This window comes from Mixophyes fleayi, chromosome 3, assembly GCF_038048845.1.
Source record: "Mixophyes fleayi isolate aMixFle1 chromosome 3, aMixFle1.hap1, whole genome shotgun sequence".
Lineage (NCBI taxonomy): Eukaryota > Metazoa > Chordata > Amphibia > Anura > Limnodynastidae > Mixophyes > Mixophyes fleayi.
This window is the reverse complement of record NC_134404.1, coordinates 348,166,170-348,310,348: the sequence shown is the minus strand read 5'-3', so window position 1 is coordinate 348,310,348 and position 144,179 is coordinate 348,166,170. Positions and strand designations below refer to the sequence as shown.

Below are 144,179 nucleotides of genomic sequence, written 5' to 3'. Positions count from 1 at the left end.
ATGCAGGGGCACAGTGTGTGGATGCAGGGGCACAGTGTGTGGATGCAGGGGAACAGAGTGCGTGGATGAAGGGGCACGGTGTGTGGATAACGAGGGCACAGAGTGAGTGGATGCAGAGGGGGCACAGAGTGAGTGGATGCAGAGGGGGCACAGAGTGAGTGGATGCAGAGGGGGCACAGAGTGAGTGGATGCAGAGGGGGCACAGAGTGAGTGGATGCAGAGGGGGCACAGAGTGAGTGGATGCAGGGGGCACAGAGTGAGTGGATGCAGGGGAACAGATTGTGTGGATGAAGGGGCACAGAGTGAGTGGATGAAGGGGGCACAGAGTGTGTGGAGATGAAGGAGGGCACAGTGTCTGTGGATGATGGGGCACAGTGTGAATTAGCTGTAAATTATTCTTTGACAGAAATATAATTGAAAAAATGATATAAATATATTCTTTTCCCTTGGATTTATGTGTATTATTTTTGCATACAACTAATAAGTATTTCTGTCCTGACCTAAATATTTATTACGTTTTTTTGACTTCTTATAAAACGGGACTGCTCGGTAATTATTTTGGAGGGGTGCCTTGAAAAAATTATGGAGACTCTAAGGGTGCCGGGAACTGCAAAAGTTTGGGAACCACTGCTCCAGACAATAGGAATATACCCCAGATACTAAGAGGAAATACACCCCAGGCATTAGCAATTTACCCCTGACGCTGACATTAAATATACCACAGACATTAAGAATTTATTCTTAACACTGACAGGAAATATACCCCAGATGCTGACAGGAATATATCCAAGACATAGGGAATATACCCCAGATACTGACAGTATTGTACCCCAGACAGTAACAGAAATGTACCCCATACACTGCTAATTACATTATATGCCATCTGACTGTAGTTGACATGGTGATAATATGACACTGTACAGAATTATAAATCATTAATGTCAGCCTGAAGCAACAAATCAGGAAAATGGTAAATGCCATTAGTCTTAAAGACTGCCATAGTGATTTATGTTATAAAAAAAAAAAAAAAAGTCAACGTTTTTCATGTGATTGATGGTTTAACTTACTGCTTACTATCTGTCACACATCAGAGTGCAGCTATTAGTTTTCAAACCCGCTGTCTGGCACACTCCCTCTACTCTTCCCTCCGCTCCAGGCACAGAAGCCTTTGCCACAATCCTACTCTCCAACAGAAGGCGCATGGCCCTTTAAGAGCAGCTCTGAACCTGTGGCTATGTGTTCTGTCTTGTAACCCACCCCACTCTTCAGCTCACCTATTTAAACCTGCTCTGTGGACAGGCTTATGACAGAGTATTAGTCTCCATACCATTACTCCAGAGGTCCTGTTCATATTGTGACTGATTCCTGTGCATTCTGATCCAGACTGTTCCTGACTTCTCTTTTGCCTGTCGTTTGGTACTGTTTATTCCTGATTGCTGCTGACCCGGCTTGTTCTGACACTTGTTCCATTTCCTGATTTGACACCATGCAGCCCGTTTGTGTACCAGTCCCAGCTACGTTGACCAGACCCTTCTTGCTGTCCATACCAGCTCATCACACCTGGAGGCAACGCAGAGGGCCACAACATGCGAACCCACCAGCAACAAAGCCCAAACCTCCTTACGGGGGTCCCTGGTTGAACCGGGGGTTCATTAGACTCTTCACCTCTGTTACTGCCAGCACTAATTCAGGTTGGCGAAAGTGAATCCACTATATCCATTAGAATTGTGACAGTATACTCTGGCCATTGATTCTTCTGGTAATCCATTTTCTCTGGACCTTCTGCAACACCTTGTCAGCAGGCTGGAAAAGTAAGAAGCCAACTAGGACCAGTTGTTGCAATTTCTACAGGGTTTCTCCTGTCTCCTGGACACACTCCAACCTTCTCTGGGCATTCAGATGCCTCCAGCAACTCCTGTATAGTCACCTACTGTTATGGCGGCGCCATCCCAACGTCCTATTCCTGTACCACGGAAATACACCAGTACTTTGTATCACACCAGTAAACTTGTATGCTCCTCAGGTTCAGTCGCCTTGTCTTCCTTTCTATACTCAGATGCAGCTGGCAATTTCATCTTGGCTTCCCTAGTCACTAAGCTGGCTTATCCCACTCTCTCTCTCTTGATAATTCACTCTCCATAACAGCTATTGATGGTAGTAAGATTGCAAAAGTCGCAGTTCATCAGCATACTGCCCAACTTAACCTTACAAGTGGAAGCTCTGGACCAAGAAAGTACCTTTTTCTACATCAATCCCATAGTCCTGGACTTACCTGTCTGCGATTTCATTCTCTCATTATCAGGCCCGGTGCTCCCATTAGGCAAGGTTAGGCAATATCCTAGGGCGCCGGGCTCTGTAGGGCGCCTCAAAATAAAAAAAAAAGTGAAATCCACGGGGAGGAGAGAAGAGAAGGGGCTATGAATCTTACCTGCATGAAGCGGCTCCTCTCTGCTCTGTCTTCTCCCCCTCCGCTCACTGACAGTGACAGGCCGTGATGATGTCATCATCACGGCCCGACAGTGTCTGTGAGTAGAGGGGAGAAGACAGAGCAGAGAGGAGCCGCTTCATGCAGGTAAGTTAAAGAAAGACATGGGGAGGGAAGCGCAGCGGCGATTTTTAAAGGGGGGGGGCGGCGATTTTCAAACTATGCCTAGGGCGCCAAGGACCCTAGCACCGGCGCTGCTCATTATAGATTGGCATTCTGCGTAAGTATTTGCCTGAAGTGACTGGGGGTGGTTAATGAAGTGAATGGGAGGGTTAATGAAGTGACTGAGGAGGGGTTAATGAAGTGACGGGGGGGTTTAATGATTTGACTGGGGGAGTTAATGAAGTGACTGGGAAGGAGGGTTAATGAAATGACTGGGAGGGGTTAATGAAGTAACTGAGGAGGTTTAATTATTTGACTGGGGGGGTTAATTAAGTGACTGGGAGAGGATAATGAAGTGATGGGGGGCAAATTTAATGATTTCACTGGGGCGGGTTAATGAAGTAACTGAGGGGGGTTAATTTGACTGGGGAGATTAATGATGTGACTGGGAGGGGCTAATGAATTGACTGGGAGGGGCTAATGAATTGACTGAAGGGGGTTAATGAAGTGACTGAGGGGGGGTTAATGAAGTGACTGAGGGGGGGGGGTTAATGAAGTGACTTGGAGTGGTTAATGAAGTGACTGAGGGGGGTTAATGAATTGACTATGGAGGCTGACGAATTGGCTAGGGATGGTTAATGAATTGACTGGGGCGGTGAGCAAATGAGTGGGTGGTTGATGAAATGGATGGTGGGGGTTGATAAAAATGGCTGGCGGGATGTAGTGGATGGCGGGGGGAGCCGATGGAATAGCTTGTGGGCGGCATGATCTCTGTATTGTGTGGCGTAGACATTAGTATATGATTGTAAATAATTTTCATATATTTTATTGTCTATATCTGTAATAGGGGGTTGTTTTATATGGTCATAATGGAATGATGGGTTTGAATCATTCAGGGAATGTTAAAAATTTACACTATAATACAATTTTTGCACATTTTAAATACAGGACTCCAAGTATTCAGAAGCCAGCCAACTGACAACGCTCCAAGAACAAGCAAAAGAGAACACCAGGTAGACTATGCTGCAAGATCAAGTAAAAGATGAAGTGCAGAATGCAGTGATAACTAAGGCTAATGTTCACTATTATTATTAATAGTAATAACAGTGAACCCACATCTATATAAATAATGTAACATCCCTCCTGTCACCTGACTCAAGTGGGTGTTTAGGTTGTGTAGACTGTGTCCTGTCTGCAGCGATCTCACGTAGCGCAGTGCCTCCACCTTGGTCTGAGTGCAGTAGGTTCTTCGATGGGTAGTGTTCTAAACAATCAACACCAGAGGGAGACCAAGGAAACCTCCGCCCCTACTAATAAAACTACAGGCACACACAAGGAAAAATAAAACAGTAATATACAGTTTGGTATTTGAAAGCCACGCTGGCACTTTTATTGGTGAAGCGCAAGCTCCCAAAATATTTTTTATATCTATGCAGACTCTTTTTATATCAAAAATAATAATCTCACTTGGAATTTAAAAAACTTAGAAGAAATAACTTTCAAATAAAGTTTACAATAGAGATACTATAATGCAGTGCAATAACTACTATCTATGCTTACCAAGAGGTACCTCTATTTTAAATGCTAACCTGCTGTTACTCTACATATAGCAATAACCATAACCCATACTACACTTTACACTTTAGTAACATATAATTCAATTAATATAACAGATCATAAATCAACATATACACATTTGTCTATAATATGCAATTGAGTGGTCTTTTCCGGGTAATCTCCTCCTTTACTCCGCTAGCAGCAATACAAGTATAAATGGCCAGTAAAGATGTCACTGCTGTCAGTTTTCCTTCAACTTTAGCAAGACTTATATCATTTCACAATGTGAGACTTAAACTGTTAAATTTTCACTATTCCATTTGCAGCTTCATAGGAGACCAATTGATGACAATAAATGACCAGGTTATCTTGCTAGTTACCTTTGACAGTACATGTCTGTGATCAGGTCCCGAGTGTGTGGCCACCAGGGGCTGCCGGAAGGTTTTACATACTAACCTCATGGATTCAAATGAATCCAGGAGATGCAGCGCCTCCCGGGGGACCCAGCAGGCTGAGCCGCATACTGAAGCTCAGACAGTGGCGGATCCAGGGGGGGGGGGGCTGCCGGCGGCTGCACACTGTGCAGGTCCGTTCGGCAGTGATAATGTGCTGCCCGGCTGCTCTGATTGTGTTTTAAACACAATCAGAGCAGCGGGACAGCACACTTTCACTGCTGAACGGACCTGCACATACTGTGCAGCCGCCGGCAGCCTTAGAAGTTAGAAAGGGGGCGGGGCTAAAATCCCCCCCCCCCCCTTCCCTATATCGCCCGGGGTAGAAAAAAAATTCAAGATCCGCCCCTGAGCTCAGAGAGATCCAGGTAGCAGCAGCTGGGGACTGCTGACTTTCAAGCTCAAAGTATAAGCCTTAAAGCACAGCATTAACATGTAAGTGATGAGTGATTAAATCAGAGAGTACAATAGAATATTATCTAAACCAGTGGTCAGGGAACAGGGGTAAATTACCCCTAATGGGGTAAAAATGAAATTCCTGGGGGTAATGCTGCCGATTCACATGCTGTCAGTTGGATTGTAGACCCCTTTAAATGTGAAATTGCTGTTGTACAGGAAGAGCTTCAAGGATTGGCAGAGACACTTCTTGTGCTTTGATGCAATAATGAAGCACGTATTGCATTTGAAAACAAAGCAGATCTGTCATATTTTTGGATGTCAACAGCTGCAAAGGCATTCAAAATTGCACATGAGGAGGCAGTCAAAAACTTGCTGCCTTTTGCAACAACCTACCTTTGCGAAGAAGGATTTTCCACTCTAACGAACATAAAAACAAAGCAGAATAATCGACTGGACGCTGAAGACTGTATCCAAATACTCCAATATTGATGCCTTCGTATTAAAAATGAAGCAACATCATTTCTCCAAAACTTGAAGTTTTGAAGTTGAAGCTTTCAAAGAAATTTTGAATAGATTCAATAAAATTTAGAATTCTAATAATTAATAATATATGATTTCCTTCCTTTCAAATCAAGGGGGTAACGTTGGCGTATCTAAATATATTTGGGGGTAAAAGGTAAAAAAGTTCCCTGACCCCTGATCTAAACAATACCAAATTGATACAGTCTCTGAAAATGTTATTCAATGTATGTTGGAAGACGGCTTGGGCATTGCATAGGCCAAATGGCATTTTAAGATACACATAGTGTAGGAAGCAATCTTCCATTCATGAATCAATCTTCTTAATATTGGTATATGCACCTTACAAATCCAAGAAGCAAACAAGGAGTTTTTTTAATTAAGGGTAAAGATTTTTAATGTGTTCGATGAAGAATGTATTTTATTTGCATTTGTGAAGTCAATCAGAGGGGTTTAAAAGAGGAAGGAGGAAAATTGATTGATCACTAATGTTTGAGAAGAGAAACAGAAGGAATGTGGGATTCAGAGGCTAGGGAGCACCTTAAGTGAAAAAGATCAAACAAACTTGTAGGACCCAAGCTGATATTTTGTTAGATGTACCCGGAGTCTTTTATTTTTGGTGAAGAGCCACATTATAACAAACTGCAGTCTAGTACCTAACACCTTACTACAGGACCATGGTAGCTATGTCATCTGGGCCAGCTTTCACAAACAGCTAGCGATCAAAAGTTAAACAATATTCATAAAATTCAAAAACAGAGATGGTGCTGCCGATCACACATCTTTGATATAACGTGATGTTACAATCGATATTCTGTGAGTGCATTCACACTGGGGGTGTTCAGTTGCTCATGTGGTGGTATTGATTACTATTATTAATCACCTAAGAGAAGAAGATTACTTTGGGAACATATCTATGCAAATTATTATTATTTAAAGTATTACACTATGTTGTTGTTTTTTTATGTTTTATTTTTTTATCTATATCACGTGGGAGGAAGATTTAAGAAAAATTGATGTTACAGACTTTTTAATCAATTAGAAATTGGACTACACAAACTTTGGGATGGTTGTACATTTTGAATATTGTAGATTTGAAGTTTTGCTGTTTTTAAAGTTTCAATACTTTCCACAGAGTTTGATTTTAGCTCACATTTATTATACTTTTTTGTGTATATTCTTTTTGAGTATAAGACTGTTGAGCGGCAGCACCATCTGTTTTCGAATTTTATGAATATTGTTTGATTCTTGGCTTTACGGATCAGAAGCCAGAAAACCGAGCGCAGCTCCTGAATGTCAGCGCTAATACACTAACGTCTTTTATTCTTTTAGCCATCAAAAGTGTTGGCATCCAGGATGAGGTGCAGGAGAAGTTGGGTGTCACAGATCCTGGCTGCCCATAACAGACAGTGACACTGTCCACTGAGGTGTGCATACTAAACAGATGGCAGAACATAAAAAGAAACTTTCATTGACTGGGGTATTGTGTATCACTGGCACCAGGCACACCTCAACCACTATATAACCCAGCAACCTGCCCACTGTGTTGCCAAGTTATTTTGTCTCTGCAGATGTGTCTCACTCTTTACTATGCACCTGACATCTTACTGTGTGTCAAACCTCTGGCTAGTGTCTGACCACGATTCTTGCTGCCTCTAGGTATCTGCATGTAACGAATCCTTGGTGTTAACAACTGCTATACCAATTAACTTATATTGGCCATTCATGTGTACCGAATCCTGGCTTTAACCCTATCACTGTTACTAGGGGAGGGCTGGCAAATTTCAGCCCGGCGGGCAAGACCCGACTCAGCAGCCTATTTTAAAGGAAAAAAATGGAGGTGGCCCAGTGACCCAGCCCAAAGTAGATCACTATGAGACCGACCCAGGGGGCAGATGCCCCCCAGTCCAGCCTGCCCCTGACTGTTACCCATTCTCATGCTGTTTTGTGTACTAAACCATTATCTTTGACTCTAAACACGGCTGCCAGTAATCCAAGGACATGTACAAACCAAAGCTTCTTCCCAGCTCTTAATAAACATCAGGGGCCTGATTCATTAAGGATCTTAACTTAAGAAACTTCTTATTTCAGTCCCCTAGACAAAACCATGTTACAATGCAAGTGGTGCAAATTAGTATTCTGTTTTGCACATAAGTTAAATAATGACTGTGTTTTCATGTAGCACACAAATATCAATGTGAAAGAATTTCTAGGTCCTTAGCGATAATGGTAATAATGATATGTGAAGGAGTTAAAAATCTTGGTATTTGCCTTAAAAATACATTCAGCGTAATCACCAGCTCCAGCCTTGAACTATCACAAATACCCCAGATGGAGGCCTAGCACATGGGATAATGGATGATGACATTGGGAGTACTGGCTCCAGTGAAAGTTGATAAGAACCCATAAAAGTGACATGAAGAGAACTAACTAGCTTTGTCAGAAGATTTATATTTACTGAGGAAAATATCAATCATGTGTTTCAATTCTATAACCAGATCAAACGCTTTTTCATGTATAAATGTATCCCACTAATAAATGAGCACAGCTCAGTTCTATCTTGACAATGGCATGTCTGTGTCTTGATTACTGATCTCCTGGTTAACCAGCATCTGATCTCACTGATATCTGAAGGGACTTGATAAAGGAGAGTTAAAATTACCCTAACATCAACTTTAAATTTCAGTGTACAAATAAGCTATCAAGTATTTGTGTGCTACATGAAAAAGCAGTATTTAACTTATGTGCAAAACAGAATACTAATTTGCACTGCTTGCATTGTAACAGGAGACTGAAATAAGAAGTTTCTTATGTTAAGATCCTTAATGAATAAGGCCCCAGATTCTGGACAGTGATCCCATTTTTGTATTCTCATCTGCTCTAAGTATCCAAAGTATGGGCTACAATTATCAATTTACTCAATATTCCTATATATAAAGTTGAACTTTTTCTTATTCAAGACTGGCCTTACCGTTGAATGACCACTATTCACTGGGGTCCAGTACCGAAGATATGAACTGCACATGTAAGCTGCACAATTCATGAAACACATTTTATTGTTCGTAAAAGAGGTGCTGGTTGACTGTGGTGTTAGCGTATATATCGTGTAATTAATAAATGTTTTCAGAGGAATATCATGTGTTACCTTCCAGAGTGGTATCCATAACAGGATGCCACAGTGATCATTATTATTCACTAAGCTTGCTCATGGGAGTTAATCTGCCCAGTGATATTGACATGCATAGATATACTGTAAATTTAAAGCCTGTGCCTCTGATGAACCCTATCCATCTGTCCTTTAGACTGTAGGTAGTGTAGATGTCTTGCAGTTGGCAGTTAGTGGTGACTGCAATTTAGATTTTGTGCCCCACCTATACCCACATAATCATCTTCTAACAAATATAAAAGTTACAAAAGTTAGTGGTGACTGCAATTTAGATTTTGTGCCCCACCTATACCCACATAATCATCTTCTAACAAATATAAAAGTTACAAATTTGTAAAGGCACAAATTATATGGTGGTACTGAGCACTCATAATACCAAGGACAAGATTGTTCAGAAGATCTACGATCTACTATATACCATCTACGTTCAGCTGCTGGACCCAGTCAGTTCAGCTGTCATTATTATTAATTTTTATTTATAGGGCGCCACTAGGTATCCGTAGCGCCGTACAGGGACAGACAGAAACACGATACAGGGTAAGACAGCACAGTACAGTTAACAGAAAGCACAGTAACTCAGAAGCTCAATGAACAGCTAGATTAGAGGTGAGAGCCCCCAGCGGGGTAGAGACAGGGGCCGGAGGACCTCACGGAGGAGACAAGGAGCTGGAGAGCAGAGTTAAGGTGGTGGAGAAAAGAAGGAGAGGAGGCCCTGCTCGGAGGAGCATACAATCTAAGGGGAGGGTAGGACGGACAGAGACACAATGTTAGGCGGAGGGAATGGGGAGAGCGGAGGCAGAGATGGAGAGGGGGGGAGAGGAGAATGAAAAGGTGGGCAGTAGGAGGGGGACAGGAGAGGGAGGGGGGTAGGGGGAGACTGGGAGGAGGTCAATGGGTGGGGGAGTGAAGGGCTTTAAGGAAGAGGTGGGTTTTTAAGGCCCGTTTGAAGCTGGAAAAGTTGGGGGAAGTTCTGATGGAGCGGGGGAGCTGGTTCCAGTGGAGGGGGACAGCGGGGGAGAAGTCTTGGATGCGAGCATGGGAGGAGGTAACCAGGGGGGAAGAGAGGCGGCGATCGTTAGCCGAACGTAGAGGGCGGGATGGAGCGTGAATGGAGATAAGGTTGGAGATGTAGGGAGCAGTGGAGTTGGAGAGGGCCTTGAAAGTGAGAGTGAGGAGCTTGAACACGATTCTGTAGGGGATGGGGAGCCAGTGAAGGGATTGGTAGAGGGGGGAGACAGAAGAGGAGCGGCGAGAAAGGAAAATGAGCCGAGCGGCTGCATTGAGTACGGAGCGAAGGGGAGCGAGATGAGAGTGGGGGAGGCCAGTAAGGAGGAGGTTACAGTAGTCCAAGCGGGAGATAATAAGACAGTAGACAAGGGCTTTAGTGGCATCTTGGGAGAGGAAGGGCCGAATGCGTGCGATGTTGCGCAGCTGGAAACGGCAGGATTTGGCGAGAGAGAGGATGTGAGGGACAAAGGAGAGAGAGGAGTCCATTACTGTTGCCACCTCTGTTCCTTCTCTAGTGATCTCTGCTCCCTCCTTGGTGGCAGCAGTTTCCACCCCACATGGAGAAGATGTGTCCTATGTTTCCACCAAGTAGCATGATGCTAGAGAAAAACACCGGGCTACACACACAGCTACTCCAAGCTGGCGGATAGCCACGCAGCACCAAAATGTAAGCCTTCTCTAGAACAAGAGGCTCAGTTAAGATAAATTGTAAAGGATGGTGATGGTTTCAACATTTGTTTTAAGATTACTATAGTGACTGGTTCATGTGTCATGTCTCCATCTCACACTATTTATCCTCATTCTATTGTTATCACGCCATCGGTAGCTGCAAAGAAAGTCCAGCCGCTAATAGCTGCTTTATTATTGATGGGGCGCACCAACAATTTATTGAGGATTTCTCTGCATAGTTCCCTCACCTATTATCTTCAGAAATCCCCACCATCATCCTGGGTGATTTCAACATCCCCATTGGTAACCCACCTTCCAAAGCTGCTTCCAAACTACTCTCTCTAACCTCCTCACTGGACCTCTCGCAGTGTATTGAATCATCTACTCATCAGAATGGCCATTGCTTTGATCTTGTTTTCTCTAGACTATGCTCACTTTCTAACGTTCTTAACACACCCTTCCCCCTCTCGTATCATCACCTTATCAGCTACACGCTCACCCTCACTGCTCTAACCTCTCTACTGTCTAACTCTACCAATCCTCCTCATACCCGCAGAAATCTTAATTCTATTAATATTCAACAATTTTCCACCTCTCTCCAACACCTTCTCTCCCCTATCTCTACATTCTTCTCCCCTGAGATGGCGGTACCTCATTTTCACCAAACCTTAGCAACAGCCATTGATCACGTGGCTCCAGCGACACTACATACTACACGTCGACTTAGATGTCAGCCGTGGCACAATACAGCAACGCAAAATCTTCAAAAACTTTCCCGTAAAGCAGAACGTCACTGGCGTAAAACTTGCACCTCTAATGACTTATTCACATATACTTCTATCTACCGCTCCTATCGAAATGCTCTGGACACTGCAAAACAAACATACTTCCAATCTCTTATCTATGCTCAGGCTTTTAACCCCAAACGTCTTCTCAATCCTCCCACCCCAAACCCTCCGTCTACTATCCCAGTGCCCAGGATCTTGCTTCCTATTTCAAGGACAAAATTGATAAGATCAGACTAGAATTGGTATCCTCTTCCTCGACAAGCAATTGGCTGAATTCCTTCCCACCAAACTGACACCCTCTCTTCATTTGACCCCACAAATGAAGAGGAAATTTCTACTCTCTTCTTATCCTCCTAATCTACCTCCTGTCCTCTTGATCCTATTCCCTCGCAAATTGGTAGATCCCTGTCTCCTGTGCTCATCTCACCTCTAACTAAAATCTGTAATCTCTCGCTCTCTACTGGCATCTTTCCGTCACTATACAAGCACACAGTGATTACTCCTATTCTAAAAAAACAAGATTCCGACCCAAACTCTCTCTCAAATTACTATCCCATCTCTCAGCTGCCGTGCCCCTCCAAGCTTCTAGAGACTTGCCTATACTCGCTTCACACGCTTCCTTTACGCAAACAACCTGTTGGATCCTCTTCAGTCTGGCTTTCGTTCTCAACACTCCACAGAGACTGCATTGACTAAAGTTGTCAATGATTTGATCACTGCTAAAACTAAACGCTATTACTCTCTCCTAATTCTCCTGGATCTCTCGGCTGCATTTAACACCGTTGACCACTCTCTTCTCATACAAACGCTGCAATCCCTAGGGCTTCAAGACACTGTTCTATCCTGGTTCTCATCCTACCTTTCTAATCGCTCTTTCACTGTTAATTTCTCTGGAGCCACCTCTGCTCCGCTTCCTTTATCAGTTGGAGTACCGCAAGGCTCAGTGCTAGGTCCACTGCTATTCTTTATATCTATACCGCTTCTCTTGGAAATCTAATAAGTTCCTTTGGATTTCAGTATCATCTCTATGTGGATGATACCTAAATTTATCTATCCTCTCTTGATCTCTCAACATCTGTGCTGTCCCGTGTAACTGACTGCCTTTCTGCCATTTCATCTTGGAAGTCCTCTCACCAACTCAAACTTAATCTTTCTAAAACAGAGTTAATAATATTCCCACCCACCAACAAGAGCATACCTGACATTTCTATCTCTGTTGAGAACATGACTATAAATCCCACCCCACAAGCTTGCTGCCTAGGTGTAATCCTTGATTCACACCTATCCTTTGTTCCCCACATTGACTCTATATCTAAATCATGTTACATACATCTAAAAAACATTTCCAGAATTCGCACATATCTCACACAAGACACTGCAAAAACCTTAATTCATGCACTTATCATCTCCCGCAATAACTATTGCAATTCCCTACACTGGTTGCCTGTTTTCTACCGAATCCAATATAAAATACTCTTACTAACCTACAAGGCCATCAACAAAGCTGCACCAACATACATCTCCTCTCTTGTCACAAAATATCTCCCAACTCGGCAACTCCATTCTGCACAAGACCTGCGTCTCTCATCCACACTCATTACATCCTCCCGTTCACAGGACTTTTTCCGGGCTGCACCCACTCTATTAAATGCTCTCCCTCGCACAATAAGACTCTCCTCTAGTCTACAAGCTTTCTCTGAAAACCCACCTCTTCAGACAAGCTTATAATATTCCTCAACCACCCTCTTAACCTGACTACATTACCCTATTACCACCTGTTATACAAATACCCCTTGACCAACATTGTTGTGTGAAAGGATCATTTAGCACGAGTCACTTTTACCTTTGCAGTCTGGCTGGGCCGACTGCAAATGTAGACTTAACCTCATGTGTCAATCTCCCATTGTCCAATATATTGTAAGCTTGCGAGCAGCCTTCTCACCTCTTTGTCTGTTTTACCGTTTGTTTATTAGTTTACTACGTTTGTCCCCAATTGTAAAGTGCTACGGAATATGCTGGCGCTATATAAATGATGATGATGGGTAATAATGCTTATCCCTTACAACAACCACATGCACTTTCCCCACCACCAAATACAATTTTTATTCCGCTACCTTGTGTATTTAGTGTTCCCCACACCTCTTAGATTGTAAGCTCATTGGGGTAGGGCCATCTAAAACTTTACTTAAAGACCTGGAAGCCTGATCCTATTATATTTCTTGATTGGGGCAGATCTCAGAGCTATAAACATGATTGTGACTGGATCACTTATAAATAGCTTATTTGTGGCTGGATCATGTAGAAATAATTTATTGTAGAAATGTATTTAAATCAGAGGTGCAGGCACCAATTTATAATTTGAAATGCACTTATCGTGTTACATTGGGATGTGTTTTGTATGCAAGTGTCATTATTTGGGTTTGGAACAGTGCTAGAGGAAGTCTGTTTGCAGGAAATATTAAGTAAGTCTTTATGTGAAGTGACAAACACCTGTTTAGCCTGTATACCCAGCAGGGGGCGCTGCCTGGCTGTCTGATGTGACTGCATCTCAGATAATGCAAGCATCAAGTTTTAGCACATGACAGAAGTGTTAGCTTTGCATTGCATGTAAATCCATGTTTGGGTAAACAAAATTGCATCCTCATTCTAAAAATAGCCTGTGAGGCTGTGTCCAAATCTGTATAAAAAGCACTGTCTTCTATTGGAAATTGTTCTTCTGATTCCATTTGACCTGAGTGCTGATACCTTCAATCAATGCCATTGCAAATAAACATCACTTGCGTCAAAGACCTGCTTGAAAACATCTTCCATGCTGAAAATCCTGTGACCTACAGATTAGACCCAAAATCGAATCCAGTTCCTGCTGTTTCTGAGGTTTGGACCCAGCATCCAGTACCACCACTCTGCCGCTACCCAGAAGCTCTGGCCAGTGTGATAGGCCAGGGGGGTGTCACTCACCGGACTGTGAGTGCTTCTTCCCGGACATTTAGGAACCGTGGCCGTCCTCCATCCTGAGGGACTGCGCATGCGCAGCCCTTTCTATACCTCCAGTGTATGTTCCTTTAACTCAATTGGCAGATCAGGCAACCTCCCTATATTAAGCACCTGTGGTCATCACCACATTGCCTGATCTTGGAGTCTCATTCCCCATGAGTCTCTGAAGGTGTTCCTGTGTTTCCTCGTTTATTCAGCCCAGCTGATTCCTGTGGTTTCCAAACCACTTCTACCTCTGTGGTTTCCAAACCATTTCTACTACTGTGGTTCCCATACCACTTCTACCATCTACTGTATCATTGGGACTGTTAGCTGATGCCTATCCGCTGCCTCCGTGCACTACAGTCTTTCATTCACATCCACTCACCTGTTCATGATTGTGACTGCCAGCTGATTTCTATCCGCTGCCTCCGTGCACTACAGTCTTCAACCTGCAACTCGTCTGTGTCTCATCATCGTGACTGCTAGCTGATTCCTATCCGCTGCCTCCGTGCACTACAGTCTTCAACCTGCAACCAGTCTGTGTTTCATCGTGACTGTTTAGCTGATTCCTATCCGCCGCCTCTGTGCGCTTCAGTCTTCAGCCCTTGTCAACTCTCCCGTGTTTCCTTGAGTCTGCTGCCACTATTGCTACCCGCTACTCTCCGTGATCAACTGTTCCAGTTCAACTCTGCTCTGGTGTCCCATCGTTACTGCACCTGCTGGTTGCTATTGGCTACCTCCGTGTTCCCGCAGAGACCCGCTGCTGTTACTTCTCAGCGCTACGCATCCATCTACTGCTGATCCGCTCTCCACGCCTTCCTGGGTTCCCTGCTGGTCTACCTACCTGTGCGCTGCACCTGCTAGACCACCGCTTCACCCATCCAGGGACTTTGCATCCTGCCGGCCTCCTGCCGTTCAGGTATCTCTGCACTTCTGTCTGACTGCCTTCTCCTGAACCACGGTATGCATACTTCCCATTGACTGTGCTGTGTATTGCATACCTTGCTGGACTGTGTTGGTTCTCCTCTGGAGTGTACTATCCGCTGAGTCTATTGCCATCATTGACTGTGTTATCTCATGCTGGATTACTTCAAGAGACTTTCTATATTGGCAGTGTTGTTCAGTCATTTATACATTTATATTGTGCATATTACTGTGGATCAAAGTCAAGGTGCCCGTGTATATATTGTGTTGCAGTCTCTCCCCGTGCACCTCCTCACATATATATTCAGTGGTACAACTTGCTAGTGGCAGACCACTGACCCCTGTTTCCAGTTTCACCTGCTCCAGTATCCTCTCACATAGCAGTGGTACAACTTGCTAACGCAGACCACTGACTCCCCGGATACCTCCACTTGGATTCCATTCCTTCACTCAGACAGCGGTACAACTTGCTATCCGCAGACCGCTGACTCTCATCACCTCCTCGTTTCTGTTGGACATTCCTCCTCACTATAGCAGTGGTACAACTTGCTACCGCAGACCACTGACTACCTTCACGTGTCCTTTGTCCATACAGTTCCTCGTGTATTACTACCTCCATATTGCCAGTGCTGCTAGTCATAGACTTTCCTGAGCATCTCATCATCTGCTATTTCCTGTTCCGTGATCACCCTGCTACCAGAGTACCATATTACCACCTATACTGCTCTGGTAAGCCTATCACCTGGTGATCCCTGGGTAAAGACTCCTAGTGCCCGTGACAGTAAGATCAGGCCATGACAGACCCAGATACGGAACCTACCGCTAAAGAGATGCTGCAGCATCTGGTCAGCCGTGTGGAGCAACAGGATGCTCGCCAACAGCTGTTACTTCAATGTTACCAATCATTAACCTCCCAAGGAACATCTGGACAGACTGTTACAGCTAATATTGAAGCTCCTGTGCTTTCCTCCGTTTCCCCAGTGCCATCCCAGGTGTCTACAGCTCCTACGCTTCACCTGCCTACTCCGTCAAAATATGACGGGGACCCCAAAACTTGTAGAGGTTTCCTTAACCAATGTTCAGTCCATTTTGAACTCCAACCTCAAAATTTTTCTACCCATCGTTCCAGAGTGGCCTATCTTATCTCATTGTTTTCGGGACAAGCCCTGGCTTGGGCCTCCCCCCTGTGGGAAAGAAACGATCCAATTCTACAAGATAGTGCCAAATTCATTTCCACGTTCCGAAGTGTGTTCGATGAACCAGGTCGTGTGACCTCCGCTGCTTCCAGCATTCTTCGTTTGCGACAAGGCTCCCATACAGTAGGACAGTATGTCATTCAATTTAGGATCTTAGCCTCTGAACTTCAGTGGAACACTGAAGCATTAGTTGCCGCCTTCTGGCAGGGGCTCTCCGATAAAATTAAAGATGCACTGACTACCCAAGAGCTTCCTTCGTCACTAGAAGATTTGATCTCTCTTTGCCATCGTGTAGATATGAGATTTCGTGAAAGAGAGTCTGAGAAAACAACAGCTGTCAAAGCACCTCTTCGTTTAAACCCTCAATTTCGTCCAGCTCCATCCTCTGTGATTCCCATGGAGATAGGACGTTCCAAATTATCTTCAGAGGAAAGGAAACGAAGAGTAAAGAATAGACTCTGTATCTATTGTGCTGATTCCACGCATATGCTCAGCTCTTGCCCTAAGAGATCGGGAAATGCCAGGCCCTAACTAGTTCTGGAGAGGTGAAGTTAGGGTCCCTGGAGTCCTCTCCATTGTCTATGAAATCTAAAGTCTGCGCTTTTGATGTTACGATTTCCTTTGCTACCAAATCCTTTGAGTCACAGGCATTGATTGATTCCGGAGCAGCAGGAAATTTCATTTCTAAATCACTAGTGAATCAATGGTCCCTACCAGTGATCACTTTAAAAACACCCATTACTGTGACGGCTATAGATGGATCACGCCTCATCAATGGTCTCATCACCCAGAGTACGTCTCCAGTAACCCTTCAGATTGGTGTACTACACCATGAAGAAATTTCGTTTTTAATTCTTCCAGTTACGACAAGTCCGATTGTCTTAGGCCTTCCATGGCTTCAGTGTCACTCTCCCCAGATTGACTGGCGCACCCCTCAAGTTACGTCTTGGGGGTCTGAATGTCACCATCGTTGTCTCTCTCAAGTTATTCCTCTTAAAGTACAGCGATCTTCCATCTCATCTTCTTCCCCGGGACTCCCTCCTCAGTATGCTTCATTTGCCGATGTGTTTGATAAAGCTCAGTCTGAACGTCTTCCTCCTCATCGTTCTTGGGATTGTCCGATCGACCTTCTACCTGGCAAGACTCCTCCCAGGGGTCGGGTCTATCCTCTCTCGTTACCTGAAACTCAAGCCACATCTGAGTACATACAGGAGAATCTCCAGCGTGGGTTCATTCGACCTTCCACCTCTCCCGCTGGAGCTGGGTTCTTCTTCGTCAAAAAGAAGGATGGATCATTACGCCCTTGTATAGATTTTCGTGGACTCAACGCCATTACTATCAAGAATCGGTATCCCATTCCGCTGATCACTGAGCTATTTGATCGCATCAAGGGAGCTCGGATATTTACTAAGTTGGATCTTCGTGGTGCCTACAATTTAATTAGAATCCGTTCCGGTGACGAATGGAAGACCGCGTTTAACACCAGAGATGGGCATTACGAATATTTAGTAATGCCCTTCGGGCTGTGTAATGCCCCCGCTGTTTTCCAGGGTTTCATCAATGAGATCTTTCGGGACTTATTATATGTATGTGTCGTTGTCTACCTAGACGACATATTGATCTTCTCACAGGACCTGCCTTCTCATCACCAACATGTGGCAGAGGTCCTCTCCAGACTACGGAAAAACTCGTTGTTCTGTAAATTGGAAAAATGTTCATTCGAGTTACCCCAGATTCCATTCTTGGGGTATATAGTTTCCGGAGTTGGCCTGAAGATGGATCCAGACAAAGTAAATGCTGTACTACATTGGCCTCAGCCAACTACTCTTCGTGCCATCCAGCGTTTTTTAGGTTTTGCCAATTACTATAGACGCTTCATTCAAGACTTTTCATCCATTGCATCTCCCATTGTGGCCCTAACTCGGAAAGGGGCTAATACTAAGCAATGGTCATCTGAGGCTCTCCAAGCCTTTCAAATCCTCAAAGAGGCCTTCTCGTCTGCTCCCATTCTGCGACAGCCTGATGTGACACTCCCCTTCTTCCTAGAAGTAGATGCCTCTAATGTGGGCTTAGGAGCTATTCTCTCCCAACGCTCGGAGCAACAAAAATTACATCCTTGTGCCTTCTACTCTCGGGGTCTTCTGCCCGCAGAGAAAAATTATACTATCGGGGACAAGGAGTTGCTGGCCATCAAAGCTGCATTAGAGGAATGGAGATACTTGTTGGAAGGAGCTCGCCATCCGGTGACGATCTTCACGGATCATAAGAACTTGTCATATTTGCAATCTGCTCAATGCTTGAACCCTCGTCAAGCAAGATGGTCTCTTTTCTTTTCCCGTTTTGAATTAATTATAACCTTCAAACCAGCCGCTAAGAACAAGAAAGCTGACGCTCTATCTCGAGCTTTTGTGACGTCCTCTGATGTAGAAGAGGTTCCCAACCATGCTATTCTAGACCCCAAATGTATTTCTCTGGCTGCTTCATCCACCAAAATGCTACCATTTGGGAAGACCCTTGTGCCTCCTACTCTGAGGAGGAAAATCCTTTCGTGGTTCCATGCCTCTCGTTTTTCTGGACACGCCGGTGAACACAAGACCTTTGAGATTCTCTCTCGTAGTTACTGGTGGCCTTCAATGAGGAGAGACGTCAAAGAGTTTATTGCTTCCTGTGATTTATGTTCTCAGTTCAAATCCTCCCGCAGAACTCCAGCAGGGTTGCTGCGACCACTACCCATTCCGTCCAAGCCTTGGACCCATATTAGTATGGATTTCGTTACTGATTTGCCACCAAGTAAGAATCACAATACTATTTGGGTAGTGGTAGACAGATTTTCGAAGATGGCCCATTTCGTCCCTCTGTCCGGTTTACCTTCCTCGTCTACTCTGGCTGAACATTTCATTAAAGAAATCTTCCGCATCCATGGATGTCCGTCTGAGATTGTGTCGGATAGAGGAGTACAATTCGTTTCCAGATTCTGGCGGGCCCTTTGTAAAACCTTGGGCATACGATTAGCACTCTCATCGTCTTACCATCCGCAATCTAACGGACAAACGGAACGAGTCAATCAAGATCTTGAGACTTTTATTAGGATGTTCTCTTCAGCCAACCAAGACAACTGGGTAGAATTGCTCCCTTGGGCTGAATTCGCCCATAACAACATGTACCATGAGTCATCATCCAAAACTCCATTTTTTGTGGTCTACGGTCACCATCCGTCTTTTCCGGAATTTCCTGCCCTCCCGCCCACCCAAGTTCCTGCTGTGGAGACTGCTTGTCAAACCTTCAAAAATATCTGGTCTCAGGTCAAAACCTGTTTAAAGAAGACATCTAATAAATATAAGTCTTTCGCAGATAAGAAGAGGCGGGCTATTCCACCACTAAAAATTGGAGATCGTGTCTGGTTATCTACCAAAAATATTCGTTTGAAGGTTCCATCTATGAAATTCGCCCCTCGTTTTATTGGTCCATATAGGATCATTCAAGTTATCAATCCAGTATGTGTTAAACTTCTTCTTCCTAAGAATCTTCGGATTTCCAATGCCTTCCATGTGTCCTTGCTCAAACCTCTCATCATCAACCGTTTCTCGACTCCTCCCTCAGCACCGCAGCCAGTTCAAGTTCATCAGGAGGAGGATTTCGAGATTACTGAGGTATTGGATGCAAAAATTTCGCGAGGAGTCCTCCGTTTCCTCGTTCATTGGAAGGGCTTTGGTCCTGAAGAGCGTTCATGGATCAAAGCTGAAGATCTGAACGCTCCTGCCCTTCTGAAGAAGTTTTATTCCAAAAATCCGGACAAGCCCGGTTCCAGGCGTTCTGTGCCCACCTTTAAAAGGGGGGGTACTGTCACTCACCGGACTGTGAGTGCTTCTTCCCGGACATTTAGGAACCGTGGCCGTCCTCCATCCTGAGGGACTGCGCATGCGCAGCCCTTTCTATACCTCCAGTGTATGTTCCTTTAACTCAATTGGCAGATCAGGCAACCTCCCTATATTAAGCACCTGTGGTCATCACCACATTGCCTGATCTTGGAGTCTCATTCCCCATGAGTCTCTGAAGGTGTTCCTGTGTTTCCTCGTTTATTCAGCCCAGCTGATTCCTGTGGTTTCCAAACCACTTCTACCTCTGTGGTTTCCAAACCATTTCTACTACTGTGGTTCCCATACCACTTCTACCATCTACTGTATCATTGGGACTGTTAGCTGATGCCTATCCGCTGCCTCCGTGCACTACAGTCTTTCATTCACATCCACTCACCTGTTCATGATTGTGACTGCCAGCTGATTTCTATCCGCTGCCTCCGTGCACTACAGTCTTCAACCTGCAACTCGTCTGTGTCTCATCATCGTGACTGCTAGCTGATTCCTATCCGCTGCCTCCGTGCACTACAGTCTTCAACCTGCAACCAGTCTGTGTTTCATCGTGACTGTTTAGCTGATTCCTATCCGCCGCCTCTGTGCGCTTCAGTCTTCAGCCCTTGTCAACTCTCCCGTGTTTCCTTGAGTCTGCTGCCACTATTGCTACCCGCTACTCTCCGTGATCAACTGTTCCAGTTCAACTCTGCTCTGGTGTCCCATCGTTACTGCACCTGCTGGTTGCTATTGGCTACCTCCGTGTTCCCGCAGAGACCCGCTGCTGTTACTTCTCAGCGCTACGCATCCATCTACTGCTGATCCGCTCTCCACGCCTTCCTGGGTTCCCTGCTGGTCTACCTACCTGTGCGCTGCACCTGCTAGACCACCGCTTCACCCATCCAGGGACTTTGCATCCTGCCGGCCTCCTGCCGTTCAGGTATCTCTGCACTTCTGTCTGACTGCCTTCTCCTGAACCACGGTATGCATACTTCCCATTGACTGTGCTGTGTATTGCATACCTTGCTGGACTGTGTTGGTTCTCCTCTGGAGTGTACTATCCGCTGAGTCTATTGCCATCATTGACTGTGTTATCTCATGCTGGATTACTTCAAGAGACTTTCTATATTGGCAGTGTTGTTCAGTCATTTATACATTTATATTGTGCATATTACTGTGGATCAAAGTCAAGGTGCCCGTGTATATATTGTGTTGCAGTCTCTCCCCGTGCACCTCCTCACATATATATTCAGTGGTACAACTTGCTAGTGGCAGACCACTGACCCCTGTTTCCAGTTTCACCTGCTCCAGTATCCTCTCACATAGCAGTGGTACAACTTGCTAACGCAGACCACTGACTCCCCGGATACCTCCACTTGGATTCCATTCCTTCACTCAGACAGCGGTACAACTTGCTATCCGCAGACCGCTGACTCTCATCACCTCCTCGTTTCTGTTGGACATTCCTCCTCACTATAGCAGTGGTACAACTTGCTACCGCAGACCACTGACTACCTTCACGTGTCCTTTGTCCATACAGTTCCTCGTGTATTACTACCTCCATATTGCCAGTGCTGCTAGTCATAGACTTTCCTGAGCATCTCATCATCTGCTATTTCCTGTTCCGTGATCACCCTGCTACCAGAGTACCATATTACCACCTATACTGCTCTGGTAAGCCTATCACCTGGTGATCCCTGGGTAAAGACTCCTAGTGCCCGTGACAGGGGGATCCATCCACAGCAACCCTGATCTATAGGAAGAGGTCAGGAGTACCAGCCCAGGTAGGGTACACTCGCAGCATCAGTTACCCAGAAGAAACTCGCTACTGGATACCGGTAAAGGAGTCCTCTGATGGCAGCACTTGTAAGCCCCTCCTACTGTGGTGAGAGGGCCCGTTTGGCATAACGAAAGGGAATGGTGGCAAAGTAAGCCCAGCCAGTTCCCAGCAACAGCAGACAGGGTGGCATAGGCGGTCCATCCTGTCACAATGACTATGCTACCAATGATATTATTTTTGTGGTGCTGATAAAATATGTCCTGAAAGATGACTGACATTGCAGATAGCAGCTTTATACTTTTGGAGTAATTAAACCCACAGGCTCTGACTACTCCTCTTAGCTCTCCTACTCCTCAGCTTTCTGACTCTGACTTTTTGGGGCAGCACGGTGGCGTAGTGGTTAGCACTTCTGCCTCACAGCACTGGGGTCATGAGTTCAATTCCCGACCATGGCCTTATCTGTGAGGAGTTTGTATGTTCTCCCCGTGTTTGCGTGGGTTTCCTCCGGATGCTCCGGTTTCCTCCCACACTCCAAAAAACATACTGGTAGGTTAATTGGCTGCTAACAAATTGACCCTAGTCTGTGTGTGTGTATGTTAGGGAATTTAGACTGTAAGCTCCAATGGGGCAGGGACTGATGTGAGTGAGTTCTCTGTACAGCGCTGCGGAATTAGTGGCGCTATATAAATAAATGATGATGATGATGACTCATTTTCTTAAGCTCCCAGATAACTGCTCTTCAGCGCTCTGACTCCTCAGCACCCAGATTCCTCCAGCTTTTTGACTCCTCCTCAGCTATAAAAGATTCCTCCTCTTCAACTCTGACTCCTCTGATATTCTTCTCAGCTCTATGACTCTTCATCTCAGGTCTCAGACTTCTCCTCAGCTCCCTTCTCTCAGATCTATAACTCCTCCTCTCAGCTCTATGACTCCTACTCTCTCTCATTCATCCTCCCGGCTTTCTGACTCCTTCTCCAAGATACCCCCTCTACAGCTCTATGACTCCTAATCTTAGACTTCTCCTCCTCAGCTCCCAGATTCCTCCTCTTAGCTCTAGGACTCATCTCTCCTGATTCCTCCTCAGCTTGCTGACTCCTCCTCAGGTCTCAGATGCCTCCTTTTCAGTTCTATGACTCCTTCTCCTCAGCTCTATTATTCTTCCTTTTTCGGTCTTAGATTCCATCTCCTCAGCTCTATGACCTCCTCAGCTCTCTGACTCCTCTCAGGTCTCAGATGCCTCCTTTTCAGCTCTAAGATTCCTTCGGCTCAGCTCTCTTCCTTTCAGGTCTTAGTCTTCTCCTCTTTGGCTCTCTGACTCCGTCTCTGAGGTCTCAGATTCCTTTTCCTTAGCTCTAGGACTCTGCTCTCTGACTCTTCCTCTCAGGTCTCAGTCTCCTCCTCCTCATCTCTATGACTCTTCCTCTCAGGTCTCACTCTTTTTCCCCAGTTCTATGATTTTTGTTCAACTCTGACTCCTCTTCCTCAGTTCCCAGATTCTTCCTCTCAGCTTTATGACTCCTCATCCTCCTCTCTGATTCCTCCTCTCAGCTCTATGGCTCCTTCTAAGCTCTACAACTCATTCTCCTCAGCTTTAAGATTTTACCTCTCAGCTCTTTGACTTTTCCTCAGATCTATGACTCTTTCTCTCAGATTTCAAACTCCTCAGTTCTATCATTCCTTCTCCTCAGGTCTCAGCTCTATTACCCCTTATCCTCCGTCTATGGCTTTTCCTCTCAGGTCTCAGTCTCCTCCTCATCTCTCTGGCTCCTCCTATCAGTTTCCCGCCTCTTTCCTTGGCTCGCTGTAGCTCCGCCTGCTCCGTAATATTTTTCCTGTAGTCCGGTAACGCCCTGTTTTATGTATAACAGTTGTGGATGGGCGTGTCTTGTCGCGTCACGTGGACGGCTGACCCGGAAGGGTAGAGTGCACAACGGCGGTGACTGCAGGAGCTGTACCGGGAATACAGTGTGAGTGACGGAGACCCGTTATCTGTGCCCCCGGAGGAGAACCTAGAGGACGGGGTACAGGGAGAGATGAGAAGGGACCAGTGGAGACAGTGATAGGGAGAGCAGGCAAAGGGGGCAGAGAGATGTGGGGCAGGATGACTGGGGGTATAGGGAGTGGGTGGGGGGACAGAGATGTGGGGCAGGATGACTGGGGGTATAAGGAGTGGGTGGGAGGACAGAGATGTGGGGCAGGATGACTGGGGGTATAAGGAGTGGGTGGGGGGACAGAGATGTGGGGCAGGATGACTGGGGGTATAAGGAGTGGGTGAGAGGACAGAGATGTGGGGCAGGATGACTGGGGGTATAAGGAGTGGGTGGGAGGACAGAGATGTGGGGCAGGATGACTGGGGGTATAAGGAGTGGGTGAGAGGACAGAGATGTGGGGCAGGATGACTGGGGGTATAAGGAGTGGGTGGGAGGACAGAGATGTGGGGCAGGATGACTGGGGGTATAAGGAGTGGGTGGGAGGACAGAGATGTGGGGCAGGATGACTGGGGGTATAGGGAGTGGGTGAGAGGACAGAGATGTGGGGCAGGATGACTGGGGGTATAAGGAGTGGGTGGGGGGACAGAGATGTGGGGCAGGATGACTGGGGGTATAAGGAGTGGGTGGGGGGACAGAGATGTGGGGCAGGATGACTGGGGGTATAGGGAGTGGGTGGGGGGACAGAGATGTGGGGCAGGATGACTGGGGGTATAAGGAGTGGGTGAGAGGACAGAGATGTGGGGCAGGATGACTGGGGGTATAAGGAGTGGGTGGGAGGACAGAGATGTGGGGCAGGATGACTGGGGGTATAAGGAGTGGGTGAGAGGACAGAGATGTGGGGCAGGATGACTGGGGGTATAAGGAGTGGGTGGGAGGACAGAGATGTGGGGCAGGATGACTGGGGGTATAAGGAGTGGGTGGGAGGACAGAGATGTGGGGCAGGATGACTGGGGGTATAGGGAGTGGGTGAGAGGACAGAGATGTGGGGCAGGATGACTGGGGGTATAAGGAGTGGGTGGGAGGACAGAGATGTGGGGCAGGATGACTGGGGGTATAAGGAGTGGGTGGGAGGACAGAGATGTGGGGCAGGATGACTGGGGGTATAAGGAGTGGGTGGGGGTACAGAGATGTGGGGCAGGATGACTGGGGGTATAAGGAGTGGGTGAGAGGACAGAGATGTGGGGCAGGATGACTGGGGGTATAAGGAGTGGGTGAGAGGACAGAGATGTGGGGCAGGATGACTGGGGGTATAAGGAGTGGGTGGGAGGACAGAGATGTGGGGCAGGATGACTGGGGGTATAAGGAGTGGGTGGGAGGACAGAGATGTGGGGCAGGATGACTGGGGGTATAAGGAGTGGGTGAGAGGACAGAGATGTGGGGCAGGATGACTGGGGGTATAGGGAGTGGGTGAGAGGACAGAGATGTGGGGCAGGATGACTGGGGGTATAAGGAGTGGGTGGGAGGACAGAGATGTGGGGCAGGATGACTGGGGGTATAAGGAGTGGGTGGGAGGACAGAGATGTGGGGCAGGATGACTGGGGGTATAAGGAGTGGGTGGGAGGACAGAGATGTGGGGCAGGATGACTGGGGGTATAAGGAGTGGGTGGGAGGACAGAGATGTGGGGCAGGATGACTGGGGGTATAAGGAGTGGGTGAGAGGACAGAGATGTGGGGCAGGATGACTGGGGGTATAAGGAGTGGGTGGGTGGGAGGACAGAGATGTGGGGCAGGATGACTGGGGGTATAGGGAGTGGGTGGGAGGACAGAGATGTGGGGCAGGATGACTGGGGGTATAGGGAGTGGGTGAGAGGACAGAGATGTGGGGCAGGATGACTGGGGGTATAGGAAGTGGGTGGGGGGACAGAGATGTGGGGCAGGATGACTGGGGGTATAAGGAGTGGGTGGGGGGACAGAGATGTGGGGCAGGATGACTGGGGGTATAAGGAGTGTGTGAGAGGACAGAGATGTGGGGCAGGATGACTGGGGGTATAAGGAGTGGGTGGGAGGACAGAGATGTGGGGCAGGATGACTGGGGGTATAGGGAGTGGGTGGGGGGACAGAGATGTGTGGCAGGATGACTGGGGGTATAAGGAGTGGGTGAGAGGACAGAGATGTGGGGCAGGATGACTGGGGGTATAAGGAGTGGGTGGGTGGGAGGACAGAGATGTGGGGCAGGATGACTGGGGGTATAGGGAGTGGGTGGGAGGACAGAGATGTGGGGCAGGATGACTGGGGGTATAGGGAGTGGGTGAGAGGACAGAGATGTGGGGCAGGATGTCTGGGGGTATAGGAAGTGGGTGGGGGGACAGAGATGTGGGGCAGGATGACTGGGGGTATAAGGAGTGGGTGGGGGGACAGAGATTTGGGGCAGGATGACTGGGGGTATAAGGAGTGTGTGAGAGGACAGAGATGTGGGGCAGGATGACTGGGGGTATAAGGAGTGGGTGGGAGGACAGAGATGTGGGGCAGGATGACTGGGGGTATAGGGAGTGGGTGGGGGGACAGAGATGTGTGGCAGGATGACTGGGGGTATAGGAAGTGGGTGGGGGGACAGAGATGTGGGGCAGGATGACTGGGGGTATAAGGAGTGGGTGGGGGGACAGAGATGTGGGGCAGGATGACTGGGGGTATAAGGAGTGGGTGGGGGGACAGATGTGGGGCAGGATGACTGGGGGTATAAGGAGTGGGTGGGGGGACAGAGATGTGTGGCAGGATGACTGGGGGTATAAGGAGTGGGTGGGATGACAGAGATGTGGGGCAGGATGACTGGGGGTATAAGGAGTGGGTGGGAGGACAGAGATGTGGGGCAGGATGACTGGGCGTATAAGGAGTGGGTGAGAGGACAGAGATGTGGGGCAGGATGACGGGGGTATATGAGTATAGGGAGTGGGTGGGAGGACAGATGTAAGGCAGGATGACGGGGGTATATGAGTATAGGGAGTGGGTGGGAGGACAGAGATGTGGGGCAGGATGACAGAGGGTAGAGGATGTGAGTGGGAGGACAGAATTGTGGGGCATGATGATGGGAGTATATGAGTGAAGGGAGTGGGTGGGGGGGACAGAGAGATGTGGGGCAGGATGACAGGGGGTATAAGGGATGGGAGGACAGAATTGTGGGGCAGGATGACCGGGGTATATGAGGGAAGGGAGTGGGTGGGGGGACAGTGATGTGGTGTAGGATGACAGGATATATGAGTGAAGGGAGTGGGTGGGGGGACAGGATGACAGGGTATATGTGGGAAGTATGTGGTGAGTTAGAGTGCCGTGGGACAGAATGACAAGATGGCAGTGACAGGAGTGGGTGGGAGAACAGTGAAGTGGGGCAGAGTGACGGGTTATATATGTGAATGGAGCAGGTGGGGGTAAAATCAGCATGAGGCAGAATTACACGGGGTATTAGAGTGAAGGGAGTGGGTGGCAGAGGGCAGAGTGACATGGAGCAGAATTACAGGGTGTATATAAGTGAAGTCTTTAGGTGGGGGTGAGAGTGACATTGGGCTGAGTGACGAGGTGCCAGTGACAGGAGTAGATCATGGGTCAGAGTGATGTGGCCACAATGACAGGGGATATATCAGTGAAGGGAGTAGGCGGGGGTGAGAGTGATATGAGGCAGAATTACAGGGGGTGTTTGAGTGAAGGGAGTAGGTAAGGGGATAGAGTGACAAACGGAAATGAGGGGTGTAATGGGGAAAGAAAGGATTTGAGAGAGAGACAGGTGGTAGGAATAGGCATTGGGCAAGGAACATTGAAAGTAGACGTTTGACAGGAGGATAAGTAATTACGGAACATGAGAGTAGAGGGGAAGGAGGTGCAGATAGATTGAGGGGAGGAGATGTCTATTGTAGTTAGCTAGTAACATCTGGTTTCTTCATGCATTCGGAATTATCAGGAATTGTTAAAAATTTTTTTAGTAAAACTGATTTTTATTTTCTCAGCTTTCCCTTAGTGTCCACCATGTTGGTAGGGGAGCGGAGGAATGGCAATCTCATGGTACAGCTGGGTCCAACACTGCAGGCCCAGCCCGAGGAACTGCTGCGGCAGCGATGGAGCACAGATGGACACATTGAATATCTGATCCGTTGGGCTGTACAGAACACTGAAGAAGGAGCAGGGAATAGTGGAATGACTTTACAGGCAGAAAGCAAGTCCTCCAACATCCTCATGTGGATGTCAGCTGAGGAAGTATACACCAATTGCCCCACTCTGCTAGGGAAGCGTAAACCTGAGGGACCCGGGATCCCGGAAGAGAAGACGTCTGGGGGGCCAGATGAAGGTGCTCTCCAGGAGATGACAGAAGATGTCCGGATGCTGGTCCAGAGAGCTACTAGACAGATGTCACAGAGTTGTGGCCCTGACTCGTCCATTCTCAATACCATTCATGTGCTGAGTGCCTATGCCAGCATTGGCTCCTTAGCTGGAGTCTTCAAGGAGACTGGAGCTCTGGACCTGCTCATGAAGATGCTCTGTAACCCGGAGAAACCGATTTGCAAGAATGCCGGAAAGATGTTACGTGCCCTGGCCTCACATGATGCAGGTTGACATCTTATTCCATGTATCACTGAGGGCTGCGGAGGGTCTGTTGATGATCCATCTCATATAGGAACCGTGGAGCCTTAAATTGCAGAATTAATGGGTGATAGGTTTCATGTTTTTTGTAATGCATGATGGGTAGTAATTAGTATTTTCTCTATTGTAGAGTCAGTTCTGAGTCTTGCATTGCAAGATGGGTATTTATAGGGTTTTGTCTTTTGCAGGAAGTCGGGCCCACGTCTTGTTGTCTCTTAGTCAGCAGGATGGCATTGAACAGCACATGGATTTCGAGTCTCGTTACACATTGTTGCAGCTCTTTGCTGAGACCACCAGCTCGGAGGAACATTGCATCTCTTTTGATGGCATACACCTACCTCAGGTGAGTGACTCTACTGGTTAATACTAGTCATCTGTCATTTATATAGTGCCATATTCCTCATATAATAAAGATAAACATTGGACATCATTTGAAAGACAGTGGCCTCAGGTCAGGTTGTCATTCCTGGGGTGGGGGTTTCGGGTGCAGTGCCCTGTGTTGTCATCCTTGGGGAGGAGTTGGGCTTGGTTGTTTTCCAAATCACTATATTGAGATGTGATTTTCAAGTGTTATATATGAGCTTTGTTTATAATGATCGCTTGTCTGTCACTTCTTTTCTGGCAGATCCCGGGGAAGCAGCTGTTCTCACTAGTGAAACGTTACCTGTGTGTCACATCACTACTTGACCAACTGAGCAGCGACCGACCAGACCGCAATAATAAAATCCGGCTCCAGCACCTTTTTGACTTCAGTATGGCGATGGGCAGCCTGATCTGTGAACTTGTGCGGGTCATGGGCTGGGTGAATGAACAAGCTTCCGACGTAGATGTTTGCCGGGACTATGATCAGCCTCGGGTGCTTCGATCAATCTTCCAGCCTAAAGTACCATCCTGCTCCACTTTTCATACAGCAGTCACTGCTCCTTTGCGTGCCACAGCTACTAAGAAGAAATCTGTAAAGCAGTTAATTTCTCCGTCAGACTTTGAATCCCATAATGACTATATTGATTATATCCAAGAAGTCCTAAAGCCTGGTATGTCTGTCCGTATGTTGGAAGACTATGACGAGATTAGTGCCGGAGATGAGGGAGTTTTCCGTCAAAGTAACAATGGAATGCCCCCTGTCCAGGTAAGTAACAGACAGACAGAGAAATAGTATTTCATTGTAATTTGACATCTCATGGGGGCAGCTATGGGAGCAGATGATGCCTGTAGGCTTGAATAGATTTACTTATGTCCTCCTCTGCAACATGTGGACAGTGACCTCATTTTTTGATGGCAGCTGAACTCATGCTGTGGTTAAGGGCTGATGCATATTGAGTGGGAAAGAGTGGCAATGCTAGGAAGAGCTTTGTCCTTCCATTGGCTGGTTGCAGCAGCAGAGCTCTCAATGAATTTTAGATAAAACCACTCTTGCTGATGTATTGCACAGGAACATAAATGGGAATATAAGAATATACCTGTGGATATTACATAGTAAAATGATTGTATTTACCTCCTTCTGCCCCCACCATCTGCCCAATCTCCAGTGTCTCTCTGTATTGCCAGCACCTGTGTTCTTCCTGCTCCTCATAACAAGGAAGGTTGTGGTTTGAGGTGCAGCGTCAGTAAGGTGAGTATGTACGCGGCCATAGGTTCTCGGAGATACCAACGCATACATACTCCCTTAAAGAGCTATAATCATTGTGCTGATAAACATTACTGTGTCTGTTTTATTCAATTTATACATTTGATTATAACCATTGGTCTGTTCTATTAAATCACATAGAGGTGTATTCATCCCTCTAAGATCAGCACACTTTATTTATTTGCGCCCTCTTGCTACTGCTTTTAATGTTTTACCATTTATGAGGTGCTGCATTATATTAACTTATTGACAGCACCTATATCCTTTGTTTGTTTTTCTTAGTAGATTTTTCGAAATTTGTTTTTTTGTATATTCCAGCAGTTTCACTGTCTTCTGACAGATCTCCCTCCACCTTCCACAGTCCCTGCCACCTACTTGAGTAATCTGGATGCATGGGGTAGTGGGAGACCTGTCCCTTCCGCAGGCAGTGCCCCCAGTGTCTACCGCGTAGAAAGAAGTCTTATGATGCATTAGTCTGCAACTTTTGTCTCTTAGTTATCTGGACTTGTAACACTGAAATGCTGGAGTGTCAGATTTTAGGTACAGAGGCCTCTGGTGATTCTGTGGATTTACTTTGTAACAGTGTGTGGACCATGTCAGGGCTGGCTGCGTTCAATAAAATAATCAGTAATACAGTCTGAGGTCAGGGCTGGCAGAATTCAGGGTAAAATCAGGCTAAGATCAGGGCAGGAAGAGGTTAATAGCACATCCAGTAAACGCAATGGTCATGGACAGGAATAAAACGCAAAATCCAATGTACAAGTCAGTTCACAACAAGAAGTCACTAAAGGTCAATGTTGAAAGCACACTAGTTCAGGAAAAATGATCACCAGCACAGGTGACGGACAGGAAGGGGTTTAAATACACTGAAGGACCAATGAGAGGTGTCCAGCCTGATAATGATGCACAAGTGCAGCAGGCTCTAAATGAACTAGATTAGCTAGGTGCAACCAGCTAGACGCTGGCAGTACAGAGAGAAAAGACTGGTTGCTGTTACTGGGCAACTAGCTCCGATAGGTCTGAGAAGCCAGTTGCTGATTTTAGGCAACCAGCCTGGCGGATAGTGGCGGCTGCTGCTGATCTTAACATGTCTTGGCAAAGAATTCTCACATCGGGAATCAGACATAGAGCTGAATACTGGTCTTTGAAGCAAAGGACACATGTGCCAGAGACTTTAGTTAGGAGACAGGAAGGGGAAGAATGCAGAGATGTTAGTACAAGAAAAAAGTGGTGAGGGGGGGGGGGGGGGTGTCAGAGGGTGAAATAGGGAAAGGGGCTAGACCCCATACCTGCACTTAAGAGAGGAAATTGAAACCGAAAGATATATGAGGGAGAGGTAGAGCGGGCTCATAATCCAGGCATTCTAAGTGCTGGTGAATTGGTTGGGGTGATCGGTGATTACGTTAGTAATGTGTTCTAGCTTGTATGTTTACTAAACTTTTCTAACAAGGGCAGGTATTGTTTAATTGCGTTAATTGTTACTTGTTGCCAGAAGCCATTTTGGGGCAGCTGCACAGATGTGGGACAGGGCGTCCTCAGAGCCACAGTCTCGCCAGCAAAGGCCTGAAGAGTTTCGGTATATGGCTTACAACTTGGGGTGAAACCAAGAGCCATTGTAATAGGAGTTCATAGGAATTTCCTATGATCCATGTACAGATCAAGCTTTTTAGCTTTTGATTCAGGACTCTCTCCAGCGTCGTACTCCCTTTGGAGGTCATGTCAGAGGGGACCGACTGGTAATATTTGGAATTAGTAGAGTAACCAAGTCAAGGTGTTCATCTTCACCGCTGCCAGTTTACCGATCAAGCAAATGTCATGTGTATCCCAGGTGCGATTTTGTTAAAGTGAGGAGTATGACATCCGCGTAGACGGCTAGTTTTATTGTGGTGTCTAGATGCTAACGGCTACGTGGTCAAGGCAAAGAGCAGGGGTGACCTGGGGCAGCCACGTCTTTTTTCTGGTTTTAATCTGGGAAGGGGATGATGCACAACTGTTTAGGACAGTTTTAACAAAGAGGAAATACTTGCATCAGTAGCAGAGGGGGAGGCAATCTATCTTCACGTCCAGTACATTAGTATTACTTCACCTTTGGAGACCTGTGATTTATAGAAAAAAAATAATTAAATAAGGCATCCTATCCCACATAAGGGATGTATATATTGGAACATCCTCTGTGTCAGGATTATGTGTTTGCCCTGGCTGCCTAGGAACAAAGAGTAATGGGAGTCGTTTTGTGTAGAGGGATGGCTGCCCCCTTATTCGTGCAGTCTGAGGTTGCATAGCAGACCTGTCCAGGGGTTTTGGGAGTAGAGCATATTAATATGGGAGGGGTTCAGGAATTACTGGGGGGAAGGTGGGATCAAGCTCTTAAACAGGCTCAGTTGCATGCAGAACAGAGTCGCACATCCTGTATGCTGAGGTAACAGTTAGGGAGAGAGTCCAAGAGGGCCTAAAAGGAGGTAAAGGATGAGCGAGCCTGGGGGAAGCATAGCGGAGTCAATATAAAGGGAAACTGCTGACCCCCTTGTGCGATAGTGACCAGGAGGCCACAACCATAGGAAGTGACAGCCTTACGGGGTTTAACATCAAACATGAAAAAAATTTAACCGTATTATCAAAAAATTTCTACAGAACACTAAACCAGTGAAACATAAATTGAACATATAACTGATATATATAGAACTAGTGCAGAATCTTGTGCATGGGGAGGATTGTGGCAGCAGGCAAGCTGTGGCCGACATCAGTCTTGGATTCACTATTTAAACTGAGATTTAAAGGGGACAGCAATTATGAAACTGCATTTAATGTGAGTTTAGCAGTTGGGGTTGTGTTATTTAGGAAAGGTGGTAGCTTCTCATGGTTATATAAAATCCGAATAACATTTACATATTGAGACAAAATTAAAGGGAAAAACCATTTGGTCCTGAAATAGGATCAATTTTCTGTGAAATAAATGCAAAAAGACAAACCTTTTATTATTATTATTATTATTATTATTATTAATATTTATTTATAAGGCGCCACAAGGCATCCGCAGCGCCGTACAGAGACAAACAAAATCACAATACAATGGGAGACAGCACAGTACAGTAAACACAGCAACTCAGTACGCTCAATGCACAGCTAGAGAGGGCGGGGAAGGGGGAGGGAGGATCCGAAAACGACGGGGTCCAAGAAGGGGGGCGCGGAAGACAGGGAGACCCCCAGGGGGGAGGAGGGAGCGAAAGTGGACGTGGGGTGGAGGACCTTTGAGGAGGAGGGCTAAGTAGCTGGAGAGCAGAGTTAGAAGTGGTGGAAACAGGAGGAGAGATGGCCCTGCTCAGAGGAGCGTACAATCTAAGGGGAGGGGTGGACAGACAGAGAGACGCAGGGGAGAGAGGGAGAGTAGGGGGACTGAGGCAGAAGATAAGGTAGGAAGTTAAGTGGGAGACAGAAAGGCTTTAAGAAAAAGGTGGGTTTTTAGGGCCCGTTTGAAGCTGGACAGATTAGGGGGAAGAACAACCTTGAACACATTTAGGATATTACAGTCTCTAAGCTCGCCTGTAAGTAAGCCTTTACTCCCCACAACTTAAGCCTTGGGCCAGTCTGTTAATGGAGGCTTCCAACGAGGATGCAGGTTACGTCAATGTAGGAGGAGCCTGGGGAACTCCTATGTTCTTGAGCATAGCAAGTCTGTCTTCGGGCGTTTAGGTTCTTGGGCTGAAAATCCTTTGTGGACCACTAAAAGTTGGATGGGGTAGCCCCATTGATTAATGGGTTTTATGTTTCTTCAGGGCATTCTTAATAATCGTAAGGCTCCACTGTGTCTTTAAAGTGGAGGGTGCAGTATCTTGGTTTGTGTTTAGGTTGTTTCCTGTGTAAGGCACACCTGGAGGGTGTCGGACTGAGAATTTAACTTCTTACATTCTCTTTCCCAGTTGCAGAAACTCCAGTGCTATTTCTGTAACTGTTGGTCAGGTGCTATATGCTCATTTTCTTCATGTAAGAGACTGGCTGTATGTCAGGAACCGCTGGTGAGAGAGAACTGTTCATGGCCAAAATCCAGCACCTTCCCCCTTGGGTGCTCAGTCCTCTCATGTTTGTACTCTGCTTGGTGCTTGTCCCGGCATTGCTTGCTATACACAGAGATCTCCTTCCCGCCAACCTCAATAAGCTATGCTTGCCAGTATCAACTTGGTGTTCACCTATGAGTTTGGGGGTTCCATTGCAGTACTGACACCTCCAACACCTTTGCCGAGTGCATAACCTGTTGTTCTCCCAGCAGCAGCCATACCTGAGGATTCATAACAAAAAGAAAAAGGAAGACAAAATAATACAGCGCTTTTGATATTGCAAAACCTTTATATATAATCAAACAATATAAAAAATATGTATATAAAAACCATGCCTGTGAAGTATCAGATATCAATAAAATTGATTTCAAATGTATACCAATTAAAACATAGTAAATCATTCTATAACACTGCAGTCTCCCTAAAATTAGAAATCAGAAAAATATGAAAGATAAACTCTATTATAATTCAGACACCTTTCAACTTCCTCTTATTACTCTTGTATAGACAAACATTTGTCATTTATTTTGAAGTAAATCACTTCTCACAGTTTATGTGCTTAGAACCACAACTAGAATACATACATGATGTATAGCACAGGAATCCAGCAAGATTTAAACCTTTTCTTAAGGAGTCCTCGAGGATTTGGAATTTGAGACAAGGATGGATACTCTCTAGAAGTGTAACAGAGTCCTACATTAAGGCCCAAGGCACAAACTATTCAGATTACATTAGAATACCTAAACTGTTTTGTCAGCTCTATAACATCAAGTCATTAACCTCATATTATCACAATTTAATTTACGTAAAATATATTAACGTTTTAGTACATACAAAATATAATATGTATATACACACTTATTAGGACACCATAGAGTGCAATGCCAAGCTCACAGATTTACTTTACATAGGTAACTAGTGGTTTGTGCATATTGAAGCAAATAAGGAAAGGGAGGGGGTACATTTAATAATGATAGCCAGAAAAGACTAAAGGATTGTGTAAAACTGCAACTCCGCCTGTAGATGTTGTACTGCATCCCGACGATAACCCAGGAGGGCTCCCAGTTGTCGGTGACTGAGGTCGTCCAGTAGATTCCACCTGTTAAAGAAATGGCCCCTTGGGTTTTTATTTACAGTTTAGATACAGTAAAGTGGTGGCATGTGTGATTATGAAGGGTTTATTCAAAACAGATTAAATTTGAAATCGAGAAGACCCTAATAGAAAATCAGACAGAAATAAGCTTCTGTACTGCAATTAAAAGACATAACAGAATAATGATATATACACTATATGGACAAAAGTATTCAGACATTTAACCATTACACCAACAGGGACTGTAATGACATTGCATTCAAATACATATATTTTAATATGGAGTTGGTCCCCCTTTTGCAGTGATAACAGCTTCCACTCTTCTTGAAAGGCTTTCCATAAGATGTTGGAGTGTTTCTGGGGGAATTTGTGCCCATTCATTCATGAGGTCAGGCACTGATGTTGGACGAGAAGACCTGGCTCGCCATCTCCGTTCCAGTTCAACCCAAAGGCGTTGGATGGGGTTGAGGTCAGGGCTCTGTGCGGGCCAGTCAAGTTCTTCCACACTGAACTCATCAAACTATGGCTTTGTAGTCCTTGCTTTGTGCAATAGAAAAGGGCCTTTTTCAAACTGCTGCCACAAAGTTGGAAGCATAGCATTGTACAAAATGACTTGGTATGCTGAAGCATTAAATTTGCCCTTCACTGGAGATAAGGGGCCTAGCCTAAACCCTGAAAAACAGCCCCATACCATTATCCCTCCTCCACCAAACTTCACAGTTGGCATAATGCAGTTAGGAAGAAAATATTCTCCCGGCGTTTGCCAAACTCAGACTCGTCCATCTGTCTGCCAAACAGAGAAGCGTGATTTGTCACTCCACAGAACACGTTTCCACTGCTCCACAGTCCAGTGTCTGTGTGCTTTACACCACTACATCCAACACATTTTTCTTGGTGATGTGAGGCTTGCATGCAGCTGTTCGGCCATAGATTCCATTAAGCTCGCCACACAGTTTTTGTGCTTACATTAATCCCAGTAGAAGTTCGGAACTCTTCAGCTCTGGAATCAGCAGAGCGTTAGTGACTTATACGCACCATGCGCCTTACAGTCGTTGACCCCGCTCTGTGATTTTACGCGGTCTTCTGCTTCGTGGCTGATTTGCTGTTGTTCCTAAATGCTTCCACTTTCTAATAATATCACTTATAGTTGACCGTGGAATATCCAGCAGGGATGAAATTTCACGAACCGTCTTATTTGCAAAGATGACATCCTATCACAGTACCACGCTGGAAGTCACTGAGCTCTTCAGAATGACCCATTTTCTATCACAAATGTTTGCAAATGTAGACTGCATGGCTGGTGCTGGAGTTTATACTCCTCTGGCAGCGGGTCTGATTGAAACCCCTCAATTCAATAATTAACAAGTGTGGCCAAATACTTTTCTTCATATAGTGTGTGTGTAAATGGAGAGCAGGGTGTAAGGAAAGCGCTGAAGTCAGCTGGGGTTAGTATCTCCTTTTAGTTTTACATTAATGTTACATGGAACGTGCTTCTTGTACATGTTTATTCTGATGAGCATTCATATGAAAAGCCATAAAGGTGACAGCAGTACCTTCACCAGAGAGAGCGGTTCCTCAAAGATTCGGCTCCATTTGTCTTTGAAACATTTTTACCTATATATGTCCAGGTAACATAGTTTTTGGGTCATACAGTACCCACTGGGGAATGTGGAAATGATATTTGCCCCAATGTCAACTTGGATGTGGCCTTATCTGTAGTAGTTCTGTAAGTGGTTCAGAGGTTCTAATGTTGTTCTGATTATACACAGTTTTGGAGTGTTCCACTATAATGCAAATAATTACACACAGGTGCTGTGGAGGTCGACAGGCCGCACCTACTGGGTCCACTGGCAGATGTTGGAGATCATCGACTTTGGAGATCATACTGACGAGGACAATCTGGAGAAGGCATCATCTTTGACTGAGAGCACGAAGGTGTCTCCAGGTGAGTGGTGGTGATGGAGAGATAATTCACGTCCTATGAATCTGACAGATCACTCCCCAAAGATGGCGTGTGGTTTGTGTCAGGAGATAGGATGGGATTTTGAAGGTTTGAACACTTTTAAGAATTCTGTTCTGTGCCAAGTATTTCACATGAGATTTTCCAGCTTGTTTTATTTTTATGCGTTTTTGACTCCCCATTTTTTATTTCTTCATTAATTGCAGAAATGTTCTGTTACTTGTCTGTTTATTGAAACTTATATTTTTGCTTCATCTCCTTTTTGTCTTTAAGTTGTTATTTTTCTTAAGTCAATGCTTAACCTGGTGAAGAGTGATTACTACAAGGAAAATTGCCACGATCCTTGTCTTAATCTTCCCGACCCTCTCCCTTCTCCACTGCCACGCTCTCCTTCACCCCCTGCCACCCTCACTCCGCCACACCTGCCTCCTCCTTGTCCCTCTGCCACTCCCTCCTCTTTATATACACACTGATCTCCAAACTACCAGTAAGCTGCATATTTACAGCAAGTGGATTTACAAATACATTTTTCAAAACTGATTTTTAATGGTTGTTCCTTTCCGATGTTTTCTCCATCCCTTTCACTTCACCGGTCACTAGACTTTGTTCTCTCTGCAGTGTCCCAAACTTTGCAATGTAAACCCTCTGGGGGTATATACACTCTACCCTACCTTGGTAGTGTGACCTGTGAGGAGAGAGGGAATTTGAGGCAGGACGAGTGGTGGGAGATTCTTTTCTTTGTTCGGAAACTGGAGCCTCAGAAGCAACAGGAGGCGCATGGGATTATAATGCAGAACTTGGAGGATAAGGTGAGACATTTGGTGAACTGGTAACTAAATAGACCACAGGGAAAAAGGTGATGGGGAACTCACTGAAGAGCATATTAATATTAAAATTGATCAGGAGTAGAGAATGTGACGTTAAATTCTGGGAAGCTTAAGGGACCGCTTGGGGGGCCAGAGAGGGATATATAACCTTGAGATAAGGAATAATATCATGATCATGATGGGTTTACAGGGAAGAGACCAGCAATGGGAACACAGCAATATCCATGAGACCTGTCTCAGAAGACATTGGCTGAATGTTCTACTTAAGTAACAAAATACTGTTAGACTTTTTGTTGGGTTGGGTGACAGTACTCAGTGTTTGTCTTCTCTCTTTATCCAGCGGTGTGACCAGGATGAGCACGCCTTCATGCAGACATCTGTGTCTGTGGATGTAGCACAGAAGATACTCAGCTTTTTGAATGAACACTGTCGTGGCTGTGTCCTGAGAGACTTGCATAGCTCCAGCGTCTATACTAAATATGTTCCCCACCCTGGGATGGCCGAAAAACAGACTTCAAGTTTTGGCTGTTCTTCACAGGATAACCCTTCACAAGGAGGCCTTGTTTCCAAAAAGACAAAGAGTGAGGAATCTCACAAAACTTTGAAGACCGAAACCCTTCAGAGTGCAGAACAGTCAGACCTCCAGCTCCTAAACACCCTACTCTCTCAGGAAGGGCTTCAGATCATTGCTCCAGGAGATGAAAAGAGCAAAGGTGAGGTTTTCATAAACACGAGATGCATTGAAGGAGGAGGACCTGGGCCAATGATGAAATAAGTACTGCCTTTATTCTTGTAATTCAGAGATGGGACACTCAAGGCCTCGTGTCTGAGGAATTTGCCTCAGATCACAGGTCCGGCAGGAATTTGGTGAAAGAGAAAATAAAATGATGGAATTGAATATTTGACCAGAAGATGAGTCATTTTATGTGAAAACCTATGTAATGTGCTCTGTCATCTGGGCAGATATGACAATGGCAATATGTGGGTGAATAAAGCAGTTTGTACTGTATTAGGGACAATAATTTAGAAAGAAACCAGGTTGGTCCACAGTGATGTCGGTGAAGTGAATGTTCGAGTTGATGTTATGTTCATGTCAACCCATTAGGTTTTGGAACCTCCTGGGGTACATCGACAGGGACTTCTCTGGAGATGTTAGTGGAGATGTTAGAGAAGGTAAAGAAAAGTGTCTGCGGGCCTGAAGCTCTGGGTTTTATCGTACAAATCCTGCAGCAGCAGTCTGGAGAAGAGGCGCACAGTATGAAAGCTGAGGGGCGTTCTTCTAACAGGTACCTACTAGAGAACATTAGCTGCCTCTTGTGATCAGCAGAAGATGTTTATTGACATTTACACACTAAATAAGCGTTTTAATGGTTCATATTCACCTTGATCGTATAGTGTATAGTGTCACTGTATAGTGTCTTTTTCTTCTGAGGCTTACACTATTCTTTTTGTCTAAAATTTCTTCACATCTAGAGAGAAGATTGTAAAGATGTTGGTGGAAATCTTGACCAACCAGATGAAGGAGAAGCTTCTGGTCGTCACATGTTTGCAGCTGACTTATGTGGTGATGTCCAAGTATGACTGGCGTGTTTTGTTTGCCACAGAGGGAGGTGTTAGAGCAGTGCTGGGCTGCATGCAGGAACATCAGTCTTCAGCTGCCGTCCAGCATATAGGCCTGGCGGTAAGTGATGTCACCACTCTCACATGATTTATAGACTCCTATATTTGTCCTGTCCCTTCTGTCTTGTAATATGCTGTGATCATTCCCTGGTAGGTCCTGAAGGTACTGACAGGTACGGGATGCTGTGATCTACGCGGAAGTTCCAGGAGGTACACCCTGAATCCCTCGGACGTTCAAGTCATTAAAGAAATCTTCTCCAGCATCGGCTCTGCTGCCAGTGCTAGCTCCATCAGTCTCCTCAGGGCGATCGCATGTGCCATCGGCAAGATGTTGAGTACACCAGGGTAAGGGATCTTTAATAACATTTATCAGATGTATTTTATCCTGCACAACGAAGCAACATTGTCACCTTTCCTTCCAGAATGTGTGGACATGGAGCTTCACCTCATATCCTATCAATTTCCTTTTCTCTGTCATCCTTTGGGAGACACCGGGGACATTGGGGTATAGAGTAGGGACAGGGCGAACTGACACTTTAAACTCCTTTTAAACTAAGCCCTAGCTCCTCCCCCTCTATACCCCACTTCCTGTCTCGGCCTCAGTTTCGTTTAAGTGCCCGGCGAATGGGCTGTGTCTGGGCTGCTTAGCAGCCCGCTTCTGTATTTAATGTTCAGATTAGGTTTGTTTTTTATATTTGTCTACCTGTCTGCCTGACAGCCGCAGCTCAAGAAGCTAAGATGCTGCAGTCAATCACCGCTTCCCCACGCTTGTCGGCTGTTGGCTCTGAGCGCGGAATCGGCGGACCAGTGCAGCAGTTTGCCCCCTTTAGCTTGCAGTTTTAATTTTTTCCAAAAAACTCCTGCGGCCTATGGGCTTATTAGCTGGGGGTCACAGGTGCAGGAAGTGGCTGTTTACAGCGCGCAGCAGGGATGGCTGTGCGCTGTCTGGAGGGGTGGATCTGAGGTGCCGTGGAAGTGCCTCCTTTGCCAGCCCCCCTCTTCCAACGTTTTCATGCCCAACTAGGAGCCGCAGGCTGTGTCCGTCCTCCTGTTCTGACAGGCAGAAGAATGCAGACACAGCGTGAGGAGTGTTGGTAGCAGGTAAGTGAAATTCTCTCCCAGCACAGTGCTGGGAGAGGGGAGGTAGAAAGTTGGTCCCCTGAGTCAGGCTGCTTTTTACTAGAAGCAGTCACTTTAAAAATATAATTTTTTATTTTTTTTGCATAGGGGACTGGGTCAGGCTAGGGTCACTATGATAGTGAGCCCTGCTAGGCACTGGATTGGTTGAGGGGGTTGTCCTGTTGGACGTTTGCCAATCCAGTGCTGAGCCCTGGGGGAGAGGGTGTTCCTCTATTGTACTTCCTCCTTGGTGGTCTCTCACTCCTTTGTGTGCAGACACCAGAATAGACAGCGATTTTATAGCTCCAGCTTCTCCCCTTTTTCTGTCCTGAGTCTTTTACTCTGTGGGGATTTATTGGCTGTACTGCAGGCTCACTTTCTGTTCAGTTTGTTTGCTGCTTGTTATATTGTGTTTTGTTACACTGTTTATTACACTGTGTTGTGTCTCTTTTGTCCCATCTGTTAACATGTCAGGGGAAAATCCATGCGTGGTAGGGCTGGTGTTACATCTATGTTGAGTTTCACCTGTGCTGTCTGTCACGTTAAGTTACCATGTGGACAGTCGGGCGCGCTGACTCTGTGCGCAGCCTGTCGGCCCTCGGAGAGCATACCGTGTAATACAGCAGCTGCTTGTTCAGATACAGCAGAACCTGCCTGGGCTCGGTCTCTCTCCAATACGGTGGCTGAACTTGCTCAGTTTTTGCAGTCGCAGGCTGTGGCCGCACCATCTTCTGAATCTGCTTCTTCTGTAGCAAATGACATGGGTTCTAGTTCGCTAAGTCAGGGTTTGATTGTTACTACCCCAGCGGAGTCTGTAGAACCAGCTTAGGTACAGGGCCTTGCATCCTCTGTACAGGGTTTGGTTTCGGTTTCTTCCTCTTTAGAAAGGATTCTGCCGCACCGTCTTCTGCATGTAAGCGTAAGAGGGTGTCGGCACCACTTCAGGGAAATGAGCCAGATTCTGACTGTGGTTCCCAGGAGGAGGGTGAATTAGATGTGGATTCTGATATGGAGGCTCCTTCGGTGATGGAGGAGGTTCATTCTGATCGTCAGAGCGTGGAAGAATTATTCATGCTGTGTGTCAGGTACTTGATCTTCCTGAAGAAGAGGTTCCTGACGCTGCAGAGGCTTCTCTTTTTGTACGCCGGAAAAAAATCTTTCTCTTTCCTGGGTTCTTCCCAGTTGGAAGATTTGTTGTCGGAGCCTTGGACTTTCCCAGATGGGAAGTTCCAAGTGTCTTGGCGACTGCAGTTGTGTTGTCTCTTTCCTCCTGAAGTTATTGCTAAATGGGAGACTCTTCCACGTGTGGATGTTGCTGTTGCAAGGTTAGCAAAGGTTACTACTAGTCCTCTTCCTAATGCAGCCACTCTTAAGGATAGTACAGACGGTAAGGTTGAAGCCGTCCATAAGTCCATGTTTGTGGCAGCAGGTGCCTCTTTGAGGCCTGCTTTAGCATCTGCGTTGGTTAACAATGCTGTAGAACGCTGGTCAGAACAGCTGTCTGAAGGTTTGTCGGCAGCCAGGCCGTCCTCTGAACTGCTTCCATTAGTGTAGCACATTCAGAGGGCGACAGATTATTTAGGAGAGGTAGCGATGGACGCGGGACTGATTGGGGCACGTATTTCTGCCTCTGCAGTCTCAGCTTGTCGCACTCTCTGGCTTAAGTCCTGGGAGGCTTATGTGGAGTCTAAGGCTCTTGAGAGCATACCTTTTTCTGGGGGTGTTTTGTTTGGACCTCAGCTTGACTCCATTATCAGTCAAGCAACAGGAGGAAAGAGCACGTTTCTCCCTGTTAATGCTCCCAAACAAAGAATGACCAGATTCCGCTCCTTTCGGTCCTCAGGAAGGTTTTGGGGTCAATATTCCTCAGGCCATTCTTCTAGAGGCCAGATATCCGTCCCCAGTGGTGGTTTGCAGCCAGGGAACCAGGCCTAGTCTGCTCGAAGTCCAGCAGCGAAATCTGCAGACAAGCAGTCCGCATTACGGGCATTTTGCTCCTCCGCTGTCGCCGGTAGTAGGAGCCCGTTTTTGCTTGTTCAGAGATCGGTGGTTTAAGTCTACCACCGATGTCTAGGCTCAGGGGGTGGTGGTGGACCAGGGATACAAGATCGATTTGCTCGGTCTTCCTCCCAGACGGTTCGTTGCCACAGGACTTCTCTATTGTCCACGAAAGTGACTGGCCTTCGGAAGAAAGGAGGAAATCAATTGCTTCTCCTGAGTGATTATTCCGGTGCCAGATTCTCAAGGAGGTTTGGGTTTTTATTCCAACCTTTTTCTTGTGCCAAAACCAGACTGTTAATTCAGACCAATTCTGAATCTGAAGTCTTTGAACACCCAGGTCAGAGTGCCCAGGTTCAAGATGGAGTCTTTGCCCTCCATCATTCAGGGCATTGAACAAGGAGAATTTATGGTGGCTATAGACATCAAGGATGTCTATCTCCATGTGCCTATCTGGAAGGGTCATCAGTCCCTTTTTGAGGTTTGCGGTTTGATCAGAGCACTTTCAATTTCAGGCTCTTCCATTTGGTCTGGCCACGGCCCCACGTATCTTCACCAAGATCATGGCAGTCATGGCTGCTCAGCTAAGATCCAAGGGGATTGCAATCATCCCTTATCTGTACGATCTTCTTTTAAAGGCAGTTTCTCCAGAAGTGCTTCTGTCGCATATCCAAGTAGTAATCCAGACTCTAGCGTATCACTGTTGGATTCTCAACTTCAAGAAGTCCAAGTTGATCCCATCCGAGCGGATGATCTTTTTGGGTCTTTTTGGGTCCTCAATCATCAGGGCGGCACCAAGTGTCCTTTTGGCCATGCGGCAGGTGTTAGTCAGTTGGTGGAACAGTGGGGTCACCCGGATATCGACAGGATGGCATTTCAGTTCCACCACAAAGTCTCCCCCTTTTCTGCTCCCGCGCAAGAGATCCCATGGCTGTCGTGGTAGACGCCATGTCTGTCCCTTAGTGGTTCCGTTTTTAGGTCCTTTTGTCCTCTAAGTTTACAATGTCTGGCTTTAACAGTGTGACTGTTGAAGCCATGATTCAGAGAACTATGGTGTTTTCCGAACGTGTGCTGCAAACCTTGCTTCGGGTTCGGAAACCAGCTTCTGCAAAAGTCTCATCAAGTTTAAAATACATATATTGGCTGGTGTTAAAAGAAGGGATATCCTACTTCTTCTTCTTTTCGCTTGGCCAGGTTACTTAGGTTCTTGCAGGACGGGGTTTGATGCAAATTTGTATCTTGGTTCTCTTGGGGTCAGGTGTCAGCAGCTTTTGGTCTTCTTTCAAACAAGACTTGCTGTCATACCTTTATGAGCACACTTTCTTTCAGGGTGTACTCCATATACATCCTCTGTATGTTCCTCTGGTAGCTCCATAGAATTTGAATTTGGTGTTAAATGCTTTACAGCATCCACCTTTTTAACCTTTGGATAGGGTGGAATTTAAATTTCTAACCTGGAAAACGGTTTTGACCATTTTTACGGCATACAGAGTTTCAGAACTTACTGCTTTATTTTGCTCTCCTGCTCCTTGCTCTTTTTACGTCTCCTCTTCTTGTTTTTCATAAAAACAGGGCAGTTTTGCGAACCAAGCCCGCTTTTCTTCATAGGGTGGTGTCTGGATTTCATCTACGTCAGGACATTGTCATTCTGGTCCTGACTGATTTAATGTCTTTGATTAACAATTATTCCATGTTGTCCGAGCCTTGCGAATTTTGGTGCACAAGTCTCAAAAGGTGCGCAAGACTGAGGATCTTTTGATTATCTATCATGCTCACAACAGAGGCTAGCCAGGTTCTAAAGTCATTTTTGCTAGGTGGATTACAGCTGTTATCCGTCAAGCTTATAGTAAGGCTGGGGAGCCTGTCCCAGATAATCTGAGCATGCACTCTACAAGGTCTGTAAGTGCTTCCTGGGCGGCCTGCCATGGTGCTTCCAGAGAACAACTGTGTAAGGCGGCCACGTGGTAGTCTGTACACACATTCACTAACTTTGACAAGTTTAATGTGTTTGCATCCAAGGATGCAAGTATTAGAAGTAAGGTGCTTTGTGCCGTTTCTTCTGCACGTTCCCTCCCGTGAGGCAGCTTTGTGATGTCCCTGGTGTCCCCCAAAGGATGACAGAGAAAATTGGATTTTTATACTTGCGTAAAATCCGTTTCTCTTAGTCCATTGGGGGACACTGGGCGCCCACCCTTAATGCTCTAGTTTCTCCTACTGTTTGACATGTAGTCTTGTTGTTAAGAGAATGTTATTGTTTGTTAATTTTATTCTCTTTTCCTGTTTTCTCTCTCTCTCCCCTTTCTGTGGGCTTGGTTACACATAAACTGAGGCTGGACAGGAGGTGGGGTATAGAGGGGGAGGAGTTAGAGCTTAGTTAAACAGAAGTTTAAAGTGCCAGTTCGCCCTGTCCCTACTCTATACCATGATGTCCCCGGTGTCCCCCAATGGAGTAAGAGAAACGGATTTTACATGAGTATAAAAATCCAATTTTTGTGTACATAGTCTTTCCAATACACTGCAGTACAACTTTCCACATATTTCTTTCCAAATTATTGCAGTACCCTTGAATTTAAATTATGATGTGCCTATTTATGTACCATTCTATCGCGCCCGACTGAAGTGTAAGAGTCCAAAATGTGCTATAAGTCTTGCTAGTGTCCACTTAAGCTATTTTAAAAGAACTTTGCTATTTGGGTTGAGTGTCTCACCTTTGAATTTCTGTATTACAGGTGTTTCACCTCTGTACACAATGGACTCCTGGTTGTCCGTATGTTGACTGAAAATCATAAGGGTTTGTCTGAGCAGCTGTCCAGCTGTGAGCTGCCCTCCGTTCTCCAAAGTGTCTCGGAGGACTCCAGCAATTCCATGTACGGGAGGCTGGATCTCTTCATGCAGAAACAGCTGTGTGATCTTTTAAAGAACAACCAGGAGAAAGGCAGCTCAGAGGCCAAAGGTGAGAACTGAGGGATCTTTTCTTCTACAGCGGCCATGAGATGTAGACTGCAGAGGGGACCAGTGCGTCCCATCGGAGGAGTTTGGTATTTAATGTTTGAGAAACCAGTTACATCCCGCTACATGTTTTGCTGGACTTATGTAGGATCAGGGGTGCAGACATTCTGCAGCCTGTATGGTGTTGAAACAGGCAGCTAATCAAACAATTTATGTAAATAGTCAACAAATATCCAGTTATAAACAGCAAACTCCTTTTTTTTTTTTTTTCAAGGGACCAGGAAAACTTGGTGTAAAATGAGCCTAAATTCTATGAACACCTACAAGTGTTTCAGTGGAATAACAGACCAGGCAATTTGCAGCGACCACAGTGGTTTAGTTTGTGCCAGTGTATAGAACCTGTACACATGGAAACACCTGCACTGTAAAATAGGTGGAGAAATGGCATTATATCATTATATCATTATATTTGTCTTAACTGAACAAACCTATTAAGACTTTTAAGCTGTCAAATATTTTGGAACTTAAATCTTTACTACATACGGAACATATACCGCAAAATGTGTAAAACTAGGGAAATGCGTTAGAGGATGACCACAAAGTGTACAAACCACCGTGGTCGTTGTAAATTGTCTTGTAGAAGATTTGTAGTAAAGGTTTTAATGTTGGTGAATTCCCATGGTACTGGCTGCAGACAGTGAGTCGTCCTCGGACGGGCGCTTGAGGATGAGTGAGTAGGAGAGATGAGGATGGTGACCACCCCTCCCCCTTCACATCTTCACCCTCGGTAGCGCTTGTTCACGTCTCCGCTGTACAGTTTTGATTTTAATGAAAACAAAATAAATGACGACGGTGGTGGAGGAAGTCGGATTTTAAATTAAGGATGAGTTTGTTTTTGCCTGACGCATACTAGCCTTTCGAGCGGGCACTACAAACATATTACCCTAGGGCAGCCTGAACCCTTATTCAGGAGTATACCAGTACTTGTAGCTCAAAGATGATGTCTGCTCAGCTGACCCTCACCAAAGAGCAGGAGAAGGTGATAGACAACTGGGTGCCACAGGTTTCCCTGTTGTATTTACTGAATGACCTTATTGATTGCACCACACTTGGACCACCTGCCATTTGGTTATGGAAATGTAACCAGGTATGGCATATAGGAGTTGCTTAGCACAAGCTCCATTTGTAATGTGTTTCCAGGGCTGTCTTTCCGACTAGGCATGATGGGCAGGTGCCTGGGGGCACAGCGGGCAAGGGGGCCCAAGACAGAATGAAAATAAAAAATCCTGTACAAAACAAAAGAAAACAAACGTACATTATGTATATACTATATAGATATATATTAGTAATATAAGCAATAAACAATGGCGCTCACAGCAGTATTGTATAGGTATAGTATACTGAACAAATCCACTTAAACACCTCTTCCACGTATGGAGGTAGCCTTCCTTAGAAATGGTTGGTAAGTCCAAGATAAATAGAGTAGGTAAAGCACAGGAATAAGCACACCGTGGTGTGATATTTGGCTGAATAACCAAAGTTCAGTGGAAATATAAATAGTCCAAAGTATATTAGTATTTCAAGCTTCTGGATTGTCCTCTAGGACCATAAGCAATAAATCCAGTCTTGTAAGCATAAAAAAGACAGAAAAACAAACAAAGAGGTCAGAAAAACTAGTGTGTTAGTGATATCCCATCACCATATGTATACACACTAGGAACACCGCTTATCTGTATAGCTGCTTCTCAGTAATATGTAACCAGCATTTATGTCATCACGGTCTCTCTCCGAAGAAGCAGCATAATCAGCACATCTGCTCCTTGGTCATACACCAGCAGCACACTGCTCTCACAACATCTCTCCTCCACTCATCAGATATGCACTATATGGTGGAGTATTTCAAAAAATACAGCATTTAATCAGCAAAACATATAAAATGCACACTCACAATGAGTAATTCTAAAACAAGCTTATCTGTAATACAGGTATACACTGGTTTCTGATGTACCGGTCCCTCGGGTGCACACAGGAACCTCCCACAGTTTCCACACAGAAAACTCAATGGTAGGATAATCTAATATAGGCCAGGGGTCAATAGAATAGGCCTCAACGCGTTTTGTCCTTAGCAGGACTTCCTCAGGAGGTATTTATTATAAGCTGTCTGCCAAAGGAGGTATTTATAGTAGGACGCGCCGCCATTTTGCGCGTGCGCATTACTCAGATTGTACTGCGCATGCTCGTCCTATAGGACTTACTGCGCATGCGCGGCTTTGTTATTGCCGCGATCTGCCGATGTAGCGGCGTTCTATATACAATTGGTGAAGTAGTGGTTAGGTTGGGGACATGGGAATAAACAAAATAAGTGATGAATGTGTCAATTACATGGATTTGTAAGTTTATTGATTATCTTTATGATCCTGGGACAGATCAGGATCTAAAAATTCTCTACATGCACTGATACCTTTAATGTGTTCTATCACTGTATAGAGGGATTGCCCATCTATAGTGAGCCCTGTATACTCAGAATTCCATTCAAAACTTTCAAAAATATTTAGTACACTGATCGTATCCTTCAGATAGGACTCTAATTTGGTTACGTATTTACTAAGGAATATGTTAACGTATTCAGAAGAATGGGATGTCTATACCAGCGATGATAGGTCTCCCTGGAGGTTTATTCAATGTTTTGTGAATATTCGGGCGATAGTAAAAGATGGGGATAATGGGGTTCAGAACAAGGAGGTACTGATATTCCTCTTTGGTTTAGATTTGCTGGCATAAACCTTTTAAAAGGGTGTCTCTCAAAATGAATATAAAGTTATTAGTTGGATCCTTCTGTAATTTCATGTATGATGTTTCATCATTTAAAAGCCTCTCTGCTTCTTCAATATATGCTGATCCATCCAATAGCACAACACCACCCCCTTTGTCTGCTTGTTTGATAATTAATTCTTTATTGTTCGTTAGAGTTTCCATAGCTAGAACTTCTTGTTTAGATAAATTAGGATTTCTAGGGCTTGTATAATTTATCTGACATAAGTCCTTAACCACTAGTTCCTGAAACAGGTCACTATGGCTGCTTCTGGACTCTAGTGGGTAGAATTTAGAGGTAGGTTTAAGACCCGATTTGGATGCATTATCATAACTGGAAATTATCATAATTGGAAATTATAGCTGTTTCTTTTCTAGCAAAATGTCTCTTAAGCGTTAGCTTTCTGGTAAACTTGTTGATGTCTATGAAAATTTGAAACTTATTTGTTTTTTAGTGGGGGCAAAGGAGAGGCCTTTACTAAGTAATGAGAATTCTGATGTACTCAGTTGGTGTTTGGACAGATTAAAGATCCCATTTGCTTTTAACGTTCTAATTATGATAATTTCCAGTTATGATAATGCATAGGGGATTTTGTTGTTCTCCATGACACTATAATGGAATCTACTGAGGAGGAAAGAGATCTAGCAGTTACTATTTCAGGTGCCTTAATGGCAGGTAAGTAATGTAACAAAGCAATGAGGAAGACAAGTCAGATGCCTGGTTGTATAAGGAGTTAGGAATCCGTAGCAGACAGAAAGAAGTAATAATACCACTGTATAGGTCATTGGTACGGCCTCATCTAGAATACTGTGTTCAAATGTTGATCAGATCCAGTGCAGGAATGGCAATTAAACTTTGTTTGAGTTTTACAAATCTTTAGGGCCTGATTCATTAAGGAAAGTAAAGCCGATAAAAGAGTAACTTTGCACCTTGGGAAAACCATGTTTCATTGGAGGGGGAGATGAATTTAAAATGTGGAGAAGGATTTATAGTTGGGCAAGGCCATGGCCTATATCAACCTTAAATTTCAGTGTACAAATAAAGCTATCAAGTATTTGTGTGCTACATGAAAAAACATCCAGAATTTATCTTATGTGCAAAATAATAAACTAATGTCTATAGTGACCAGTAAATTCCTTGAAATGCCTGCGTGGTATGGAGGAAGCACAATGGGCCTAGGTTTGTTGTTTTCTATAAACCACTTTTATGTTGCTTAGTCAGTCCTGCTAATTAAAGCTAATTTATGTGCCAAACTTTAAATTACCTGGTGAAGACCCATGTCTTGCTTAAGCTTTTTGTCTGTCTTTCTCCAGCTCATCCCAGATCTCCGCTAAATGTCTTACCTAGCCCCCGGTACCTTGTGTTATTCCAATCCCACCTTCATGTCAGTAACTGTAGTGGGAAATAAGCTCGGTCTGAGAAGTTGTTATATACAGCTGCAGAACAGGATGTTCTCAAGTTCTTTACACACATTGTTACATACATACACTTGCTGTTGTCTTATTATTATTAGCATGTGTTTGTGTAGTGCCAGCAGCCTCCAGTACATGCATAGCAGGGAGATTTCTAAGATACCATATAAGGCATTCTGGTGGCTCAGTTATGGCAAAACCAGTCCAAACAATGTGTTGCGACGAGTTCTGCAATTGTGCAAAAAGTCTTAACTTTCCTCGTCACGTAGCAGAGATAGAAGAGACAGTACTGACTTGGACCCTTCACAAATCCACACTTCATGGGAGGATGGCAACAAGTAAACCATTGTGCTAGTAAATAAAATATCGCCTACCGTTAGCCAGTATGTAGCAGGCACAAACTCCAAGCAGAGGAAGATTCTATGATGAGACCACGCTGTGTTTAGTGCAAACCTAACTATGCATGTCATGCCAATAACACTAACCTTATTGTGAAACATGGTGGTGCCTAGAGCCACTTCTGGGTAGCTGGTATAGCTGCTGTAGCACTGCTTTGCTGTGGGCTGGCTGGTACCTCTTGACCAGTTACTATGGACCAGGACTGCTGGGTAGCGGATTGACACAGAAACACCGGGTTCAATACAGAACAGCTGGGGAACAGGTTAGAGTGTAAGCGCTTATCTGTTTACAGCAGACAATAGGCATCAGGCAGAATCTTCAAGCAGTGGTGTTTATTTGCTCAAGGGGTTCTTACAAGGACCATTACACACTAGTTGGAGGTACTAGTGATAATCCAGAAGTACAGGTGGTATAATACAGTTAAAATGCAAAATACAGCTCTTGTATACTGTTTCTGACACACATGGTGGCAGGGGCTAACCCAGCCCCTGTCCTAGCTGGCACCACAACGTCTGAGATATTACATCAGATATTTAGCATCAGGGTCTAATATGTTCTCTCAATATGTGACTTCATAAATTATTTGCTGGTTGCATATTTCATGTAGTTCATCTATCTTGTTAACAAGTCAGGATAAAAGGTAACTGCCCTCTGCTGTGTACTCAGGCTAAAAAAGTGTTGGACACTCAGATGAAAAGGCTTAATTATCATGGGATTTCCTTTCTTCAGACAATTCACCAACAAACTTCCTCCAACATGGCATCAGTACATTTTCTATACAAAACTCAGTACATTGTCGCACTGCGCCACTAAGTGAAGCAAAAATAAAGATTACATTATTTCTAAGTGATCCAGCCACAGTCAGAAGGTTTGAGATGAGGTCATGGACGGAGGTTACTCTGTTACAAAGAGAGCGTGGTTTCAATAGGGCAGTTATGAAAGTGATGGGGGACAGGTGGTGTGTTTGAGGTTTGCTGGATTTCTATAGTTTGTAGAACCAGAATGAAATGTATGGAAGATTTCTGCCATTGTCAACTGTGTGCTGTTGTGAAGTGGAAACATCTAGAAACAATAACAGCTCAGCTGCGAAGTGATAGGCCACACACAAGCTCACAGAACGGAACCACCGTGTTATTCAAGTGTGTAGTGCAGGCCTGACCAACCTGTGACTCTCCAGATGTTGTGAAACTACAAGTCCCATCATGCCCTGCAAGATATCGGTTGGCTATCTACTAGCAAAGCATGCTGGGGCATGCAGTTTTACAACACCTGAAGAGCCACAGGTTGGCAAGGCCTGGTGTTGTGCATAAAATAGGATTTTTGTATTCTTCGTAAAATCCCTTTCATGTAGTCCATTGGGGGGCACTGCTAGACATAGGGGTATAGTAGGGGGTCCCGGGAGTCAAGGCACTTAAACAGTTAAACTTGTGAGTGTAGCTACTCCCCTACTATACCCCGCCCACAGGAAGGAGTATTCAGTTTATGTGTAACAAAGCCCGAAGGAGGGCCTAAAAAGGTTAACCAACAACAAACACAGTCAACCCAACAATCTTTCAGAGCAAGGGTGGGGACACCGCTAGATATAGGAAACATACCAAAACTGCCCCTAAGGGAGGGACTGCTCTGACACTGCTGCATGCAACACCTTACGGCCAAAGATAGCCTCCTGAGATGCAAAGACCTGCAACCTGTAACATTTCACAAAGGTTCGAACAGATGACCACATAACCGTCCAGCACAGATGTTTGGCTGAAGCTCCATGACGCGCTGCCAAGGAAGCACCCACAGCCCTGGTCGAATGAGCTGACAAATCTCCTGGCACTGGCTCCGCTGAGCTCGAATAAGCCATTTTGATGGTGGAAGTGATTCATCAAGCTAACGACACCTTGGAGGCTGTCCAACTGCGTTTTTGCACATCATGTAACGCAAAGAGATCTGTAGTTTTGCGAAGTCCCACAGTGCGATAAACATAGCACCTAAAGGCCCTGACCACATCCAACAGTAACAAGGACTGATCCGAAGATCGAGAAGAGATAGCCGGAATTACAATTTCTTGATTGAAATGGAAATGAGAAACAACTTTACGAACAAAGGAGGGCTTGGTGCGAAGCCCTGTGGTGAACAAATGGCAACGAGGGAAGTGGAGTAGGTCTATGATATAACCTCTCATGACAATGTCCCTGAACCGGGGGTCGAACGATGATTCCAGCCACTTATCCCGAAACAATAGTAATCATGCTCCCAACACATTTCTTTGGATAGGAGTCACTTCATGCGTAGACCGACTCGGTCCACTTAGGATTTCCTCGTCTGAAATGGCGTCTGCCCCAACGGAAGCCACCCCTTGTGGGAGCATTTGACTAAGCTCTTGCAGAGGATGCTCTAGCTTTGTTTGAGGGATGTAGGGACTGAAACTTAGGTTTGGCCTGTTTCACTGGCACAAATAAGCGCCCCCCGTAGCCTCAGAAATGAGCTGGTCTAACCTAGCAAAAGTGGGATGACATCAAATTGGTCCATTTTCAGGGTGTGCTTGGAATCCGCGTCTGCGAATCAAAAGCACAGCCACAAGGAATGTCTGGATGCTATGATAAGCACAGAAAGTTTTGAGGCTACTGAATTGACATCCAAATCAGAAGCCTGTCTGATGTGATCTGATAGAACCAATAACTCCTCAGTAGGGGAACAGTCATGGAGGCCCCTAGTTAATTACTCTGCCCATGCTTGAATCGCCTTATTGAACCAGGCTGTAGACATATCAAGTCTGAAAATACTACCGGCCACTTCATTTGCAGAATGAAGCACATGTCCGTGCCGTCTGATTGAAACTACCCCTACTGGCAAAGTGGTTGTTCTCGTCAACCTGACTATGGGACGGTCTACTTTCGAGAGAGCCTCCCATTTCTACTGGTAGTAGGTAGAGAGATCTAAATTTTCCAGGCATATGAAAATGGAGGTCAGGCTTTTTCCATGCCTCCTCAATTATGTCAAATAACATGGATGAATGAAATGAAATGAGCTATTTCATTTGCCTTTTAAAAAACGAGAAATTGGCAGCGTGTGATATCTCTGGGTTGGCAAAAATTAAAGTTTGTTGGACTCCTAGCACCAAGTCATCTACCCCCTGAACAGTGGATGAGTTGTCCACGCAAGCAGAATCCTTATCACCAGAATCTCTTTGAATTTCACCATCTTCCTATAATTAAAGGGCTGAAGTAGAATCTAGGACCTTGGCCTCCTGAGAGACCTGACGCTTATGAGATGGTGATTTAGCTACATTCAGTATATGTTCCAGCGAGGAAGAGGCCTTAGCTAAACTGTCGGAGATCGCAAAAGTTTGTGCTAAAGTACATTCCACCTGGGACACCCCTGAAGCAGGTTGGTCCGTTTGTGGACCTAACTGGTGTGGTGCAGAAGTGGAAGCTTGACCTACCTCACAGTGTGATATTACCCTTGTGACCTCTGCTAAGGTTGATTGGAAAGGACGCAGCCAGGCAGGTTCTTTCACGACTGTAGATGCAGACTAGTTCCAATTCTCCGCCTCACAGGCTGTACACAGGACCTCCGGATGGATAGAATTGTAAATAATTTTGTAAATAAATCACAAAAATATGACCATGACACACACGGTCTTGCAGACAAAACATTTGCAGAAAAGAGCGTTTTAAACAAGGAAAACCCTGTTCTGTATGGAGGGGCAGAGCAGAGTTCTGTTTATCTCCACTTGAGAAAAATGGTGCTGGAAGCCTGGTAATTTTGCTAGGAAGCAGGAGAGGAGTCCAGGACCTCCCCTTCCTATAATAAAAATGACTGTCCCACAATCTAAAACAGAGATCTGCTCTGTTGTTTGTGCCCTCCTGTGTGAGGTACAGCCACAGCTGTGCTGTCCGAGATCTGGCTGTGGCTTCTAACTTTCCCCCTTCTTCTCCCGTAATGCTCATTTCCTAGGGGGAAGGGAAATGCAACCGCAGCACCTATCTGTGTGCTGCAATCACAGCTGTCAGCTACTGCCTGCAATGTTAAAATAAGCGAATGAGCCCAGCAAAGTTCCCCTCCATAAGTGAAAACAAATAAAATTAATAAAGGTAAAAATCCAGGGCAGGAGCCCTGGAAAACATGTCTGACTCCTGAGGGCACATAAACTAGCAACACAGGGACACCCATCTTCTTTCCGTCTCTGATTCTGACTAATCGTCAGAAGAGGAGGGGGTGCTAGTTGATGATTCAGAGTTGCCGCAAATTACGAATCTGGATGACTCCCAGGAACCAGGGCATTGGGAACCTAGTCCTGGCAGTAAGATGAGCCTTCGACCTCTTGGACATAGAGTAGTGGACTAGGGTCTTTTTAAAAAAAAGTAAGAGACGCATGGTCTGTTTTCCTTGTTTAACGGAATTAAAGGATATTACGGATTCTGCCTGGAAACAGCCGGACTGCAAGATTGTAGTACCAAGGAGATTCACTGCCCTATATCCATTACAGGCGAATGATATCGCCTGTTGGAAACAGATACCATGAGCAAGATTGGCACACCACACCACCCTCCGTGTACCAGGTATAGCCACTCTCCAGGATGGCACTGACCGCAAAGTGGAGGGACATTTAAAATCCATCTACGTGGCTGCGGGAGCTTCCCTCAGACCAATGCTGTCTCTTTGGCTTAAATCGTGAGGCGCTGATTTCAAATCTGAGAAATCTATGGGGACCCTTCCTTATTCGGGGTCTGTACTATTTGGCCCGGAACTAGATTCCATCATTTATAAGGTCTCAGGTAGTAAGAGTACATCCTTTCCCGTTAATGTGCCAAAAAACAAAGGTGCCGAGGTTCAGCTCTTTTCGACAACCCTTTTGGGAGAGTTCCTCCACCAGAGGTCAGGCGAGCAGAGGGAAAACATTTGGAACCAGAGGCCAATTCCACAGAGGTAGATCCACCTTCTCCACAAGTCAAACCATCAGCCTGACTGCCACTCTCTCCTCGCGGTGGTGGGAGTGGGCTGACGTCTGAGGTTGTTCAGAGATCAGTGGATAGTGTTCTTTTCTGATCGCTGGATTCAAAGGATCATGACAAAGGGGCTTTATGATAGATATTTCTGTGCTGGCCCCTCGTCAGTTCTTCACAACTTCCCTGCTCTTCGACCCCACAAGCAGACAAGCGATGCTACACTGTGTCGCTTCTCTTCTTTCCACAGGAGTCATTTGCCCTGTCCCAGGAAGCCAGAGACGCCAAGTACCCATATTGGAAAGACCTCAGCCCCTACTTTTCATGATGGGAGCTTCCCACTATCAATTCAGGTGCTCCCCTTTGGCCTATCCATGGAGCTGCGAATATTTACAAAAATATCTGTTATGGCGGCACGGCTATGTTTAATTGGGGTGAGACTAGAGCTCTACCTGGATGACCTTCTTATCAAGGCCACGTCAGATCATCTTCTAAATCAACACCTAACCCTTAACATCAGTGTTCTGGAGCTCTACGGCTGGATGATAAATCTGGAAATCACAATTCCATGCCAGCGGATGATTTTCCTTGGTGTCATCGTGGACACCAGGGAACAGAAGATCTTCCTTACGGCAGACAAGGTATGATCTATGCATGACATTGTGAGCAGTGTGCTGGCCAAGCTGTAGGCTCTCCATGCTCCTGGGAAAAATGGTCTAAACGTTCGAGACAGTTCCTTATGGAAGGTGTGACAGGATGGACCGCCTATGCCACCTTGTCTGTTGTTGCTGGGAACTGAATAGGCTTACTTTGCCACCGTCCCCTTTCGTTATTCCGAATACGTCCCTCCTGCCACAGTAGGAGGAGCCTGCTGCCACCACCGGACTCCTTTATGGCATCCAGAACCACGTTCCTTCTGGGTAACTGTCGCTGCTAGTGTACTACTGTGCTGGTACACTTGAGCTGGTACCTCTAACCGCTTACTATGGATCAGGGTGCTGTGGATGGATTCCCCCTGGCCTATCACACCGGCCAGAGCTGGTGGGTAGTGACAGAGCGGTGGTACTGGAGAGCTTGGTCCAAACCTCAGAAACAGCCGCAGGAAGGATTAGATTTAGGGTCTAATCTGTAAATCACAGGATTACAGCAATATTGAAGAAGTTGTCAAGCAGGGTCTTGACGAGGACAGTTCCACTGATTAACGGTATCCGTTGTCAGGTCAGATGGAACATCAGAATGATGCATTTCAGTGTACAAGGGTTCTCTTTTCATACAGTTTTAGACACAGCCTCATAGGCTATTTTTAGAATCCGGATACAATACATTATTTACGCTTATCTGTGATAGCCTAAAACATTGCTGTGACTTCTTGCATCTTATATTGGACACAGTGAACATCTGACGGCAAGTCTAATTACCCATTCCGTTAAGGGGTATTGGACACTCTCATCAAAAGGTCTAATAAACATTTGATTAGCATGGGTGCTTTCTTCCAACAGTTGCAGAATACACATTTCTTCCAAAGAAAAAAATTCCCCACGAAAGTTGCAAACCCCAAACAAGGCATTTCCTTACACCAAGATATGCAAAAGACTTTCTAAACAAAGGCTTATTGTATCAGATATTATACATCAGAAATAATGCATTTCCTCTAGCAAGTTTAAAACAGAAAAAAATGAATTTTCTCCTCTGGTCTCAGAAATAAAGATTTTCTATATCAAAATATACCCAATATCAAAAATAAGTGCATTGGCAATTATATAAATAAGCATCCTGCGCGATTTCCTTTAAAAAATGTATACCATAAGCTATTTATATGTGATACAGTCAGAAGGTTTCACTTCCAGTGGGACCTTCTGACAAAGGGGATGGACCCGTCCATTCGATTGGACACCCAATCCAACCTGTTATCTCCCGAGGCTCTGAAATAGACTCCAGTTGTGGATGGTTTGGGACCACCTGGGTGTAGGCAAAGGTCCTTTGCCCGTGGTCCTGGATCATCGACACCATGGATGCCAGCCTGCTGGATTGGGGCGCCATGGTTCTTCATCTTCGTCTACAAGGCCTTTGGTCTTAACAAGAGAGCTCCCTTCCAATAAATGTATTGGAGTTGAAGGCTCCGACAGGTGCTCAGACCGTTCTTCAGGGATCCCCAGTCCGTCTCCAATCAGACACTGCCACGGCCGCGGTGTATGTCAACAAGAAAGGCGAAACCAAAAGTGCCAGGGTGATGTTAGTGACATCTCCGTTCTTAATTTGGACAAGCAATTGGTTCCTTCACTCTCGGCAGTATTCATTCCAGGAGTGCAAAACTGGGAGGTCAACTGCTTAAGTTATGTGGTAATGCCAGGGAAGTGGGCACCCCACCTGGAGGTTTTTCAAATGCTGGGCCAGAGGTGGGATCTCCCGGACTTGGACCTCCATAGCATTGAGGCACAAGTGGCAGGTTTCCAGGTTCTGCTCAACGGCCAGGGACCCGCTGGCAGTTGGTGTCGACTTCATGACCATGCGCTGGAAATTCCAGTTGGGTTACCTTTTCCTGCCCATTCCAATGCCCATTCCGTTGGGTGGGGGCCTCTTGAGCTGAGTGGAATGGGGCCTCTGCAAGGCGGTTATCTGGTCCTCGGCCCACACCTCTCCCAAATCCGGATGCCAGCTTTGGCTGTAGTGTTTTACAGGCTGGGCTATCAGAGTGGTCCCCCCTTAGAGGGGCTGCTTTTGTACATTCCCATGGTAGCACTGTCTACCAGCTTTGATGAAAGAGAAAAGAGGATTTTTATACTTACAACAACTCCGTCTCTGATTCCATCTGGGGAACCCTGAGTTCCCTCCTATTTGCTCTTCTGCTGTTTGGTCTTTGGTTGTCTGATTCCCATTCATTGGGACTTTGAAATTACACTGAGAAGCTACAGGTGGTTACAGAGGGGAGGGATCTGTTAGCAAGTTACAATTTACTAGTTAAGTGCCAACTCCACGCCCCCCTCATACAACCTATGGTAGTGGTGTCCCCCAGATGGAATCAGAGAAACAGATTTATCGTAAGTATACAAATCCTCTTATCGCCCAACATCATTACCCAATGTTCTTGTGGCCATGTTCCAAAATCTAGTGGAAAACCATTTCCAGTATGGAGGCTGTTAGGGGTTCCAACTCCATATTAATGCCCATGGTTTTGGAATGAGGTGTTCAACATGCTCATCTGGATGTGATGTCCAGGTGTCCACATACTTTTGGCCATGTAATGTGTATCACCAGGTGCTGGAAGCAGAAGGGGAGACATATCAGATAATAGTAATATATGTCCGCTTCTATTTCCTGGCCAATTGAGGATGTTAAAGTAAGGAGTAAAAAGGTTCATGAGTGTTTATTAGAGGGAAGCAGTGTTGTGATGGGCAATAAAGATAAAGGGGTGCTGTGGGGAGCGGTGTTCTAGTTTTCTAGACAATGCCATGGAAGGACAGTAAGAAAAGAAGCTGTTAAACATTATGGGATTTGATAGGACTTGAAAATAAATGGCAAGAGACAGGCAAATAAACAGTGGAAATCGAGACAAAAATTAACCCACAGGCAATAGTTCAAAAAAGTGTAGAAGAGTCTGTCGAAGTCGTATAATTGGATGAGCGAAAGTATACTGGTTAATATTGTTTTATTGGCCGATTGCACTCAGTATGCCCTGCTACACGTGACATACGGCTATCGCACGGTAAAATACGCACGTACACACTCGCATTACAATATTTAGTTATTTATATAATTCATATTCATATTTGTTCCGTTATACAGTAATTTATGAGCTGATAGTATTTAGTTTATTAGTTTATATATTATGATTATATGTACACTTCAGTGTTATTAAAGGTTCAGGTTAAAGGAAAGGTGTCATGTCTGATATCATATTAATCCCCTTTACATCAGCAGCTGTCCGGTGCATTCGGCGAAGAGATCGCACATTGCATACTCTAGTTATTGATGTTAGGGAATAAACCTTTAATATGATGCTGACTGTAAAATGCTAATGGACTGGTTGTAATTGGAGTTTTGGCGGGAAGAACAGAGCTCATCCCCTGGAGAGATGACTCCCACCTTTGGATTCCTTAGATTGAACCAGCCTATGATCTGCAACCGCCTGGACCAATAGAAGCAAGCCATACCATCTGCATTGTTCTCTCTCTAACACTGAATGTATATATGATCATAGCTGCGCTCCCAGTCTTCAGTCTACTCTGACCACAGTGTTCAAGAGTGAACTACTGTCCACTGGTACCGTGGGAGCGCAGTGCGAGCGCATGCGAACGCAGCGGTATGTATGTATCTTTTGGTATTGGCTGTACTGTACTGTATCATAATATAATAATGTATTGAATTATTTACATCTGCTAAAATAAATCACTTTGTGCGTTTGGAAACACAATACAATCGCCTATGCAATGCTTATTTGAAAACGATAGAATTACTTTAAGAAGTCTAATAAAAATCTCTTTTAAATTAGTCATCCCGCACAAGATGTACAGATCCATCCATGGAAATATAGTCTGCAATTCCTCATTGTAGTTTCCAGAAGATCCCTTCTCCGGCTGCGTCTGGTGTAGTGGTGGTCACGATTTCTTCCTACTTCATTACCTACAGCTGCAACTCCTCCATATCTGTAGGACAGGTCTTTAGGTCTAATGTTCCCCACTCATTGCTTGCCTCCTTTACGTAATACTCAGTTCTTGTCCATCTTGGTTTCTACTTCGGATAATACTTAGGTGCTCTGTACCTGGTCAGTCTATTTCAGAAAGTACTTGTCATCTCTTGATATCTTAGCTTTTCCAGACAGCATTCAGTACGCTGTGTTTGTTAACTTTGTCTCTATCAGAGTTGAGTAATTGAGTGTGAGTATTCAGCGCTTGTTGTCTCTTTCAGAGAGTGCTCAGGTGCTGACCCTGCAGGAGATGGATCTACCGGCTTTGCTGAGCAGTCTGAAGGATGGGCAGATGTGTCGGGAGCTGCTGCCCTCTCTGGAACGATGTGTTTTTGATGATGTCTCCTCGCTGCGATGTGATGTCTCTCAGCTTCTCACAGACCCGGATTTCTTCCTGCAGCTTCTCTCTAGCTTGGAGCAGCTCAGAAGTGAAAAACACCTTCAGCTCTGCGTGTACAGGTGCGTGGTCTGTGTATGCAGGTTTATGGCCAGATGTGCATGTGCATGGACTGCGTGTACAGGTGCGTGGTCTGCGTGTGCAGGTGCTGCGCGGTCTGCGTGTGCAGGTGCGTGGTCTGTGTATGCAGGTTTATGGCCAGCATGTGCAAGTGCGTGGTCTGCGTGTACAGGTGGAGCGTGGTCTGCGTGTGCAGGTGCTGCGTGGTCTGCGTGTGCAGGTTTATGGCCAGATGTGCATGTGCATGGACTGCGTGTACAGGTGCGTGGTCTGCGTGTGCAGGTGCTGCGTGGTCTGTGTATGCAGGTTTATGGCCAGATGTGCATGTGCATGGACTGCGTGTACAGGTGCGTGGTCTGCGTGTGCAGGTGCTGCGCGGTCTGCGTGTGCAGGTGCGTGGTCTGTGTATGCAGGTTTATGGCCAGCATGTGCAAGTGCGTGGTCTGCGTGTACAGGTGGAGCGTGGTCTGCGTGTGCAGGTGCTGCGTGGTCTGCGTGTGCAGGTGCTGCGTGGTCTGCGTGTGCAGGTTTATGGCCAGCAGGTGCGTGGTCTGCGTGTACATGTGCTGCGTATACAGGTGCTGCGTGGTCTGCTTGTACAGGTGGGTGGTCTGTGTGTGCGTGGTCTGCGTGTACAGGTGCTGCGTGTACAGGTGCTGCGTGTGCAGGTGTGTGTGTGTGTGTGTGTGTGTGTGTGTGTGTGTGTGTGTAGGTGGGTGGTTTTAAGTATTGTATATGTTGTACAGAGAGGACAAAGAGAGGACAAAGGCAAAGAACATATGGGTTAGTTTTATAGGCTAATTACCATTATTTCCTTCTTACATAGTAGTACAGTACTCCCTCATTATAACGCCATCTTGGAACACAGGCCAAAACCAATGCTATAGAGGAAGTGATCGTAGAAAGAGACATCATATATTTAGTATATTTTGAGCTTTTGAAGTAAAATAAAATGTGGTGAGAAGCGAGGGTGCATTTATAGAGTAACTAGTATAAAGAGGGAACACGGAGCTTGTGGTAAACATAAAATTGTAGCCAATGCTACCAACCTTTGCAGGACCTGCCAAACTCTCATCGCTCTTAAGGTGCCCACAAGCAGAATGATTTTGTCTGGCTCTACTATATTATTCATGAAAACCTAATCATCTCTACATGTGTCACAAACAGATCTTATACGATACCATGTAATTGCAAAGATCTTTCAGAGATGTGAGCTTCCTTTGGAATGTCGTGTGTGTGTGTATATGTATATAGGTGTGTATATATTATACATGTGTATATATTTCTCTTGCTGAACCATTTGGGGGACATGTGGGGTCAAGAGGGTGCTGTGCAGGGAGTATGGCTCTAAATCTAACAAACTTGTCTGGCTTACTCCCTCCCCTGGAAGGAGACACACCAGCTTTTTTCTAGTGCCTAAGAAGTAGGGCACATTTTAGTATAGTTATTAAATATCTTCTTAATTTTTATTTTTTTTTAATTGAGGAAATTCACTAGTGATGTTCACTCAGTGACCACTGCGGCTGAGAGCAGGGTGGGCACAGAGAGCTCCTATGCTGTCCCCCAGCTCTCCATGTGGGGGCTCCCGGGAAAGGGTCACTTCGTCGCCGGACAGAGCAACAAGGAAGCCAGAAGCTGGCCAGGATAGCAGGGCCGTGCCTGGAGCCGCGGCAGCAGCCCCAGTCTCCTCTTGTGCAAGCTGAGATGGGGGCTGCCTGCGGTCATCACCAGATGGCTTCAGGAGGGTACAAACAGCTGTGGAATGCAAGGTAGCTCGGAGATAACCTGGTAGGGGGCTGTGAAGGTTACAGATCTCACCAGGGGTTATACATGTGCTGGAGATAGAGGACGTGCTTCTTCATTACGTAGAGTGTTACTACCTTGCCGTATGTACGTGTGTGTGTGTATAATATATATATATATATATATATATATATATATATATATATATATATATATATATATATATATATATATATATATATGTGTGTGTATGTATGTATGTATGTTAACCCGTGCATGATACTCATGCATTCTAGTCAAATCAAGATACTTAAGGTCTTAAAAGGTTCTTGTCATGCATTTGGGCCTAGCCCAGGCCTCCTCAGGGGAAGAGCGTTACTTCCCGACGCAAGCGCCCTTTTTAATGTGTGTTCATGAGGTAAAATTACCTCACGAAAATGAGTTTGACCCCTCTACTCGTAAATTTAGCCTTTACTACCCCTCCCACGGGGGGAAGGGGGGAAGATGGAAGTTAACTGACTTGACTATTCAAATTTTTTTGTCAAATAATGTCAGTATACCAAATTTCAGGTCAATTGGATGAGCCCTTTCTGAGAAAATAGTTTTTTCCACACACACACACACACACACACACTAACGCACGCCTCTACACATGTGTGTTCATGAGGTAAAATTACCTCACGAAAATGAGTTTGAGCCCTACCAAATTTCAGCCCTTTTTGAATTTTTTTTCCCACACACACTAAGAATTTAGTAAGTCAGTGTATAACTCTGCCCAGCAGGTGGCACTGCAACAGACAGACGCCACTAAGCATTTATATATTAGGTATATATATATATTATTAGTGTCACAACATAAACATATACAGTGCGCCTCGAGACCATGTGCAACGTCTCTTAAACAGTAAAATAATATATATATATATACACACACACACACATATATTCTGTGCTATAGATTGAGCACTGACCTTCCCACAATTTATTCATTGTGCTCTGTCTGACATACGAGTAATATAGTACTCTCTTGCATACATAACAGTTCTGCTACAGAAAATTGTGCTAGTTATATATATTATCTACCTGTATATATGTAGATTTATTATTGCTCTTTAATTACAGTGTTTGCACAGACTTTTAGATTGCTCTCTGTGGTAGGTTGTTTTCTATAGTTTTTCCTTTTTTCCTTGTTTCTTCTGTGTATACTTTGTCAGAAAAAGGGACTGCTAATAGCTCCAAAGCTGCCGGGCCCAGCTCGGTCATGTACTTCACCTGTTCCACTTGTCATGCAAAATTACAGAGTGGATGGTCAGACCTCAATGCCAGTTGCACGGTTTGTAAGTCTAAGGACCTGTGGAGGACCTGGTGGAGCCGTCCTGTGCCAGAGAGATGGCATGATCCATTGCGGACCTTAGATGTCTTTCATACCCCTTCCCTGGGGGCTCTGTCTGCAGATACCCCTTCTCAGGAAGAGGTGTCTCTGAGAGCCCTGACATTTTGGTGGTGTCACAAGAACCTCTCTGGTTGCAGAACCTTGAAAGGTCAGTTCAGGGATTGGTTAGGGTGTCTTACTCCCTAGAGAGGTTATTGGAGACATCGTCTTCGACTAGACAACCTAAACGCCAGGCTCATTTTGCGGTCCATGTGTTGGTGGACTCCGATTCGGACCACTTCCCTCAGGAGATTCAGGACACTTCAGTCTATGAGGACCTGACGTCCTGTAAGAACGATTTCTCCAGTAGTCGCTGAGGAGGACCTCATTTTGGTGGTCCGTAAAAAAAGCATCTGGTTTACTTTTCTTCCTCTTCAAAGTTGTCTAAAATTTTGGGGCAGACACGACTGAAACCTGGCAGCAGATTTCAGATCCCAAGAAGGTTTTGCTGCTCATACCCCTTTTCGGATGCAGAAGTTGCATCGTGGGAGATGCAGACTAGTGTAGATGCACCAATTGCACATCTGGAGAAGTCCACTACCATTTCTCTTTCGAGGCTGCTATCTTAAGGGACAGCATGGATAGGAAATGTTGAAGGGAATTTTAAATCCATCTTCCGGGTTTTTCGTTTCAACCCATAGTGCTTGTGTGATCAAAACTCTCTCAGTGAAGGCATACAATCTGAATTGTCTTAGCTGGTGGAACATATCAAGGAAGCTTCTGTATATTTGGGAGCTGCTAATTATAGGTCAGGATCTGTCCATAACCTCGTCCTTGCCAGTGGAGGCCAGACGCACTCTCTAGCTCAGATCCTGGGAGGCAGATGCTGAATCCCAAAAGGCCTTGTTGGTGCTACCTTATGATGGAGTCGTTCTCTTTGGTCAGCAGTTGGACAGGAGTACAAGCCCTTTTCTCCCTGATGCTTCCCCCCAAGTCAAGGGGCCGGAGATTTCTGTCCTTTTCAGTTTGTCGGGAGATCTTGGGCCACTTCCACAGGAGGTCAGTCCTTTGCCCCACAAGGACCGTATCTGAGAGGTAAGTAGATTTGGACAGGAAGACGTCCTGGAACGAAGCTGGCAGACAAGCAGGCCGCATGATTTCCCCCTGCCAGGAAGTTCAATGGTGGGGTCTCGTCTTTCTCTTGCGGGACCAGTGGATTAGTACTTCTTCAGACGCCTGGGGGCATTGTGGACAGAGGTTACGTCCTGTAACTCTTGGTGGCGCCTCTGCGGCTTTTTCTTTCCACTTCAACGAGACAAAGCCAGGAGAGTGGCTCTTTAGGGGGGCATTCAATCCCTTTTGTCATTAGGAGTGATTGTCCGCGTCCTGAGGGATCAAAGAGACTTGGATTATTACTTGAACCTCTTTCTGGTCCAGAAACTGGATTGGTACTTTCATCCGATTCTGAATCTGAAGTCCTTCAACTTAGTCTTGAGGGACCACAGCTTCTGGATAGTATCTATTCGCTCAGTGATAAATTCTATGAAGCAGAATGAGTTTCTGGCATCCTTGAGCATCAAGGATTCGTATCCTTACACACCAATATGGGAAGGCCAGTACAACCTATTCAGGTTTGCGGTGGTTGTCACATTTCAAATTCAGGGCTCTCCCCTTTGGTCTGGCAACCACCACTGGTGTTTACGAAGGTGGTGGTGGGTTTTTTTTACAACAAAGGAAGGTGACTTGTAATACCTTACCTCGATTTCTTTGAAGGAGGCCAGGACCATGTGTTTGGCGGAACATTGTGTTCCGGTCATCTCAGCTGTCTTTTTCCCAGGGATGGACAATTGGGAGGCCGACTACTTGAAGTTCCCATGCCATTCATCCTGGGGACTGGTCCCTCCAGCCGGAGTTGTTTGCTCATATTTTAGACAGGTGGGGTCTGCCCGAAGTCGACATGATGGACCCTCGGCTAAACCACAAAGTGGACTGGCATTGTGTCAGAAGCAAGGACCCACAGGCGTCCCTGGTGAATGCTTTGACTGTCCCTTGGAATTACCGGCTGTTGTATATCTGCCTCCCGATTTTCCATGTTACCTCGGGTGCTGAAGAACGCCAAGTGGGAAGGGGTGCTGGTGATTCTGCTGACTGCAGATTGCCCAAGAAGGTCCTGGTACGCAGATCTTCTAGTCATGGTGATGGAACCGCCCTGGAGACTTCCCATCAGAAAAGACCTTCTGAGCCAGGGTCAATTCTTTCATCAGGACTTAGCACGACTGGCTTTGATGGACTGGTGGCTGAGGCTCTGATTCTCAGCCAATGATGTTTTTCAGACAAGGTCATCCAGATGATGATCAAGGCCAGAAAACCTGCATCTTCTATGAATTAGCAACTGATCTGCAAGTCCTACATAGGCTGGTATGAACAGTGAGGAGTACTCACCTCCTCGTTCCGTTTGGCTAGGTTCTTGTCCTTCTTACAGGTGGGCCTGTACAGTTTTTGGCTGAAAAATTTTGTGCGCAGCGTGATATGTGCGTGCCACCCATAGGGGCAGCTTTGGAATGTCCCCATGGTGAGCATTGTAAACCAAATAGCTGTGCAAGAGAGAAAAGGTTTTTTGTACTCATCGTAAAATCCGTTTCTCTTAACCCATTTGGGAACACTGCTCTCCCACCCCTTGTTCTGACTGTTTTGGCTGTATGTTCTTTGTAATGTGACTTTAGTCCTATCCGTAGGGCTTTGTTAGTAGATAAAGTGGTGTGTCTCTGTCCAGGGAGCATAGTGGGGGAGGGAGCAGGACAGACAAGTTTGTTAGATTTAGTGCCATACTCCCTGTACAGCGACCTCTATTCCCCATTGTGAACAGTGTCCCCGTAATGGGTTAAGAGAAACAGATTTTACGGTAAGTACAAATAAATATATACTGTGTGTGTGTGTGTGTGTTATATATGTGTGTGTGGATGTGATAATTAGTATCATTGACTTTTGTAATTGTAGACTTTTTTTAATTGAGAGAGTTTTTATTTTTCCTCAGTAAATCTCCTTTATTGCTCATTGTTGCTTTCTAATATCTATTTTATGGACTAGTGAGTGTTCAGTGGGATCTATCGCCATCTCTGCTGTTATTGCTCGAGTTATTTATAATAGTGATGGTGTGATTTCTCATGTGTCTGTGTATATAAAGGTAGTGGATAAACACCTCATACCATGCATATTATTCAATTTATTATCTATGTTAGTATCTATCTCAAAGTGTAAGAGTTTTCTTGAACTTCATATAGTGGAGGATTCAATGAGCTCAATAATTCGGGAGAATGCTTTGTGACTTCATAGAAGTGTTTAAACTATTCATTTATTCTACAACTGCTCACAAGTTCTAAACAAAATTTCAATTTCTATTACCAGACTACTGAATAAGTGTCTTGATTTCTACCAAGAAGACGCTCTTCCCTGGCACAAGAGTATCGAGCCGTGTCTGACTTCTCTCGGAAGCACTAGCAGTGACCAAGAAGTGAGGAGGGGGTGTAGTGATGGTTTGAGGGAGGGGGTGGGGGGGGCAAGATTGCCATTGGGTATATAAAAATATGAATGAAGCTTGGGAGATAAGTCATACATGGATTTGTTTTTCTGGATGTAGGTTCTGCAGGAAGTGGTGAGCTTTCTGCATCGTCTGGCGTCCACAAACAAGGATTGTGCTGTGGTCATGTGTCGGCTTGGTGCAAAGGAAATGCTTAGTAAAGTGCTAGAGAAACAGAACTCCAGTCTCTTGCAAGCATCGGAACTGAAAGACCTTCTGACAGACTGCGATAAATACGCTAATCTATACCAGAAAATGGCCACCAGTATCTTAGCTGGCTGTATACAGGTGAGTATCACCCATTATATTGAGGGGCCGAAACAAGAACCATCTTCATGTTTCCCTGCTGAACTGTGACCTGTAGTGAGAGTGAAATCTCCCATCTGACTTTTCTGTATGTTGTGTGACTTAAACACCCCTTCTGTAAGCGAGCATTTACAGGCACACTCTAACCAAAATCTTATATATATACTTCCATAACAATAACGATCTCCGGTCCCCATGTAGAGCTCTTTGTTGTGTTGTCTTAGTGACACCGTATTTGAGGAATGTGATGTGTCTAGCTGTACTGTTTGTCCGGTGACCTTTTTTTGTCTGTTCCCCCTCAGATGGTTCTGGGGCAGATAGAAGAGCACAGACGTAGTCAGCAGCAGATTAACATTCCTTTCTTTGATGTATTTCTGAGGAATCTTTGTCAAGGTGAGTGTCCGTAGATCGCGATGTACCCCAAGCTGCCCCAACATTCTTCCTGAATATTGGACTAATCACATTCAAACCTGAACAGTGGTAGTCTGCAGTTCATAATGTGCCCCCCCCCCCAGCTTACTCCTCAACATTCAGTATTACCCCTCAAAGTATACCCTGAGCCCTGCACATAATTAGTATGTTTAAATGTGCCTTGATTCCCCTCTTCAGCATTTACCATCATGTGCTGGTGGAACTGGTGTAAAGAAGCGCACTTTGCGACAGATTAAATTCTAACTGAAAGTCGTTTTTTACTGTAGTATTTAAAAGTGAAAACTCATTAGTTGTTGTTTGCAGCACTCTTCCTAAATGTATTTATTAAGTAGTCCTTCTGTAAATAATGTTTACTGTGCTTTTTTTAAATAGCATTTTTAATAGAAGCATTTGGCTCACAAAACAGGGTTTCTTTCTTTTCTCAAATCATTCCACTCAATGTGCCTCCACCTTCTCCATCCATTCCACTCAATGTGCCTCCACCTTCTCCATCCATTCCACTCAATGTGCCTCCACCTTCTCATATCATTCCACTCAATGTGCCTCCACCTTCTCCATCCATTCCACTCAATGTGCCTCCACCTTCTCAAACCTCTCTACTCAATGTGCCTCCACCTTCTCATATCATTCCACTCAATGTGCCTCCACCTTCTCATATCATTCCACTCAATGTGCCTCCACCTTCTCATATCATTCCACTCAATGTGCCTCCACCTTCTCAAACCACTCTACTCAATGTGCCTCCACCTTATAAAACCTCTCTACTCAATGTGCCTCCACCTTCTCAAACCTCTCTACTCAATGTGCCTCCACCTTATCAAACCTCTCTACTCAATGTGCCTCCACCTTATCAAACCTCTCTACTCAATGTGCCTCCACCTTCTCAAACCACTCTACTCAATGTGCCTCCACCTTCTCAAACCACTCTACTCAATGTGCCTCCACCTTATCAAACCTCTCTACTCAATGTGCCTCCACCTTATCAAACCTCTCTACTCAATGTGCCTCCACCTTCTCAAACCTCTCTACTCAATGTGCCTCCACCTTCTCATATCATTCCACTCAATGTGCCTCCACCTTCTCATATCATTCCACTCAATGTGCCTCCACCTTCTCATATCATTCCACTCAATGTGCCTCCACCTTCTCATATCATTCCACTCAATGTGCCTCCACCTTCTCAAACCACTCTACTCAATGTGCCTCCACCTTATCAAACCTCTCTACTCAATGTGCCTCCACCTTATCAAACCTCTCTACTCAATGTGCCTCCACCTTCTCAAACCACTCTACTCAATGTGCCTCCACCTTCTCAAACCTCTCTACTCAATGTGCCTCCACCTTCTCAAACCTCTCTACTCAATGTGCCTCCACCTTATCAAACCTCTACTCAATGTGCCTCCACCTTATCAAACCTCTACTCAATGTGCCTCCACCTTATCAAACCTCTCTACTCAATGTGCCTCCACCTTATCAAACCTCTACTCAATGTGCCTCCACCTTATCAAACCTCTCTACTCAATGTGCCTCCACCTTATCAAACCTCTCTACTCAATGTGCTTCCACTTTATCAAACCTCTCTACTCAATGTGCCTCCACCTTCTCCATCCATTCCACTCAATGTGCCTCCACCTTCTCCATCCATTCCACTCAATGTGCCTCCACCTTCTCAAACCTCTCTACTCAATGTGCCTCCACCTTCTCAAACCACTCTACTCAATGTGCCTCCACCTTCTCAAACCACTCTACTCAATGTGCCTCCACCTTCTCAAACCACTCTACTCAATGTGCCTCCACCTTCTCAAACCACTCTACTCAATGTGCCTCCACCTTCTCAAACCTCTCTACTCAATGTGCCTCCACCTTCTCAAACCTCTCTACTCAATGTGCCTCCACCTTCTCAAACCTCTCTACTTAATATGCCTCTAAGTTCAACTCTGGTTCTCCTATTACTTTAGTAAACATTTATCTTTTAATGAAGTCGATCTTTTTGTGACAAACCAAGCAGATTTCTGGCTTAATCATTACTATTTCTCTTTCATCCAGTCTGGGGGACACTGCTTACCATGGGTTGTGGAGGGGAGCTCAGGAGTTGGCACCTAACTAGTTAACTTTAGTACTGCCAGCAGACCCATCCCCTCTACAGTGTCCCAGCCCCCTCTTGTTCAGGTTTTTTTTTAGGTGCCCATGGAGTTGGGCAGTGTTTTCAGTTACTGCGTCTAATTTTTTTTATTTTTTTTTTCCTTTTATTTCATTTTATTTTATTCTTTAACTTTTTTTTCAGGTGGCAGAGCTGGAGTGTGTTCTAATATAGAGAACACACTCACAACAGAGCAGAGCAGGCACTACCCTGTCAGATGAGAGCCAGAAGCTCTCACTGACAGGGACAGGAACGAGAAGAAGAATGGGGTGCCTGAATTGGGAGTGACCACTGTCACTCCTGGAGCCTCCCCGATAACCAGCGCTGCCACTGCAGGCATAGAGCGCCGGTTATCGGATATTTCAAATGACCGCGGCCATCTTGGATCGTGGAGGAGCGAGGAGAACTACAGGGGGCTATACCAGGATCCCCCCTCATACATAGGAGGGGGCATCGGGTACTATCCGCTGCAGAGACCTCAACTCTGGAGGTCTCCACTACTCTGCCACATACCCATTTTTATTTTTATGCGGGCACAGAATCCGCTGCAGAGGCAGCATTATCTGAAGGGGGGGAGTTAATGACATAGAGCTCCCTCGCCTTCCAGAGAGAGATGTTTAACCCGGTCTTCTGGCGCCAAGGAGAAGCCCGGGAAGAGAGAACAGATCTGAGGGAGCAGGCACCAGGACACTGCTGTTGGACTTCTCCCCTGTTTGGCCTATGGGCTAAGTATCTGATTTACTTAAACACATACTCTGTATTGCTGTGTACAAGTGGGCTAGTAGGAGTTATATTATAGTTCTACTTGCTTAAGTATTATATTGTGTTTAAAATAATTACAAGTACAACTTTATGTCAAGATTAGTTGATTACTTGTTGTTTTACACTATTCTCTCCACACATTTACTCTCTCTACTCAGCTAAATTTAACCATTTAAGTCTGTGTGTTTGGTGTGCCTTCCTTTATTAAGAAATGACAGATAAGGGAAAGGGCCCTATGGCAAAATATTTTACATGTTCAAAATGTAATGTAAAATTACCTTGTGGGCAGAAGGAGCCATTGGCGCTCTGCTCTGTCTGCGAGGCAGGGGTCCCCCCTGCGCAAACCCAGCATATGTCAGCCCCACTGACGGAGGAACCGGCCTGGGTGACCTCCCTGACACAGTCGGTTTCCTCTTTAGCACAGATGGTTTTTCAATCCAATCAATTGCTATCTACTGTGGCAATTTCGGTGGCTAATAATACTAGTACACAGTTGGGCCTCCCTGTTGCCACAGGTTCTATTGGAACGTCTATACCAGGACCTTCCTCTTTACATACAGACCAAGCCCCTGTTCCCACAGAACCTGCATGGTCTACAGCATTTATAAAGGGTTTGGATAAACTGAACCAGTTACTCGAATCCCCAAACATTCCGCCTGCTAAAAGAAGGAGGCCTAGATCTGAAAATACCCTTATGGTTCTTTCAGAATCAGGAGTTTTCAGATGAAGAGGGGGAAGTTCATTCTGATCCTGACCAGGTTCAACCTTTGGGACAGGAAGAAAGCTCTAAAAGCCAATTTATTAATGATTTGGTTTTAGCGGTGAGATAAGCGTTGGACCTCCCAGAACCGGAGGATCCTACTCCTAGAGACAGAAGTCTCTTTAAGAAGGCCAAGAGGAAGGCTATCCGTTTTCCCCCTTCTGTAGAACTTAAAGATATTGCAGAGGGAGCCTGGAAACAGCCTGATAGAAGGTTCTCTGTTCCCAGAAGGTTCTCTTCCCTGTATCCATTGCAGGAGGAAGATGTGGATCGCTGGGAGAGTATTCCCAAAGTGGATATTCCAATAGCCCGATTGGCCAAACACACTTTACTCCCAGCCCCAGGTTCAGCATCTCTGCAGGATGTCAATGATCGCAGAGTGGAATCCCAGCTGAAATCTATATTTGCGACTGCGGGTTCTTCCTTTAGACCCACATTTGCGTCAGCTTGGGTTGCTAGAGCCATGGAAGCATGGGCAGACCAGCTGGCAGAGGTGGGGTCTTCCGGACATAGATCTCATGGCCTCCAGACACAACAGAAAGGTTCACAGGTTTTGCGCAAGGGCAAGAGACCCCTTAGCGGTGGCGGTGGACGTTATGACGATGTCATGGGAATTCAGGTTGGGGATACCTGTTTCCTCAAATTCCCATGCTTCCTCGCGTACTCAAACGAGTAAGGCTAGGGGGTCTGCCAGTAATTCTCATAGCTCCCTCATGGCCGCGCCGAGTCTGGTACGCGGACATAATCTCTATGGCGGAAGGACAGGGTTTTCGTCTTCCGTCTCGAGACGACCTTCTTCTGCAAGGTCCCTTCCGTCACCAGAATTTACCTCAGCTCAGTTTAACGGCATGGCTGTTGAAGCCAGCCTCTGAAGGGGTAGGGGTTTTTCCTCCAGCGTAGTGAACACTATGATGCGAGCCAGAAAGCCAGTTTCAGCTCGCATCTATCACCGGATTTGGAGAGCCTACATCAGATGGTGCGAAAATAGGACTTGTCACTCGTCCTCCTTTTGTCTCCCTCGCTTGTTGGCTTTCCTTCAGGATGGCCTGGAATCAGGGCTTCGGTTAGGTTCACTAACTGTTCAGGTATCGGCACTTTCAGTCTTTTTTCACCTGAAATTAGCGGATTTACCAGATATTAGGACTTTCCTCCAGGGAGTCTTGCATATTCAGCCTCCCCATTTGTTCCGCCTACAGCACCATGGGATCTCAACCTGGTGCTGGACATGCTTAAAGGGCCTCCTTTTGAGCCATTACTTGTGGCAGATTTGAAGTGGTTGACCTGGAAGGTCCTCTTTCTTTTGGCTATTGCATCTGCACGTAGGGTTTCGGAATTAGGAGCTCTGTCTTGTCGGGAACCATATTTGGTTTTCCACGAGCACAGAGCAATGTTAAGAACCCTCCCTCCCTTCCTTCGTTCCAAAAGTAGTTTCGGCTTTCCCTCTGAACCAGGAAATTGTAGTTCCGGTCTTCTCATCTTCTTCCCATTCGGATCAGCAGTCTATGGAAAAGTTAGATGTGGTTAGGGCTCTCCGCATTTATGTTAAAAGAACTTCTCAGATTAGACGTACTGATTCTCTGTTTGTTTTTATTTATGATGCTAATAAACAGTCCATTGCAAGATGGATTACGGCAACCATTAAGCAAGCTTACATAAAGGCTAACCGTCCTGTGCCATAGAGACTAACGGCCCATTCCACCAGATCGGTAGGGGCGTCGTGGGCAGAGAGAAAGGGGCTTCTGCAGACCAACTTTGCAGGGCAACCACCTGCTCCTCTGTCCACACCTTTACAAAATTTTACCAGTTTAATGTATTTGCATCGGCGGATGCAAATTTCGCTCGTAGTGCTTTACGAGCGGGATTTTCAGAGTAGTCCCATCCTTGGGGGGCTGCTTTAGAACGTCCCCATGGTAAGCAGTGTCCTCCAGACTGGATGAAAGAGAAAAGAGGATTTATGTACTTGCGTTAAATCCGTTTCTCTGATTCCGTCTGGGGGACACTGCGATCCCTCCCTTCTGCTTTTCTTCTGTGTGCTCTTGATTGATTGGCCTTTTCTCCTTGGGCTTTTTAATTAACTGAACAAGAGGGGGCAGGAGGATTGTAGAGGGGAGGGGTCTGCCGGCAATACTAAAGTTAACTAGTTAGGTGCCAACACCCGAGCTCCCCTCCACAACCCATGGTAAGCAGTGTCCCCCAGACGGAATCAGAGAAACGGATTTAACGTAAGTATATTTATCTTCTTTTCTCTGTTCCATGTAGACACCTTTCATTTATTGTTCTAACAGTAATCACATTTTTTGTGTGCAGGCTCCAGTGTGGAAGTTAAAGAAGACAAATGTTGGGAGAAGATTGAAGTCTCCTCCAATCCCCATCGTGCCAACAAGTTAACAGATGGAAATTCAAAGTCTTACTGGGAATCAAGTGGAAGTACTGGATCCCACTATATCAACATCTACATGCACCGAGGAGTGGTAATCCGGTGAGTGTGCGTGTCTGTTTTATATGTGTGTGTATGGATGTATGTATATATGTATGTGTGTATATATATATATATATATATATATATATATATATATATATATATATATATATATATATATATATATATATATATATATATATATATATTATATAATATATAATATATATTGTTGCATTTGGGGAATGGGCACCATGGGTGTCAGCAGTTTTCATCAAACAGTTCTATTGCTTAATCACTTTACATATCTTCCTCCAAATTACTTCCACGGTTTCTTGAATTGCCGCACAGTACATGACCTCATGTCTACTCACTCACACAACTGTTGTATAGAGGGTAAATGTGTTGTACAAAGGTGACTTGTTATAGATCTGACCACTGTCTACACCTTATCCTCATGCCCTTTTCTCCATTACGGTTAGTGGTAGCAATCGGTGGTGGATAATTAAGGAACATACATCCATTTCTCTATTGCCCACGGATCTGTGCTCCTCTGGACAGATGCCATGCTCCCCTATATGATTAATGTGTGTAGATGTATAGTTACAGATATAGGAAGTAAATGTGTTTGTTTGCTCCCTGCAGGCAGCTGGTTCTGATCGTGGCCAGTGAAGATTCCAGTTACATGCCGGCTCGTGTAGTGGTGATGGGTGGAGAGAACGTGTCTAGTGTCAACACGGAGCTGAATGCGGTCAGTGACCCCAATACGTCCCATCAGCCACACGCAAGGAAACGTAAATGGGGAACCTTAGGGCATTTGTTTCTCCATTACATACATGTGTCTTAATTGGTTTTTAAAGGATCATGATTGTTTTGTTATAGTATTATTATTTTTCTCATATTTCTATCCTTACAATCTTACCCCCATGATATTGTAATTTCTAAGTCATTTACTTGCCTGAAGACATGGAGAAAGTGTTAAGAAAAGTATGAAATACATATCCTATGAAAAACAAGGATATCATGAAACACCCCCAATTCTACCTTAGACAGTACGATAACTCTGGAGTGGGCCGCCAGGCATATGCGGGAGCGGGGCCGCCAGGGATTTGCTGGCTGCCAGGCATATGCGGTAGCGGGGCCGCCAGGGATTTGCGGGCTGCCAGGCATACGCGGGAGCGGGGCCGCCAGGGATTTGCTGGCTGCCAGGCATATGCGGGAGCGGGGCCGCCAGGGATTTGCGGGCTGCCAGGCATGCGTGGGAGCGGGGCCGCCAGGCATGCGTGGGAGCGGGGCCGCCAGGGATTTGTGGGCTGCCAGGCATATGCGGGAGCGGGGCCGCCAGGGATTTTCGGGCTGCCAGGCATGCGTGGGAGCGGGGCCGCCAGGGATTTGCGGGCTGCCAGGCATATGCAGGAGCGGGGCCGCCAGGGATTTGCGGGCTGCCAGGCATGCGTGGGAGCGGGGCCGCCAGGGATTTGTGGGCTGCCAGGCATATGCAGGAGCGGGGCCGCCAGGGATTTGCGGGCTGCCAGGCATGCGTGGGAGCGGGCCGCTAGGTATATGCTGGAGCGGTCTGCTAGGCTTAGGTTAGTCCCACTCTTAAGAGGCTTTTAGTTCTGCCTTCTCCCACTCTACTGAACTAGTCTTTGTCGAGCGCACTTACACTCTGGGGATCTCTGTAAGTAAACAAAGAAGAATCAGGATTCGGGCTCTGCTCGGTTAAGTTCATATCTCAGGAGTGTGTTGTCTGCCTCCTGAGTGTGAGCAGAGATTTTGCAGGCGTTCCGTCTCCTTAGTGCGCTGAGCAGTCACCAGGTTTCATGTAACAGACGTGTTTTATCTCGATTGTGTTCCTTTCATTCTTTGCCTGAATTCTACACATTGAGGAGGAGGCTGATCGCCAGCTCCCAGTTATTTCCAGCTATTTTGCAATATATAACTTTTATTTTTATATATGTAAAATTAGCTGAAAATAACTGTGTGATCAGTTCTCTTCCTCTGCAGCAAATGTCCATAATATTATTACTAATATATATTAATATAGCACCAGCCTCCTCCAATGTGCTTCATAGTAGTAATAAGGCCCAGCTGGCAAGCTTACAATCCATTAGAAGATACACATATTATAGTCTGCTCTCCGCTCGCTGACCAGAGGGGGCTATGAAGACCCCCCAACATCACACTGGTTGTCTTATAGATCTATGTTATCCTTATTGACTCTTCTACATTTTACACTTTGTCAATAAGCAGGTGAACATCTCCAGCGCAGCTGGACGCGTTGTGCTCATTGAGAACGTCACGCGCTTCTGGCCGATTATTCAGGTGAAGATAAAGCGCTGTCAGCAGGTAAACATTTGTCATGTTGGAAACATATCCTAATGTATTGGGGCTGGTATCATAAACTATGTATGTTCTCGGATTGACTCCATGCAGGGAGGTATTGACACACGTGTGCGGGGCCTGGAAGTCTTGGGACCAAAGCCGACATTCTGGCCAGTGTTTAAGGAACAGCTTTGCAGAAGAACATTCTTGTTTTACACCAGTAGAGCTCACAGTTGGGGACAGGAGATCTGTGACAAGAAGGAACATTTACTGCAACTGTTTGGCAGGTGAGTGAAGGCAATTACATCAGAGTAACAGGGCGTCGCCTATCTCAGAGCAACGGGGCGTCGCCCATCTAAGAGCAACAGGGCGTCGCCCATCTCAGAGCAACGGGGCGTCGCCCATTTCAGAGCAACGGGGCGTCGCCCACCTCGGAGCAACACCGACCACAGCTGCATGATATTGGCTGGAATACTCCATGGGGCATCAGTATTCTTAGTCTCCACCACCTCTGCTGGGAGCAGTAGTAGCACACAGCGGACCCTCCCTCTAGTATAAGTGACTAGATGACATGTGGAAGGCTGGTGGAGGGATGTGATTGACTGGGTGGGGTCTTTATTTTCTGGTGCTACTTTGTAGGTTTTCCTGAGTAGTGCGGTGAGGAATAGACTGCAGATTCCGGTCATGGTGGATAAATAGAAAGGCATTTGGTGAAATATGGAATTGTACAGATGAGGGGTGTATGCCTAGCGGTGCTCTATGTAAGGAGAGCATGATGTATGAATTGGTAGAACATGTGCAAGTGATAGAATTGTAAAAAAAATAAGGATAACAGTAATGTGAGAGGGTAAAAGAAAGTGGTTACAGGGCGTTAAAGATGGCAGAGGGTGTGCGCGTAGCCGGCGGGTGGAAGGTCTGTGATTAAATGGGCGAGAAGACGCAGGAGAATGATTGGACCTATAAACAAACACAGATGGATTAGACGTATAATGTGAGAATTATTGGGAGAAGGGGATGGATATATAATGATAGATGGGTGTGCAATAGTAGAAATAAAACGGGGAACAGAATGAGCAATAAGTAAAATATTTAGACTCTATGGGTACAAGACAATAGGACAAATTGTGTCACTGTGTGTATTATAACTGCAATTTAGGTGGATACAATGAACATATGAAGATAAATTGAAATGTAAGAAACAGTAGATGGTAAATTACAGTTTATAATCTCAGCAATGTATAGTGTGGTAAAAGTGTAGCAGAATTGGGTGTATAGAGTGGAGAAAAGGATGAAACATAGTATCTGACAGCAGATAAGAACCGCTTGGCCCATCTATTCTGCTCATTCTTTAACCTATGGTAACCTCCAACCCTGTTTGATCCTTAGTCCTTTATAAGGATATCATTATGTCTATCCCAAACATGTTTAATTTGCTCTACTGTATTAGCCTGTAGCATGAAGGATGGAGTCACAAAGTTATGAGGAAAGGTTATTCAGTTTAATCATGTGTAGAAAAGAGGCGTCTAAGGGGAGATATGATTACTATGTACAAATACATTAGGGGTCAATACAGAGAGCTTTCATGGGAACTTTTTACCCCAAGGACCATACACAGGACACGTGGTCATCCCCTAAGGTTAGAGGAGAGGAAATTTCACAACCAGCAAAGGAAGGGGTTCTTTACAGTAAGGGCAGTGAAGATATGGAAACCACTGCCAGGGAAGGTTGTGATGGCAGATTCAATAGATATGTTTAAGAAAGGGTTAGATAAATTTTTAGCAGAAAAGTGTATCCAGGGATACGACCGTTAATTAAAATGAAGGATAGTAGTGGATCCAGGGAGAATTAGAACTGCAATATTGGGTCAGGAGGGATTTTTCCCTATTGAAACAGATTGGCGGTTGCTTCATTTGGATCAATTTTATATATAAGAGAGATCCCAGGAGATCCAAAGAGGTTGAACTTGATGGACTGGTGTCTATTTTTCAACCTCATCAATTATGTTCCTATGTTAGCTCTGATGGGAGGTTATCCCACTTATCCACTACCCTTTCTGTCTCTGACCCTACTTCCCCCCAGTGTCAGTGCATGTCCTCGTGGTCTTCTAATACTTCTCTTCCCCCAGTGTCAGTACATGTCCTCGTGGTCTTCTAATACTTCTCTTCCCCCCAGTGTCAGTACATGTCCTCGTGGTCTTCTAATACTTCTCTTCCCCCCAGTGTCAGTACATGTCCTCGTGTTCTAATACTTCTCTTACCCCCAGTGTCAGTAAATGTCCTCGTGGTCTTCTAATACTTCTCTTCCTTTGTGGAATGTTTCCCTCATGTACCTTGTTATAACCCTGGATATATTTGAAAGTTTCTCTCGTCCCTCCTTTCCTTTCTCTGCTCCAAACTACACATATTAAGATCTTTTTTTCTTTCCAGGTAAGTTGTGTGCTGTAGGCCATGCACCATTCTTTGTACAGTCTGTAATGTATTTATATCCCTCTGGAGATACGGCCTCCAGAACTGAACACAGTATTCTAGATGAGGCCGTACCAATGACCTATACAGTGGCATTATTACTTCTTTCATCTGCTACTGATTCCTCTCCCTATACAACCAAGCATCTGACTTACCTTCCTCATTGCTTTGTTACATTACTTACCTGCCTGTAAGTCACCTGAAATAGTGACTGCTAGATCTCTTTCCTCCTCAGTAGTTTCCATTATAATGCCGTTAATACTGTATTTAGCCTTTGGGTGTTTGAGACCCAAGTGCATTTATTTTGCATTTTTTGGCATTAAACTGTAGTTGCCACTCTCTGGACCATTCCTGTAGTCTACCTAGATCATCAATCATTTGTTTTACCCCTCCTGGTGACTACCCTGTTGCATATCTTTGTGTCCTCTGCAGTAAGACATACTTTCCCTTCAATACTATTTGCAATGACTCCAATAAAGAGATTAAAAAGCACTGGTCCAAGTACAGATCCTTAATGTACTCCACTGGTAACCTTTCCCTCCTGTGAATGCACTAAATTTACTAGAACTCTGTTTTTTTTATCCTGCAACCAAGATCTTATCTATTCAACCACCTTAAAATCCAGTCCCAAGCTTTCAAGTTTATTTAACAGTCTGCGATGAGGTACAGTGATTAAAGCCTTACTAAAGTTAAATCTACGACCCCCCCCTTTGATCTATTACTTTAGTCACCCAGTAAAAAAGTCAATAAGATGGTCTCCCCCAGTTAATCCACTCTCTTTGGGATCCTGTAAATTACTGGATTTGAGATATTCTGCAACTCTTTCTTTTAAGAGTGTTTCCACCAATCTCCCTACTACTGATGTAAGACTCACTGGTCTGTAGTTGCCTCTTCCTTGCTTCCACTTTGTGCAGTGGGACTACATTCGCTCTTTTACAGTTCTCTGGACTTACTCCTGTATCTACTGACTGGTTGAATTATTCTGTTAATGGTGTTACCAGCACCCCCTTTAATCTCATTTAGTATCCTTGGATGTATCCCATCTGGCCCCATTGATTTATCCACTCTCAGTTTTGAGAGCTCTGTTAGGACCTTCTCCTCTGTAAATGTTCTTGTATCTACCTCATGTTTATCAGTATACTTGTAACTTAACTGTGGTCCCTTCCTCCCTCTTTCTGCAGTGAGCACTGAGCAAAAATAACTATTAAGATGAACTGTTATTACCTTGTCTCCCTCAACAAGACTCTAACTCTCTTTAGTCTTATTATTCCTCCTTTTGTTTTTCTCCTTTCACTTATATACCTAAAATAAGTTTTACCCCCTTTACCTACTGACTGGGCCACATTCTCTTCAGCTTTGCACATCTGATCACCTTCTTAGCCTCCTTCTGTCTAACTAGATCCACCTCTGTCTCTTATTCCCTAAAAACTACCTTCTTCCCTGTCACACTACTTGCTACTTCTTTTGTAAACCACACTGGCGTCCTTTTCCTTGTACTTTTCTTAACCCTTTTGATACAAAGGTTGGTTGCTTTTAGCATTTCCCACCTCTCCTCCTTTCCAGTTCCCCCACTCTGCCATCTCTATAAAGTCAGCGTTCCTAAAATCTAAAACATCTGTGTTTGTGCTATGAGTCTGTCTCTGTCTTTATACTAAACCATACTGCTTGATGGTCACTGGATCCTTATATTCTGTCTCCATTTGTAAGTAATAAGTCTAATATTGCATCTTTGCGAGTGGGCTCCCTCACCATCTGTTTGAGGTCTGCTCCCTGCAAGGGCTTCACAATATCCCTTCTTCTAGTGGTACTTGCAGAAGACCCCTCCCAGTTCACATCAGGTAGATTAAAGTCTCAATAAAAGAAAAATGTTGTCCAGCACTCAGAAACAAACAAAATATAAAAATCACTGTGTCAGCATATACATAACAGAGAATTTTGTGCACAATATAGCTATATTGGGGTTAAGCTCACCTTCCAGTGTCGCGGCATCTCCTGTAGGTGAGATTACTACTCCTCCTCCGATTCCTCCCATTCAGTCCTTCCTAAGTAAAGTATATCCCGGTATAGCTCTCTCCCAGACATGATTTTCATTGCACCATAACTCTGTAATAGCCACAATATCCAGATCATCCCTTGTCATTATCGCACTTAGTTCTGGGATTTTATTTCCTAAGCTCCTAATATTTGCACACATAGCTCTAAGAGTTTTGGTTGTGTGTCTTTCTGTTCCTATGTTCATTTAAATGCCATTGTTCATTTTGTCTTGTTCTGCATTGTCTTCTGTAGCTGTGGATATGTTTCCTGTTCCATTAACCTGCAGAAACGATGCCTCTTGGTTGGGGTAGCAGATTGCTTTATTCCTGTTCAGTTCACTGGCTCCCTCTGCTAGTTTAAAGAGTTCTGTTAGTACTATAAGGCTATACATAATATATCTCTTTAATATATTTGTTATCCACCGAAAATACAGTGTGTTTGTGTGTGTTTTATTTACTATTCTATTATATATTCGTATAATATGGAAGGGGTCTCCATGATCCCGTTACCATACTTCTGGGATGTGCTGTCATAGTAACCAGAAGACCTCTGTATTATCTGCCTGCTACACACTATAATGTATTGTTGTGTCTTTGCTGGGAGGCCTCTTTCATTGGATACTGATGATATTTTCATGTGTTGTCTATATCATGTATCACTATTTGTGATAATCATTTTATGAGTCCATGAGGTGTATGTCATATATCCATTTATATATAAGGAAACTGATATATAATTGGATATATGATATCAAATATTTTCAGGCTTCTCATTTTCCCATGATGCATCTTCCTTATTAGAAGCCAGGGGAGAGACAGTGTAAATATACCAGGGGAACTGACAGATGCCCAATTATCCCCACCCACATCCCTCACTTATAAAGTCCAGTCTCCTATTACCCTCTTCATTGTGGTTCATTCATGACATTCATTAGTCATTTGCATGACGAGACCTCAGGACGGTGTTTGAAGCTCTTTTTCACATTGCTCGACATGTGAATAGAAACGTCCTTAGACCTGATCTCCAGCAGCTTTGCTGTAGTGGTACCAAGAAGCACAGAGCAGGGACAAGTCTGTAACTGCGCCTATATCTCATGTACATAATCTTATCCCGCAAATTGAAATCTCATTTTTTGCTGTACTCAGCAATGAATTCCCCTGATCTGCCCATCGGATGGTGCAAACCTCAACAAATCTATGCTCTTCCAGGTGCATTAGGGGTAGGATGTCAAACACAAAATTTTGCTGAGGGTTTGCACTTTTCAGTGCTGGTAAATGACCCTTTCTCTTTCCTGCCATTTTGTGTCTGCTGGTAGCTTGTGTCTTCTCTGTCCCAGATGTTGTAGGTGTCGCTGCAGGCGGAGGGAGAATATACAATGATCTATACACTGTAATATGTTGTTGCAGACTGAACCGTGCATTGTCACACGAGCAGGAGTTTGCAGAGCGGTTTCTACCTGATGATGAGGCTGCCCAGGCTCTAGGCCGGATGTGCTGGGAGGCGCTAATAACCCCCCTGGTACAGAGCATCACTACCTCAGGTGCAGAATATTCCAGCTGCAAATAACATTTCTCCAGGAATAATAGTGGGATGCCTGAACCCGTAACTCTTCTCTTTTCCAGACTCTGAAGGAGTGAGCTCCCTGAGCTGGCTTCTCACGCGGTACCTGGAGAACATTCAGCTCTCTAGACGTCCCAAGTCACGAACTTCTGTCTTCAACTCCCGTGTGCGCCGACTGACTCATCTACTGGTCCATGTAGACAACAGCCCCCCGGACACTGTGGAGCTCAAGCCTCCTAGTAAAATAAGTGAGTATATTACAAAGGGTACATTGTGTTTATCTATTTACATACTGGGGGCTTGTTCAGGACAGTTGTATAAAGATGTGGTGTGAGTTCAGTGAACAGATTGTATTGCACTCTCTCTTGTTATGCCCATTGTCGTCCCCGCCGGCCTGCACTAGAACCATTGTTCCAGCAGATCTGTCCGGAGTTGTGTGCTAATGATTTGTAATGGGCAGCGTGTGTGGCATCACCACTTTGCTGAACCCTCACTAGACACTGGGCTGGTGCCAAGCACTTTAAATAGCTACATGGCAAGAAAAGCCTACGGTATAGCTACTGCGGAATCAGTGGCGCTATATAAATAAATGGGGATGATGATCCCGTCTGGCGGCCTGCAGTAGTTTCTTGTCCACAGTGCTATACAGGATTATGATAAGTGAATGTGAAAATGGGAAACTTCCATGTTTGGCTGAGTGTGACAGACGGCATTGTAAGGGTTATGCTTACTCATGGTTCAGATTCATTATATACAGTTGTTTTGAACTGCATATGGTTGCTGTGTTAAATTGTTGGAGGACATAAGGTAAGTGAGTGTAGGTTGGTGGTTTTTGTGACTTAGATGTGAAGGGGATGGAACATTAGTGCCTTAGTAGGAGGTAGATGGGTGGACATTGGGGGAGGGGGGAGCTGTGTAGAAGGTAGATGTTGGTAGATTGTGGGAAAGGCTCTTTAGAACGTGCGTGATTGGATATTGGGGGGCACTGTGTAGGAGGTGAGTGTTTGGTCATGTTGGTGGATTGCGGAGCTGTGTAGGAGTTAATTGATGGGACATTGGGTGGGACCTGTCTACTAGATGGATGATAGGACATTGTAAGGGAGCTGGGTAAAAGATGAGTGATAGGCCATCAGGTGGGATCTGTTTAGTAGGTGGGTGATGGGTCATGGGAGGGTGGATTGCGGATCTGTGTAGGAGTTGGTTGATGGGACATTGGGTGGGTCCTGTGGTAGATGGGTGATAGGTCATGAGGAAAGCATGTAGGAGGTGGGTAATTTGACATTGGGGGATGTTTGTAGGAAGTGAATGGTGGGTCATCTGGGTAGAGCTCAGGGCTGGACTGGGACTAAAAATCAGGCCTGGCATTTAAAGTGCACAGGCCCACCTCAGTTCCAGCAGGAAAGAAACTGGGCAGTCGCGCTGCGGTGGTGCCGGAAAGGGTGTGGGTGTGGCCAACATGGGGCATTGATACATACATTATAATAACACATTACATTTATCACACGCTCCCAGCCACATCACGCAATTTCCCCAGGCACATTATGACACCCCCAGCCCACTGTACTTATCTATGCTTCTGGTGCTGCTGATGTCCATCAGGGTGGGAACTTTCTGTAGAGTGAGCAGGGAAGCTCTTTGTCTCACGAGATTACCAAATCTTGTGATACTTAGAGCTCCTCGGCTTACTCTGCAGTCTGTGTCCTGTCCGGAACGGAGAGCAGCTATCAGTTCCCTTCCCCTAACCAGAGCTGGATTAAGGCTCAGGGGGCCCAGGGTATGCAAGACAGCAAGGCCCCTATTATGTAACATGGTTATCATTTTAGACAAATACACAGGCACTGCTGTTAGAAGCACACAGCTCGGCCTTCACAAGCAGTATGTTGTGAAGCAGGACATACCTCCCAACTGTCCTTGCAGTCGGACCAAGTCCTGACTAAGTAAGACAGTCACCCAAATTCAGGAGTGCCCCACCAGATTCAGGACAGTTGGCAGACTGTCTTGCTCTCTCCTACCTGTCTTGGTCACTTTCACCATCTGTGGCTGCTGGTGTCTTTAGCTCAGTTCCTTCTTGTCTTGATCCTGGAATATTGGATTCCCTGTTTTGAACAAATATGGGTACATGAGATTTAGAAAACTCCAACCAGCCCCGGTGTTAAAACAATAGAACTCACGTTTTATAATTAGGCCTCCCTCCAGTCCCCACAATAATAATATTCACATTTAATAAGTAGACCTATTTCTCTCCTTCTCCTAATTAACAGTATACCCATTTACTCAAAACATATTTCCTTCCCTCCAAACAGTCCCAGCAATAAATTAAATAGCATTAAAGTTTAATAAGTATAGCCATTTTCCACAACCATCCCCGGCAATAAATAATTCATATTCACATTTAATAAATAGCCCTCCTCCCCAAAATCAGCCCCATATTCAATTGATAGCCCTAAACCACCCAAGCATTAAATTAAAGGTTCCTTCACCTCAGCTTAAATAATTAGCCCCACCTACACTCCACCATTAAATATCCTACCTCCCACCCTATATTAAGATCCTCCCTTCCCTCACATATTATATTAAAATACTGTGTGCGCACACATGCTATATTAACATGGGGCCACACACACTACATTAACATGTGAGGGGACACACACACTACATGTAACATGCGGGGACACGGACGGACACACTTGTCTTATTACATCCGATCCAGCCATCCGCATGCCCACCCGAGCAGCTGCACCTCCTTCCTGCGCGCTGCTCGGCGGACAGAGACTCGGTGACATGCCACCTATGTGATTACTTGCATAGGCGACACGTCACTGAGTCCCCGTCCGCTGAGCAGCGCGCAATGAAGGGAGGTGGTGCTGCTCGGGCGGGCATGTGGACCGGCCCATCTAGCCATCGGCCCTTCTGGCATTTGCCACAAGTGCCAGATGGCCAGTCTGGCCCTGGTGGAGTTAATAGGAGATGGGTAATATTTCATTGTGGGGAGGAGCTGTTTAAAAGGTGGTTGATGCAACATTGTTTGGCAATGGAGCTATGTAGCAGATGGGTGATAGGATATTGGGGAGTGCTGTGTAGGAGGTGCATGATGGGACATTTGGGGGAGAAGCTGTGTAGAAGGTGCATGATGGGACATTGGGGGGGAGAAGCTGTGTAGGAGGTGGATGATGGGACATTGGGGGGCAGAAGCTGTGTAGGAGGTGCATGATGGGACATTGGGGGGAGAAGCTGTGTAGGAGGTGGATGATGGAACATTGGGGGGAGATGCTGTGTAGGAGGCGCATGATGGGACATTGGGGGGAGAAGCTGTGTAGGAGGTGCATGATGGGACATTGGGGGAGAAGCTGTGTAGGAGGTGCATGATGGGACATTGGGGGGAGAAGCTGTGTAGGAGGTGGATGATGGAACATTGGGGGGTGATGCTGTGTAGGAGGTGGATGATGGAACATTGGGGGGGTGATGCTGTGTAGGAGGTGGATGATGGAACATTGGGGGGTGATGCTGTGTAGGAGGTGGATGATGGAACATTGGGGGGTGATGTTGTGTAGGAGGTGGATGGTGGAACATTGGGGGGGGTGATGCTGTGTAGGAGGTGGATGATGGAACATTGGGGGGAAAAGCTGTGGAGAAGGTGGATGATGGAACATTGGGGGTGAAGCTGTGTAGGAGGTGGATGATGGAACATTGGGGGGTGATGCTGTGTAGGAGGTGGATGATGGAACATTGGGGGGGGGCTATGTAGGAGGTGCATGATGGGACATTGGGGGGAAAAGCTGTGGAGAAGGTGGATGATGAAACATTGGGGGGTGAAGCTGTGTAGGAGGTGGATGATGGAACATTGGGGGGCAGAAGCTGTGTAGGAGGTGCATGATGGGACATTGGGGGGAGAAGCTGTGTAGGAGGTGGATGATGGGACATTGGGGGGAGAAGCTGTGTAGGAGGTGCATGATGGGACATTGGGGGGAGAAGCTGTGTAGGAGGTGCATGATGGGACATTGGGGGGAGAAGCTGTGTAGGAGGTGGATGATGGGACATTGGGGGGTGATGCTGTATAGGAGGTGGATGATGGAACATTGGGGGGCAGGGCTATGTAGGAGGTGGATGATGGAACATTGGGGGGTGATGCTGTGTAGGAGGTGGATGATGGAACATTGGGGGGGTGAAGCTGTGTAGGAGGTGGATGATGGAACATTGGGGGGGTGATGCTGTGTAGGAGGTGGATGATGGAACATTGGGGGGAAAAGCTGTGGAGAAGGTGGATGATGGAACATTGGGGGTGAAGCTGTGTAGGAGGTGGATGATGGAACATTGGGGGGTGATGCTGTGTAGGAGGTGGATGATGGAACATTGCGTTGAGAAGCTGTGTAGGAGGTGGATGATGGAACATTGGGGGAGGGCTATGTAGGAGGTGCATGATGGAACATTGGGGGGAAAAGCTGTGGAGAAGGTGGATGATGGAACATTGGGGGTGAAGCTGTGTAGGAGGTGGATGATGGAACATTGGGGGGAGAAGCTGTGTAGGAGGTGGATGATGGAACATTGGGGGGTGAAGCTGTGTAGGAGGTGGATGATGGAACATTGGGGGGAGAAGCTGTGTAGGAGGTGGATGATGGAACATTGGGGGGAGAAGCTGTGTAGGAGGTGGATGATGGAACATTGGGGGGTGAAGCTGTGTAGGAGGTGGATGATGGAACATTGGGGGGAGAAGCTGTGTAGGAGGTGGATGATGGAAGATTGGGGGGAGAAGCTGTGTAGGAGGTGGATGATGGAACATTGGGGGTGCAGCTGTGTAGAAGGTGGATGATGGAACATTGGGGGGTGAAGCTATGTAGGAGGTGGATGATGGAACATTGGGGGGTGAAGCTGTGTAGGAGGTGGATGATGGAACATTAGGGGGTGAAGCTGTGTAGGAGGTGGATGATGGAACATTGGGGGGTGAAGCTGTGTAGGAGGTGGATGATGGAACATTGGGGGTGCAGCTGTGTAGAAGGTGGATGATGGAACATTGGGGGGTGAAGCTATGTAGGAGGTGGATGATGGAACATTGGGGGTGAAGCTGTGTAGGAGGTGGATGATGGAACATTAGGGGGTGAAGCTGTGTAGGAGGTGGATGATGGAACATTAGGGGGTGAAGCTGTGTAGGAGGTGGATGATGGAACATTGGGGGGAGAAGCTGTGTAGGAGGTGGATGATGGAACATTGGGGGTGAAGCTGTGTAGGAGGTGGATGATGGAACATTGGGGGGTGATACTGTGTAGGAGGTGGATGATGGAACATTGGGGTGAGAAGCTGTGCAGGAGGTGGATGATGGAACATTGGGGTGAGAAGCTGTGCAGGAGGTGGATGATGGAACATTGGGGGGTGAAGCTGTGTAGGAGGTGGATGATGGAACATTGGGGGGAGAAGCTGTGTAGGAGGTGGATGATGGAAGATTGGGGGGAGAAGCTGTGTAGGAGGTGGATGATGGAACATTGGGGGTGCAGCTGTGTAGAAGGTGGATGATGGAACATTGGGGGGTGAAGCTATGTAGGAGGTGGATGATGGAACATTGGGGGGTGAAGCTGTGTAGGAGGTGGATGATGGAACATTAGGGGGTGAAGCTGTGTAGGAGGTGGATGATGGAACATTGGGGGGTGAAGCTGTGTAGGAGGTGGATGATGGAACATTGGGGGTGCAGCTGTGTAGAAGGTGGATGATGGAACATTGGGGGGTGAAGCTATGTAGGAGGTGGATGATGGAACATTGGGGGTGAAGCTGTGTAGGAGGTGGATGATGGAACATTAGGGGGTGAAGCTGTGTAGGAGGTGGATGATGGAACATTGGGGGGAGAAGCTGTGTAGGAGGTGGATGATGGAACATTGGGGGTGAAGCTGTGTAGGAGGTGGATGATGGAACATTGGGGGGTGATACTGTGTAGGAGGTGGATGATGGAACATTGGGGTGAGAAGCTGTGCAGGAGGTGGATGATGGAACATTGGGGGGTGATGCTGTGTAGGAGGTGGATGATGGAACATTGGGGGGGGGGGCTATGTAGGAGGTAGGTGTTGCAGACACACATGAGATGGTGTACCAATCTAACATCTACTTCTCTCTGCAGATGGGAAAAGCCGGGATTCCTCCAGTGTTTCTGTGAAAGTCACCAGTCCCGGCTTGAGCAGTATGGCAGGGATCGCTCAGTGCTGGCAGGGAGTGGTTCAGAAGCAGGTAAGTGACCGGCCCGTACTGGTGTAAGTGTGATTGAGCTCTATCTATAACTCTCCAATAGGTTAGGGCTGGCACTGTAGTAAAGTGTAATTGCTACTCTCTCCCCCAGGTGCAGCGATTTCTGGAGGTCTCGTGGAATGATGTAGATCTGGTTCCTCGGTTCTGTTCTCTGTACCTGTCTCTCAGACGGGCAATGGAAGAGATGTTTGGCCAACAGACACGGTTTTTACTCTCTCTGCGCCAGGGATTTTGTGAGGGGCTGTTACAGCTTTCATTCCTGACCGCGATACATGTAAGTGCATGTGTCAGCAGCCCAATGCATAGCTGCTAACATTAGGACACACCATTGACCAGCACAAGCTCCAGCCACATACTGGCCAATATTTAGAACCACACCTATTTTACTAGTAGGAGACACATCAGGTATGGAATAGTCAGCACCGTTGGCAGATATACATTGATTCAGGTCTGGACTTATGCCCGTTTGTGTAACGTATCTTCCGTGATTTCACACTGTGCATTCCCAGAAACCAAACTTACACACAGAATCCTTTCCGCACGCATATGACACTTACAACCCCTTGCGACATGGAGTAAGTGAGAGAAGGGGCGGACTGACATATACAGTAAGGGTGTGTTCAGGTGTGGCTAGTTCACATCTTGTGTTTAGCGTAAGTTCGGATGTTTGTCTTTCATCCTATCTGGGGGACACTGCTACCATGGGTTGTATGTGGGGAGTTGGCACTTAGCAAGTTAATTAATGTATGTATGTGTATATGTATGTATATATAATATATATGTATATAATGTATATGTATATTGCGTATATTACGCATATGCGTTCCACTGCCGGGTAAGTGAAAAAATCTCTCCCTCTCCCTCTCCCTTTATTTAGGTTAGGTTGTACCCAATGCCAATGATTTTATAATCATTTATGAATGTTGTCATCTACTGTTATTTATGGTTTAGCTAAAAATGATTTCATAGATTGAACCTATCATTTTTATTTATGTTTTTAAATTAGCGCTCTTTTCCACCCTAGGCTTATACTCCACTCAATAATTTTTCCCAGTTTTATGTAGTAAAATTAGGTGCCTCGGCTTATATTCGGATCGACTTATACGCGACTATATACGGTATATGTGTATGTATGTATGTATGTATGTATATGTGTGTATGTATGTATGTGTATACGTGTGTATATTTATGTATGTATATTTATGTATGTGTGTGTATGTATATGTGTGTGTGTGTCTATATATATATATAATTACATATACAGCTGCCTACTCCCCTTATATCTGTGTGGTGCTGTGGCTTTATTGGGCAGGTTTCCTCACTCTGACGACTAATTTGCAGGTGACGGAGCAGTTTGCTCGGTACATTGATCAACGGATAATTACAATACGTGATGATTCCTCAGATTTACAGTCTCTGGAGCATCTCCAGCAATTCTTGGAGTTTATTCTTTTCTTGTCTGAGCTAGAACTAGCTAATTCCTTTGAGCATTTCTACAGGTCAGTAAATTCCCAGGAACAGCAATGATGTGTGTGTGTGTGTGTGTGTGTGTATATAGAGGCAGTGGTGTGTGTGTGTGTGTGTATATAGAGGCAGTGGTGTGTGTGTGTGTGTGTGTGTGTGTGTATAGAAGCAGTGGTGTGTGTGTGTGTGTGTGTGTGTGTATAGAAGCAGTGGTGTGTGTGTGTATAGAAGCAGTGGTGTGTGTGTGTATAGAGGCAGTGGTGTGTGTGTGTGTGTGTATAGAGGCAGTGGTGTGTGTGTGTGTGTGTGTGTGTGTATAGAGGCAGTGGTGTGTGTGTGTGTGTGTGTGTATAGAGGCAGTGGTGTGTGTGTGTGTGTGTGTGTGTGTATAGAGGCAGTGGTGTGTGTGTGTGTGTGTATAGAGGCAGTGGTGTGTGTGTGTGTGTGTATAGAGGCAGTGGTGTGTGTGTGTGTGTGTGTGTGTATAGAGGCAGTGGTGTGTGTGTGTGTGTATAGAGGCAGTGGTGTGTGTGTGTGTGTATAGAGGCAGTGGTGTGTGTGTGTGTGTGTATAGAGGCAGTGGTGTGTGTGTGTGTGTATAGAGGCAGTGGTGTGTGTGTGTGTGTATAGAGGCAGTGGTGTGTGTGTGTGTGTATAGAGGCAGTGGTGTGTGTGTGTGTGTATAGAGGCAGTGGTGTGTGTGTGTGTATAGAGGCAGTGGTGTGTGTGTGTGTATAGAGGCAGTGGTGTGTGTGTGTGTGTATGTATAGAAACAGGGTGTGTTGGCACAGTCTTTGTAGTGTGTATAGGGGAAGTGTAATGTGTGTGTAGGGTATATACAGGCAGTGTAATGTGTGTGTTGGGTATATACAGGCAGTGTAATGTATGTGTGTGTGTGTGTGTGTGTGTGTGTGTGTTGGGTATATACAGGCAGTGTAATGTGTGTGTTGGTGTTTGAAGTGAATGTTTTAGTTTCACTTAAACATAGGTTTGGCTATACAATCATAAAATATTGACACTTAAAAGGAATAGCAACCACAGGTAATCATCATTAAAGGGATAAATTGTTTACTTAGCTTCAATTATAGGTTATCAAACTGGTACAGGCATCCAGAATCAATGCAGGAGATCCCAGATAGCCAATCTTGCAGCACTGTGCTCATATGTTCTAAGACCGAAGTAGGAGGGTACTAGGGCACTTGTGTCTAATTACCCTGGAGAGATTCCAAATAACTGTCTTTTATACTGATAAGACCCCCTAGATGGCCGTATTATGCTATGTAGTTGTTCAATGTGTCATTATTTTATAGAACGGTAGATGGAAGCAGGACTACTTATTAAGGGAGAGATTCAGTTCAACGTGAGGTGTCTCTGGAACCTCCGCAGAGACCCCTCTCGCCGATGCTATGACTGGAATGTCTGCTCATGTTTCCTCGCAGCCCCATGGACGTACGAGCAAAACTACTGAGCGAATGAACGCAGATTCCAACTTAAATTGCCGGCAATGGAATCTTCCCCTATAAGTTATAAACATCAAGGTGTTAATATTTTTCTCACAACTGACATAAAACATCACCCGATATGGTCACCATGAAATCTAAGGTGTTATTGCTCCTCGTTCTAACAAGGACAATCATCATCAGCAGCTATTTATATAACGCCACTAACTCCGCAGCGCTGTACAGAGAACTCGCATCAGTCCCTGCACCATCGGAGCTTACAGTCTAAATCCCCTAATATACACACTTAGACAGAGAGACTAGGGTCAATTTGTTAGCAGCCAATTAACCTACCAGTATGTTTTCGAAGTAGGAGGAAACCGGAGCACCCGGAGGAAACCCACGCGCACACACGGGGAGAACATACCAACTCCACACAGATAAGGCCATGGTCAGGAATTGAACTTATGACCCCAGTGCTGTAAGGAAGAAGTGCTAACCACTGAGCCACCATGCTGCCCCAACAATGTTGTTATAACGCATTAGGTGTGCTGTAACCTTGCCTTATGTACGTATGTACATTGTGAACCTAGCAGCGCTGTCGGGTGGAACGAATGTAGCACTTGCCGTACTACCTGTTGCCTGCCTCCAGTACCGCCATGTGGGAAACGATTCTTACACCCAGGCAAATAAGCTTAAGTTTATTCATTACAAATTCCCAAACAGGGCTACAACACTTTTATGAAAGGAGTGAATCAGTCACACTATGACAGTGGTAATATAACACTCAGAGAACAGAATATGTTACCTGTCTCTTTATAGCCAGACCCTGGCATAATCCAGTGTTAGTGAGGCTCCTCTCCCATCATTGTCCTTCAGTCTGGCCTGCCCACTAGATACATAGACTCGCTACTGGCAGTGGCAAGAGCCTGACCTCAGTCCGTTTACTGTGTGAAGCGGAGCAATGGTAGGACAAGGGTAACTCCTCATTTCACTAAGCCAGTTCGGCATGGGTGTATATAGAAGCAGTGTTATGACTGGGTATAGTGTGTGTGTGTGTGTATGCACTGCAGGCTCGCCGTATGGTTCGTGTTACACTTCCACGCTTTTTCCCATGATGCTGTGTGTTTCAGGCATTACCTGGCCGATCGGCTACTCACCCTGGGACCATGCTGGCTGGAGAACTCGGTGGTAGATCACATTGGCATTTGTTTCCCGAACCGTTTCCCTCAAGAGATGCTGAAAAATCTGCAGGAGGCAAATATTCTGCAAAGAGAAGAACATCTGTTTCGGCTCCAGGAGCTGGATGAAGGACTCTTATCAGAGGAAGAGGAGGAGGAGGGGATGGTGAGAGGAGAACGGAGGGAAATAGTGCATTGTAATGGGAGAGGTCTACCAGTATTAGGAGCACACTGAGATGTGGGGAGGAAAAGGGTTTACCAGGTATGAAGTTTTGTGCTGGGCTGAGAAGTTTTGGAGTAAATGGATTTAAGTGGTACGGGGATCAAGGCCGGCAGTGAGATTCTGAATTAATTAGATTGTAAATTATGTGGATGGGGAGTTGGTCTGCGATTTGAGCTATAATCTCGGCACTAATAGTCCAAGGAATAGCCTAATTTGCATTAGAAGGTGTTATTGATGGGTTCTGCAATGTTTCTTCTGATAACTATCTGTGTCTCCAGGTGATGGAGGAGAACATGACTGGCCAAGATGAGAGTGGGGAGGATGTAGAGGTGCAGATATCTGTCCTATCTCCCCGTTGTTGGCCTATATCCTTTTTCTGCTACATGGCTGATCCTATCAAGTATTTTCCAGAAAACCTCAACAGCTCTCTACAACATTTCACAGACTTCTATACAAAGAGTAAGGTGGTGTTTATAAACTGTATGAAGCTGCTATTGACCATAGGGTCTGATGGTGGCATCTGTGTAAAGAGTAGATTTTCTTCCCCCCACAATTGTTTCCTGGAGTGAGAAAACTATGACGTTATATATAACCCAGAGTAGGTTTAGTCTTCACACCTAGGTACTCTCATATCTTACAGTTCCCATCTGACAGTTTCTGGTTAGTAATCTTTCTTAGATTGCCCCTATATCAGTGCAGCCTTCAGTTTAATGTGTCTTGTCAGTGTGCTAGGGACATCTAGTGTAGGCATATGCTTATTCCTTTTCCTTAGAGCGTATCTTTGTCCCCTCGTTACTGCTTGAGTTTTCAGTCTGAGGGAGACATCCTAGCGTAATAACTTCTGTGGCTCAGATGTCATTTTTTTATATGGAAGACACACTTTAACTTTTGTATTGAAATCTGTATGTACACAATATGAATTGTCTACATTGTAAACATATTTTGTACACTCCTCAGGTCAGTCTGTGCGGGGCTCTGATCTCGCTCAGTCTCGGCGACTGCAGTGGACGTGGTTGGGGAATGCAGAGATACAATATGGAGATCTGACCCTCCGTGTCTCCACCCTACAGATGTTTATTTTGCTGTTATTTAACCAGCAGGAGGTGAGAGACAATTCAGGGCACTGCTCAACGTCGTTATTCTTACCCATGACTACTTTGAAATTTTAGGAGAATACTATCTGGTACAGTGGGGGGATGTGGTCTGGTACAGCGGGGGATACGAGTGGGGGAAGGAATACGGTCTGGGTCAGCGGGGTGGACAGGTGGGAATACGGTCTGGGTCAGCGGGGTGGACAGGTGGGAATATGGTCTGGGCCAGCAGGGTGGACATAACTTCATATATTGGAGATGGGGGTGCTGTGTTTATGTTCCTCCTGTATGTGGAAGTGCTGAGTCCAGTATGCTTTTCTTGTTCCTAGGAAGTTTTGGAAGAGGCAATTGTTCAATCCACGGGGCTCGCAGAGATCCTCGTGAGCCACGCTCTTGCACCTCTAACTGCCAAGGGGAGTATCCTTGCACCCAAAAAGAAGGGTATTATATGATGGCATTTCTTGTCTCTCCAATATTCCTTCCTGTACAAACCTTTTCTTGCACATTTGTCCTGTCTTCTCCATCTCTGTTCCTGTCCACTGAATGTTTTTTGCATTTTTGAAGGGCTCCTGTGTTTGAATGAAGAGAAGTTTATAGCACAAGGTCCTGGAAAGGTTTTCCAGTTGCTCCCCAGACAGACATACCTGAACGTGGAGGAAGATGAAGGGCGGATATTAGAAAAGAAAAGGAACATTATCCTCTGTCTAATAATGCAGATCATGAAGGAGGAGCATGAGCTACATATTGACAATCTGGTGTTTCGGGTAAGTTTGATGTTGGTAATATACTTGTTGACGTGAACACATTTCCAATGTCAAGGGATCATAAACTGTTCTATGTTCTCTTCCAGGTCATTGAATCCTGTCAGAAATCTGAGTTTGGAAAGAACCTTAAGTTCCTGAACTTCAGTTGTAGCCACACAGATGTCCTGTCCTGTATTATGTATCTCATCAGTCAGGGCTATGCCCGTCGCGGTGAAGATAGCCCCCATATTATCGAGTACCTTTCAAAGGACCCCTCCACACCACACAAAGGCAAGGCCCACATCAGCTTCCAGAGCTCCAGCAAGAAGAAGCAGGACATGGTCAGCAAGCCCACCAGGTACCGTTATCTGGCAGTACAGCTGAGAGAATGGATGTCATGCTGGATCTAGGGCCTCGCCCAGTATTTAATAGGACTCATTTTGCGCCTTAAGGTTGCACTTTGATGGTTAAGCGTGTTTCTGGGTGCACTTAGTCCCATGTTCTAAAAGTCTTCAAACACACAAAGTGCAACATGTAATAAAACAGGTCTCAGGCCCCTTTACATTTGCATGTTTTAAAAAAGAGAAATTTAATTTAATGACAATTACATTGACTTCAGCATTGTCATCCTATGGGGACGCTGGTACGATGGGGTATAGGGGCCTCCTCTATATCCTCATACTGCAGGGACAGCTGCATTAGCAGCCTGTACATACTATTTTCTTTTACTCATGAATTTCCTGCCACAACCGATTTGAATATACTGCTGAGGCAATCTCTAAAGCAATCAATATATAAATCACTGTGTGTCAGCATTTACAGAACTAGGAGAATGTTGTGCTCAGTATAGCTACATTGGCACATCAAGGCATCTCCTGTAGGTGAGTCCCTGGCATGTGAAACAAATATATATTCAGGGTGTCACATTTAAAACCTTCCCTGAACCTCCATTTTGTAATGTGTACAAGTGAATAAAGTCATTCGTAATGTACAGCCAAGACAATTAAGACCTGGACAATATAGCCAATAATAGGGTTGTATGATCATTATACATTATTATAACATTCAGCCATTATTCTATGCATCTCTCCTCTCCCCATTTCTGACAGGAGGGTGTATAGATTGGAAGCCTGCGAGCGAGGCCCTCTTACCAGTCTGTTAATACTTAGTCTTGTTTTATTACTATGTTTGTTTGCTGGTGCTATGTAAATAAATAAACTATCCCAAACCATTGTTCTATAGGAATCATTAATCTCTATCATTACTCATTTATTTATATAGCGCCAGCAGACTAGGGGAGAGCAACAGAACACATATTGCTGTATTCTCCCATCTCTACTCCTCCTTTCTGGATGACAACACTTGTATAAAGCCACAATGTGAACATAGTCGTAACTTGTCCGTTAAGGCACATTGTAAAAAGTAAAAAAGTCTGTTTTAAAAAAGTACCCATGGATGAGTATTGTGTCACGGTCTTTGTGAGTAACATTAAGCGTTTACTTTTGTTTTACTCGCATCATCAGTGATCAGGGCTGTGACCCCCATCAGAGATGTTATAATGGTTAGTGCTCTGTTTCAGCTCTGGCGGAGTGGTGGAGCAGGCGGTCCTGGAGTCCGTTTTACTCCCTATGGGATGCACTCTGAGCCAGGAGGAAGTGTGGGCACTGATGTGTCAGATGGTTAATCAAGTATCCGAAACACTAAGTGTCAGTCAGGACACTGCCCAGCACCTTCTCATCCACTGCAAGTGGAACATGGACCTGCTGCTGCAGAAGTACACAGATGACCCAGAGGTTCTACTAACAGCATCTGGGTTGGAGGTTCAGGATCCACAACACCCTGAGAGCCCACAACCTACATGTCCTGTGTGTATGAGTCCACTGAGTCCCTCAGACAGCCCCCCATCTCTGTGCTGTAAGCACTGCTGCTGCAAGGTAAGGAGGACTGGCTCAGTGGTTACAGGCTGTGACTTGTGATACTACCTGGAAATTGCCATGTTGGCTCCTTATACACATCCTTTTTGTTTAATTTTCTTTTGCATTTCTAACCTTATGAAAGTGGCCTCCTGCTCTGTCTTATAGCTTTATCTTAATAGTATAAAAGAGGGATTGCAGTCTGTTCATAGAACCATTTGGTGGCCATAGGCTATCATAGGGAGAAGGGCCTCCATGCGCATTTAGTTTTCTGATGTCCAATCTGGTGACTTTTCTACACCGTATTAGAACAGGGACTCATAGCTTTCTTAATGTCTGCAGAATTGTTGGAACGAATATCTAACCACCCGGATTGAGCAGAACCTGGTGCTGACCTGCACATGTCCCACTACAGACTGTCTGGCACAGCCCACCTCTGACTTCATCCGCAAGATTATATCCTCCAAAGAGGTCATTGAGAAGGTAATGAAAGGAGACTGTAACCCTCACATTCATGGACACCTTTTTTTTTTTTTCCATATTCTACAATGTTGAGTTCTTTTGTACTTCTCTCCTCTGTCAGATCTTCTATAGCATTTCCTTTCCTCTCTGTCTATGAGGTAATATATCCTATACCATGATGTGCGTGGATAGAGATCTATTGTCACCTTTTTTGCCTCCTGTAGTATGAGAAAGCTTTGATGCGTGGATTTGTGGAAAGTTGTTCTAACCTGACCTGGTGCACAAACCCTCAAGGCTGTGACCGCATCCTGTGCAAGGAAGGATTGGGTACTGGGGCGGCCTGTGCCAAGTGTTCCTGGCTCTCCTGCTTTAACTGCAGTTTTCCTGAGGTGAGTATTTTACCCCAACAGTTCCATACTCTGAGCTAGAACCTCATAGTCCAACTGTGTTTCTCTTCCATCCTAATTGTCTCAGGCCCATTACCCGGCCAGCTGCAGTCACATGTCTCAGTGGATGGATGATGGTGGGTTCTATGAGGGAATGACCGTGGAAGCGCAGAGCAAGCACTTGACGAAGCTCATATCTAAACACTGTCCCAGCTGTCAGGCTCCGATTGAGAAAAACGAGGGCTGTCTGCAGTAAGTGATGTAATGTTGGGGAACTGACCTCCAGCCACCCCACCCTGTCAGGTATAACCCAGTAAGGTGTCAGTCTCCTCTGATCTAATCACTACTCTCTTTCTCTGCTACAGTATGACTTGTGCCAAATGTAACCATGGATTTTGCTGGCGGTGCCTGAAGCCCTGGAAGCCCACCCATAAAGATTATTACAACTGTTCTGCTATGGTATGACCCTGTTTATTAATCCATCATATAACCTATATAATCTGTTGTTTTTAGTTTAATTTGTTAAATGTAGCCATTATCTGTTTAATTTAGTACAATGTAAGCGATCTCTCTAATATTATACTGTATGTGTCTTATAGTCTGTGCCGTGCAAGGCTGCTTAATACATGGCCTTTGTCTTGACAGGTTAGTAAAGCTGCTCGTCAGGAAAAGAGGTTCCAGGATTATAATGAGAAGTGCACGTTCCAGCATCAGGCAAAGGTTAGGACCTCTCAGTCAATTGTCTGATGTTTTAGGGTTAGAGTTCGGAACATCTACTGGAGACATTTACATTGGTAATCTAGGAAACTAAAGTAACGTTACCTTCATTTATGTACGATCATAGTTCTCTGGGTGAGAGGACTCCAAGCTGTCACGGGTAAGGCGAGAAAGTTCCTACAGACACACAACTTTTCTCTTCCGGCCCCCTGTGTAGACAATCTGTAGCAGTCGCCACTTAGGTTATAGCTATGACTAAAACGTTTATTACTTCCTATAAAGCAACCTTTTCTTTCTTTGAAGGATTTTGCAATCTCGCTGCGAAATCGATTGTGTGTCCTTAATGAAGAACCTCCACTTCGTACTCTAACTTTCGTCATCACCGCCTGCAGGGTTCTAGAGATGAGTCGTAAGGTAAGAGCACCACTCTCCCCACATGGCTGCTATCTAATCACAGTATCACTTTCTGGTCACTGATGGGGTCACTCCAGCTTCAGACTCCTCATAACTCTTTCACTGCTGAGAGGAACAATCTGTGTCTGTCCTCCTTCTTTGTGCATGGTCCGGCTTCTGAATTTTGGCAGTAGCCATTGTTTTGGCTCTTGGTTTCTTTTTCCCAACTCTGCGCAGCAGCTGGAATATCCACTTCTTGATGTCTCCTTAGACCTTCCCGTCTGAGTCTAAATCTGCCCCAGAGATTTGAAACTCATGAGAGAAAAAGGGGAGGCGTGAGATAAAGAGGGAAGGGAACCTAACCTAACCCCACATCCATCATTTACCGATTTATAAATCCAGTGGGAATCTGGTCTCCTGCAGTAATCCAAATGGAAATGACAATTAATAAATCGAATAGACAGTCGCAACTTTACCTAATATGCATCTGGGCAGATATTCAGTAATTTCCTTTCCAGAGTACAGGCATGTCTTATTCTTAGGAATCCATTTCCAAAATGATGGAGCTAGGCTTGCAACTTGGTGGTTTACAGTTATGTCTGGGCTAAATGGTAGAATAAAAGACTTGTGCGACAATCGGGCCTGCTCTGCAGTCCCAGACCCCAAAAAGCCAAGACCCTTCTGGCATTGACTTGACAGAGTTGGTTTAGTACCTTTAGTCAGTCTCTGGTCCCATCTGCCTATCTAAGTGTGAGAAGGCCCAGGTAACACTGGCACTGCAGTCTTGTAATCCACCTAGGCAAAGTACCTAATGCAATCCACATGGACCTTTCGAGGAAGGTTGAGGGCATGCAGGCCACTCAAAATTGCAGGGTCTTCCTTCGCCATTAATAAGACCCTTGGTGAATGTCCCAGATTGAATCTTTCTCCTAGAAAGACAAAACCAGGTATAAGTATTGGGCCCAAGACAATTTAGCCAGAAACCCAGAATCTGATGAGTCGGCAACTGATTCCGTTGACTATCTCATGGACGGTGCTGTCTGTCCTGAACATTTAGGACTTCCAAGACCAAAGCCAGCCCTCTGACCAGCTCTTAATCATTTGTAGTAGGGATTAACTAATACAGATTAACACTGTCTTGCCCCACAGTAGTTTGAGCCCTTATTCCTTCTACCAGGGTAATTTGGAGTTTTGATCATCCTTTGCAGCTGTGTACCCTCCAGATGATCAACTTCTCTTCCATTTGCTGTTCGCTTTAAAGACTCCTTGAGCAATAGAAGGTTTTCTATTTCAGGATCAGCTCCTTAGACGCAAAAGGCAACAACTCCTGGAGGCATTGCATACTTGGGACAGAGTTCCTGAGTCTTCAGGCAATTTTTTGGGTCCTTGTGGTGCAACTAAATCACAAGCTCCCCCTCTACAGCACAGAGATCAGACTCCTGTCTCACTCACACAATGGCATCCATGACTGTTGAAGGCTGATATGTGTGCATGGGTAGACTTACTCTGCTGCCCGCCATTTCCCAGCTTTATGGTGTTTCTTTATCACTCGACATCCTGTTGTCACTGGTGATTCCCACTGGGGTCACTTGGCAACCAGCCAGTCACAATTATGGTGATCATCTGCGCACCAACACTGTGCCCCCTGTTGTAGGAGACCATTACTGCCACCACCAGACTCCTTCAATGACCTCTGAAACATCTAATGCTTTTAAATAGTACGTATCATAACACACCTTAATCTGGGCTGCAACACCTCTGTTATACAGTTACAGACAAATCTGCTAGAGAAGGGTAATTCAGCCCCTTGTCCTTTTACCAATCCTGGTTGACATCGGATACAAGGATTGACCCGGTGCATGCATATAACGTTTACCTTTAATTCACTACCATGTGCTTGCTCTGCTCATGTGCAGTTCATCTCTCCTCTAGCCAGGCTTCAGGACAGAGCCTTCCCTTTCTAAGCAGGCTTTCAACAGTGATTAAATATACTAACAGCATCATACTATAGCTCTGAAGACAAGTTGGGTGACATTAGATTACTTTTAAATAGTTTACAGCATTTTCTGGATCCCTAACAAGTGCGTACTTTCCCTTATGTGATTATTTCACTCGTTAGCCAACCTTACACAAGAACTTTTTTTTTTTACCCAGTAGCCTTAACTACATAATGTGGTTGTTACGGTCACACCATCTTTATTTCCTTGTGCTCAGAGCAAATATTTAACACAAGTTAACCCGTGCATGATACTCATGCATTCTAGTCAAATCAAGCTACTTAAGGTGTTAAAAAGGTTCTTGTCATGCATTTGGGGCTAGGCCAGGCCTCCTCAGGGGAAGAGCGTTACTTCCTGACGCAAGCGCCCTTTTTTAACGTGGTTTTGTCCACATGTCACCACCTCATCATTTTTCTCCATCACCTCATCCTTCATCTTCATCGCCACATCCTTCATCAAGCTACTTAAGGTGTTAAAAACTCCCCACTGTCACCCCCGGCAACCACCAACCACTCCCAACTGTCACTTCTCCTTCAAGAAATATATAGGTCAGTGTACAACTCTGCCCAGCAGGTGGTGCTGCAGCTTGGTTTTTTTTTCCCACACGCCACTAGGCATTTATATAGTAGATGCCACATCATGTGGAGTACAACCAAAACCATGCTGAACCATAGGAACGGTCATTGAAGCTAGCACCGTATCACCATACACAGAAACACATCTGTACATGTTAACGGGCATCAAACACCAGAAATATCAGTACCTTAACCCATTTTTTGCATTAATATTAATAAGTCACACTATGCAGTCAATGTAAATAAAACATTGTTCTTATTCTGTGGGGGAAGCGAGACACACTCCTCAGATTCTGGAGTGTTGCGGACATTGTTCATTGTCCCTGATTTGGGTCAGATGGTCCTAGTACACACAGCTGGGCTCTCTATGTCAGTCAGTCACTCCCCACCTAGTCTCATGGGACTGCCCTACTTCACCCATGGTTTCTTCTTCTGCAACCCATTCCCAGACTACTTCTCCATGCTCCTGCCTCATACTGTCTTCTGTCCCATCCCACCTTATTCTGCCTGTTACATCGCCATCATGGAACGTATGCTTAGTGCTCTATTGCCGCTTGATTCCCCTGTGTCTCCACACTGCCCCGTCACCCGGTCCATACCTAAACTATACCGGATCTCTCATGCCTGTCCTCTTTCTCTCTACAATGTGTGTCCTTCTCATTTCTGAGGCCTATTGTTTTCTTATGCCATGTAATTTGTTTTGTTCATTGCATCCATTCTATAAGTATTCTGCCTGTTATTATACTTCTGTATGTCATGGATGTCAGGAGCTACAGAATGTGTGCACCGTATAAACGATGATGATCGATCAGTGCTGTGTATTATCATGTTCCAGAGCACCACATATATTACTGCTGTCTCTGTCATAGGTTCTAGGCTACTCCTGTGTGTACAGTTACTACAATCAGGACTCTGAGCGGCTTGATGTTCTGGAGGCTCAAACAGAAAACCTAGAGTTTCACGTCAATGCATTGCAGATCCTGCTTGGTGAGAATACCCTGACCCTACAGAACGTTGAGATTACTGTCTGTAGACACCATTCTAGCTACTTTCCAAGTCCTTTGTCCTCAGATAGATAAATATTACTCCTCTGCTTTTTCTAAACTTGTTTTCTTTATAGAAGGTAATAATGGGGATAGGCAACATTACTTTTGCCTTGAGAAAATAATTGGTGGCTGAGGAGGGTAATATATTGGGACCAAGGACACGATTTATCTATATTAAGGGTGTTGAGTTTCTGGGGTAAGAAGCAATCCTTTTTGTAAGATAAGTGAGGAGGTCTGAAACCAATCTGGTTCTCCTCCCGCAGAGTACAGCCTTCTGCAGAGTGAGGACCTCGCCTGTTCTGTGCGTCTGCTGCCTTCGGACAAGTATAACAGTGGTTTGGAACTGGTCAGAAAAGTGCAGGAGAGACTGAATGGCATCTTACAGCACTCGACTCAGGTGAGAGTCTGCCAAGTAGGTGTCAGGGCTCTACTTATAGTGAAACAAATGGGTATACTGGAATATTTGTCTGGACAGCCGGCTATTCTACTATATTACACAAATGTATATACTATACTAATTGGAACTCCAGTCAAACCTGGCATCATAACAGAGAGTAACACATAGAGGAATTCATGCATTGTAATACACACTATGCAGGCAGGTATTTGTGTGATACACACTGGTCTGATGGTATAATGGATTCTGCTCAAGGGAGACAGACTGCTATCTTAGGAATACACCTGACCACAAGATATCCAAAGAAAATATATTTATTGTGGCATAAAATCCTCTTCCACACAGGACTTCCGTGTAGGGTTCCTCTCCCAGCCAGACGACAGACAAATGAAGGCATCCAATGTGCCAGAAGTACCGGCGTTCCCTGGAGCCACAGAGTAAGCACCTCACATTCTTCAGTCTTGTTGGTTCTCCTGATCTCTGGTAGCATAAAACTCTTAAGTTATTTGACATGTTAGACATTTATGTTGTAGATGTCATGAGCTACTTAAATGTCAGAGGCTTGGCGGTCATTACATCATTTCCCTTCCTCTCTCTGACCACTTTATCGGAGCACAGTGGTTCTGTGGAAAGCAATGGCCGCAGTAATTCTTTTACCACATTAACACCTGGACTCCAGCTCTTGGGCTATAGATATTCTTAGTTCCTCTGTCCTGCTTAGAGAAGAACATATTCCTGTTCATAAGTTTAAGGTTGGCACAGTGGTTAGCACTTTGGCCATAGGTTCCATTCTGGTCAGGACACATTCTGTGCAGTGTTTCCCCTGGGTGCTCCGGTTTCCTCCCACGGTTCAAAAGCAAACTGGATATAGGGTTAATATGGTAGGTAATATAGACTGTAAGCTCCACTGGATGTGATCGTTTAGACATTCTCTGTCAAGCACTGCGTAATATGTTGGCACTATGTAAAACAGGATCATTTCCGTTTTTATTCCTACCATATGGCAGCTGTGACTGTGCTGGGTATAACTTATGTTTCTTATAACTCCCTCTTTTCAGCACTATGGATGGTGCCTCGGATTCTGGAGATACAGCGGGTGAGCAGGAAGAGGATGACGACTACGTTCCCGAGTGGCAGGAGGAGTATGACGATGACCTGGATGAGGATGACTTCTCGTATGATGAAGATGATGCATCTGAGAATCTGGAGCCAGATTCCTTTATCTTTGAGGATTTTGATGGGGAGGCCTACGAGTGATCCCTTTTCCTAACAAATATGTCTCCAACGTTTTGTCCAAAGGCTTTATTTCAAATGGAAGTGTCCGGCAGGCTGCTTCTTCATAACCAACTTCTTTCTTTCCTTCCTGCTTCCCTTTCCCCAATGTGCCTCAGCCGCAACTACCTTAAGAGCGGTGTGTGGCTCTCAGCACAGCAGGATTTAATTACTTATAATTCATCCATCGACTATTACAGTCCTAACAATGACGGAGCTGGAATTATATATATATTTATAATTAAGAGTTATTTTTATTAGAATTAATCCTGTTTATTTCAATCTCATTGTGGCACATCAGTATCTGGGTTAGCTCCTCCGGCGGTTAAAAGGTGGTAAAAAGGAAGCGCAGTTGGGAATATCTGCTGCTTCCTGTGAAAATCTGTCATGTTCATTTATTAAAGTTTCAGCTAAGCTGTTACATTACTGATTGTGTGTAGTTTCTTGTAGATCTCAAGATTAATCTGTCCACAGAAACTACAACTGTAATACCTATACATCAATGGGGACGGCAGCTCACAGGCTCCCACATGGTACAGGCGCCACTCAACATCCTCTCAATTTTTGGATGCACAGATTTCAGCCATTTATGATAAGAAATATCCGCTCATTTTTCTGGGCACCTCTATAGGACGAGGGAAATGTGTTGAGATTTCATTCAAAACATTGAGGTGATCCCTCAGCGGAGTTCCAGAAACACATCGCACTGAACTGAATCTCCGCATAGAGGTCGGACATGATGAAACATACAACTAAAATCCCACACAATCAGCCGCTGATGATTTAGAACTAGAATAAAATATTCTTTTGAAGGTCTATTTGAGTGGTCAGGAGATCTAGGATCTAACGCGTCTCTTCTCCATGACCGAAAGTCCCCTGAGGGTGTATTTATAGGTCCTCTGTGCTGTGACTCTTCATCTCCACTAGATAAAAGCTTAATGCAAGCGTCCAGATTGCTGCAGATCCATACTCGGGTATCTATAGATTGCTGCAGAAACATACACGGGTATCTATAGATTGCTGCAGATCCATACACTGGTATCTATAGATTGCTGCAGATCCATGCACGGGTATCTATAGATTGCTGCAGATCCATACACTGGTATCTATAGATTGCTGCAGATCCATACACGGGTATCTATAGATTGCTGCAGATCCATACACTGGTATCTATAGATTGCTGCAGATCCATACACGGGTATCTATAGATTGCTGCAGAAACATACACGGGTATCTATAGATTGCTGCAGATCCATACACTGGTATCTATAGATTGCTGCAGATCCATACACGGGTATCTATAGATTGCTGCAGATCCATACACGGGTATCTATAGATTGCTGCAGATCCATACACTAGTATCTATAGATTGCTGCAGATCCATACACTAGTATCTATAGATTGCTGCAGATCCATACACTGGTATCTATAGATTGCTGCAGAAACATACACGGGTATCTATAGATTGCTGCAGAAACATACACGGGTATCTATAGATTGCTGCAGATCCATACACGGGTATCTATAGATTGCTGCAGATCCATACACGGGTATCTATAGATTACTGCAGATCCATACACTAGTATCTATAGATTGCTGCAGATTCATACACTGGTATCTATAGATTGCTGCAGATCCATACACTAGTATCTATAGATTGCTGCAGATTCATACACTGGTATCTATAGATTGCTGCAGATTCATACACTGGTATCTATAGATTGCTGCAGATTCATACACTGGTATCTATAGATTGCTGCAGATTCATACACTGGTATCTATAGATTGCTGCAGATCCATACACGGGTATCTATAGATTGCTGCAGATCCATACACGGGTATCTATAGATTACTGCAGATCCATACACTAGTATCTATAGATTGCTGCAGATTCATACACTGGTATCTATAGATTGCTGCAGATCCATACACTGGTAGCTATAGATTGCTGCAGATCCATACACGGGTATCTATAGATTGCTGCAGATCCATACACTGGTATCTATAGATTGCTGCAGATCCATACACTGGTATCTATAGATTGCTGCAGATCCATACACGGGTATCTATAGATTGCTGCAGATCCATACACGGGTATCTATAGATTGCTGCAGATTCATACACTGGTATCTATAGATTGCTGCAGATCCATACACTGGTATCTATAGATTGCTGCAGATCCATACACGGGTATCTATAGATTGCTGCAGATCCATACACTGGTATCTATAGATTGCTGCAGATCCATACACGGGTATCTATAGATTGCTGCAGATCCATACACGGGTATCTATAGATTGCTGCAGATTCATACACTGGTATCTATAGATTGCTGCAGATCCATACACGGGTATCTATAGATTGCTGCAGATTCATACACTGGTATCTATAGATTGCTGCAGATCCATACACTGGTAGCTATAGATTGCTGCAGATTCATACACTGGTAGCTATAGATTGCTGCAGATCCATACACTGGTAGCTATAGATTGCTGCAGATCCATACACTAGTATCTATAGATTGCTGCAGATCCATACACTGGTAGCTATAGATTGCTGCAGATCCATACACTGGTATCTATAGACTGCTGCAGACCCATACACGGGTATCTATAGATTGCTGCAGATCCATACACGGGTATCTATAGATTGCTGCAGATTCATACACTGGTAGCTATAGATTGCTGCAGATCCATACACGGGTATCTATAGATTGCTGCAGATCCATACACTGGTATCTATAGACTGCTGCAGATCCATACACTAGTATCTATAGATTGCTGCAGATCCATACACTAGTATCTATAGATTGCTGCAGATTCATACACTGGTATCTATAGATTGCTGCAGAAACATACACGGGTATCTATAGATTGCTGCAGAAACATACACGGGTATCTATAGATTGCTGCAGATCCATACACGGGTATCTATAGATTGCTGCAGATCCATACACGGGTATCTATAGATTACTGCAGATCCATACACTGGTATCTATAGATTGCTGCAGATTCATACACGGGTATCTATAGATTGCTGCAGATCCATACACTAGTATCTATAGATTGCTGCAGATTCATACACTGGTATCTATAGATTGCTGCAGATCCATACACTAGTATCTATAGATTGCTGCAGATTCATACACGGGTATCTATAGATTGCTGCAGATCCATACACTAGTATCTATAGATTGCTGCAGATTCATACACTGGTATCTATAGATTGCTGCAGATCCATACACTAGTATCTATAGATTGCTGCAGATCCATACACTGGTATCTATAGATTGCTGCAGAAACATACACGGGTATCTATAGATTGCTGCAGAAACATACACGGGTATCTATAGATTGCTGCAGATCCATACACGGGTATCTATAGATTGCTGCAGATCCATACACTAGTAGCTATAGATTGCTGCAGATCCATACACGGGTATCTATAGATTGCTGCAGATCCATACACTGGTATCTATAGATTGCTGCAGATTCATACACGGGTATCTATAGATTGCTGCAGATTCATACACTGGTATCTATAGATTGCTGCAGATCCATACACTGGTATCTATAGACTGCTGCAGACCCATACACTGGTATCTATAGATTGCTGCAGACCCATACACTGGTATCTATAGATTGCTGCAGACCCATACACTGGTATCTATAGACTGCTGCAGACCCATACACTAGTATCTATAGATTGCTGCAGATCCATACACTGGTATCTATAGATTGGAATTCTATGTTTAGAGATGTTGCAGTTTTTCATCTAGTGCTGGAGGAAGGTGGATAAACCTCCAGCGCGTTCTTCATATCAGATGGGTGGAGGCAGCTCTAAGCAAGAGCTTTGTTCAGAACTTCATGGTGGTACTGACTGTTCCAGACCTCACTAGGTGGATATCGGCAATTATCAGATGACCAGTTCTCACAATATGGCCTTAAGTCAAGTGATTTTAAAGGTTTCATTAATGTGTATTGTCACAATACAGCAGGTGAGATGGAAGAATTGGGAATTCACATACTGGTGTCTGCAGGTTGGCAATGAAAAAAACATGCAAAATCTTTTAAGCTAGAAAAAATTATAACCTAATGCATAAAGGTAACGAGCTTCACACAGGATCAGTAGGGGAGGTTTGGATAATGGACTGAGGAACATCCAAAACCCAGAACAAGATGTTAATTAGAAGCAATAGGCTATATGATTAATTATGCCCCCGGCATTAAACTTAATGTGGTGACCACTGAACTGAGCTGACATCTTGAATAATAATCCGTTGACTGAGCAATTCTCGCCAAAAGTATAATGTCAAACCCATTGTATAGTCAACAGAAAGGTGAATTCATTCACAACTTTTGCATTAAGAAGAAATTAATTGACGCCCTGCACGTACTTTCCCTAAATACAAACAAAACACATAATAAGAGAAGTTGGCCAGGGAGAGGCGTACAAAATATTTATTGCAATCCATGATATCTACGTTATGTCACAATGAGGAGAATGTGGTGGTGAAGTATTGTGACAGAATTTCCTCCACTTCTTGAGGTTCGTAATCTCTGACCAGCACAGACCGTCCATTGTGTGCTCCCCGAATCATCGCAGAGAGCACTAGAAGGAAAGACAATTTCACACAACAATTCCACTAGAACCAGCCTTGAACATATATCCCCTCATTGTTCCATCCACCAAGAACGTTACTTGAACCACTGGGACCTCTGTCCAGCAGATGTGACGGATGTTGGACATACAATATTTGTCTGTTGTATTTGCTCAAACTTAAAACTGTTTTTCTTCATCCTAAGTGGGGCACAGACAGTGTTAAAGTCAACCTATAGGAGGTAGTGAGCTTTAACAAACATCCTCCCAATTACAGAACACTAAGGTTTGTAGGCTCAGGAGATTTGGTTGAATTTTGCCCAATCTACAAGTATATTCAGGCATTGATCTCTAGGTGTTTCTATTCCTTCCTCACATTATTCAGGGCTTTTAGGGCACCCTGTGAATATGCTGAGATCTCAGTTATTATACTATTAATCTTTCTTCTCTGGGAATGGACAACTTCTGATGGGTTTTAAGCTTCACCCACATGAGCACAAGAAGCAGTAACAAGAATGAGGTCACCCAGTGACAGTATAGCCACGGACCACAGCCGCTACCCAGCGGTATAACCTGCGCCTTGATAATGCACAGGGAGGACTGTTCTGTGCGGCCTTTTGGTGAAAAGGATTTCATGGTAAGCGCAAATATTCCCTTATACATAATGGCATTGACAGTTCAGGTAGTTTATAACATACATGCTGCGTTATACAGCAAGACATTACAGGAAATATAACTAAAATGTGCTCATAGTTCCATCAGGCTTAAAAGCACTAAAAACACTTCAATGGCTGCAGCTTCATGGAAAGGATACTCCACATAAACCATTACTTTAGTTTTAGGTAAAAGGTATCAGATATTCCTCACCTCGCCCACTGGATGGTCTGAAAAGGCACAAGATCTTCTTATTCATTGCCACAGCTCGGCCCAGCTCATACCCCACACCAAGGGATGGTTGTGTTACCTCTGCTACTACAACGTCTGCCTGCTGAAGCCACTGAATATCTCTGTCGTGGATGAACTTGTCTCCCTCCTCTATAGCATCCTCCCCTAGAGACAAAGTGACTACATTACCAACACGTCACATATATTCCTATTTCGTCCAAAGCTAAAAACTACTTTCCAAATCCAAACCTTGGCAGAAGTATCTCCTATCCCAAATATTAACACCAGCTCATTATACGTAACCCAAAGCTATCTACAAGCTACCATTCTCAGCAAACTTGTGTAGCTTTACTTTATAGTTATTATTCATTTCTGTTTCTGCAATATATGTAAATAAGTGACAGGAGACAGATTTTCTGGCATTTACGAAACATGATAACTGTCCCTCAACAGTGATGGGGATAAGAAATGTTTTGTTTGGTTCATGGCTCCACAATCTTTAGAACAGAGAAGGTCTTACAGGTCGTTAGGCCTAAACTAGCTATTTCAGGCAAGGCGTTGCTATTTGATCCATGCTGTAACAGGTTCCAGCCCTGTTTGCATTGGATCTATGAGTAATTAAGATAAGATGACTGATTGGATAGATCTCCCACGGTTTAAAAAAAAAAAAAAAAAAAAAAGGGAAAAAAGGTTAAAGGAAAAAAACAACAATAAAACAGTTTTTGTGCCTAGAAATCCTAAAAGATTGAATAAAATACACATTTTGCTTTCCTGAGCTTTGGTCCAGAGTGATACATGTCAGGGTGCTGTTCTGTGATTGGTCTGAACATGTAAAACTGATCATGGATTAAATAACTTTTTGTGTTTTTATTTTCTGGTTTGCTATCTAATGGACATAAAATATAATGTTATCTATTTCAATATTTTGCCCAAAAAATGTGATGTGTCCCAAAATACAAATTGTTTGTGTACAGAATGAGATTTTAAAAAGAATTCCCTGGCCACAGATGTATGAACCACTTCAGGTCTGGAAGGATAACATCACCTAAATATGCAAATTAAGTTTATCTGATCATTCTTTTCCTTGAAGAACTTAATGGTACCTCCATAAATGGCTTAATTCAGCTGAGTAAAAACGTTGACACCCTTGGAAAGTATTTAATGAGACACTTCCTCGTCTTGGAGTGATTTGCCAAGCTCAAATATATATCTAAAAGGAAATATAGGATGGAAATATCATGGCTGCCACGGAGTATTTCAGGAAAATAAATGATCAGGTAAACATAATTTGATCAAATGCTTCTACCGCCGTATCCTCGGTCAGGACAGCCAGAAGATAGTGCCTGAAAAATTTAAAGCAGCAGAATAGTCATTGATCAATACAAAGTTCTTCCTCCATATTTTTGGTGTCTCACAAACTTTCCTCTTATAAGCCTGTGAAATAACCTCTATAATGTATCTTGCAAGTCTGTTTTTGGAAGGAGCTTGACCTTGCCTTGGACCTTCAGGAAGCATAAAGAGGTGATTTGATTTTTTGACCTCCTTTGCCCTGGAGCGATAGTTATACCAAATCAAGTGTATGCAATTTGCTCTTTTTTATTCATTAGTTGGCTCTGGCCACAAGGCTGGAAGTACAATTGGTTAATATGAAACTTTTTAGTAAAAATGGAGGATTTGTATGTAGCACCACTGTATCCGCATGTATGTTCACAAACGGTTCTTTGTACCAGAGCCTGTAGTTATCCCGTTCTTCTAGATGATGTAATGGCTATCAAAAATATTACTTTTAGTGTGAGCCATTTAAGTGAAGCTTTCCTGAAGAAAATCCCATATCTACGGTCTCCTGGCATCTGATGCATTCATTGACTTGGACCTTTCTTGCTTGTAGTTATATTTTCATCACTTTATTAGAGATACCTTTACTCTTCAACAGTACACTCTCAATCTCCCCACTATCAAAGAGAGACTTTCTGAATTTGAATGAAGAACTAGCCCCTTATGTAGAAGATCTCACCGAAATAGTAGAGGCCATGATTGTTCTAAGAGCATCTCCCCTGCTCTCGTGAACCACGGTCAAAATGGAGAATTGCTATTACTTTTTCTACTTCTTTATTCTCTCCAGTATACGTGCATTAGAGGAACAGGAGGGAGCGTGTACCCCAGTTTGAATTTCCATGGGCATGTTAACTCTTGCGTCCTTGTGGCGTGAGTAGAATCTTTTTACTTTGTTGTTTTGACTTGTCGCCATCAAATTTTTCTATTTGCTGAAATACTTCCTTGTTCGATGCCTATTCTCCTGGGTGGTGTTATGATTTCTAGCGAATTCAGGAAGCGGCAACAGAAGTATAGAAATCAAGTCTCTTTATTTAATATGCAAACAAGGATTCAGTTTATGGAATATGTAGATTTCAGGTAGCAGAATAAACAGGTATACTTCAATACACAAATATGAACAGGTGTGATGAATGGCTGGAATAGTCCACAGAAGCAACATGTTCCAAGCAATGACAAATACAGTTTCAATGCAGGAACAAGTATTTTGAGTTACCCAATTACCAGGAGGCACAAGGCTGTCTAGGGAAGTAGACAGACAAGCTGAGTCCAGTGACCAGGCATGGGTCAGGGCAACAAGAGTTCAAGCAGTATCCAGTAGCCAGGCAGAGGTCAGGGTCACAAGCAAACAAGTGAATGCAATGTGGATTATATAAAAATAAATTTAATACATCATTTAAAAAACATATACATACTCATAATGCATGCAGATGCATACCTATTGTAACCCAAGGAAACTCATACATTGGGTGCACCTAAGTAATTAAAGCGCTTCCCAAATGCAAAATAAATGCATACAAATATTACTACCTTGAATTAATATTTTTATGCATTTATTTTGCATTTGGGAAACGCTTTAATTACTTAGGTGCACCCAATGTATGATTTTTCTTGGGTTACAATAGGTATGCATCTGCATGCATTATGAGTATGTATATGTTTTTTAAATGATGTATTAAATTTATTTTTATATAATCCACATTGCATTCACTGGTTTTTGGAGGACTAAATAATACTACTGCATTTTTTACTTGTTATAATATTTTATTGACGGGGACGCAGACCCCATGCAGCAGTTATTTCTCCTTTTTTCCATTTTTGCCCTAAGAATTTTTGTTCTGTTGTTGAGTTTTTTCAAAAGGTAAACAAGCAGGGTCCAGTAATCAGGCAGAGGGGCACAACAGGAGATCAGACAGCAGCAAAGCTAAACTGGATAAACAAAAATGGGATTTTTATACTTACGTAAAATCCGTTTTTCTTAATCCGTTGGGGAACACCGGGACCTTGGGGTATAGAGTAGGGACAGGCGAACACTGGCACTTTACCTTTAGTTAAACAAAACTCTGGCTACACCCCCTCTATACCCCACCTCCTGCTAGAGGCCAGTCTATGTTTAACCAAGCCCGCAGAAAGGGAGATAGAGAGAAACCAAAGAAAAAAAAGCATAAATTTAACAACACATCATTGTGTTAACAACCAGACAACATGTCAAACAGAAGGAGAAACCAGAGCGTTAAGGGTGGGCGCCCGGTGTCCCCCAATGGATTAAGAGAAACGGATTTTACGTAAGTATAAAAATCCCATTTTCTCTCACATCCTTGGGGGACACGGGGACCTTGGGGGCATCCCAAAGCTGTCTCACGGGAGGGAACGCTCAGAAGAAACGGCCCGAAGCACCTTTCTCCCAAAACTTGCATCCCTAGAGGCAAACACATTAAATCTGTAAAACCTTGTTGTCACGGGCACTAGGAGTCTTTACCCAGGGATCACCAGGTGATAAGCTTACCAGAGCAGTATAGGTGGTAATATGGTACTCTGGTAGCGGGGTGATCACGGAACAGGAGACAGCAGATGGTAGAGAATGCTCGTGGAAAGTCTATGACTAGCAGCACTGGTAATATGTAATAATAGTACACGAGGAACTGAATGGACAAGGGAAACGTGAGGGTAGTCAGTGGTCTGCGGATAGCAAGTTGTACCACTGCTATAGTGGGGAGGAATGTCCAGAAGTAACGAGGAGGTGATGAGAGTCAGCGGTCTGTGTTAGCAAGTTGTACCGCTGTCTAGGTGAGGGAATGGAATCCGGGTGGAGGCATCCGGGAAGTCAGTGGTCTGCGTTAGCAAGTTGTACCACTGCTATGTGAAAGGATACGGAAACAGGTGACTCAGGAAACAGGGAACAGTGGTCTGCCTCTAGCAAGTTGTACCACTGAATATGTATGTGAGGAGGAGCACGGGGAGAGAAATGCAATGCAGAGTATACACGGGCACACTGAACTTGATCCCACGATGATATGCACAATATAGTAATGACTGAACAGCACTGCACAATAATACAAAGTCACAAGAACTATCCAGGCAAAAGGTAACACAGTCAAATGATGGCAATAGTCTCAGCGGATAATAAACTCCAGAGGAGAACAACTCAGTCCAGCAAGATATGCAATACACCAGCACAGTCAATGAGAAGTATGCATACCGTGGTTCAGGAGAGCAGGCTGTCAGACAGAAGTGCAGAGATACCTGGACGGCGGGAGGCCGGCAGGATACCAAGTCCCAGGAGGGTAGAAGCGGTAATCTAGTAGGTGCAGCGCACAGTAGGTAGACCAGCAGGGATAGAAACAAATACTCAGGAAGCAGTAGTATATAGAACTGGACACCTGGAGAACACTGAAGAGTAGAGATGATCTAGACGAGATGAAAGCAGCGGGGCGTTGATCCAAAGCAGACAGGCGAGTTGATACAAGCGGAGACACTGTAGAAGCACGGAGAGCGGATCAGCTGGCTGCAGACGCGAGGAGTACTGGAGGGTAGCGATGAGCAGGGAACTGCAGATACACGGAGGCAGCGGATAGGAATCAGCTGGTGCAGTCACGATGAAACACGGGAGAGTTGAAGTGAGCAGGATATTGTAGATACACGGAGGCAGCGGATAGGAATCAGCTGGTGCAGTCACGATGAAACACGGGAGAGTTGAAGTGAGCAGGATACTGTAGATACACAGAGGCAGCGGAGAGGAATCAGCTGGTGCAGTCATGATGAAACACGGGAGAGTTGAAGTGAGCAGGATATTGTAGATACACGGAGGCAGCGGATAGGAATCAGCTGGTGCAGTCACGATGAAACACGGGAGAGTTGAAGTGAGCAGGATATTGTAGATACACGGAGGCAGCGGATAGGAATCAGCTGGTGCAGTCACGATGAAACACGGGAGAGTTGAAGTGAGCAGGATACTGTAGATACACGGAGGCAGCGGAGAGGAATCAGCTGGTGCAGTCACGATGAAACACGGGAGAGTTGAAGTGAGCAGGATACTGTAGATACACGGAGGCAGCGGATAGAAATCAGCTGGTGCAGTCACGATGAAACACGGGAGAGTTGAAGTGGACTGCAAACTGAAGTAGCACGGAGGCAGCAGATAGGAATCAGCTGGTGCAGTCACGATGAAACACAGGGAAGATGAAGTGGTCTGGAAACCACAAACGAACAACAGGAATCAGCAGGAGCTGAACACACGAGGAAACACAGGAACACCTTCAGAGGCTCATGGGGAATGAGACTCCAAGTTCAGGCAACGAGGTAATGACCTCAGGTGCTTTAAATAGGGAGTGTTGCCTGATCAGCCAATTAACTAAAAGGAACATGAACTGAAGGTTGAAAAGGGCTGCACATGCGCAGACCCTCAGAATGGTGGACGGCCACGGTTCCTAAACACACGAGAAGTAGCACTCACAGTCCGGTGAGTGACACTTGTGAAGGTGTGTACAGATGACCACGTGGCCGCTTTACACAACTGTTCACTGGAGGCACCATGGCGGGCCGCCCAGGAAGCACTTACAGATCTTGTAGAATCGCCCGTAGATTAACAGGGACAGGTTCCCCAGCCCCGTTGTAAGCCTGGCGGATAACAGCTGTAATCCACCTAGCAATGGTCACCTTAGAAGCTGGCCAGCCTCTTTTGTGAGCATCATAAAGAATGAAAAGATCCTCAGTTTTGCGTAATTTCTGAGATCTTTTAACATAAATTTGCAAAACACGAACAACATCAAGATAACAAATAGACTCATCGTTATCAGAAGATGAGGAATCAGAGCCAGAATAACAATGTCCTGATTGAAATGAAACTTAGATACAACTTTAGGAAGGAAAGAGGGCTTGGTTCAAAGAACTGCCCTATCCTCATGAAAAACTAGCAGAGGAGGCTTACAAGACAAAGCAGCAAGCTCTGAAACTCTGCGTGCCGTAGAAATGGGAAAAAGAAAAACCAAGAAAAACCATTTTCAACGTTAGAAATTTAAAATCCACCATATTCAAGGGCTCAAACTGTGATGCTGTAAAGCCCTCAACACCAAATTCAAATCCCATGGTGGAACTGGAGGAACATAAAGAGGTTGAACATGAAGAACCCTTTGAATGAAATTTTGCACATCAGGTATGACAGCAAGTTTTCTTTGAAAGAAGATCGAAAGAGACGACACCTGACCCTTAAGAGAACTAAGACGCAAACCTGCATCCAAGCCATCCTGCAAGAACCTCGGTAGCCTGGCCAGACGAAAAGAAGATGTAGGATATCCCTTCTTTTCGCACCAACCAATATATGTCCTCCAGACACGATGATATATTTTGGCCGCAGACGGTTTTCGAGCACGGAGCATGGTCTGCACCACCCGATCCGAAAAACCCTTACCTCTTAGGATCCTGGCCTCAACAGCCACGCCGTTAAAGCCAGACGTTGCAAACTTTGATGACAAAAGGGACCCTGGGTTAGCAGGTCTGAGCGTATTGGCAACCGCCACGACAGACCTCCTGCCATGAAGAGCACGTCGGTGTACCAGGCCCTGCGCGGCCAATCCGGCGCCACTAGAAGCACTGGAACACCCTCTCTCTTCACCTTTTTCAGTACTCGTGGAAGCATGGCTATCGGAGGTAAAAGGTACACTAAGCGGTACCTCCATGGGACAGACATAGCGTCTACCGGGATCTCTTGCACGGGAACAGTGGCGGGAAACCTTGTGATTCAACCGAGATGCCATCATGTCGACATTCGGTTGACCCCATTTCACCACTAATTGTTGAAACACCTCTGGATGGAGAGACCATTCTCCTGGATGCAGAGTCTGCCTGCTTAGGAAGTCTGCTTCCCAAATTTCTATTCCGGGAATAAAGATGGCCACGAGTGCCGAAACGTGAGCTTCGCCCCCCAGAAATATCCTGCGAGTCTCCCTCATGGCCAAGGGACTCCTGGTGCCGCCATGATGGTTGAGATATGCCACTGCTGTGACATTTTCCGATTGAATCTTTACTGGCTTTCCCTGCAGCAAGTGTTGCGCACTTCTTAGAGCATGTTCTAAGACATTTATTGGAAGTTTAGATTCCTACTGAGTACAAAGCCCCTGAAACCGAGCCTGAAGACAAACAGCACCCCAACCCCGAAGGCTGGCATCTGTTGTTATCAGAATCCAATTTCAAATTGAGAACAAGCGTCCCCTGGTGAGATTTTGCCTGTGTAGCCACCAGATCAGCGACTGACGCGCCTGCGGAGACAGGCGAAAAACCTGACTTGCCAGATTCCAATGGGATTTGTTTCATTGCAACAGGAGTTCCAATTGAAAGGTCGTGCATGGAACTGAGCAAACTGGATCGCTTCGAATGACGATACCATCTTGCCCAAAAGTCTCATTGCAAAATGAATAGAAGGTCTCCTTGCCACCAACAGGGATTTCACCATCCTCTGCAAGGCTAGGATCTTGCCCTGAGGAAAGAACACCCGTCTCAGACGGGTATCGAATAAGAGACCCAGAAACACCATCCGCTGGGACGGGATCAACTTGGATTTTTTGAAGTTGATAATCCAACCGTGCGACTCCAGGGTCTGGATTACTACCTGAATATGCAACAGAAGCTTCCCTGAAGAATCTGCCTTTAAAAGTAGATCGTCCAGGAAAGGGATGATTGTAATTCTCTTGGCCCTTAGCAGAGCAGCCATAACCGCCATGATTTTGGTGAAGATACGTGGAGCTGTGGCGAGACCGAACGGGAGAGCCTGATATTGGAAGTGCTTTGACTGAACTGCAAACCTCAACAGGGACTGATGACCCTTCCAAATAGGCACATGGAGATATGCATCCTTGATGTCTAGAGCCACCATAAATTCTCCCTGTTCCATGCCGAGAATGACCGAGCGTAAAGACTCCATCTTGAAGCTGGGCACTCTTATCTGAGTGTTCAAAGCCTATAGATTGAGAATCGGTCTGAAGGAGCCGTCTGGTTTTGTCACAAGAAAAAGAATGGAATAAAACCCCAAACCTTTTTGAGAATGAGGAACCGGAATAATCACTCCCGACGAAAGAAGGGATTGAATCGCTTCTGTTAAAGCCAATCGTTTCCTCGGACAAGACGGACGCCCTGTGGTGAAGAACCGTCTGAGAGGAAGACCGAGCAGATTGATCTTGTAACCCTGGTTCACCACTCCCCGAATCCAGACATCAGTAGTGGACTGACACCACCGATCCCTGAACCGCAGAAGACAGGCTCCTACCACCGACGACAGCGGAGGAGCAAAAAAACCCATCATGCAGACTGTTTGGCTGCAGGCTTTGCAGCTGGACGTCGCCCAGACCAGGCCTGACGTCCCCGCTGCAAACCACCTCTAGGGGCGTATGACTGGCCTGTAGAAGATTGGCCTGAGGAATATTAACCCCGGAACCTTCCTGAGGACTGAAAGGACTGGAATTTTGATAATCTTTGTTTGGGAGCATTAACTGGGAGAAAAATGCCTTTTCCACCTGTAGCTTGACTGATAATGGAGTCAAGCTAAGGTCCAAACAAAAGACCCCTACAAAACGGTATGGTCTCAAGAACCTTTTCAGACTCCCCATCAGCCTTCCAGGACTTAAGGCAGAGAATACGATGAGCTGAAAGTGCAGAGGCAGAAATACGTGCACCAATCAGTCCTGCGTATGTAGCTGCCTCTCGTAAATAATCTATCGACATCTGAATTTGCTCTACTAATGGAAGCAGTTCAGAGGAAGGCCTGCCTGCCAACAAACCCTGAAAATGGTGTTTTGACCAGCGTTCTACTGCTTTGTTAACCCACACAGATACCAAAGCAGGCCTGAAAGAGGCACATGCTGCCACGAAAATGAATTTAAAGACGGCCTTAACCTAATGGTCTGTACCATCCTTAAGAGTGGCTATGTTAGGAAAAGGAATAGTAGTTATCTTGGCTAACATTGTAACTGCAGCATCCACACGTGGAGGCGTCTACCATTTAGCAAAAACTTCAGTAGGAAAAGGATAAACCGACTGCAGTCACCGAAATACTTGGAACTTGCTATCTGGGGAAGTCCAAGGCTCTGACAACAAATCTTCCAATAGGGAAGAAGCCAGGAAAATATTTTTTTTTTATTTTATTTTACTTCCCCATGCAAAAAGAGGAGCTTGTGCAACATGAGGAACCTCTTACTTAGGAAAGGGAAGTACCTGACACACAGCTTGTATTAATTCCTCCACACTCTGGCGAACCGAATGAATCTCCTCCACAACCGAAGGAGCATCCATGTCAGAATTCACCGCTAAATTACCTTCATTCTGGGAACTACAGTCAAAATCTGGCTTATTTTCCTGAAGTTGTGGCGCCATCCTCCTACGCTTATGTGAGGAAGATGGTGCCGCAGATTGTAACATCCTCTCTAAGAGGAAGAAACCTAAACCAAACCATGTACAGAGGATGCAATTCCCTGTACCCAAGTAGGCTGTACAGACACCGCCAGGGAGAAACAGTCATACCTTGACTTAGCGAACTAGAACCCATGTCAGTTGCTACAGTGCAAGCAGAATCAGAGGATGGAGCGACCACAGCCTGTGACAGCACCAACTGAGCAAGTTCAGCCACTGTATTGGAGAGAGACAGAACCCAGGCATGTGTTGCCGTATGTAAAGCAGCAGCTGCTGTATTACACGGTATGCTCTATGAAAGCCGGCAGGCTGCGCACAGAGCCTGCGCTCCTGACTGACCTGATGGTAACTTAATGTGACAGCCCAGGTGAACTCAACATTGATGTAACACCAGCTTTACCACGCATGGTTTTTCCCCTTCTGACATGTTAACAGATGGGACAAAACACAAACAAAACAGTGTAATAAACAGTGTAACAAAACACAATTTAAATAACAAGCAGCACAAAAACTGAACAGAAAGTGAGCCTGCAATACAGCCAATAAAAGCCCCACAGAGTAAAAATAAATTTTTGAAAATAACAATCCCCAAACCTTTCTATCAGGACAGAAAAAGGGCTATAAAATGGCTGTTTATTCTGGTGTCTGCACACATAATAGTGAGAGACTACCATGGAGGAAGAGTAATAGATTCCCCCAGGGCCCAGCACTGAATTGGTAACATTCAACAACCCAGTGCCTAGCAGAGCTTCACTATCTTAGTGACCCAGCCTGACCCCGTCTCCTGAGCTAAAAATAGAATCTTTTTTTTTTTTTTAAAGAATGACTGCCCCTAGTAAGAAGCAGCCTGCTCAGGGACAAACTGCAATTTTCTATCCCTCTCTCTCATCATTGTGCACGTTGGAAGAGGGAGGCTGGCAACAGAGGCACCTCTCACAGCACCTCCGATCCCCCCCCCCCCCTCCATACAGCGCTTGCCGCACGCTGCATACTGCAGATTCCTGCCATAAAATAATAAAAGTAACAGAAGAGGGCTGCTGAGCAGCCTAGACACAGCCTTTTCGCCGGGCACTTAAACTAGACTGGCTTCTAGCAGGAGGTGGGGTATAGAAGGTGTGGAGCCAGAGCTTTGTTTAACTAAAGTTAAAGTGCCAGTGTTCGCCTGTCCCTACTCTATACCCCAAGGTCCCTGTGTCCCCCAAGGATGTCAGAGAAAGACAAGCAGCAGCCAGGTATAAATGATGAACTGCACAGAACACAGATTGAGGCAGGTACATGAAGCTGTGAGACAGGTGCTGGTACTAATCAGGTAAGGAGATTAACTCCTACAGGCAAGGTATAAGTTTCAGGGGCAAAACAGCAACACCTCTGGTGAAATTGAGATACTGCAGCTACATACAAAATCCAAGCAGAGTCCTAACAGGTGGATCTGATAACAACTGAGATAAGTCGCCACCTTGTAGTCCTATCTGGCTACATGAAGTGATGAGAGGGACTTTAGATTCTTTTCTGCCCAACATCAGAGATTGTTGATATCTTGGTGCCTCCTTGTCTGTTTATGAAAGGAACCACTGTTTGATTATCTGACAAGATTCTCAGAGGTGTTTTGCATAACATGTTATATTGCTCTTGCTTGCAGGATATTTGCATATAGGTTCTTTTCATTTTGACACCAGCACCTTGTATTACTTCTGTGTTCAGATGATCTCCTATCCTTTGGAGTGTGAATCTGTCGTTACTACAGTCTATTCTGATTCTGAGAATTATTTAATAAAACTGGATCCTGCCACCATTCCAAAAGATATGTTTGTGTTCTGTGTAAGCCTCAAAGGTTGATGCAATGATTGTGGATTGCAGTCCCATAGTTTGAGTACTTCTAGCTGTAGACTCATGTGCCAGCTTGCACATGGAAGAATCCCGATGGTTAAGAACATTTCTAAGAGGCTGAGACATTACCTCACAGAAGACTAGATTAGATTAGATAAACTAGTTGTTAAATATTTTAGTTTATTTTTTTGTGACACTGATGCTGTATTTATCTGTACTCCCAGGACCTGTATCTGCTGGGACAGCACAAGAAGAATCTTGCTGAACTTTATAATCCATCTGTGTTCCTGCAAAAAACACAAGTACATTGAGAGTAATGCTTTTGGCACTGTGCTCTGATTTTCCTATTACCAGACTATCATCCAGATATGGCAACACTGCAATTCCTTGTTTCCTAAGAGCAGCCATCAATACCTTCCTTACTGTACTGGGAGAAGTTGAGAGGCCGAATGGTAGGCACATAAACTGGAAATTATGACCTATACTGAAAAAGATGAGCAATCGATAAGGTTGGAAGGTGAAAATAGGCATTCTGTAAATGTATTCATGTCAAAAAATCTTCTTCGACTGCTCTGAGAATGGAGTTTACAAACTCTAAGCAGAATTGATTGAGTCTTCTCAGATTCAGAACAGTTCGAAAGTCTCCTGACTGCTATTCCACCAAACAGAGGTTGGGTTAAAAGCCTGTTCCCCACTGATTGGTAGTTATTGGAAAGATTACTTGTTTCTCCAAGTGTTTGCAGACTGCTATGTAATGTCTTCCTTTGCACCAGATTGTGGGTTCTGTGATCTTAGAAAAACAAATTTCTTAGGTACTGTGTGGAATGCAACTAAAATGTAGACAGGGTTGTAAAGTGGACAGTTAAAATGGTGACATAAAGCACTATATTTAATACATAAAAAAGTCAAAAAATAAAATAAAAAAACTGATGGGGGAAAAAAAAAAAAGGCATAACCCCCCCCCCCCCCCCACCCCCCACAGCTTAACCAACCCTACTGCTGTCAGCCTAGGCTGGTACTAACAAAATCTGGGGGGCAAAATCTAATACCAGCACTATAGAAGGGAAATCTGGTTTCCCTAGGGAGGTCAGGTCCACGAAAAAAATGTGGGGAAATAATGATTTTATTGTAGAAAAGCATTTTGTCCCTGGTGTACTACAGGTCCCAGCATTCCCAAGCTGCCATTAGGTGGCTGAGCATGCTGGCGCTTGTAGTACTACATGCACCAGCCTACCCACGGCTGGCAGGGCATGCCGACACTTGGGGAAAAACAAATACCAGCATGCCCTGGCACCCAATGTACATAACATACAGGAGAGGGAGAAGAAGAGGAGATGGTGGTCAGAGAGTGGGAATGGAAAGTTGGAGAAGTCAGAGTGTATAGTTGGGAGAAGACAAGGTCAAGGGAGTGACCATGACAGTGGGTGGGGGAATAGGTCCATTGAGATAGACAGAAGGAGGAAGAAAGGTCCACAGGTTTGATGGACACTGGGTTAAAGGGGTTATCAATGGGGATGTTAAATTCACCCAGGATGAAGAATGTAAGGCCAAAGGAGAGGTAGTAGGGGAGCCAAGCTGCAAAGTTATCAAATAATTGGGAAGCGGGGCCGTGGGGCGTTTGATGACAGACACTGAGATGGATAGGTAAGAAGATAGAGTGGACCTCAAAGGAGGAGAAAGTAAGAGAAGTTTCAGGGAGGATGACACGGAAGGTACAATCGGGGGAAAGAAGGATGCCCACCGGGACAGTTTCCTGGTCGGATGGATGGGTGAAAGAGGACCCCATAGGAGAGAGCAGCGGACAAAGTAGTGTCAGAGGAGGATGGACAAGTTTCAGTGAGGGCAAGGAGGTTAAAAGAGCTGGAGACTAAAAGATCATGGATAGATGGCAGTTTATTGGAGATGGATATGGCATGTCAGAGGACACAGGAGAAAGGGAGAGAGGGAAGTAGTGAAATGTGGATGAGATTGGCAGGGTTACTAGTGTGCAAGGGTGTGTTCGGTCTAGGACAGCCGTGATGGTGGGTATAGGACAAGATCAAGGAGACATGGTGAGAGACAGAGGGAGAAGGTAGGAAGAGGTAAAAAGGAGGGGAGAGGAAGCTCTAGTATAGTATTGGTGTGAAAGGTGTGGCAGTGCTAGGAGGAGGAACCACAGGTGATAGTACTGAGTAGGGGAAAGATAGAAAAGACACAAAAGGGAGACAGTAGAATATGAGCAGCATTAGATAAGTTACAGAATAACATCCAGCAGAATGAGATACCAAAATAGAGTGATGAAATCAAAATACAAAAGAGAACTATGTAATGCAAGAACTGGTACACGGGGCAGAATACCAGGGGAAATTTATGGAATTGTACGTGAAGAAATTATGGATAACGAAAACCCAACTGTGGATGTTAGGGGGAAACAGAAATGGAAAAATGGTTCAGGGCAATGAAATACGAACAGTTAGCACAGGAGGGTCCGAGGGTGAGTTCAGGAGGTCCAGGACCGCAGCAGTTCAGAGCAGGGGGAAGTCCCAGAGATAGATATGGAGGTCCAGGAATGAGGGAAGCAGAAGCAGGTCAATCAGTACTACTCAAGGTCATTCCAGTGTAAAGTCACAATTGCAACACAACAATGTACTTCGATGACAGGCACCAGAGTAGAGATGTCTAGGAACTTTGGTGATGGGCATCAGAGATCAAGAAAGACTAGGTCAAAGCCACGGTCTAGTTAGTTATAGCAGGACTCCTAGGGGCCCGGTTCAGACACAGAGCAGAGTGAAGACCGGAAGAGCGCAGAACAAGAAACACGAGGATTGCAGATGGAGGTCTGGATGAACAGAAGAACCAGTCACCAGAAGGGAAATGTCAGCAGAGCAGGTACAGGCCACACAGATGCTGGGGAACACAGTGAAGATAGAGCCCAAGAAGGTCAGAACGGTAGTTACCAGAGCGTCTGCAACGATTTATTAATGTCTACCGCAGCAATATATTTAGTTACCAAAGCGTCTGCAACAATATATTAAAATCTACCGTAGCAATATTATGATATTCCTCTACCACCATCTTAATCTCCCTAGGTTACCCTATTACTAGGGATGTGCACCGGCCACTTTTGGTGTCTCGTGTTTTGTGTTTTAGATTCGGATTTGCTTGAGGTTTTGGGTTCGGATTTGTTTCGCAAAACACCTGACGAAAGGTTTTGGTTCGGATTTAAGGTTTTGGATTCGGATTTATTTTGAAAAAAACATAAAAAGTGCTAAAAACCAGTTTTGTGGGTTTTTTTTCACTCCTACGCTATTATTAACCTCAATAACAATCATTTCCCCTCATTTCCAGTGTATTCTGAACACCTCACAATATTGTTTTTAGACCAAAAGGTTGCACCGAGGTAGCTTGAGCACATAATGCCCAAAAAAGAGATACAATATGGAATTGTTCTGGGCCCTCCCTCCCACCCCTCGCGAGATTCGACGCGAGACTTGGACGACAGAGTCTCGTTTTCATTTTTTGCCCGCCGGAAATATCCGAACAGTGCTCGGATCCCGTTCGGATCCGCTCTGTTCGGGTGGGCTCGGATTAGCGGAATCCGAGCCCGCTCATCTCTACCTATTACCACCCTCTACACAGCTAAAAAAAGACAACAACCCTGTGGCCAACATTGCTGTGTGATTGATCACACAGCCCACTCAATACTTTTACCTTTGCATTCTAGCTGGTCCAATGTGCAATATTATGTAGCACATGCCCTTGTGTATCAAACTCCCATTGTCCCATAGATTGTAAGCTTGTGAGCAGGGCCCTCTTACCTCTTTGTATGTATTACTCAGTATTGTTTTACTACTGTGTTTGTTCCCAATTGTAAAGCGCTACGGAATCTGCTGGCGCTATATAAATGATGATGATGATGATGATGAATATCAACCGAAAAAAATAAATTAACAATTACCGGAGCATCTGCAACAATATATTAATATCTACATAAAGACCAACAAGAACATCTGTACCCAAGCCCAAATCCTACAAATATGAAAAATAAGCTTTATACTGTTTTTATGTTCCAGAATAAAATATGTAGACAGTTTGGTGGTCCAAATCACTTCCCACAACACCACGTAAAGCAGCTTCACAAAGAAGAATTATATTGTTACATATGATGGGTTTATTGGGGGGTCTCACGTGTGTTGGATCTTTAAGATCCAATACTGCAATTGGTTGAAATCCTGCCTACCTAGGTGGAAAGGAAACATCTTCCATTCATAAAGTCATTAAAGAGAGCAAAGCAAAAAAAAAAAGGAGTAACTTTGCAACTTGGCAAAACCATGTTACATTAGATCATGGGGGGGTACATTTAAAATGTGGGGACAGATTTATAGCTGAGGTAGGACATGTCCTAGATCAACTTTAAATTTCAGTGTCAAATTAAAGCTGTCAAGTATTTGTGTCCTACATGAAAAAGCAGCCAGTATTTTCCTTACATGCAACATAATAAACTAATTTGCACCCCCAGCATTGTTTGTCCAATAACAAATTTACTCCTTTTTCTTTTCCCTTACTCTCCTTAACGACTCAGCCCATTGTCTTTATGCAGAAAGAAAGCCGGTGGGCCGGACCTGTTATATTACCCATGTCCCAGCAGTATGAAAACTATTCTATACAAGTATTCTCTTTAGTTGTGATAACAGTTGTACGCTATTGGGAGTGGATGGATGTGGTTTACACAGTAATGATCAGCAATTGTGTTGTTTAAGGTAAGGGACTAGTATTAGAGATTGGGGTATGTCAGTATTATGGGCAGAGACAACATGTCCACATTATGGGTGAAGGGTATATTAGTTATATGGGTGGGGGGTGTTGGTATTAGTGGTTGGGGTATGTCAGTATTATGTGTGGGGGAAGGTCAGTATTATAGTTGGGGTATATCAATATATGTAGAGGTGTTGGTATTAGCGGTTAAGGAGAGTGGCAATAATATGGGTAGGGGTAATAAACAGGGGTGTCAGTACAATATCCCTCCTCAGATTTCGGCATTTTGGGAGGTCAGTGATATATGGAGGTATCAGTATTATGGGGTATGTAATAAATAGAGATTTCAGTCTGAGGAGTATTATATCCTTCAGATTGGAGCAGTATTATTATTATGAGCGGTGCTCCCTCAGTATTATGTGTATGAAGCCCAAGGAGCAGCCCCTTTGTGTCTCCAGTTGTGGCAGCGGCCATTTTATTGGAGCCCGGAAAAGAGCTGCATGTAAACGTCCTCTATACCGGTTTCGGTGATCTCCGGTCGTGCTATGTGCTCGGTCAACACCCTTCCATAGAGCCTTAACTCCCCAATAATCCGCTCGTACAAGGCTCGGTCCTCCCGGCCGCCTCGGATACTGCCACAGAAATACACCGACAACGCCGCCATCTTCTGTGTGTCCGTTACGAGCCGCCACTACTGGTCACGTGCCTTTTCCTTCAGTGGTCAAATAAGAAGAGGGAGGGGCTTGTGATGTAATTACTGTGGAAATCTGACTGAGAGAGTCTCTGGTAGATCCTCTGTGGGAGTCTCTGGTAGATCCTCTGTGGGAGTCACTGATAGATCCTCTGTGGGAGTCACTGATAGATCCTCTGACTGAGGGAGTCACTGATAGATCCTCTGTGGGAGTCACTGATAGATCCTCTGTGGGAGTCACTGATAGATCCTCTGACTGAGAGAGTCACTGATAGATCCTCTGACTGAGGGAGTCACTGATAGATCCTCTGACTGAGAGAGTCACTGATAGATCCTCTGTGGGAGTCACTGATAGATCCTCTGACTGAGGGAGTCACTGATAGATCCTCTGACTGAGGGAGTCACTGATAGATCCTCTGTGGGAGTCACTGATAGATCCTCTGACTGAGGGAGTCACTGATAGATCCTCTGACTGAGGGAGTCACTGATAGATCCTCTGACTGAGGGAGTCACTGATAGATCCTCTGACTGAGGGAGTCACTGATAGATCCTCTGTGGGAGTCACTGATAGATCCTCTGTGGGAGTCACTGATAGATCCTCTGACTGAGGGAGTCACTGCTAGATCCTCTGACTGAGGGAGTCACTGCTAGATCCTCTGACTGAGGGAGTCACTGATAGATCCTCTGACTGATGGAGTCACTGAGAGATCTTCTGTGGGAGTCACTAGTAGATCCTCTGACCGAGGGAGAAACTGATAGATCCTCTGACTGAGGGAGTCACTGCTAGATCCTCTGACTGAGGGAGTCACTGATAGATCCTCTGTGGGAGTCACTGATAGATCCTCTGTGGGAGTCACTGATAGATCCTCTGACTGAGGGAGTCACTGATAGATCCTCTGTGGGAGTCACTGATAGATCCTCTGTGGGAGTCACTGATAGATCCTCTGACTGAGGGAGTCACTGCTAGATCCTCTGACTGATGGAGTCACTGAGAGATCTTCTGTGGGAGTCACTAGTAGATCCTCTGACCGAGGGAGAAACTGATAGATCCTCTGACTGAGGGAGTCACTGCTAGATCCTCTGACTGAGGGAGTCACTGATAGATCCTCTGTGGGAGTCACTGATAGATCCTCTGTGGGAGTCACTGATAGATCCTCTGACTGAGGGAGTCACTGATAGATCCTCTGTGGGAGTCACTGATAGATCCTCTGACTGAGGGAGTCACTGCTAGATCCTCTGACTGAGGGAGTCACTGCTAGATCCTCTGACTGAGGGAGTCACTGATAGATCCTCTGACTGAGGGAGTCTCTGATAGATCCTCTGACTGATGGAGTCACTGAGAGATCTTCTGTGGGAGTCACTAGTAGATCCTCTGACCGAGGGAGAAACTGATAGATCCTCTGACTGAGGGAGTCACTGGTAGATCCTCTGTGGGAGTCACTGATAGATCCTCTGACTGGGAGAGTCACTGATAGATCCTCTGACTAAGGGGGTCACTGATAGATCCTCTGACTGAGGGAGTCACTGATAGATCCTCTGACTGAGGGAGTCACTGATAGATCCTCTGACTGAGGGAGTCACTGATAGATCCTCTGACTGAGAGAGTCACTGATAGATCCTCTGACTGAGGGAGTCACTGATAGATCCTCTGACTGGGAGAGTCACTGATAGATCCTCTGACTGAGGGAGTCACTGATAGATCCTCTGACTGAGGGAGTCACTGATAGATCCTCTGACTGAGGGAGTCACTGATAGATCCTCTGACTGAGGGAGTCACTGATAGATCCTCTGACTGAGGGAGTCACTTATAGATCCTCTGACTGAGAGAGTCTCTGGTAGATCCTCTGACTGAGAGAGTCACTGATAGATCCTCTGACTGAGGGAGTCACTGATAGATCCTCTGACCGGGGGAGTCTCTGGTAGATCCTCTGACTGAGAGAGTCACTGATAGATCCTCTGACTGAGGGAGTCACTGATAGATCCTCTGACTGAGGGAGTCACTGATAGATCCTCTGACTGATGGAGTCACTGATAGATCCTCTGACTGATGGAGTCACTGATAGATCCTCTGACTGAGAGAGTCACTGATAGATCCTCTGACTGATGGAGTCACTGATAGATCCTCTGACTGAGAGAGTCACTGATAGATCCTCTGACTGAGGGAGTCACTGATAGATCCTCTGACTGAGAGAGTCACTGATAGATCCTCTGACTGAGGGAGTCACTGATAGATCCTCTGACTGATGGAGTCACTGATAGATCCTCTGACTGAGGGAGTCACTGATAGATCCTCTGACTGATGGAGTCACTGATAGATCCTCTGACTGATGGAGTCACTGATAGATCCTCTGACTGAGAGAGTCACTGATAGATCCTCTGACTGATGGAGTCACTGATAGATCCTCTGACTGAGAGAGTCACTGATAGATCCTCTGACTGAGGGAGTCACTGATAGATCCTCTGACTGAGAGAGTCACTGATAGATCCTCTGACTGAGGGAGTCACTGATAGATCCTCTGACTGATGGAGTCACTGATAGATCCTCTGACTGAGGGAGTCACTGATAGATCCTCTGACTGAGGGAGTCACTGATAGATCCTCTGACTGAGGGAGTCACTGATAGATCCTCTGACTGAGAGAGTCACTGATAGATCCTCTGACCGGGGGAGTCACTGAGAGATCCTCTGACCGAGGGAGTCACTGATAGATCCTCTGACTGAGGGAGTCACTGATAGATCCTCTGACTGAGGGAGTCACTGATAGATCCTCTGACTGAGGGAGTCACTGATAGATCCTCTGACTGAGGGAGTCACTGATAGATCCTCTGACTGATGGAGTCACTGATAGATCCTCTGACTGAGGGAGTCACTGATAGATCCTCTGACTGAGGGAGTCACTGATAGATCCTCTGACTGAGAGAGTCACTGATAGATCCTCTGACCGGGGGAGTCACTGAGAGATCCTCTGACTGAGGGAGTCACTGATAGATCCTCTGACTGAGGGAGTCACTGATAGATCCTCTGACTGAGGGAGTCACTGATAGATCCTCTGACTGAGGGAGTCACTGATAGATCCTCTGACTGAGGGAGTCACTGATAGATCCTCTGACTGAGGGAGTCACTGATAGATCCTCTGACTGATGGAGTCACTGATAGATCCTCTGACTGAGGGAGTCACTGATAGATCCTCTGACTGAGAGAGTCACTGATAGATCCTCTGACCGGGGGAGTCACTGAGAGATCCTCTGACCGGGGGAGTCACTGATAGATCCTCTGACTGATGGAGTCACTGATAGATCCTCTGACCGAGGGAGTCACTGATAGATCCTCTGACCGGGGGAGTCACTGATAGATCCTCTGACCGAGGGAGTCACTGATAGATCCTCTGACCGGGGGAGTCACTGATAGATCCTCTGACCGGGGGAGTCACTGATAGATCCTCTGACCGAGGGAGTCACTGATAGATCCTCTGACCGAGGGAGTCACTGAGAGATCCTCTGACCGAGGGAGTCACTGATAGATCTTCTGACCGAGGGAGTCACTGATAGATCCTCTGACCGAGGGAGTCACTGATAGATCCTCTGACCGAGGGAGTCACTGGTAGATCCTCTGACCGAGGGAGTCACTGGTAGATCCTCTGACCGAGGGAGTCACTGGTAGATCCTCTGACCGAGGGAGTCACTGATAGATCCTCTGACCGAGGGAGTCACTGATAGATCCTCTGACCGGGGGAGTCACTGATAGATCCTCTGACCGGGGGAGTCACTAGTAGATCCTCTGACCGAGGGAGTCACTGATAGATCCTCTGACCGAGGGAGTCACTGATAGATCCTCTGACCGGGGGAGTCACTCATAGATCCTCTGACCGAGGGAGTCACTGATAGATCCTCTGACCGTGGGAGTCACTGATAGATCCTCTGACCGGGGGAGTCTCTGATAGATCCTCTGACCGAGGGAGTCACTGATAGATCCTCTGACCGAGGGAGTCACTGATAGATCCTCTGACCGAGGGAGTCACTGATAGATCCTCTGACCGAGGGAGTCACTGATAGATCCTCTGACCGAGGGAGTCACTGATAGATCCTCTGACCGAGGGAGTCACTGATAGATCCTCTGACCGAGGGAGTCACTGATAGATCCTCTGACCGAGGGAGTCACTGATAGATCCTCTGACCGAGGGAGTCACTGATAGATCCTCTGACCGAGGGAGTCACTGATAGATCCTCTGACCGAGGGAGTCACTGATAGATCCTCTGACCGGGGGAGTCACTAGTAGATCCTCTGACCGAGGGAGTCACATAGATCCTCTGACCGAGGGAGTCACTGATAGATCCTCTGACCGAGGGAGTCACTGATAGATCCTCTGACCGGGGGAGTCACTGGTAGATCCTCTGACCGGGGGAGTCACTGGTAGATCCTCTGACCGAGGGAGTCACTGATAGATCCTCTGACCGAGGGAGTCTCTGATAGATCCTCTGACCGAGGGAGTCACTGAGAGATCCTCTGACCGAGGGAGTCACTGAGAGATCCTCTGACCGAGGGAGTCACTGAGAGATCCTCTGACAGAGGGAGTCACTGAGAGATCCTCTGACCGAGGGAGTCACTGATAGATCCTCTGACCGAGGGAGTCACTGATAGATCCTCTGACCGAGGGAGTCACTGATAGATCCTCTGACCGAGGGAGTCACTGATAGATCCTCTGACCGAGGGAGTCACTGATAGATCCTCTGACCGGGGGAGTCACTAGTAGATCCTCTGACCGAGGGAGTCACTGATAGATCCTCTGACCGAGGGAGTCACTGATAGATCCTCTGACCGAGGGAGTCACTGATAGATCCTCTGACCGGGGGAGTCACTGATAGATCCTCTGACCGGGGGAGTCACTAGTAGATCCTCTGACCGAGGGAGTCACTGATAGATCCTCTGACTGAGGGAGCCTCTGAGAGATCCTCTGACAGAGAGTCTCTGATAGATCTTCTGTGGGAGTCTCTGATAGATCCTCTGACTGAGGGAGTTACTGATAGATCCTCTGACTGAGGGAGTCACTGAGAGATCCTCTGACTGAATGAGCCTCTGAGAGATCCTCTGACTGAGGGAGTCTCTGATAGATCTTCTGTGGGAGTCACTGGTAGATCCTTTAACTGAGGGAGTCACTGATAGATCCTCTAACTGATGGAGTCTCTGATAGATCCTCTGACTGAGGGAATCTCTGACAGATCCTATGACTGAGGGAGTCACTGATAGATCCTCTGTCTGAGGGAGTCACTGATAGATCCTCTGACTGACGGTATTAGTATAGAATACAGAGAGAATTATCTATAGTTTCTTTATCAGAAATCGCATGTATATAATTCAACCAGTCAGACCAATTTGGTAGCAGCTGCAACAGAGGCTCCAGAGTCTAAAGAAGCATAGGTTTTTACCAAGGACCCCTGCAATAATGTATGGGCTTGGCTGCTATCTGAAGCCTTCCGTGCAAGTATCTTGACTTGCAGGTGACAAAACTATGTGGGTCATTTACGCACAGTAAGTTTTATATTTATTGATGCGCAATTGCGCATGTGCAGTCCGCATTATGAATGTTCATGGACAGTCTATGCATATGATGTGTGTTAATATTGTAGTCTTGAAGACGTGTTTCTACAGCATGTATATTGTACTAATGAAAACAGCAGAAAAGCACAGTCTAATATTGAATTTTCCATGTCACTTATGAACTTTTCCACTTATCTGACCATATAATTCCTGACCGTAAACATATTTTGAGGCAGGGCCCTCTTAACAACATTTTGGGCCCCCGGGCAAAGCAGTGCACTGGGGCCCTTATATATACATATATATATAAAAAAAAAAAAAAGTGACTATATATATGGACCCTGCAGCCCAGGGGGGCCCGTCGGAGGCAGCACAAAAATGCTGGCGATCCGGCTCCCTCCCTGCTCCGTCGCGCTCCGCAATGGATGTCGGGCGGGCGTGATGACGTCGCGCCCGACATGCACTGCGAGCGCCGCACGGAGGAGGAGACCATGGAGGGAGCCGGATCGCCAGCTGACCGCAAGGTAAGTATTTTCTTCTTCTTTTTTTTCAGGGTTTTTTTGTGCTGCCTCCGACGGGCCCCCCTGGGCTGCAAGGCCCCCGGGCACCTGCCCATTGTGCCCAATGGGAAAGACGGCCCTGTTTTGAGGCAGCGTTTATTTGAAGTAACACTAATATTTTCCTACTATAGGTGTATTGATTTAGGTGTTCTTATTTGTTTACATTATGCCTTATTTGCAGCATATTTATGTCTCACTGTAGTACATAGTCTCCCGGAATGTCCAGGAAACTCCCAAATTTCTGGTAGTCCTCCCAAACTAGCGGGAGAGCAGGGCAACCTCCCGGTTCTTAATTGCCTCACAATAGTAAAGTGGTGGGGGGCAGGGCTTAGGACGCGAGTCGCACGTCACTGCGGTCCCTCCCCTTGTTGGTCGGAAAATGAGATCTGTTTAGGGGCGGGGCCACATGACGCGATACGCCCCCCCCCCCCCCCCATTTTCAGGAGCAGGAGTCAGGTCCTCTTTAGCACTGGAAATGACAGTGCAACAGAATTTGTAAAATAATGAGTCCATTTAGTATCTCAGATGGGTTTCTAGACATAATCTCCACCTTGCACCTATGACCCATACATACATACAGACACACACACACAATCTAAAGATCTCTTAGAACAGACGTGTGTAATGCGTTGCTGAGGCCCTCAAGTAGGGTTCAGTACTCTGTTGTCAAGATACCATTTTGTATACATTGCAACGGGATAGTTCAAGGGAAATACTGTACTATGTAATGTGATACCATATAATAGACCTTCGGCTCTAGTAAACTGTAACAGAGTCATTATTTCACTTTCTGGTCTTTCGAAAGACCCCCGGAATAATGGATTCACCTACATGTGTGGGTTGCAGATTTTGTGGAAAATTTACAGGGTGGAAATAGGTAATGTCACATTAAAGTCCTAACTTCTTCCTTTTAAGGACCACAGCTTTCATTAATTTCAACATTTTCATTTTTAACTGATCTAATTAGCTTGATTTTACTCTTACCTTAATCATGGGAAGGGTGGGACATCAGGACTGTTTATTCCATGGGGCAGTTTTGTGTGAATAATTTTATTAAATTGGTGTAAGAGTTCCTAGAAATTATCTTTCTCACAAAGTGCAGCCTGGTAACAAATGCATACCATTATAAGTGTGGGGGAGATGTTAGATTTTTGGCACATCAAGCCCTTTTGTAGTGAGAAAAAGGCTATGCACTTACCCTAAGTCCACCACCACCAGCTCCTCCCATCCCACTGTCTTGTCTGGGCCAGCTCTATGTTGATAAATACCAGTGATCAAACAAGTGCTCTAAGCCAAAGCAGCCCCCTATCCCATGTAGAATTCTGCCCCCAGGACGTGTGAGTGCTATTTATCAGAAAGTGATACAGGTTAGCAGACCTAGGGAAACCACATGGACAAAGGAGGCTTTAAATTCAGAGCCACAAAGGTCTAGGAAAAGGCTGGTAGTTGCAACACCAACTGAGAATCCGATAGCAAGGTCAGGGTAAAGCTGAGGACAGCAACATTTTGGCAAAGGCAATACTAAAACAGTGTTCCATATGAGTAGTTCAAAGCCAAGGTCTGAACAGAAAAGGTCAAACACAAATGTAAATATAAGAATTGGTGCACCCTGAAACCTAAAACTATATATAATGGACAACACACAACATGTGTAAGGCCATGAATGACTTGTAATAGTCTGGCAATAACAAAGACCAGTGGATTCCACTAACACGATTCTATATGAAAAGTCTTAAGTAAAGCTTGACCCAACAGTACTAGTATAGACGGGGGTTCCAGGTGGAAGAATAGACCAGAATTTAGCCACAGATGGGTAATCAGAAGATTCCTTAGCCCATGCCAGGGGATAAGAACAAGGGAATTGTCAGGAAATGCCAGGGTATAAGAACCAGAAGAATCCTCAGCCAATCATCATCATCATCACCATTTATTTATATAGCGCCACTAATTCCTCAGCGCTGTACAGAGAACTCATTCACATCAGTCCCTGCCCCATTGGAGCTTACAGTCTACATTCCCTAACACACACACACACACACACACACACGTCAATTTGTTAGCAGCCAATTAACCTACTAGTATGCCAATGGCAGGGGATGAGAACCAGAAAGACTGTCAGCAAATTTCAGTTTATAAGAACCAGAAGAATCCACAGCCAATACCAAGGGATAAGAACCAGAAAAATCTTCAACCAATGTCAGGGGATGAGAACCAGAAGAATCCACAGCCATTGCCAGGGGCTGAGAAAAGAATCCTCTGAAGAAATAGCCTCCCATTGCTTATATAGAGAGAGCTGGTCATTTATTGCTGATGTGTGAGAGAAATCTATCTAAGAAACCATTGCCCCTTCTGAGATTCGCAAACACTTTGTGTGGGATGACAACACCCATATGCAGATCTGCAAAGTACCGGTTGCTGCTGTTTTGATGTGAGAGGAAAGTTAATTGGGAAAACATTAAATTTACGACCGCTTACCTACCACACCATCTTGGAAAACCATTATGAATGGAGGATTTGGCCCAAGCATGGGTACCAAGAAGCCTGCAACACGCAGGATACTGCTGGAGATGAAGTTACAGCAGTAAAGACCTTTGGGGAAACACTAGACAAAATTGTGTTAGCACGGATCCTGGCAATGTGCCCTGGATTTATTTAGGCTCCTATGTATTACTCACATGCACGTCCACATCAACACATTTGAGTGCAGTAGGATGCACTGCTGTGAACACGGAATAGGCATGTGATCGGCAGTGCCTCCATTAGCCTTACATATTCCTTACAGTGGACCAAATAGTGCATGGACCCTTGATGAACGGATGTCCTGGACTTCACATTCTTGTTGATACTATATTACAATGGGTAGTTGCCTTGATTCTTCACCTGCTGAATATTTGTGGCTGTTTTTTTATAAAAGAAAGATGAAAAATGTTTGCCATTCTCAATGAGGAGCTAAATCACATTTGTACTGTGACTCAATTATTTCAAATACCTTGAACGAAGTTTAGAAGCTAATTTAGCAGTTATGGATAGCATCCCAAACATAAACTCCTAGAACAGGCAGTAGAGGTCTTCGCCTATAGCAGCCACCTATCCCGTAGAGCTGATTATGCTCACAGGTACTCGGATGCCCCCAGGTATTAACTCTGAGTAGTAGGAGTTTATGTTTGGCGACCGTAGCGTGGGTGGTAGGAGGAATACCTGCAGACAGAACTGAACCTAGGATGGTCCAAGATACTGGCCAAGGTCCAAGGCAACAGGTACGCAGGAAAGGTCCGGTAATCAGGCACAGATCGGGGTAACAAGCGAACAAACAGAAACCAGTACTCAGGCAGAGGTCAGGGCAGCAAGCAAACAAGCGGAATCCGGCATACAAGCAGAGGCCAGCATTCTAGCAGAGGTCAGGGCAACGGAAGTCAGCCAGGATGCAGGAGAGCAGAAGGCCGTTGCAAGCAGCGCAGCGGTCCGTGACATTAGCGTAAGGTACTCAAAGCTTGTTTAGCTGTACATAACCATGGAGCACTGCTTGAATGTTCTTGATCTGGATATAGGGAATAGTGTCGTATATAAATGGTAGGTGAGCTAACGGACTAGGATAAAGAAGATGGATGCTGTAGGCAGTTATGAGGTACAAGAAAAGCATAATGAATGAAAAAGTAATTATTTCACCCGAACACAGTCCAGCCTGGGGGTACATGTATCAAAGTGCGAGTTTGCCAGCATGTGCAACGCTACTTGCGTAAGCTGTATTTACTGTATTACAGCTTACGCAAGTAGCGTTGCGCAATGAACTACGATACTTGCGTAAGCTCTATGTACAGTATTAGGTGATTCCCCCACTAGCGTGGGAAAATCACACAATACTGTAGTTATAGCTTACGCAATGAACTTAAGTTCATTGCGCACCAGACCTCCTACCTAGTAGGAGGTGTTAGCGTCGGCTCAATACTTTTTTTATTTTTCTCCAATCAAGATCAAAGATTCGGGATCTTACAAATATGGGGCCCTCCTGGCCGAAGCAATGAAGATCATACACCAAACCCTTGAGAAAGTCCGGACAGGACGAAACGCATTGGGACACGCCCCTTTTCGACGTCAGCACTAGCGACACCTACCTTGGCATTCCAAACAGACGTTTAGACTGCACCCCTGCAATATACACCACGAGGAGGTTGATTATCCTCCCCGCCGCGCGGCTAGACCTCAAAGAGACTATAACAGCAAGTATACTTTCTCTGATTCCACAATACGGATCATCGTTTTATTTTTACATTATATACCCTTTGGACACTTATTGAGGAGGACATACTCTAGACCCTTGTCCTGCACTTGGAAAATTACGGGTCCGGTCTGCATAGTTTTTATTAACCCATTTTGGACTGATTATTGGTATGACTTAATTAGTCTCATGTATGAGACTTTCTGGAGGCTCTCTCTCTTTTTTAACGGACACAACATATTGTTTATCTTTGAAATGTATTGTTTTTATCCCTTTTAATGTCCTTCATGTAATTCCACATATCCTCATTCTAGACCTAACGGTTGCTGTTAATGTGTGCTTTTGATTGTGTTTTTACCCCTTTTAGGGAATTCTGACAATTTTTGTATCTTGTTTTATGTCATTAAATTGTGTCACTTATAATTCATGGTCGCATGGGCATTATCCTACATTAATAGATAGAATACCCTAGTCAATGAGCGCTCAGCTAATTGTTTTATTGAAGCAATGAAGATATTGGACAAGCCATCTCTTTTGGAAGTATAATTTGCTGGGACTGGGGCAAGCACAGACTATTGGAAGAAGAAAGAAGACATCTTTGGTGAGTATTTGTTTTTTTTTGTTTTTTTTATTAAATAGATGTGGTTTAAATGAGGGTGGTTAGTGTATTTATTGTGGGGTTTTTATTTTTAATAAATATGTGTGGTGTTTACAAGGGTGTTGTTATTTATTTAACTTTTTTTTTTGTGGTACTACAGGTCCCAGCAAGCCAGGGATGTCAGGGCATGTTGGCACTTGTGGTTCTCCAAGTGCCAACATGCCCTGGCTGCCGTGAGTATGCTGGTGCTTGTAGTTATACATGGCCACACTGTTTTTGGCAACCTGGCTGGCTGGGACTTGTAGTTCCACAACGCAAAATGGCGTCCGTTTATTTTTTTCATACTTTTTCGCCGTATTACCCTACTACCCACAGCCCAGGGGTAGTAGGAAGAGCCCTAGTGCTATCAGCACTGGGCTGGTTCTTTCTAGGGGGAGAGGGGGCGCTCGTTTTTTCCGCCGGACCCCACTCCCTAGGGAATCCAGCCCAGCGCTAAACAGTCTAGGGTTGGTTAGTCATTATGGCAGGGGGACTCCTGCCGCGCGTCCCCCTGCTATAGTGCCGCCAACCCTGGCTGGTTTGCCTAGTGCTGGTAAAGTGAAAATCGGGGGACCCCACGCAAAATTTTTCCCCAATTTTCACGGGACCAGCACTAGTCAGGCAGCACTAGGGTTAAGCATGAATAGTGGGGGGACCTCACGCTTTTTTTTTTTCCAACTTTTATCTGTTCTTTACCATTTTGACAGCTGCCGGAGCTCCGGCAGCTGTATGACAGGTCAGTGTAACAGTGATGTGTTTACAACTCACTGTTACAACACAGGAGAGTTTGCCAAACACAAGAGAGTTAGCTAAACTCGGGAGTGTTTACATCGCACAAAATCGCCAGAGATGACCAGCAATTTTGAACATAAGTGTCAAAATGGCAGCTTGATACATTTCAGTTTTTTTTTTCAAAAATCGCGGGTAAACACCCCTCGATTTGCCGCGATTTAAACACGCTGGCAAACTCGCACTTTGATACATTTACCCCCAGGAATTTGTGTTACCAGCAGATCATTTAAAGACAGCTATTATTGCACTAATAGTACCTAATCTTCGATTGTGTTATACTTATGTTTACATCTACAAGAGTGTTTGTAAAGAGACTGCGGTGCTGGAGGCTAGGCTGGACTGATTACCACTACCGCCCAGTGACTGTCAGAAGATTACGGACGACATGAGTTCACATTACCACATACCACCCTTAATTATTGCTCCTAAGCAGCAACCACCTATAACTCTGAAGCATTCACCTTTACCGCAAGATGTGTCTATGAACGAGGTCTGTTTTTTACAGCTTGACTTTAGGCTCTATAAACACAATTGCTTCTCCTATTTTCAGGCTTTTGTAGACCAATTAAGATACACTCCTAACACCTTTAATTCTGGATTGTAAATACATGATTTTTTTATTGGACATCTTCAGTTTTAACACTGAAATAATCACATTTTTCACTGCTATGAAACAATTTTACAGTGATCTCATTTCTATTTTAAATGTTTTTTATGAGTGTTGTATGTTCAACTGTAAATTGATAGATTGAAGCATTCACTATTTTTTCATTTCTCTATGAGCCCAATTTTTTTTTATTAGTGTCATATATTTGGAAAAAAATGTTTCCTTTGGTGTTTATCTTTTTTAAATTTTTATCTGTTTTTCAATGTTTCATGTTTAATGTTCTAATAAATTTGCATATTTATAGTGACCCAATCCATTTGACTTAGTCTGTCCTAGAGAGTATATTGATTTTTGGTTCTTCTATTTCCTAATTGAACATAACAATTTGGATATTTCTATATAATGTCATGTGGTCAACGCTGTCATTTGTTTTTTTTATCCATTTTGAGTTTGATCATTTTAGCAAGGTCCTATATTTTTACATTAGCGACCTTTATGATTAATATATATATTTTTATCATTATTGGCAATTAGCTCAGTACTGGATTCCTATATTTTTGTTTTAGTGAACAAGAAAAGCACAGCATTATTGGTGGAAAATAGCTAAATCTACAATTGAAAATTAAGTGTTAAATATCGTGTCAGCATGGACTACAGAAAGCATCCCATCGTGCTGCCTTCCTTCATCTTATTCAGATCAAGTGGATCATCATCATCACCACCATTTATTTATATAGCGCCACTGATTCCGCAGCGCTGTACAGAGAACTCATTCACATTAGTCCCTGGCCCATTGGAGCTTACAGTCTAAATTCCCTAATATCGGTACACACACACACACACACACACACACACACACAGACAGAGACTAGGGACAATTTGATAGCAGTCAATTAAGTGGATGTACTTATATTACTTATACTTGAGGATTACAAATGTTTATTATGCCGTGGAATTACAAAATGTTGAATTCCCTATTTCCTGGTCTCCATCTTCCTCTCATAATATACACAGCCCCTTCAACATCACGATTCTAGTAAACATGGAGGCACCAGCCCAGCAGAGGAGAGCCCCACATGGGGAGCATCCTAATCCCTGCCTACCACCAACACATTTTTCCATACAATCCTATCCCAATCCAAACTGGTTTAAGACTACCCTTGTAGGGTGGGATTCCACCATGGGAAAATTGGACACTTTAAAAAAGTCTGCAGGGTGGACTAGGGGGTGTTCCGGGATTTCTTAAGCTTGGTGTAGAGTTTTGTCTCTCACCAGCTCCATCATGATTCCTGCATCTGATTCAGCGTTTAACCCCACTATTACCCTACATATCTTGTTGCCACAAATCTCTGCTCCATCTGGAGTTTCTTGTGGGTCTGTCCACCTGGTGTTTCTGCTGGAGCAGGGAGTTACTATCATGCTGACAGGAACATCAAGAGATCGAGAAGTACCGTGAGATATTGTCACGGGCACTAGGAGTCTTTGCCCAGGATATCACCAGATGATGTACTTACCAGAGTAATATAGCTGGTACTATGGTTCTCTGGTAGCAGGGTGACAACGGAACAGGAGAATCAGCAGATGGTGAGAGAATGCTCAAAGAAAGTCTATGACTAGCAGCAACTGGTAATGAGTAGATGAATGTACACGAGGAACCAGATGGACAAGTAAACGTGAGGAGAGTCAGTGGTCTGCGTACAGCAAGTTGTACCACTGCTATAGTGAGGAGGAATGTACAGGAGTAGCGAGGAGGTAGTGAGAGTCAGTGGTCTGCGTATAGCAAGTTGTACCACTGTCTATAGTGAAGGAATGGATTCCAGGTGCAAGTAGGTAACGGGGAAGTCAGTGGTCTGCGTACAGCAAGTTGTACCACTGCTTATGTGAGAGGATACTAGAAACTGGTGTCACAGGGAAACAGGAGTCAGTGGTCTGCGTCAGCAAGTTGTACCACTGCTATATATATGTGAGGAGGGGCACGAGGAGATGAATGGAATACAGAGGATACACGGGGCACACGTAACTTGATCCCACGATGATATCCACAATACAATAATAACTGACAAGCGCTGCTTGAAGTATACAAAGTCACTAGAGCGATCCAGGTAATAGAACACAAAGTCAATAGTCACAATAGCTTCAGTAGATAGAAGACTCCGGAGATGAACACAACACAGTCCAGACGGATATGCAATACAAAAGCAAAGTCAATGGAAGGTATGCATACCGCGGTTCAGGAGAGCAGGCTGTCAGTGAGACGTGCAGGGATACCTGAACAGCTGAACGCCGGCAGGAGGAGAGACCACTGGAGGATGGAAGCGGTAATCAGGTTGGTGCAGCGCACGGCAGGTAACCAGTATCAACGGAGCAATACTCAGGAAGCAGTAGTAAGTAAAACTGGAAACATGATGAACACGGGAGAGTTGAGGCTGTCTGGTATCCGGCAGTAGTAGCGGAGGCAGCGGAGGGAAGACACGCTGAACACGGGAGAGTAGAGGCGGTCTGGAATCCGGTAGTAGAAGCAGATAGGAATCAGTGGAGAGCTGACACGATGAACACAGGAGAGTTGAGGCGGACTGGAATCCAGCAGCAGTAGCAGATAGGAATCAGCTGAGTGCAGGCACGATGAACACAGGAGAGTTGAGGCGGACTGGAATCAGGCAGCAGTAGCAGATAGGAATCAGCTGAATGCAGGCACGATGAACACAGGAGAGTTGAAGTGGTCTGGAAACCACAAACGTAGTAGACGGGAATCAGCTGGAGCTGAATACACGAGGAAACACAGGAACACCTTCAGAGGCTCATGGGGAATGAGACTCCAAGATCAGGCAACCAGGTAATGATCACAGGTGGTTTAAATAGGGAGGGTTGCCTGATCATCCAATCAATTAAAAGCAACAGGTACTGAAGGTTTAATAAGGGCTGCACATGCGCAGACCCTCAGGATGGCGGACGGCCACGGTTCCTGAACACAGGAGAAATGGCACTCACAGTCCGGTGAGTGACAGATATATCTCTTGCTACGTGTTCGAGATTTTGGAACTTTAAGCAGTGATATTTACCCCGCTGCTGGTCCACACAATAACCTCAACACTTTTTCTGGCCTGTCTGGAATCCAAGGACTGTTACATTTATAAATGTTGATCTGCTAATAACACGGATGTTGTTTGGGTGTGATTTGGGGTGTGATGAATACTTGGGGTGCTGATTTAAAGTATAGATATTTTTGTAGCTATTATTTGCATTAAATATTCATCTTTTTTTTAAACGGATTATTATGAAATTACAACAGATATAGAGGGGAAAAAAATGTCCACCAGTATAACGAAAATAAGGTAATAGATAGAAATAACATTAAAAATAACAAAATATCATCATGTCATTCTGAAATTTTAAAATTAAAATGTGAAACTGTGAAGGAAAGGATAAGGAAATGAAAGGGAGGGTTAAAATGAGTGCCAAGCGCCTGTCAAAATATGAACCAATACCAGCAAAAGAACTAAAATACAATCCAAGAGTGCCATTGGATAAATATATATTGTGTTCACATTAACATCAATTTCATGTGAAGGGTTATTAGCCCAAATTAATTTATTGATAGATTGCTGTAGTTGATTTAGAACAGTACGGGGAACCAGACCTGAAATGGTCTGAAATTAAGGATGAGCGGACTCGGATTTTCTAAATCCGAACAGCCCCGAACAGTGCGGATCCGAGTCCGATCCGAGCACTGTTTGGGTATTCCCGCCGATCGCAAAACTCAAAACGAGGCATTTCGTCATAATCCCGCCATCGGATCTCGCGAGATTCGGATTCTTTATATTCCCCGCTTGCCACCGCCATCTTCACTCGGGCATTGATCAGGGAAGAGGGAGGGTGTGTTAGTTAGTGGTGCCCTCTGTCCTGGTCATTCCTGTGGTTCTGTCCTGGTCAGTCCAGTGGTGGTGTCCTGTGCTCTGTCCTGCTCAGTCCAGTGGTGCTGTCCTGTACTCTGTCCTGCTCAGTCCAGTGGTGGTGTCCTGTGCTTTGTACTGCTCAGTCCAGTGGTGGTGCTGCCATTATTCCAGTGGTGCTGTCCTGTGTCCAGTACAGTGGTACTGCTATAGAAGTTCACTGATCCTGCAGTATAAATCCATTGGTACTGCAATATAATAACTACGTTCACTGATCCTGCAGTATAAGTCCATTGGTACTGCAATATAATAACTACGTTCACTGATCCTGCAGTATAAGTCCATTGGTACTGCAATATAATAACTACGTTCACTGATCCTGCAGTATAAGTCCATTGGTACTGCAATATAATAACTACGTTCACTGATCCTGCAGTATAAGTCCATTGGTACTGCAATATAATAACTACGTTCACTGATCCTGCAGTATAAGTCCATTGGTACTGCAATATAATAACTACATTCACTGATCCTGCAGTATAAGTCCATTGGTACTGCAATATAATAACTACGTTCACTGATCCTGCAGTATAAGTCCATTGGTACTGCAATATAATGACTACGTTCACTGATCCTGCAGTATAAGTCCATTGGTACTGCAATATAATAACTACGTTCACTGATCCTGCAGTATAAGTCCATTGGTACTGCAATATAATGACTACGTTCACTGATCCTGCAGTATAAGTCCATTGGTACTGCAATATAATGACTACGTTCACTGATCCTGCAGTATAAGTCCATTGGTACTGCAATATAATAACTACGTTCAGTGATCCTGCAGTATAAGTCCATTGGTACTGCTGTATAACTCCAGTCCAGTGGTACTCTCCTGTGCCGCATATAATTTTTAAAGGCTTTGCCGAGTGAGTGTGGTTAAGGGGTACGCTCTCTTGTGCTGCATATAATGGAGAACAAAAATTTGGAGGATAAAGTAGGGAAAGATCAAGAACCACTTCTTCCTAATGCTGAAGCTGCTGCCACTAGTCATGACATAGACGATGAAATGCCATCAACGTCGTCTGCCAAGGCCGATGCCCAATTTCATAGTAGAGGGCATGTAAAATCCAAAAAGCCAAAGTTCACTAAAATGATAAAAAAAAAGAAATTAAAATCATCTGAGGAGAAACGTAAACTTGCCAATATGCCATTTACGACACGGAATGGCAAGGAACGGCTTAGGCTCTGGCCCGTGTTCATGACTAGTGGTTCAGCTTCACCCAAGGATCTAAGGCCCCCCCCTCCCCCCCCCTCTAAAAAATGTAAGAGAGTTAAGCTGTCATCAACAACACAGCAAAGAACTCTGCCTTCTAAAGAGATGACATCACAAATCCCCAAGGAGAGTCCAAGGGTGTTGGTGGTTGCGAAGCCTGACCTTCCCATCACTGTACGGGAAGAGGTGGCTCCTTCCACCATTTGCAGCACGCCCTCTGCATATGCTGGAAGGATTACCCACAGTGCAGTTACAGATTTGGATACTAAAGGTGTCAATGTTGTACACCGGGAGGAGGATATTGATGTAGCTGGCGCTGAGGAGGAACTTGACCAGGAGGATGCTGATGTGGTTATCTTAAATGAGGCACCAGGGGGGGAAACAGTTGTTGTCCATGGGACGAAAAAGCCCATCGTC

General features: G+C 45.1%; 2 protein-coding genes and 1 long non-coding RNA gene across 5 annotated transcripts; 1 reads left to right on the top strand and 2 right to left on the bottom strand.

Annotated features, from left to right (window-relative positions):
- The first annotated feature begins 23,162 nt into the window (after positions 1 to 23,162).
- On the top strand, positions 23,163 to 104,214 carry CUL9 (cullin 9). 3 transcript variants are annotated; one of them, XM_075204524.1, is made up of 41 exons: positions 23,163 to 23,836; positions 27,796 to 28,394; positions 28,615 to 28,769; positions 29,052 to 29,555; positions 37,008 to 37,143; positions 37,777 to 37,967; positions 38,326 to 38,698; positions 39,091 to 39,271; positions 39,459 to 39,666; positions 39,760 to 39,950; positions 45,452 to 45,675; positions 60,134 to 60,371; positions 66,890 to 66,995; positions 67,122 to 67,349; positions 67,670 to 67,760; positions 73,769 to 73,940; positions 74,526 to 74,631; positions 76,131 to 76,229; positions 76,317 to 76,492; positions 82,111 to 82,244; positions 82,327 to 82,512; positions 88,365 to 88,471; positions 88,581 to 88,763; positions 89,831 to 89,988; positions 92,526 to 92,739; positions 93,075 to 93,255; positions 93,754 to 93,899; positions 94,217 to 94,328; positions 94,452 to 94,651; positions 94,738 to 94,988; positions 96,210 to 96,564; positions 96,886 to 97,026; positions 97,230 to 97,394; positions 97,480 to 97,643; positions 97,757 to 97,850; positions 98,037 to 98,111; positions 98,412 to 98,522; positions 101,943 to 102,060; positions 102,383 to 102,516; positions 102,862 to 102,953; positions 103,575 to 104,214. In XM_075204524.1, the coding sequence occupies exons 1-41, from the start codon at positions 23,727 to 23,729 to the stop codon at positions 103,771 to 103,773; spliced, it is 7,608 nt and encodes a 2,535-aa protein (XP_075060625.1). In that variant the 5' UTR covers positions 23,163 to 23,726; the 3' UTR covers positions 103,774 to 104,214. The 3 variants fall into 3 exon arrangements, with proteins under 3 accessions (XP_075060625.1, XP_075060626.1, XP_075060627.1); XM_075204525.1 differs by having other exon boundaries at positions 23,164 to 23,836; positions 76,134 to 76,229; XM_075204526.1 differs by having other exon boundaries at positions 23,774 to 23,836; positions 27,807 to 28,394.
- LOC142145053 (uncharacterized) lies at positions 32,841 to 34,328 on the bottom strand. Its single transcript, XR_012689817.1, has 2 exons — positions 33,556 to 34,328; positions 32,841 to 33,022 (listed from the first exon to the last, which is right to left on the bottom strand). It is a non-coding gene; the product is annotated as an uncharacterized LOC142145053 (long non-coding RNA).
- Positions 104,215 to 108,238: 4,024 nt separating the features above from the next.
- On the bottom strand, positions 108,239 to 126,270 carry DNPH1 (2'-deoxynucleoside 5'-phosphate N-hydrolase 1). Its single transcript, XM_075204523.1, has 3 exons — positions 126,082 to 126,270; positions 109,255 to 109,437; positions 108,239 to 108,399 (listed from the first exon to the last, which is right to left on the bottom strand). The coding sequence occupies exons 1-3, from the start codon at positions 126,224 to 126,226 to the stop codon at positions 108,278 to 108,280; spliced, it is 450 nt and encodes a 149-aa protein (XP_075060624.1). The 5' UTR covers positions 126,227 to 126,270; the 3' UTR covers positions 108,239 to 108,277.
- Positions 126,271 to 144,179: the final 17,909 nt, after the last annotated feature.

What these genes read in the sequence shown, in the direction of transcription:
- DNPH1 (XM_075204523.1), bottom strand. Translation starts at nt 126,226, where the DNA reads ATGGCGGCGTTGTCGGTGTATTTCTGTGGCAGTATCCGAGGCGGCCGG. An exon ending in ACCGGAGATCACCGAAACCG is followed by an intron (nt 109,438 to 126,081) that starts GTATAGAGGACG and finishes CTTTGTCTCTAG; the next exon opens with GGGAGGATGCTATAGAGGAG. An exon ending in CAGACCATCCAGTGGGCGAG is followed by an intron (nt 108,400 to 109,254) that starts GTGAGGAATATC and finishes CTTTCCTTCTAG; the next exon opens with TGCTCTCTGCGATGATTCGG.
- CUL9 (XM_075204524.1), top strand. Translation starts at nt 23,727, where the DNA reads ATGTATAACAGTTGTGGATGGGCGTGTCTTGTCGCGTCACGTGGACGG. An exon ending in CTTCAGCTCTGCGTGTACAG is followed by an intron (nt 60,372 to 66,889) that starts GTGCGTGGTCTG and finishes TTCTATTACCAG; the next exon opens with ACTACTGAATAAGTGTCTTG. An exon ending in TTGACAATCTGGTGTTTCGG is followed by an intron (nt 94,652 to 94,737) that starts GTAAGTTTGATG and finishes GTTCTCTTCCAG; the next exon opens with GTCATTGAATCCTGTCAGAA.